Source organism: Petromyzon marinus, chromosome 74 (genome assembly GCF_048934315.1).
Source record: "Petromyzon marinus isolate PM22_M1 ecotype Great Lakes invasive population chromosome 74, UKy_Petmar_22M1.pri1.0, whole genome shotgun sequence".
Lineage (NCBI taxonomy): Eukaryota > Metazoa > Chordata > Hyperoartia > Petromyzontiformes > Petromyzontidae > Petromyzon > Petromyzon marinus.
In genome coordinates this window covers 11,970,261-12,098,016 of record NC_133740.1, presented here as the reverse complement: position 1 = coordinate 12,098,016, position 127,756 = coordinate 11,970,261, and the positions used below count along the sequence as shown (strand labels likewise).

The 127,756-nt window shown below is 50.7% G+C and overlaps 4 protein-coding genes across 6 annotated transcripts; 2 read left to right on the top strand and 2 right to left on the bottom strand.

The window, feature by feature from the left end:
* Positions 1–6,112: 6,112 nt before the first annotated feature.
* Positions 6,113–57,673, top strand: LOC116957434 (uncharacterized). The gene is made up of 8 exons (XM_032979575.2): positions 6,113–6,771; positions 13,104–13,226; positions 14,617–15,675; positions 47,508–47,574; positions 48,242–48,332; positions 51,555–51,634; positions 53,298–53,391; positions 54,240–57,673. The coding sequence occupies exons 1-8, from the start codon at positions 6,675–6,677 to the stop codon at positions 54,315–54,317; spliced, it is 1,689 nt and encodes a 562-aa protein (XP_032835466.2). The 5' UTR covers positions 6,113–6,674; the 3' UTR covers positions 54,318–57,673.
* A 1,774-nt stretch (positions 57,674–59,447) lies between these two features.
* DCPS (decapping enzyme, scavenger) lies at positions 59,448–76,320 on the top strand. The gene is made up of 6 exons (XM_032979583.2): positions 59,448–59,915; positions 64,881–65,091; positions 68,093–68,238; positions 75,284–75,397; positions 75,621–75,731; positions 75,839–76,320. Exons 1-6 carry the CDS (start codon positions 59,685–59,687, stop codon positions 76,109–76,111), a joined length of 1,086 nt encoding a protein of 361 aa, XP_032835474.2. The 5' UTR covers positions 59,448–59,684; the 3' UTR covers positions 76,112–76,320.
* A 310-nt stretch (positions 76,321–76,630) lies between these two features.
* LOC116957438 (tubulin beta-4B chain-like) lies at positions 76,631–93,990 on the bottom strand. Its single transcript, XM_032979579.2, has 6 exons — positions 93,795–93,990; positions 87,344–87,452; positions 84,067–84,177; positions 83,128–83,372; positions 81,489–82,091; positions 76,631–78,432 (listed from the first exon to the last, which is right to left on the bottom strand). Exons 1-6 carry the CDS (start codon positions 93,849–93,851, stop codon positions 78,220–78,222), a joined length of 1,338 nt encoding a protein of 445 aa, XP_032835470.1. The 5' UTR covers positions 93,852–93,990; the 3' UTR covers positions 76,631–78,219.
* A 12,035-nt stretch (positions 93,991–106,025) lies between these two features.
* LOC116957433 (uncharacterized) lies at positions 106,026–126,146 on the bottom strand. 3 transcript variants are annotated; one of them, XM_032979573.2, is made up of 5 exons: positions 126,046–126,146; positions 123,737–123,811; positions 117,054–117,587; positions 110,103–110,954; positions 107,132–107,658 (listed from the first exon to the last, which is right to left on the bottom strand). In XM_032979573.2, exons 2-5 carry the CDS (start codon positions 123,786–123,788, stop codon positions 107,624–107,626), a joined length of 1,473 nt encoding a protein of 490 aa, XP_032835464.2. In that variant the 5' UTR covers positions 123,789–123,811; positions 126,046–126,146; the 3' UTR covers positions 107,132–107,623. The 3 variants fall into 3 exon arrangements, with proteins under 3 accessions (XP_075912261.1, XP_032835464.2, XP_032835463.2); XM_032979572.2 differs by lacking the exon at positions 126,046–126,146 and having other exon boundaries at positions 123,737–124,096; XM_076056146.1 differs by lacking the exons at positions 123,737–123,811; positions 126,046–126,146 and having other exon boundaries at positions 106,026–107,658; positions 117,054–117,334.
* Positions 126,147–127,756: the final 1,610 nt, after the last annotated feature.

The window sequence follows — 127,756 nt, the reverse complement described above, 5'->3', positions numbered from 1 at the left end:
AATCAAGATGTAAACTTTGTATATAAATCAAGATGTAAACTTTATATATAAATCAAGATGTAAACTTTATATATAAATCAAGATGTCAACTTTGTATATAAATCAAGATGTAAACTTTATATATAAATCAAGATGTAAACTTTGTATATAAATCAAGATGTAAACTTTGTATATAAATCAAGATGTAAACTTTGTATATAAATCAAGATGTAAACTTTGTATATAAATCAAGATGTAAACTTTGTATATAAATCAAGATGTAAACTTTGTATCAAGATGTAAACTTTGTATATAAATCAAGATGTAAACTTTGTATATAAATCAAGATGTAAACTTTATATATAAATCAAGATGTAAACTTTGTATATAAATCAAGATGTAAACTTTATATATAAATCAAGATGTAAACTTTGCATATAAATCAAGATGTAAACTTTATATATAAATCAAGATGTAAACTTTGTATATAAATCAAGATTTAAAGTTTATATATAAATCAAGATGTAAACTTTATATGTAAATCAAGGTGTAAACTTTGTATATAAATCAAGATGTAAACTTTGTATATAAATCAAGATGTAAACTTTGTATATAAATCAAGATGTAAACTTTGTATATAAATCAAGATGTAAACTTTGTATATAAATCAAGATGTAAACTTTGTATATAAATCAAGATGTAAACTTTATATATAAATCAAGATGTAAACTTTGTATATAAATCAAGATGTAAACTTTGTATATAAATCAAGATGTAAACTTTGTATATAAATCAAGATGTAAACTTTGTATATAAATCAAGATGTAAACTTTGTATATAAATCAAGGTGTAAACTTTATATATAAATCAAGATGTAAACTTTGTATATAAATCAAGATGTCAACTTTATATATATATATCAAGATGTAAACTTTGTATATAAATCAAGATGTAAACTTTGTATATAAATCAAGATGTAAACTTTATATATAAATCAAGATGTATACTTTGTATATAAATCAAGGTGTAAACTTTGTATATAAATCAAGATGTAAACTTTGTATATAAATCAAGGTGTAAACTTTGTATATAAATCAAGATGTAAAGTTTATATATAAATCAAGATGTAAACTTTGTATATAAATCAAGATGTAAACTTTGTATATAAATCTAGATGTAAATTTTATATACAAATCAAGATGTAAACTTTGTATATAAATCAAGACGTAAACTTTGTATCAAGATGTACACTTTGTATATAAATCAAGATGTAAACTTTGTATATAAATCAAGATGTAAACTTTGTATCAAGATGTAAACTTTATATATAAATCAAGATGTAAACTTTGTATATAAATGAAGATGTAAACTTTGTATATAAATCAAGATGTAAACTTTGTATCAAGATGTAAACTTTATATATAAATCAAGATGTAAACTTTGTATATAAATCAAGATGTAAACTTTTTATATAAATCAAGATGTAAACTTTGTATATATATATCAAGATGTAAACTTTATATATAAATCAAGATGTAAACTTTGTATATAAATCAAGATGTAAACTTTATATATAAATCAAGATGTAAACTTTATATGTAAATCAAGGTGTAAACTTTGTATATAAATCAAGGTGTAAACTTTGTATATAAATCAAGATGTAAACTTTATATATAAATCAAGATGTAAACTTTGTATATAAATCAAGATGTAAACTTTGTATATAAATCAAGATGTAAACTTTGTATATAAATCAAGATGTAAACTTTATATATAAATCAAGATGTAAACTTTGTATATAAATCAAGATGTAAACTTTGTATATAAATCAAGTTGTAAACTTTGTATATAAATCAAGGTGTAAACTTTATATATAAATCAAGATGTAAACTTTGTATATAAATCAAGATGTCAACTTTATATATATATATCAAGATGTAAACTTTGTATATAAATCAAGATGTAAACTTTGTATATAAATCAAGATGTAAACTTTATATATAAATCAAGATGTAAACTTTGTATATAAATCAAGGTGTAAACTTTGTATATAAATCAAGATGTAAACTTTGTATATAAATCAAGGTGTAAACTTTGTATATAAATCATGATGTCAACTTTGTATATAAATCTAGATGTAAATTTTATATACAAATCAAGATGTAAACTTTGTATATAAATCAAAGATGTAAACTTTGTATCAAGATGTACACTTTGTATATAAATCAAGATGTAAACTTTGTATATAAATCAAGATGTAAACTTTGTATCAAGATGTAAACTTTATATATAAATCAAGATGTAAACTTTGTATATAAATGAAGATGTAAACTTTGTATATAAATCAAGATGTAAACTTTGTATCAAGATGTAAACTTTATATATAAATCAAGATGTAAACTTTGTATATAAATGAAGATGTAAACTTTGTATATAAATCAAGATGTAAACTTTGTATATATATCAAGATGTAAACTTTATATATAAATCAAGATGTAAACTTTATATATAAATCAAGATGTAAACTTTGTATATAAATCAAGATGTAAACTTTGTATATAAATCAAGATCTAAACTTTGTATATAAATCAAGATGTGAACTTTATATATAAATCAAGATGTAAACTTTATATATAAATCAAGATGTAAACTTTATATATAAATCAAGATGTAAACTTTATATATAAATCAAGATGTAAACTTTATATATAAATCAAGTTGTAAACTTTATATATAAATCAAGATGTAAACTTTATATATAAATCAAGATGTAAACTTTGTATATAAATCAAGATGTAAACTTTATATATAAATCAAGATGTAAACTTTATATATAAATCAAGATGTAAACTTTATATATAAATCAAGTTGTAAACTTTATATATAAATCAAGATGTAAACTTTGTATATAAATCATGATGTAAACTTTGTATATAAATCAAGATGTAAACTTTGTATATAAATCAAGATGTAAACTTTGTATATAAATCAAGATGTAAACTTTATATATAAATCAAGATGTAAACTTTGTATATAAATCAAGATGAAAACTTTGTATCAAGATGTAAACTTTATATATAAATCAAGATGTAAACTTTGTATATAAATCAAGATGTTAACTTTATATATAAATCAAGATGTAAACTTTGTATATAAATCAAGATGTAAACTTTGTATATAAATCAAGATGTAAACTTTGTGTATAAATCAAGATGTAAACTTTATATATAAATCAAGATGAAAACTTTGTATCAAGATGTAAACTTTATATATAAATCAAGATGTAAACTTTATATATAAATCAAGTTGTAAACTTTATATATAAATCAAGATGTAAACTTTATATATAAATCACGATGTAAACTTTGTATATAAATCACGATGTTAACTTTGTATTTGTTGTTGAGTTCGTTGTTGTTGTGGTGTTCGTTGTTGTTGTTGTGTTCGTTGTTGTTGTTGTTGTGTTCGTTGTTGTTGTTGTGTTCGTTGTTGTTGTTGTGTTCGTTGTGTTCGTTGTTGTTGTTGTTGTGTTCGTTGTTGTTGTGTTCGTTGTTGTTGTTGTGTTCGTTGTTGTTGTTGTTGTTGTTGTGTTCGTTGTTGTGTTCGTTGTTGTTGTGTTCGTTGTTGTTGCGTGGTGTTCGTTGTTGTTGTGTTCGTTGTTGTTGTTGTTGTTGTGTTCGTTGTTGTTGCGTGGTATTCGTTGTTGTTGTGTTCGTTGTTGTTGTTGTTGTGTTCGTTGTTGTTGTTGTGTTCGTTGTTGTTGTTGTGTTCGTTGTTGTTGTGTTCGTTGTTGTTGTTGTGGTGTTCGTTGTTGTTGTTGTTGTGTTCGTTGTTGTTGTGTTCGTTGTTGTTGTGGTGTTCGTTGTTGTTGTGTTCGTTGTTGTTGTTGTGTTCGTTGTTGTTGTTGTGTTCGTTGTTGTTGTGTTCGTTGTTGTGTTCGTTGTTGTTGTTGTGTTCGTTGTTGTTGTTGTTGTGTGGTGTTCGTTGTTGTTGTTGTGTTCGTTGTTGTTGTTGTTGTGTTCGTTGTTGTGTTCGTTGTTGTTGTTGTTGTGTGGTGTTCGTTGTTGTTGTTGTGTTCCTTGTTGTTGTGTTCGTTGTTGTGTTCGTTGTTGTTGTTGTGTTCGTTGTTGTTGTGTTCGTTGTTGTTGTTGTGTTCGTTGTTGTTGTTGTTGTGTGGTGTTCGTTGTTGTTGTTGTTGTTGTGTTCGTTGTTGTTGTTGTGTTCGTTGTTGTTGTTGTGTTCGTTGTTGTTGTTGTGTGGTGTTCGTTGTTGTTGTGTTGTGTTCGTTGTTGTTGTTGTGTTCGTTGTTGTTGTTGTTGTTGTGTTCGTTGTTGTTGTTGTTGTGTGGTGTTCGTTGTTGTTGTTGTGTTCGTTGTTGTTGTTGTGTTCGTTGTTGTTGTTGTGTTCGTTGTTGTTGTTGTGTGGTGTTCGTTGTTGTTGTGTTGTGTTCGTTGTTGTTGTTGTGTTCGTTGTTGTTGTTGTTGTGTTCGTTGTTGATGTTGTGTTCGTTGTTGTTGTGTTCGTTGTTGTTGTTGTGTTCGTTGTTGTTGTTGTTGTTGTTGTTGTGTTCGTTGTTGTTGTTGTGTTCGTTGTTGTTGTTGTGTTCGTTGTTGTTGTTGTTGTGGTGTTCGTTGTTGTGGTGGTCGTTGTTGTTGTGTTCGTTGTAGTTGTTGTTGTGTTCGTTGTTGTTGTTGTGTTCGTTGTTGTTGTTGTTGTGTTCGTTGTTGTTGTTGTGTTCCTCTCTCACCCCCCTCTCACCCCCTCCTCTCCCCTCTAGGGGGGGGGCGGGCGGTTGGGGCAGGCGTGGTGACGTCAGCGCGTCGCACGAGCCCGCCCTCAACGCTGTAGGAGATGCGCGTGACGTCATTACGCATCCTACACGCGCAGTCTGTTATTGTTACTATTATACATTGTCATTTAACACATCACATAGAGCCATTCATAACGTGTCAACCCACACAGCGCTTAGCCCCTTTTCCTGTACAGGGTTATTGAGTTTTCACTTCAATACGGGCAAACACGAATACTGATGACGTCTGTTAGCGAGAGATTCTCCCTTGTGATGGGACTTTGTAGGATGAACGTCGAGATTTGTAAGGGGCACGGAGTCTCTGCCACTCATTCAACACCACAGCCACGGATCAAGGTCTCCCATCTTCCGGTAGAAGAAGAGATATGAAACAGGGCCGGTAGAGTTCTTCCGGTAGAGGTAGAGCTATGAGATTGGAATCAGACAACTTCCGGTGGAGATATAAAACAGCCGGTAGACGTCTTCCGGTGGCAGAAGAGACGTTGAACGGGATTTAGACATCTTCCAGTGGTGGTAGAGATACACAACCAGAGCGGCAGACATCTTCCGGTAGAGCTATCAGACTGCATTTAGACGCTTTTGGTGGCGGTGGGGATATAAAACGGACGGTAGACGTCTTCCGGTAAAGGTAGACGTATGGGACAGGATATCTTCCGGTGGCGGTGGGGATATAAAACAGGCGGAGGATATCTTCCGGTGGAGGAGGAGACGAAGAACTGTGATTTAGACTTCTTCCGGTGGAAGTAGAGATCTATATAAAAAGCTCGGTAGAGATCTTCCGGTGGCGGTAGAGATATAAAACAGGCGGTGGATACCTTCCGGTGGCAGGAGAGATATAGAACTGGGATTTAGACCTCTTCCGGTGGAGGTAGAGAACTATAAAACAGCCGGTAGGCATCTTCCGGTGGAGGTAGAGATATGAAACAGGTGCGGTGGATATCTTCCGGTGGCGGGAGGGATATAGAACTGGGATTTAGATCTCTTCCGGTGGCGGTAGAGATATATAAAACAGCCTGTAGATATCTTCCGGTGGCGGTAGAGATATGAAACAGGTGCGGTGGATATCTTCCGGTGGCGGGAGGGATATAGAACTGGGATTTAGATGTATTCCGGTGGCGGTAGAGATATATAAAACGGCCGGTAGATATCTTCCGGTGGCGGTAGACACACGAAGGACAGCGGACACAAATTTTTCTGTTAGATTCTCAGCGGTGGTCACGACCACTCCAATGTTTTATTTTATTTTATCATCGTTTGTTAAAAAAACATAAAATCTGTTCACTGTGATAATAGTTAGAATTCTAACTGTTAGAATCATTAGAGCAATAACAGCCTGATATTGTGCGGGTCTAAAATTCGGATTGTAATTTACATTATTGTAATTTACATTATTGTATAAAATTGAGGATCGTTACTATTTAACGGTAATAATTTTGTAGCGTTCGTCCATTACCCGGCTGTACATTTACAACAACACACATTTTTTTTTGTTTAACGTTAACTATAAATCGTGCCTGTATTAATATTAATCTTGGCAGGCGCTCGACGCAAATGCAAACGCTATTTAATTTGCGATTTTAAATATCGGCGTGATGCGATGCAGCGATGCAACATTCACGAATGACGTTTACGGACGCTAACGTGATGAACGTGAGTCGTAATATTGCCCGATAAATTTGCCTGAAGAGGCATCGGAACGCATTTTTGAATTGAACGGCGTTTCGAATTGAAAAAGGAATCCTGAACGACCTTTCGTGAAAATCGCCTCAGAAATCGGGTGACGCATTCATCGTGGCCGCAAGCGACAACCCCGTCAAACATCGCATCTGGCACGAGGAAGGAAGCGATGGCGACATCTGAACGTTAACCTGAGTTTGCGGTGGTGATGATGATGGTGATGATGATGGTGGTGATGTCAAGAAAATCGCGGGTGTATCTGTGGTGTTTGGTTCACTTGTCCTACTTGATGTACACCCTCACAGGTGAGTGCCAGAATGTTCCAGCACACCGCGTCAAAACCACGCGGCTTAACCCACAGACTCCAATGTTAAAGTGTCCACCCATAGACTACAATGTTAAAGTGTCTACCCATAGACTACAATGTTAAAGTGTCCACCCATAGACTACAATGTTAAAGTGTCTACCCATAGACTGCAATGTTAAAGTGTCTACCCACAGAATGCAATGTTAGAGTGTCCACCCATAGACTGCAATGTTAAAGTGTCCACCCATAGACTACAATGTTAAAGTGTCTACCCACAGACTCCAATGCTAAAGTGTCTACCCATAGACTACAATGTTAAAGTGTATACCCATAGACTCCAATGTTAAAGTGTCCACCCATAGACTGCAATGTTAAAGTGTCTACCCATAGACTACAATGTTAAAAGTGTCTACCCATAGACTCCAATGTTTAAGTGTCTACCCATAGACTACAATGTTAAAGTCTCTACCCACAGACTACAATGTTAAAGTGTCTACCCATAGACTACAATGTTAAAGTGTCTACCCATAGACTACAATGTTAAAGTCTCTACCCATAGACTACAGTGTTAAAGTCTCTCCCCATAGACTCCAATGTTAAAGTCTCCCCCCCCCCATAGACTCCAATGTTAAAGTCTCCCATAGACTACAACGTTAAAGTCTCCCATAGACTACAATGTTAAAGTCTCTACCCATAGACTACAATGTTAAAGTCTCCCATAGACTATGTTAAAGTCTCCCCCCCATAGACTCCAATGTTAAAGTCTCCCATAGACTCCAATGTTAAAGTCTCCCATAGACTACAATGTTAAAGTCTCCCCCCATAGACTTCAACGTTAAAGTCTCCCTTAGACTACAATGTTAAAGTCTCCCATAGACTCCAATGTTAAAGTCTCTCATTGACTACAATGTAAAAGTCTCTACCCATTGACTGCAATGTTAAAGTCTCTCAGAGACTCCAATGTTAAAGTCTCCCATATACTCCAATGTTAAAGTCTCCCCCCATAGACTCCAATGTTAAAGTCTCCCCCCATAGACTCCAATGTTAAAGTCTCCCCCCATAGACTCCAATGTTAAAGTCTCTCCCCATTTGACTCCAATGTTAAAGTCTCCCATAGACTCCAATGTTAAAGTCTCTACCCATATACTCCAATGTTAAAGTCTCCCATAGACTCCAATGTTAAAGTGTCTACCCATAGACTACAATGTTAAAGTCTCCTCCCATAGACTCCAATGTTAAAATCTCTCCCCATAGACTCCAATGTTAAAGTCTCCCATAGACTCCAATGTTAAAGTCTCTACCCATATACTCCAATGTTAAAGTCTCCCATAGACTACAATGTTAAAGTGTCTATCCATAGACTCCAATGTTAAAGTCTCCCCCCATAGACTCCAATGTCAAAGTCTCCCATAGACTCCAATGTAAAAGTGTCCCATAGACTCCAATGTTAAAGTGTCCCATAGACTCCAATGTTAAAGTGTCCACCGATAGACTCCAATGTTAAAGTCACCCATAGACTCCAATGTTAAAGTCTCTCAGACTCCAATGTTAAAGTCTCCCATAGACTCCAATGTTAAAGTGTCTACCCATAGACTCCAATGTTAAAGTCTCCCATAGACTCCAATGTTAAAGTGTCTACCCATAGACTGCAATGTTAAAGTCTCCCATAGACTCCAATGTTAAAGTCTACCATATACTCCAATGTTAAAGTCTCCCATAGACTCCAATGTTAAAGTCTCCCATAGACTCCAATGTTAAAGTCTCCCACAGACTCCAATGTTAAAGTCTCCCACAGACTCCATGTTAAAGTCTCTACCCATAGACTACAATGTTAAAGTCTACCTATATACTCCAATGTTAAAGTCTCTACCCATATACTCCAATGTTAACGTCTCCCATAGACTACAATGTTAAAGTGTCTACCCATAGACTCCAATGTTAAAGTCTCCCATAGACTCCAATGTTAAAGTCTCCCATAGACTCCAATGTTAAAGTCTCTACCCATAGACTACAATGTTAAAGTCTCCCCCCATAGACTCCAATGTTAAAGTGTCTACCCATAGACTCCAATGTTAAAGTCTCCCATAGACTCCAATGTTGAAGCACAGCTGTCAACCCATACGGCGTAGAGCCGTTTCAATACGGACAACATCAGAAATAATAATAATATTGTGTCTGTTTGTGTTTGTCCCTTGTGATGGGACTTTGTAGGATGAACGTTGAGATTCATAAGGGCAGGTCTGACTTGGTATGTAGTGAGGTAGGGCACTGATAAGGGGTTGACGGGTTTTGGTTCAGGACATTGTTAGCGCCAATTCACTACGTTTTATAAGCATACAGACAAAGATCCCCCGTGTAGCCTTAACAGACTGTTGGGGCAAGTGCTGTTAGCGAGCAGCACCTGTGAAGGCTGCCGGCACTGTGGCACACGAGGTGGTGGCCGGCCAGCACCACGCCCGGCCGCCTTTGTCTCCCCAGTGGCGATGTTTACTACACACCGCACCAGGTACTCATTTGAGGCCGAGTCGATCTAGGGCAGGCACCAGGACCGGTTCAGATAATCGTCACTGGCGGTGTTGGTGGTGGCCGTGAGCGGGAATCGAACTCGGGTCACAGCCGGGTTCACAGCGCTGACCGCTACTACACCACCACGCTCACAAGCAACTTGAAACAATTCGCGCTACGCAATTGCCGGTGTTATTTTATTTAAAATGATATGCATCGCCACTGGGGAGACAAAGGCGGCCGGATGTGGTGCTGGCCACCCACCCCCTCGTGTGCCACAGATCCCGGCCTTCATAGGTGCTGCTGCTACTCGCTAACAGCACTTGCCCCAGCAGTCTGTTACAGGCTACACGGGGGATCTTTGCCTTCTGACTTGGATATGTGGGTGAGTGGGTGGGTGAGTGATTATGAGCAGTGAGTGACTGGTTGGGTGGGTGGTTGAGTGAATTCATGGATGAGTGTGTCTGTACGTGAGTGGGTGACTTGAGTGTATTGTTGAACGAGTGGGTTGATGAATGAGTGGGTGGGTGAAATAGTAGGTAAATGTATGAGTGAATAGGTGGGTGGGTGTGTTGTTGAACGAGTAGGTAGGTGAATGAATGGGTTGGTGGGTGAGTGGGTGGGTGAGTGGGTGAATGCGTGAGTGAGTGAATGCGTGAGTGAGTGAATGCGTGAGTGAGTGAATGCGTGAGTGGATGCGTGAGTGAGTGAATGCGTGAGTGAGTGAATGCGTGAGTGAGTGAATGTGTGAGTGAGTGAATGTGTGAGTGAATGCGTGAGTGAGTGAATGAGTGAGTGAGTGAATGCGTGAGCGAGTGAGTGGATGCGTGAGTGAGTGAAAGCGTGAGTGGGTCTATCGGCGATGGGATAGGTTGTTGACGGTGTGAGTGAGTGAATGGTCCAGTTTGATTATTGTGCCCGTGTCGGAGTGGATGACTGAGCGAGTGTGTGCGGTAATCACGTGTGGAGGGAGCGGTGGCGCAGGGGTCAGGTAAGAAGTGGTGTGATTGTGGTGTGAGTGTGGTGTGTGTGTGTGAGTGTGGTGTGTATGTGTGTGAGCGTGGTGTGTGTGTGTGATTGTGGTGGTGTGTGTGTGTGATGGTGTGATTGTGGTGGTGTGTGATTGTGTGTGTGTGTGATTGTGGTGGTGTGTGATTGTGGTGAGTCTAATTGTGGTGGTGTAATTGTGGTGGTGTGTGTGAGTGTGGTGTGTGCGTGATTGTGGTGGTGTGTGTGATTGTGGTGTGTGTGTGATTGTGGTGTGTATGTGATTGTGTTGTGTGTGTGATTGTGGTGGTGTAATTGTGGTGGTGTGTGTGATTGTGGTGTGTGTGTGATTGTGGTGGTGTGTGATTATGGTGGTGTGTGATTATGATGGTGTGTGATTGTGGTGGTGTAATTGTGGTGGTGTGTGATTGTGGTGTGTATGTGATTGTGTTGTGTGTGTGATTGTGGTGTGTATGTGATTGTGTTGTGTGTGTGATTGTGGTGGTGTGATTGTGGTGGTGTGCGATTGTGGTGGTGTGTGTGTGTGATGGTGTGATTGTGGTTGTGTGTGATTGTGGTGGTGTGTGATTGTGTGTGTGTGATTGTGTGTGTGTGTGATTGTGGTGGTGTGTGATTGTGGTGGTGTGTGATTGTGGTGGTGTGTGATTGTGGTGGTCTAATTGTGGTGGTGTGTGTGATTGTGGTGTGTGTGTGATTGTGGTGGTGTGTGATTATGGTGGTGTGTGATTATGGTGGTGTGTGATTGTAGTGTAATTGTGGCGGTGTGTGTGATTGTGGTGTGTGTGTGATTGTGGTGGTGTGTGATTGTGGTGTGTGTGTGTGATTGTGGAGTCTGTGTGTGATTGTGGTGTGTGTGATTGTGGTGGTGTGTGATTGTGGTGCGTGATTGTGGTGGTGTGTGTAATTGTGGTGTGATCGTGGTGGTGTGTGATTGTGGTGGTGTATGTGTGTGTGATTGTGGTGGTGTGTGTGACTTCAGGTCTTCTCGGCCACGGTCATTCCCTCCCTTCTCTACGCTTGCGAAACGTGGACCCCTCTAATGGAACAACTTCGCCGGTTAGAAACATTTAGGCTGGCCTGCCTACGATCCATCCTGGGTTTAACCAGACTGGATTGTGTGAGGAGCTCACAAATCCTTGAAAGATCTGGGCAAGGTCCCATCGGTGAGCTCCTCCGGCGGGCAAGGCTGCGATGGCTGGGTCATGTAGCCCGCATGCCCAGCCACCGCATGCCGAAACAGCATTTGTTCGGCCGGATTGAGGGGGCTAAGCGGGCGCGGCACGGGCTAGAGAAGAGATGGAGTGATGTGGTACAGGAGGACGTGGAGCTGAGTGGACTTGCCGATGACTGGTACCAGCGGTGTCAAGATCGTCCTCTGTGGAGGAGGCTCATGAAGGATGCTACTGGGCAGTTGGAGGTAGTCGCCCTCCAACAACAACGGAGGGCGGAGGAGCGACGCTCAGAACAACGAGCGGAGCTCCGGGTGGCTAAAGCACAGCAGGTTGGCACAGTAGGGGGCACAGGTGGTGCATCAGCCAGTCATCTCAGTCAGTCGACCCGTGGCACCTGGGTCTGCCCCGTGACCTCCTGCCAGCGGGCGTTCGACACTCCACGTGGCCTCAGGGTGCACATGGCCTGACACAAGCGTCGTGGTGACGTCACCGCCACTTAGTGGCGAATGGCGGTTGTTGTGTGTGTGACTGTGGTGGTGAGTGATTGATTATGGTGGTGTATGATTATGGTGGTGTGTGATTGTGGTTACACAGATACAGTATAATGATTGCACGGCGTGTGTGTTACGTGCAATTCGCATGAATGAAGCTCTACGATATACAAACCACTATCATTGTTATGATACAGAGGCACCACCACTCAACCGCTACCACCGCCACCACCACCTCCAGCACCTCCAGCACCACCACCCCCTCGTGCTGACGCCCGGCGATACACGGGGTTATATTTGGGGTGCAGAATGACGGGAGGGTTATCAGTTGACATGGGCCACGCACAGCTGATAAGAGTGGGACACCACACTCGCACACGTGTACTCACACGCGCGTGTACACGCACGCATGTGTACACACACACACGCATGTGTACGCGCACACGTGGCACACACACGCGCGCACGTGTACACACATCCACGTGAACACACACGCACGTGCACACACACCCACGTGAACACACGCACGTGCACACACACCCACGTGAACACACACGCACGTGCACACACACCTGTATACGCACGCACACACACACACACGTGCTGTGTGTGTGCGCCGAACCCGGCGACCCGAGTTCGACTCCCGCTCAGGGCCACCACCAACACCGGCGACGATTTTCTGAACTGTTCCTGGGCCTCCCCTAGGTTGACTCGGCCTCAAATGAGTACCTGCTGGTGGGATGGGCGAGTGTTGTATTTGTGTGTGTCTGGCTGTTTTGTTTTTACCTGTATTGTACTTTACACTCCTATCGCGTTTGTGTAGCTGTGTTGTTGCTGTCGCTGTAACGTTCTTACCCCGTAGCCCGCTCACCGGGACATCCGTGAGTAAGAGAGCTCATCAGATTGCGCCTGCGGTAGACACGATGATTCTGATTTCGAACACAGTGTGTATCTTCTGATGACGTGCGAACGTCGCCAGCGGGGAGACAAAGGCAGCCGGGCACGCGTGGTTGGTGAGCCCCCTTCCTCGTGCGCCGTGCCGCCCTTCGTAGGCGCCGCTGCGACTCGCCACGGGCAGCACTTGCCCTCATCCCCCCACCAAGAAAGTATGGCGAGCCTACACGGGGGACCTTCGTCTGTGCCTTTGTCCGCAGACGCGTGCCCTGGCAGGCTGACGTGCGCCCTCCTCCGCCGGGAGCCATGCCCCTCTGGAAGCCGTGCCTGCGGGCCCTGCCGCGCCCTGCACACCCTCGGAGCCCAAGGGCACTGCGTCTCGGGTAGGGGCCTGAGAGGGAGCTGTGATCGTGAGCCTCCTCCCCCGTAGAGACAGAGACACCCACACAGAGAGACACAGACTCACACAGAGAGTCACAGACTCACACAGAGAGACACAGACTCGCATAGAGAGCCACAGACTCGCACAGAGAGACAGACTCACACAGAGAGCCATAGACTCAGACAGAGCCACAGACTCACACAGAGAGCCACAGACTCACACAGAGAGCCACAGACTCACACAGAGAGACACAGACTCACACAGAGACCCACAGACTCACACAGAGACCCACAGACTCGCACAGAGACCCACAGACTCGCACAGAGAGCCACAGACTCACACAGAGAGACCCACAGACTCACACAGAGACCCACAGACTCACACAGAGAGACACAGACTCACACAGAGACCCACAGACTCGCACAGAGACCCACAGACTCACACAGAGAGGCACAGACTCACACAGAGAGCCACATACTCACACAGAGAGCCATAGACTCACACAGAGAGCCACAGACTCACACAGAGAGCCACAGACTCACACAGAGAGACACAGACTCACACAGAGAGCCACAGACTCACACAGAGAGCCACAGACTCACACAGAGAGACCCACAGACTCACACAGAGACTCACAGACTCACACAGAGACCCACAGACTCGCACAGAGGACACAGACTCACACAGAGAGCCACATACTCACACAGAGAGCCATAGACTACTCACACAGAGAGCCATAGACTCAGACAGAGAGCCACAGACTCACACAGAGAGCCACAGGCTCACACAGAGAGACACAGACTCACACAGAGACCCACAGACTCACACAGAGAGACCCACAGACTCACACAGAGACCCACAGACTCTCACAGAGACCCACAGACTCACACAGAGACCCACAGACTGACACAGAGACCCATAGACTCACACAGAGACCCACAGACTCACACAGAGACCCACAGACTCACACAGAGACCCACAGACTCGCACAGAGACCCACAGACTCGCACAGAGAGCCACAGACTCGCACAGAGACCCACAGACTCACACAGAGACCCACAGACTCACACAGAGACCCACAGACTCACACAGAGACCCACAGACTCGCACAGAGAGCCACAGACTCGCACAGAGACCCACAGACTCACACAGAGACCCACAGACTCACACAGAGACCCACAGACTCACACAGAGACCCACAGCCCCACAAAGAAAGCCACAGACTCGCATAGAGACCCACAGACACACACAGAGACCCACAGCCCCACAAAGAAAGCCACAGACTCACACAGAGAGCCACCCCCTGTGAGTCACCCCCTCTCTGTAGTCGTGGTGCCGGTAGTGTCGAGCTGCTGCTGCTGCTGCTGCTGCTGCCGCCTGTCCCCTCGTAGACGATCGGAGGCACCGGCTGGGTCTCCCGGGCGACGACTCCGACGAGGAGGAGTTCATCGCCTCCGTGTTGAGCGGCGCGCACACCACCACCACCACCACCGGCGGCGGCGGCGACGACGATGGTGACGGTGGTGATGGTGGTGGTGGTGGTGGTGACGGTGGTGATGGTGGTGGTGGAGCCTCAGAGCCCCGTGCGGGCGAGCGGAGACGCGGCGGGAAGGCCCACGGGCAGCAGCGGCAGCTCCTCCGTGGCGCGTCGCCGCCGGCCACGGCGTGGCGGGAGCAGGAGCAGCAGGAGGCGGAGAAGCGGCGTGGGAAGTCTCACGGCAGGGGCGGCGGCGAGGCGAAGGAGGATTCCGGGAGAGGCGGCGACGCGAGGGAGAGCCGTCGCCATCGCGCCGGGCGGAGGGGGAAGGCGGCCCGCGGCGAGGGGGCGATGAGCGGCGGAGGTGGAGGGCGTGGGGGGGGCGACGGCTCCGCTCCGCGGGCCGACGCCGTGTGGAGGGTCGACGCTCGGAAGATCTCGGCGCGGCACGAGATCGCCGGAGAGATCGCCGGAGAGATCGAGGAGGAGGAGGAGGAGGAGGTGGTGGACGTGAAGACGCTGCAGCAGACGCGGGGCAGAGGCACCGGCGGTGGTCACGTGAAGAAACCTGTCACCATGACCACCGTCGGTGGCGGCGGTGTCGGTGGTGGCGGTGGTGGTGGTGGCGGTGCCGGTGATGGTGGTGGCGGTGCCGGTGGTGGTGGTGGCAGTGGCGGCGGTGGTGGTGGTGGCGGCGGTGGTGACGGTACATCCGGACAGAACAGCGAGCCGGGTGGAGGAGGAGGAGGAGGAAGAGGAGGAGGAGGAGGATCGGATGTCGGGGGGGACATCGCCAGCACGACGAGGAAAGACGACGACCACGAGGAGGAGGAGGAGGACGTGGTGGTGGTGACGACGGTCGGAGGAGACAAATCGGACGACCTGGGACCGGAAACCTCGAAGCCTCTCGGCACAGTGGCGGGGAGGCTGGCGGCGTCCAAGTCGGCGAGTGGCGTGAGCCCCCTGCTGCTGGGTGAGTCAACCGGTGCTGAGAGTGAACCGGTGCTGAGCGTGAACCGGGGCTGACCTGTTCTAGTGAGCGAGTGAGTGGAGTTTGTGTGATCTCTACTCCTGTTCTACAGAGTGAGTGAGTGGAGTTTGTGTGATCTCCCCCTGTTCTACAGAGTGAGTGAGTGGAGTTTGTGTGATCTCTACTCCTGTTCTACAGAGTGAGTGAGTGGAGTTTGTGTGATCTCCACCTGTTCTACAGAGTGAGTGAGTGGAGTTTGTGTGATCTCCCCCTGTTCTACAGAGTGATTGTGTGGAGTTTGTGTGATCTCCCCCTGTTCTACAGAGTGAGTGAGTGGAGTTTGTGTGATCTCCCCCTGTTCTAGTGAGCGAGTGAGTGGAGTTTGTGTGATCTCCCCCTGTTCTACAGAGTGAGTGAGTGGAGTTTGTGTGATCTCCCCCTGTTCTACAGAGTGAGTGAGTGGAGTTTGTGTGATCTCCCCCTGTTCTACAGAGTGAGTGTGTGGAGTTTGTGTGATCTCCCCCTGTTCTACAGAGTGAGTGTGTGGAGTTTGTGTGATCTCCCCCTGTTCTACAGAGTGAGTGAGTGGAGTTTGTGTGATCTCCCCCTGTTCTACAGAGTGAGTGGAGGTTGTGTGATCTCCCCCTGTTCTACAGAGTGAGTGAGTGGAGTTTGTGTGATCTCCCCCTGTTCTACAGAGTGAGTGAGTGGAGTTTGTGTGATCTCCCCCTGTTCTACAGAGTGAGTGAGTGGAGTTTGTGTGATCTCCCCCTGTTCTACAGAGTGAGTGGAGTTTGTGTGATCTCCCCCTGTTCTACAGTGAGTGAGTGGAGTTTGTGTGATCTCCCCCTGTTCTAGTGAGTGAGTGAGTGGAGTTTGTGTGATCTCCCCCTGTTCTACAGAGTGAGTGGAGTTTGTGTGATCTCCCCCTGTTCTACAGAGTGAGTGAGTGGAGTTTGTGTGATCTCCCCCTGTTCTAGTGAGTGAGTGAGTGGAGTTTGTGTGATCTCCCCCTGTTCTACAGAGTGAGTGAGTGGAGTTTGTGTGATCTCTACTCCTGTTCTACAGAGTGAGTGGAGTTTGTGTGATCTCCCCCTGTTCTACAGAGTGAGTGGAGTTTGTGTGTTCTCCCCCTGTTCTACAGAGTGAGTGAGTGGAGTTTGTGTGATCTCCCCCTGTTCTACAGAGTGAGTGAGTGGAGTTTGTGTGATCTCCCCCTGTTCTACAGAGTGAGTGGAGTTTGTGTGATCTCCCCCTGTTCTACAGTGAGTGAGTGGAGTTTGTGTGATCTCCCCCTGTTCTAGTGAGTGAGTGAGTGGAGTTTGTGTGATCTCCCCCTGTTCTACAGAGTGAGTGGAGTTTGTGTGATCTCCCCCTGTTCTACAGAGTGAGTGAGTGGAGTTTGTGTGATCTCCCCCTGTTCTAGTGAGTGAGTGAGTGGAGTTTGTGTGATCTCCCCCTGTTCTACAGAGTGAGTGAGTGGAGTTTGTGTGATCTCTACTCCTGTTCTACAGAGTGAGTGGAGTTTGTGTGATCTCCCCCTGTTCTACAGAGTGAGTGGAGTTTGTGTGTTCTCCCCCTGTTCTACAGAGTGAGTGGAGTTTGTGTGTTCTCCCCCTGTTCTACAGAGTGAGTGGAGTTTGTGTGATCTCCCCCTGTTCTACAGAGTGAGTGAGTGGAGTTTGTGTGTTCTACCCCTGTTCTACAGAGTGAGTGAGTGGAGTTTGTGTGATCTCCCCCTGTTCTACAGAGTGAGTGGAGTTTGTGTGATCTCCCCCTGTTCTACAGAGTGAGTGAGTGGAGTTTGTGTGATCTCCCCCTGTTCTACAGAGTGAGTGGAGTTTGTGTGATCTCCCCCTGTTCTACAGTGAGTGAGTGGAGTTTGTGTGATCTCCCCCTGTTCTAGTGAGTGAGTGAGTGGAGTTTGTGTGATCTCCCCCTGTTCTACAGAGTGAGTGGAGTTTGTGTGATCTCCCCCTGTTCTACAGAGTGAGTGAGTGGAGTTTGTGTGATCTCCCCCTGTTCTACAGAGTGAGTGAGTGGAGTTTGTGTGATCTCCCCCTGTTCTAGTGAGTGAGTGAGTGGAGTTTGTGTGATCTCCCCCTGTTCTACAGAGTGAGTGGAGTTTGTGTGATCTCTACTCCTGTTCTACAGAGTGAGTGGAGTTTGTGTGATCTCCCCCTGTTCTACAGAGTGAGTGGAGTTTGTGTGTTCTCCCCCTGTTCTACAGAGTGAGTGGAGTTTGTGTGTTCTCCCCCTGTTCTACAGAGTGAGTGGAGTTTGTGTGATCTCCCCCTGTTCTACAGAGTGAGTGAGTGGAGTTTGTGTGTTCTACCCCTGTTCTACAGAGTGAGTGAGTGGAGTTTGTGTGATCTCCCCCTGTTCTACAGAGTGAGTGAGTGGAGTTTGTGTGATCTCCCCCTGTTCTACAGAGTGAGTGGAGTTTGTGTGATCTCCCCCTGTTCTACAGTGAGTGAGTGGAGTTTGTGTGATCTCCCCCTGTTCTAGTGAGTGAGTGAGTGGAGTTTGTGTGATCTCCCCCTGTTCTACAGAGTGAGTGGAGTTTGTGTGATCTCCCCCTGTTCTACAGAGTGAGTGAGTGGAGTTTGTGTGATCTCCCCCTGTTCTAGTGAGTGAGTGAGTGGAGTTTGTGTGATCTCCCCCTGTTCTACAGAGTGAGTGAGTGGAGTTTGTGTGATCTCTACTCCTGTTCTACAGAGTGAGTGGAGTTTGTGTGATCTCCCCCTGTTCTACAGAGTGAGTGGAGTTTGTGTGTTCTCCCCCTGTTCTACAGAGTGAGTGGAGTTTGTGTGTTCTCCCCCTGTTCTACAGAGTGAGTGGAGTTTGTGTGATCTCCCCCTGTTCTACAGAGTGAGTGAGTGGAGTTTGTGTGTTCTACCCCTGTTCTACAGAGTGAGTGAGTGGAGTTTGTGTGATCTCCCCCTGTTCTACAGAGTGAGTGGAGTTTGTGTGATCTCCCCCTGTTCTACAGAGTGAGTGAGTGGAGTTTGTGTGATCTCCCCCTGTTCTACAGAGTGAGTGGAGTTTGTGTGATCTCCCCCTGTTCTACAGTGAGTGAGTGGAGTTTGTGTGATCTCCCCCTGTTCTAGTGAGTGAGTGAGTGGAGTTTGTGTGATCTCCCCCTGTTCTACAGAGTGAGTGGAGTTTGTGTGATCTCCCCCTGTTCTACAGAGTGAGTGAGTGGAGTTTGTGTGATCTCCCCCTGTTCTACAGAGTGAGTGAGTGGAGTTTGTGTGATCTCCCCCTGTTCTAGTGAGTGAGTGAGTGGAGTTTGTGTGATCTCCCCCTGTTCTACAGAGTGAGTGGAGTTTGTGTGATCTCTACTCCTGTTCTACAGAGTGAGTGGAGTTTGTGTGATCTCCCCCTGTTCTACAGAGTGAGTGGAGTTTGTGTGTTCTCCCCCTGTTCTACAGAGTGAGTGGAGTTTGTGTGTTCTCCCCCTGTTCTACAGAGTGAGTGGAGTTTGTGTGATCTCCCCCTGTTCTACAGAGTGAGTGAGTGGAGTTTGTGTGTTCTACCCCTGTTCTACAGAGTGAGTGAGTGGAGTTTGTGTGATCTCCCCCTGTTCTACAGAGTGAGTGAGTGGAGTTTGTGTGATCTCCCCCTGTTCTACAGAGTGAGTGGAGTTTGTGTGATCTCCCCCTGTTCTACAGTGAGTGAGTGGAGTTTGTGTGATCTCCCCCTGTTCTAGTGAGTGAGTGAGTGGAGTTTGTGTGATCTCCCCCTGTTCTACAGAGTGAGTGGAGTTTGTGTGATCTCCCCCTGTTCTACAGAGTGAGTGAGTGGAGTTTGTGTGATCTCCCCCTGTTCTAGTGAGTGAGTGAGTGGAGTTTGTGTGATCTCCCCCTGTTCTACAGAGTGAGTGAGTGGAGTTTGTGTGATCTCTACTCCTGTTCTACAGAGTGAGTGGAGTTTGTGTGATCTCCCCCTGTTCTACAGAGTGAGTGGAGTTTGTGTGTTCTCCCCCTGTTCTACAGAGTGAGTGGAGTTTGTGTGTTCTCCCCCTGTTCTACAGAGTGAGTGGAGTTTGTGTGATCTCCCCCTGTTCTACAGAGTGAGTGAGTGGAGTTTGTGTGTTCTACCCCTGTTCTACAGAGTGAGTGAGTGGAGTTTGTGTGATCTCCCCCTGTTCTACAGAGTGAGTGAGTGGAGTTTGTGTGATCTCCCCCTGTTCTACAGTGAGTGAGTGGAGTTTGTGTGATCTCCCCCTGTTCTACAGAGAGAGTGAGTGGAGTTTGTGTGATCTCCCCCTGTTCTACAGTGAGTGAGTGGAGTTTGTGTGATCTCCCCCTGTTCTACAGAGTGAGTGAGTGGAGTTTGTGTGATCTCCCCCTGTTCTACAGAGTGAGTGGAGTTTGTGTGATCTCCCCCTGTTCTACAGAGTGAGTGAGTGGAGTTTGTGTGATCTCCCCCTGTTCTAGTGAGTGAGTGAGTGGAGTTTGTGTGATCTCCCCCTGTTCTACAGAGTGAGTGGAGTTTGTGTGATCTCCCCCTGTTCTACAGAGTGAGTGAGTGGAGTTTGTGTGATCTCCCCCTGTTCTAGTGAGTGAGTGAGTGGAGTTTGTGTGATCTCCCCCTGTTCTACAGAGTGAGTGAGTGGAGTTTGTGTGATCTCTACTCCTGTTCTACAGAGTGAGTGGAGTTTGTGTGATCTCCCCCTGTTCTACAGAGTGAGTGGAGTTTGTGTGTTCTCCCCCTGTTCTACAGAGTGAGTGGAGTTTGTGTGTTCTCCCCCTGTTCTACAGAGTGAGTGGAGTTTGTGTGATCTCCCCCTGTTCTACAGAGTGAGTGAGTGGAGTTTGTGTGTTCTACCCCTGTTCTACAGAGTGAGTGAGTGGAGTTTGTGTGATCTCCCCCTGTTCTACAGAGTGAGTGAGTGGAGTTTGTGTGATCTCCCCCTGTTCTACAGTGAGTGAGTGGAGTTTGTGTGATCTCCCCCTGTTCTACAGAGAGAGTGAGTGGAGTTTGTGTGATCTCCCCCTGTTCTACAGTGAGTGAGTGGAGTTTGTGTGATCTCCCCCTGTTCTACAGAGTGAGTGAGTGGAGTTTGTGTGATCTCCCCCTGTTCTACAGAGTGAGTGGAGTTTGTGTGATCTCCCCCTGTTCTACAGTGAGTGAGTGGAGTTTGTGTGTTCTACCCCTGTTCTACAGAGAGAGTGAGTGGAGTTTGTGTGATCTCCCCCTGTTCTACAGAGTGAGTGGAGTTTGTGTGATCTCCCCCTGTTCTACAGAGTGAGTGAGTGGAGTTTGTGTGATCTCCCCCTGTTCTACAGAGTGAGTGAGTGGAGTTTGTGTGATCTCCCCCTGTTCTACAGAGTGAGTGGAGTTTGTGTGATCTCCCCCTGTTCTACAGAGTGAGTGAGTGGAGTTTGTGTGATCTCCCCCTGTTCTAGTGAGTGAGTGAGTGGAGTTTGTGTGATCTCCCCCTGTTCTACAGAGTGAGTGGAGTTTGTGTGATCTCCCCCTGTTCTACAGAGTGAGTGAGTGGAGTTTGTGTGATCTCCCCCTGTTCTAGTGAGTGAGTGAGTGGAGTTTGTGTGATCTCCCCCTGTTCTACAGAGTGAGTGAGTGGAGTTTGTGTGATCTCTACTCCTGTTCTACAGAGTGAGTGGAGTTTGTGTGATCTCCCCCTGTTCTACAGAGTGAGTGGAGTTTGTGTGTTCTCCCCCTGTTCTACAGAGTGAGTGGAGTTTGTGTGTTCTCCCCCTGTTCTACAGAGTGAGTGGAGTTTGTGTGATCTCCCCCTGTTCTACAGAGTGAGTGAGTGGAGTTTGTGTGTTCTACCCCTGTTCTACAGAGTGAGTGAGTGGAGTTTGTGTGATCTCCCCCTGTTCTACAGAGTGAGTGGAGTTTGTGTGATCTCCCCCTGTTCTACAGAGTGAGTGAGTGGAGTTTGTGTGTTCTACTCCTGTTCTACAGAGTGAGTGAGTGGAGTTTGTGTGATCTCCCCCTGTTCTACAGAGTGAGTGGGTGAAGTTTGTGTGATCTCCCCCTGTTCTACAGAGTGAGTGAGTGGAGTTTGTGTGATCTCCCCCTGTTCTACAGAGTGAGTGAGTGGAGTTTGTGTGATCTCCCCCTGTTCTACAGAGTGAGTGAGTGGAGTTTGTGTGATCTCCCCCTGTTCTACAGAGTGAGTGGAGTTTGTGTGATCTCCCCCTGTTCTACAGTGAGTGAGTGGAGTTTGTGTGTTCTACCCCTGTTCTACAGAGAGAGTGAGTGGAGTTTGTGTGATCTCCCCCTGTTCTACAGAGTGAGTGGAGTTTGTGTGATCTCCCCCTGTTCTACAGAGTGAGTGAGTGGAGTTTGTGTGATCTCCCCCTGTTCTACAGAGTGAGTGAGTGGAGTTTGTGTGATCTCCCCCTGTTCTACAGAGTGAGTGGAGTTTGTGTGATCTCCCCCTGTTCTACAGAGTGAGTGAGTGGAGTTTGTGTGATCTCCCCCTGTTCTAGTGAGTGAGTGAGTGGAGTTTGTGTGATCTCCCCCTGTTCTACAGAGTGAGTGGAGTTTGTGTGATCTCCCCCTGTTCTACAGAGTGAGTGAGTGGAGTTTGTGTAATCTCCCCCTGTTCTAGTGAGTGAGTGAGTGGAGTTTGTGTGATCTCCCCCTGTTCTACAGAGTGAGTGAGTGGAGTTTGTGTGATCTCTACTCCTGTTCTACAGAGTGAGTGGAGTTTGTGTGATCTCCCCCTGTTCTACAGAGTGAGTGGAGTTTGTGTGTTCTCCCCCTGTTCTACAGAGTGAGTGGAGTTTGTGTGTTCTCCCCCTGTTCTACAGAGTGAGTGGAGTTTGTGTGATCTCCCCCTGTTCTACAGAGTGAGTGAGTGGAGTTTGTGTGTTCTACCCCTGTTCTACAGAGTGAGTGAGTGGAGTTTGTGTGATCTCCCCCTGTTCTACAGAGTGAGTGGAGTTTGTGTGATCTCCCCCTGTTCTACAGAGTGAGTGAGTGGAGTTTGTGTGTTCTACTCCTGTTCTACAGAGTGAGTGAGTGGAGTTTGTGTGATCTCCCCCTGTTCTACAGAGTGAGTGGGTGAAGTTTGTGTGATCTCCCCCTGTTCTACAGAGTGAGTGAGTGGAGTTTGTGTGATCTCCCCCTGTTCTACAGAGTGAGTGAGTGGAGTTTGTGTGATCTCCCCCTGTTCTACAGAGTGAGTGAGTGGAGTTTGTGTGATCTCCCCCTGTTCTACAGAGTGAGTGGAGTTTGTGTGATCTCCCCCTGTTCTACAGTGAGTGAGTGGAGTTTGTGTGTTCTACCCCTGTTCTACAGAGAGAGTGAGTGGAGTTTGTGTGATCTCCCCCTGTTCTACAGAGTGAGTGGAGTTTGTGTGATCTCCCCCTGTTCTACAGGGTGAGTGAGTGGAGTTTGTGTGATCTCCCCCTGTTCTAGTGAGTGAGTGGAGTTTGTGTGATCTCCCCCTGTTCTACAGAGTGAGTGAGTGGAGTTTGTGTGATCTCCCCCTGTTCTACAGAGTGAGTGAGTGGAGTTTGTGTGATCTCCCCCTGTTCTACAGTGAGTGAGTGGAGTTTGTGTGATCTCCCCCTGTTCTACAGAGTGAGTGAGTGGAGTTTGTGTGATCTCCCCCTGTTCTACAGTGAGTGAGTGGAGTTTGTGTGATCTCCCCCTGTTCTACAGAGTGAGTGAGTGGAGTTTGTGTGATCTCCCCCTGTTCTAGTGAGTGAGTGGAGTTTGTGTGATCTCCCCCTGTTCTACAGAGTGAGTGAGTGGAGTTTGTGTGATCTCCCCCTGTTCTACAGAGTGAGTGAGTGGAGTTTGTGTGATCTCCCCCTGTTCTACAGAGTGAGTGAGTGGAGTTTGTGTGATCTCCCCCTGTTCTACAGTGAGTGAGTGGAGTTTGTGTGTTCTACCCCTGTTCTACAGAGTGAGTGAGTGGAGTTTGTGTGATCTCCCCCTGTTCTACAGAGTGAGTGAGTGGAGTTTGTGTGATCTCCCCCTGTTCTACAGTGAGTGAGTGGAGTTTGTGTGATCTCCCCCTGTTCTACAGAGAGAGTGAGTGGAGTTTGTGTGATCTCCCCCTGTTCTACAGTGAGTGAGTGGAGTTTGTGTGATCTCCCCCTGTTCTACAGAGTGAGTGAGTGGAGTTTGTGTGATCTCCCCCTGTTCTACAGAGTGAGTGGAGTTTGTGTGATCTCCCCCTGTTCTACAGTGAGTGAGTGGAGTTTGTGTGTTCTACCCCTGTTCTACAGAGAGAGTGAGTGGAGTTTGTGTGATCTCCCCCTGTTCTACAGAGTGAGTGGAGTTTGTGTGATCTCCCCCTGTTCTACAGAGTGAGTGAGTGGAGTTTGTGTGATCTCCCCCTGTTCTACAGAGTGAGTGAGTGGAGTTTGTGTGATCTCCCCCTGTTCTACAGAGTGAGTGGAGTTTGTGTGATCTCCCCCTGTTCTACAGAGTGAGTGAGTGGAGTTTGTGTGATCTCCCCCTGTTCTAGTGAGTGAGTGAGTGGAGTTTGTGTGATCTCCCCCTGTTCTACAGAGTGAGTGGAGTTTGTGTGATCTCCCCCTGTTCTACAGAGTGAGTGAGTGGAGTTTGTGTGATCTCCCCCTGTTCTAGTGAGTGAGTGAGTGGAGTTTGTGTGATCTCCCCCTGTTCTACAGAGTGAGTGAGTGGAGTTTGTGTGATCTCTACTCCTGTTCTACAGAGTGAGTGGAGTTTGTGTGATCTCCCCCTGTTCTACAGAGTGAGTGGAGTTTGTGTGTTCTCCCCCTGTTCTACAGAGTGAGTGGAGTTTGTGTGTTCTCCCCCTGTTCTACAGAGTGAGTGGAGTTTGTGTGATCTCCCCCTGTTCTACAGAGTGAGTGAGTGGAGTTTGTGTGTTCTACCCCTGTTCTACAGAGTGAGTGAGTGGAGTTTGTGTGATCTCCCCCTGTTCTACAGAGTGAGTGGAGTTTGTGTGATCTCCCCCTGTTCTACAGAGTGAGTGAGTGGAGTTTGTGTGTTCTACTCCTGTTCTACAGAGTGAGTGAGTGGAGTTTGTGTGATCTCCCCCTGTTCTACAGAGTGAGTGGGTGAAGTTTGTGTGATCTCCCCCTGTTCTACAGAGTGAGTGAGTGGAGTTTGTGTGATCTCCCCCTGTTCTACAGAGTGAGTGAGTGGAGTTTGTGTGATCTCCCCCTGTTCTACAGAGTGAGTGAGTGGAGTTTGTGTGATCTCCCCCTGTTCTACAGAGTGAGTGGAGTTTGTGTGATCTCCCCCTGTTCTACAGTGAGTGAGTGGAGTTTGTGTGTTCTACCCCTGTTCTACAGAGAGAGTGAGTGGAGTTTGTGTGATCTCCCCCTGTTCTACAGAGTGAGTGGAGTTTGTGTGATCTCCCCCTGTTCTACAGAGTGAGTGAGTGGAGTTTGTGTGATCTCCCCCTGTTCTACAGAGTGAGTGAGTGGAGTTTGTGTGATCTCCCCCTGTTCTACAGAGTGAGTGGAGTTTGTGTGATCTCCCCCTGTTCTACAGAGTGAGTGAGTGGAGTTTGTGTGATCTCCCCCTGTTCTAGTGAGTGAGTGAGTGGAGTTTGTGTGATCTCCCCCTGTTCTACAGAGTGAGTGGAGTTTGTGTGATCTCCCCCTGTTCTACAGAGTGAGTGAGTGGAGTTTGTGTAATCTCCCCCTGTTCTAGTGAGTGAGTGAGTGGAGTTTGTGTGATCTCCCCCTGTTCTACAGAGTGAGTGAGTGGAGTTTGTGTGATCTCTACTCCTGTTCTACAGAGTGAGTGGAGTTTGTGTGATCTCCCCCTGTTCTACAGAGTGAGTGGAGTTTGTGTGTTCTCCCCCTGTTCTACAGAGTGAGTGGAGTTTGTGTGTTCTCCCCCTGTTCTACAGAGTGAGTGGAGTTTGTGTGATCTCCCCCTGTTCTACAGAGTGAGTGAGTGGAGTTTGTGTGTTCTACCCCTGTTCTACAGAGTGAGTGAGTGGAGTTTGTGTGATCTCCCCCTGTTCTACAGAGTGAGTGGAGTTTGTGTGATCTCCCCCTGTTCTACAGAGTGAGTGAGTGGAGTTTGTGTGATCTCCCCCTGTTCTACAGAGTGAGTGGAGTTTGTGTGATCTCCCCCTGTTCTACAGTGAGTGAGTGGAGTTTGTGTGTTCTACCCCTGTTCTACAGAGAGAGTGAGTGGAGTTTGTGTGATCTCCCCCTGTTCTACAGAGTGAGTGGAGTTTGTGTGATCTCCCCCTGTTCTACAGAGTGAGTGAGTGGAGTTTGTGTGATCTCCCCCTGTTCTACAGAGTGAGTGAGTGGAGTTTGTGTGATCTCCCCCTGTTCTACAGAGTGAGTGGAGTTTGTGTGATCTCCCCCTGTTCTACAGAGTGAGTGAGTGGAGTTTGTGTGTTCTACTCCTGTTCTACAGAGTGAGTGAGTGGAGTTTGTGTGATCTCCCCCTGTTCTACAGAGTGAGTGGGTGAAGTTTGTGTGATCTCCCCCTGTTCTACAGAGTGAGTGAGTGGAGTTTGTGTGATCTCCCCCTGTTCTACAGAGTGAGTGAGTGGAGTTTGTGTGATCTCCCCCTGTTCTACAGAGTGAGTGAGTGGAGTTTGTGTGATCTCCCCCTGTTCTACAGAGTGAGTGGAGTTTGTGTGATCTCCCCCTGTTCTACAGTGAGTGAGTGGAGTTTGTGTGTTCTACCCCTGTTCTACAGAGAGAGTGAGTGGAGTTTGTGTGATCTCCCCCTGTTCTACAGAGTGAGTGGAGTTTGTGTGATCTCCCCCTGTTCTACAGAGTGAGTGAGTGGAGTTTGTGTGATCTCCCCCTGTTCTACAGAGTGAGTGAGTGGAGTTTGTGTGATCTCCCCCTGTTCTACAGAGTGAGTGGAGTTTGTGTGATCTCCCCCTGTTCTACAGAGTGAGTGAGTGGAGTTTGTGTGATCTCCCCCTGTTCTAGTGAGTGAGTGAGTGGAGTTTGTGTGATCTCCCCCTGTTCTACAGAGTGAGTGGAGTTTGTGTGATCTCCCCCTGTTCTACAGAGTGAGTGAGTGGAGTTTGTGTAATCTCCCCCTGTTCTAGTGAGTGAGTGAGTGGAGTTTGTGTGATCTCCCCCTGTTCTACAGAGTGAGTGAGTGGAGTTTGTGTGATCTCTACTCCTGTTCTACAGAGTGAGTGGAGTTTGTGTGATCTCCCCCTGTTCTACAGAGTGAGTGGAGTTTGTGTGTTCTCCCCCTGTTCTACAGAGTGAGTGGAGTTTGTGTGTTCTCCCCCTGTTCTACAGAGTGAGTGAGTGGAGTTTGTGTGATCTCTACTCCTGTTCTACAGAGTGAGTGGAGTTTGTGTGATCTCCCCCTGTTCTACAGAGTGAGTGGAGTTTGTGTGTTCTCCCCCTGTTCTACAGAGTGAGTGGAGTTTGTGTGATCTCCCCCTGTTCTAGTGAGTGAGTGAGTGGAGTTTGTGTGATCTCCCCCTGTTCTACAGAGTGAGTGGAGTTTGTGTGATCTCCCCCTGTTCTACAGAGTGAGTGAGTGGAGTTTGTGTGATCTCCCCCTGTTCTAGTGAGTGAGTGAGTGGAGTTTGTGTGATCTCCCCCTGTTCTACAGAGTGAGTGAGTGGAGTTTGTGTGATCTCTACTCCTGTTCTACAGAGTGAGTGGAGTTTGTGTGATCTCCCCCTGTTCTACAGAGTGAGTGGAGTTTGTGTGTTCTCCCCCTGTTCTACAGAGTGAGTGGAGTTTGTGTGTTCTCCCCCTGTTCTACAGAGTGAGTGGAGTTTGTGTGATCTCCCCCTGTTCTACAGAGTGAGTGAGTGGAGTTTGTGTGTTCTACCCCTGTTCTACAGAGTGAGTGAGTGGAGTTTGTGTGATCTCCCCCTGTTCTACAGAGTGAGTGGAGTTTGTGTGATCTCCCCCTGTTCTACAGAGTGAGTGAGTGGAGTTTGTGTGTTCTACTCCTGTTCTACAGAGTGAGTGAGTGGAGTTTGTGTGATCTCCCCCTGTTCTACAGAGTGAGTGGGTGAAGTTTGTGTGATCTCCCCCTGTTCTACAGAGTGAGTGAGTGGAGTTTGTGTGATCTCCCCCTGTTCTACAGAGTGAGTGAGTGGAGTTTGTGTGATCTCCCCCTGTTCTACAGAGTGAGTGAGTGGAGTTTGTGTGATCTCCCCCTGTTCTACAGAGTGAGTGGAGTTTGTGTGATCTCCCCCTGTTCTACAGTGAGTGAGTGGAGTTTGTGTGTTCTACCCCTGTTCTACAGAGAGAGTGAGTGGAGTTTGTGTGATCTCCCCCTGTTCTACAGAGTGAGTGGAGTTTGTGTGATCTCCCCCTGTTCTACAGAGTGAGTGAGTGGAGTTTGTGTGATCTCCCCCTGTTCTACAGAGTGAGTGAGTGGAGTTTGTGTGATCTCCCCCTGTTCTACAGAGTGAGTGGAGTTTGTGTGATCTCCCCCTGTTCTACAGAGTGAGTGAGTGGAGTTTGTGTGATCTCCCCCTGTTCTAGTGAGTGAGTGAGTGGAGTTTGTGTGATCTCCCCCTGTTCTACAGAGTGAGTGGAGTTTGTGTGATCTCCCCCTGTTCTACAGAGTGAGTGAGTGGAGTTTGTGTAATCTCCCCCTGTTCTAGTGAGTGAGTGAGTGGAGTTTGTGTGATCTCCCCCTGTTCTACAGAGTGAGTGAGTGGAGTTTGTGTGATCTCTACTCCTGTTCTACAGAGTGAGTGGAGTTTGTGTGATCTCCCCCTGTTCTACAGAGTGAGTGGAGTTTGTGTGTTCTCCCCCTGTTCTACAGAGTGAGTGGAGTTTGTGTGATCTCCCCCTGTTCTACAGAGTGAGTGGAGTTTGTGTGATCTCCCCCTGTTCTACAGAGTGAGTGAGTGGAGTTTGTGTGATCTCCCCCTGTTCTACAGAGTGAGTGAGTGGAGTTTGTGTGATCTCCCCCTGTTCTACAGAGTGAGTGGAGTTTGTGTGATCTCCCCCTGTTCTACAGAGTGAGTGAGTGGAGTTTGTGTGATCTCCCCCTGTTCTAGTGAGTGAGTGAGTGGAGTTTGTGTGATCTCCCCCTGTTCTACAGAGTGAGTGGAGTTTGTGTGATCTCCCCCTGTTCTACAGAGTGAGTGAGTGGAGTTTGTGTAATCTCCCCCTGTTCTAGTGAGTGAGTGAGTGGAGTTTGTGTGATCTCCCCCTGTTCTACAGAGTGAGTGAGTGGAGTTTGTGTGATCTCTACTCCTGTTCTACAGAGTGAGTGGAGTTTGTGTGATCTCCCCCTGTTCTACAGAGTGAGTGGAGTTTGTGTGTTCTCCCCCTGTTCTACAGAGTGAGTGGAGTTTGTGTGTTCTCCCCCTGTTCTACAGAGTGAGTGGAGTTTGTGTGATCTCCCCCTGTTCTACAGAGTGAGTGAGTGGAGTTTGTGTGTTCTACCCCTGTTCTACAGAGTGAGTGAGTGGAGTTTGTGTGATCTCCCCCTGTTCTACAGAGTGAGTGGAGTTTGTGTGATCTCCCCCTGTTCTACAGAGTGAGTGAGTGGAGTTTGTGTGATCTCCCCCTGTTCTACAGAGTGAGTGGAGTTTGTGTGATCTCCCCCTGTTCTACAGTGAGTGAGTGGAGTTTGTGTGTTCTACCCCTGTTCTACAGAGAGAGTGAGTGGAGTTTGTGTGATCTCCCCCTGTTCTACAGAGTGAGTGGAGTTTGTGTGATCTCCCCCTGTTCTACAGAGTGAGTGAGTGGAGTTTGTGTGATCTCCCCCTGTTCTACAGAGTGAGTGAGTGGAGTTTGTGTGATCTCCCCCTGTTCTACAGAGTGAGTGGAGTTTGTGTGATCTCCCCCTGTTCTACAGAGTGAGTGAGTGGAGTTTGTGTGTTCTACTCCTGTTCTACAGAGTGAGTGAGTGGAGTTTGTGTGATCTCCCCCTGTTCTACAGAGTGAGTGGGTGAAGTTTGTGTGATCTCCCCCTGTTCTACAGAGTGAGTGAGTGGAGTTTGTGTGATCTCCCCCTGTTCTACAGAGTGAGTGAGTGGAGTTTGTGTGATCTCCCCCTGTTCTACAGAGTGAGTGAGTGGAGTTTGTGTGATCTCCCCCTGTTCTACAGAGTGAGTGGAGTTTGTGTGATCTCCCCCTGTTCTACAGTGAGTGAGTGGAGTTTGTGTGTTCTACCCCTGTTCTACAGAGAGAGTGAGTGGAGTTTGTGTGATCTCCCCCTGTTCTACAGAGTGAGTGGAGTTTGTGTGATCTCCCCCTGTTCTACAGAGTGAGTGAGTGGAGTTTGTGTGATCTCCCCCTGTTCTACAGAGTGAGTGAGTGGAGTTTGTGTGATCTCCCCCTGTTCTACAGAGTGAGTGGAGTTTGTGTGATCTCCCCCTGTTCTACAGAGTGAGTGAGTGGAGTTTGTGTGATCTCCCCCTGTTCTAGTGAGTGAGTGAGTGGAGTTTGTGTGATCTCCCCCTGTTCTACAGAGTGAGTGGAGTTTGTGTGATCTCCCCCTGTTCTACAGAGTGAGTGAGTGGAGTTTGTGTAATCTCCCCCTGTTCTAGTGAGTGAGTGAGTGGAGTTTGTGTGATCTCCCCCTGTTCTACAGAGTGAGTGAGTGGAGTTTGTGTGATCTCTACTCCTGTTCTACAGAGTGAGTGGAGTTTGTGTGATCTCCCCCTGTTCTACAGAGTGAGTGGAGTTTGTGTGTTCTCCCCCTGTTCTACAGAGTGAGTGGAGTTTGTGTGTTCTCCCCCTGTTCTACAGAGTGAGTGAGTGGAGTTTGTGTGATCTCTACTCCTGTTCTACAGAGTGAGTGGAGTTTGTGTGATCTCCCCCTGTTCTACAGAGTGAGTGGAGTTTGTGTGTTCTCCCCCTGTTCTACAGAGTGAGTGGAGTTTGTGTGATCTCCCCCTGTTCTAGTGAGTGAGTGAGTGGAGTTTGTGTGATCTCCCCCTGTTCTACAGAGTGAGTGGAGTTTGTGTGATCTCCCCCTGTTCTACAGAGTGAGTGAGTGGAGTTTGTGTGATCTCCCCCTGTTCTAGTGAGTGAGTGAGTGGAGTTTGTGTGATCTCCCCCTGTTCTACAGAGTGAGTGAGTGGAGTTTGTGTGATCTCTACTCCTGTTCTACAGAGTGAGTGGAGTTTGTGTGATCTCCCCCTGTTCTACAGAGTGAGTGGAGTTTGTGTGTTCTCCCCCTGTTCTACAGAGTGAGTGGAGTTTGTGTGTTCTCCCCCTGTTCTACAGAGTGAGTGGAGTTTGTGTGATCTCCCCCTGTTCTACAGAGTGAGTGAGTGGAGTTTGTGTGTTCTACCCCTGTTCTACAGAGTGAGTGAGTGGAGTTTGTGTGATCTCCCCCTGTTCTACAGAGTGAGTGGAGTTTGTGTGATCTCCCCCTGTTCTACAGAGTGAGTGAGTGGAGTTTGTGTGTTCTACTCCTGTTCTACAGAGTGAGTGAGTGGAGTTTGTGTGATCTCCCCCTGTTCTACAGAGTGAGTGGGTGAAGTTTGTGTGATCTCCCCCTGTTCTACAGAGTGAGTGAGTGGAGTTTGTGTGATCTCCCCCTGTTCTACAGAGTGAGTGAGTGGAGTTTGTGTGATCTCCCCCTGTTCTACAGAGTGAGTGAGTGGAGTTTGTGTGATCTCCCCCTGTTCTACAGAGTGAGTGGAGTTTGTGTGATCTCCCCCTGTTCTACAGTGAGTGAGTGGAGTTTGTGTGTTCTACCCCTGTTCTACAGAGAGAGTGAGTGGAGTTTGTGTGATCTCCCCCTGTTCTACAGAGTGAGTGGAGTTTGTGTGATCTCCCCCTGTTCTACAGAGTGAGTGAGTGGAGTTTGTGTGATCTCCCCCTGTTCTACAGAGTGAGTGAGTGGAGTTTGTGTGATCTCCCCCTGTTCTACAGAGTGAGTGGAGTTTGTGTGATCTCCCCCTGTTCTACAGAGTGAGTGAGTGGAGTTTGTGTGATCTCCCCCTGTTCTAGTGAGTGAGTGAGTGGAGTTTGTGTGATCTCCCCCTGTTCTACAGAGTGAGTGGAGTTTGTGTGATCTCCCCCTGTTCTACAGAGTGAGTGAGTGGAGTTTGTGTAATCTCCCCCTGTTCTAGTGAGTGAGTGAGTGGAGTTTGTGTGATCTCCCCCTGTTCTACAGAGTGAGTGAGTGGAGTTTGTGTGATCTCTACTCCTGTTCTACAGAGTGAGTGGAGTTTGTGTGATCTCCCCCTGTTCTACAGAGTGAGTGGAGTTTGTGTGTTCTCCCCCTGTTCTACAGAGTGAGTGGAGTTTGTGTGTTCTCCCCCTGTTCTACAGAGTGAGTGGAGTTTGTGTGATCTCCCCCTGTTCTACAGAGTGAGTGAGTGGAGTTTGTGTGTTCTACCCCTGTTCTACAGAGTGAGTGAGTGGAGTTTGTGTGATCTCCCCCTGTTCTACAGAGTGAGTGGAGTTTGTGTGATCTCCCCCTGTTCTACAGAGTGAGTGAGTGGAGTTTGTGTGATCTCCCCCTGTTCTACAGAGTGAGTGGAGTTTGTGTGATCTCCCCCTGTTCTACAGTGAGTGAGTGGAGTTTGTGTGTTCTACCCCTGTTCTACAGAGAGAGTGAGTGGAGTTTGTGTGATCTCCCCCTGTTCTACAGAGTGAGTGGAGTTTGTGTGATCTCCCCCTGTTCTACAGAGTGAGTGAGTGGAGTTTGTGTGATCTCCCCCTGTTCTACAGAGTGAGTGAGTGGAGTTTGTGTGATCTCCCCCTGTTCTACAGAGTGAGTGGAGTTTGTGTGATCTCCCCCTGTTCTACAGAGTGAGTGAGTGGAGTTTGTGTGTTCTACTCCTGTTCTACAGAGTGAGTGAGTGGAGTTTGTGTGATCTCCCCCTGTTCTACAGAGTGAGTGGGTGAAGTTTGTGTGATCTCCCCCTGTTCTACAGAGTGAGTGAGTGGAGTTTGTGTGATCTCCCCCTGTTCTACAGAGTGAGTGAGTGGAGTTTGTGTGATCTCCCCCTGTTCTACAGAGTGAGTGAGTGGAGTTTGTGTGATCTCCCCCTGTTCTACAGAGTGAGTGGAGTTTGTGTGATCTCCCCCTGTTCTACAGTGAGTGAGTGGAGTTTGTGTGTTCTACCCCTGTTCTACAGAGAGAGTGAGTGGAGTTTGTGTGATCTCCCCCTGTTCTACAGAGTGAGTGAGTGGAGTTTGTGTGATCTCCCCCTGTTCTACAGAGTGAGTGAGTGGAGTTTGTGTGATCTCCCCCTGTTCTACAGAGTGAGTGAGTGGAGTTTGTGTGATCTCCCCCTGTTCTACAGAGTGAGTGGAGTTTGTGTGATCTCCCCCTGTTCTACAGAGTGAGTGAGTGGAGTTTGTGTGATCTCCCCCTGTTCTAGTGAGTGAGTGAGTGGAGTTTGTGTGATCTCCCCCTGTTCTACAGAGTGAGTGGAGTTTGTGTGATCTCCCCCTGTTCTACAGAGTGAGTGAGTGGAGTTTGTGTAATCTCCCCCTGTTCTAGTGAGTGAGTGAGTGGAGTTTGTGTGATCTCCCCCTGTTCTACAGAGTGAGTGAGTGGAGTTTGTGTGATCTCTACTCCTGTTCTACAGAGTGAGTGGAGTTTGTGTGATCTCCCCCTGTTCTACAGAGTGAGTGGAGTTTGTGTGTTCTCCCCCTGTTCTACAGAGTGAGTGGAGTTTGTGTGTTCTCCCCCTGTTCTACAGAGTGAGTGGAGTTTGTGTGATCTCCCCCTGTTCTACAGAGTGAGTGAGTGGAGTTTGTGTGTTCTACCCCTGTTCTACAGAGTGAGTGAGTGGAGTTTGTGTGATCTCCCCCTGTTCTACAGAGTGAGTGGAGTTTGTGTGATCTCCCCCTGTTCTACAGAGTGAGTGAGTGGAGTTTGTGTGTTCTACTCCTGTTCTACAGAGTGAGTGAGTGGAGTTTGTGTGATCTCCCCCTGTTCTACAGAGTGAGTGGGTGAAGTTTGTGTGATCTCCCCCTGTTCTACAGAGTGAGTGAGTGGAGTTTGTGTGATCTCCCCCTGTTCTACAGAGTGAGTGAGTGGAGTTTGTGTGATCTCCCCCTGTTCTACAGAGTGAGTGAGTGGAGTTTGTGTGATCTCCCCCTGTTCTACAGAGTGAGTGGAGTTTGTGTGATCTCCCCCTGTTCTACAGTGAGTGAGTGGAGTTTGTGTGTTCTACCCCTGTTCTACAGAGAGAGTGAGTGGAGTTTGTGTGATCTCCCCCTGTTCTACAGAGTGAGTGGAGTTTGTGTGATCTCCCCCTGTTCTACAGGGTGAGTGAGTGGAGTTTGTGTGATCTCCCCCTGTTCTAGTGAGTGAGTGGAGTTTGTGTGATCTCCCCCTGTTCTACAGAGTGAGTGAGTGGAGTTTGTGTGATCTCCCCCTGTTCTACAGAGTGAGTGAGTGGAGTTTGTGTGATCTCCCCCTGTTCTACAGTGAGTGAGTGGAGTTTGTGTGATCTCCCCCTGTTCTACAGAGTGAGTGAGTGGAGTTTGTGTGATCTCCCCCTGTTCTACAGTGAGTGAGTGGAGTTTGTGTGATCTCCCCCTGTTCTACAGAGTGAGTGAGTGGAGTTTGTGTGATCTCCCCCTGTTCTAGTGAGTGAGTGGAGTTTGTGTGATCTCCCCCTGTTCTACAGAGTGAGTGGAGTTTGTGTGATCTCCCCCTGTTCTACAGAGTGAGTGAGTGGAGTTTGTGTGATCTCCCCCTGTTCTACAGAGTGAGTGGAGTTTGTGTGATCTCCCCCTGTTCTACAGTGAGTGAGTGGAGTTTGTGTGTTCTACCCCTGTTCTACAGAGAGAGTGAGTGGAGTTTGTGTGATCTCCCCCTGTTCTACAGAGTGAGTGGGTGAAGTTTGTGTGATCTCCCCCTGTTCTACAGAGTGAGTGAGTGGAGTTTGTGTGATCTCCCCCTGTTCTACAGAGTGAGTGAGTGGAGTTTGTGTGTTCTACCCCTGTTCTACAGAGAGAGTGAGTGGAGTTTGTGTGTTCTCCCCCTGTTCTACAGAGTGAGTGGAGTTTGTGTGATCTCCCCCTGTTCTACAGAGTGAGTGAGTGGAGTTTGTGTGTTCTACCCCTGTTCTACAGAGTGAGTGAGTGGAGTTTGTGTGATCTCCCCCTGTTCTACAGAGTGAGTGGAGTTTGTGTGATCTCCCCCTGTTCTACAGAGTGAGTGAGTGGAGTTTGTGTGTTCTACTCCTGTTCTACAGAGTGAGTGAGTGGAGTTTGTGTGATCTCCCCCTGTTCTACAGAGTGAGTGGGTGAAGTTTGTGTGATCTCCCCCTGTTCTACAGAGTGAGTGAGTGGAGTTTGTGTGATCTCCCCCTGTTCTACAGAGTGAGTGAGTGGAGTTTGTGTGATCTCCCCCTGTTCTACAGAGTGAGTGAGTGGAGTTTGTGTGATCTCCCCCTGTTCTACAGAGTGAGTGGAGTTTGTGTGATCTCCCCCTGTTCTACAGTGAGTGAGTGGAGTTTGTGTGTTCTACCCCTGTTCTACAGAGAGAGTGAGTGGAGTTTGTGTGATCTCCCCCTGTTCTACAGAGTGAGTGGAGTTTGTGTGATCTCCCCCTGTTCTACAGAGTGAGTGAGTGGAGTTTGTGTGATCTCCCCCTGTTCTACAGAGTGAGTGAGTGGAGTTTGTGTGATCTCCCCCTGTTCTACAGAGTGAGTGGAGTTTGTGTGATCTCCCCCTGTTCTACAGAGTGAGTGAGTGGAGTTTGTGTGATCTCCCCCTGTTCTAGTGAGTGAGTGAGTGGAGTTTGTGTGATCTCCCCCTGTTCTACAGAGTGAGTGGAGTTTGTGTGATCTCCCCCTGTTCTACAGAGTGAGTGAGTGGAGTTTGTGTAATCTCCCCCTGTTCTAGTGAGTGAGTGAGTGGAGTTTGTGTGATCTCCCCCTGTTCTACAGAGTGAGTGAGTGGAGTTTGTGTGATCTCTACTCCTGTTCTACAGAGTGAGTGGAGTTTGTGTGATCTCCCCCTGTTCTACAGAGTGAGTGGAGTTTGTGTGTTCTCCCCCTGTTCTACAGAGTGAGTGGAGTTTGTGTGTTCTCCCCCTGTTCTACAGAGTGAGTGGAGTTTGTGTGATCTCCCCCTGTTCTACAGAGTGAGTGAGTGGAGTTTGTGTGTTCTACCCCTGTTCTACAGAGTGAGTGAGTGGAGTTTGTGTGATCTCCCCCTGTTCTACAGAGTGAGTGGAGTTTGTGTGATCTCCCCCTGTTCTACAGAGTGAGTGAGTGGAGTTTGTGTGTTCTACTCCTGTTCTACAGAGTGAGTGAGTGGAGTTTGTGTGATCTCCCCCTGTTCTACAGAGTGAGTGGGTGAAGTTTGTGTGATCTCCCCCTGTTCTACAGAGTGAGTGAGTGGAGTTTGTGTGATCTCCCCCTGTTCTACAGAGTGAGTGAGTGGAGTTTGTGTGATCTCCCCCTGTTCTACAGAGTGAGTGAGTGGAGTTTGTGTGATCTCCCCCTGTTCTACAGAGTGAGTGGAGTTTGTGTGATCTCCCCCTGTTCTACAGTGAGTGAGTGGAGTTTGTGTGTTCTACCCCTGTTCTACAGAGAGAGTGAGTGGAGTTTGTGTGATCTCCCCCTGTTCTACAGAGTGAGTGGAGTTTGTGTGATCTCCCCCTGTTCTACAGGGTGAGTGAGTGGAGTTTGTGTGATCTCCCCCTGTTCTAGTGAGTGAGTGGAGTTTGTGTGATCTCCCCCTGTTCTACAGAGTGAGTGAGTGGAGTTTGTGTGATCTCCCCCTGTTCTACAGAGTGAGTGAGTGGAGTTTGTGTGATCTCCCCCTGTTCTACAGTGAGTGAGTGGAGTTTGTGTGATCTCCCCCTGTTCTACAGAGTGAGTGAGTGGAGTTTGTGTGATCTCCCCCTGTTCTACAGTGAGTGAGTGGAGTTTGTGTGATCTCCCCCTGTTCTACAGAGTGAGTGAGTGGAGTTTGTGTGATCTCCCCCTGTTCTAGTGAGTGAGTGGAGTTTGTGTGATCTCCCCCTGTTCTACAGAGTGAGTGAGTGGAGTTTGTGTGATCTCCCCCTGTTCTACAGAGTGAGTGAGTGGAGTTTGTGTGATCTCCCCCTGTTCTACAGAGTGAGTGAGTGGAGTTTGTGTGATCTCCCCCTGTTCTACAGTGAGTGAGTGGAGTTTGTGTGATCTCCCCCTGTTCTACAGAGAGAGTGAGTGGAGTTTGTGTGATCTCCCCCTGTTCTACAGAGTGAGTGAGTGGAGTTTGTGTGATCTCCCCCTGTTCTACAGAGTGAGTGAGTGGAGTTTGTGTGATCTCCCCCTGTTCTACAGAGTGAGTGGAGTTTGTGTGATCTCCCCCTGTTCTACAGAGTGAGTGAGTGGAGTTTGTGTGATCTCCCCCTGTTCTAGTGAGTGAGTGAGTGGAGTTTGTGTGATCTCCCCCTGTTCTACAGAGTGAGTGGAGTTTGTGTGATCTCCCCCTGTTCTAGTGAGTGAGTGGAGTTTGTGTGATCTCCCCCTGTTCTACAGAGTGAGTGAGTGGAGTTTGTGTGATCTCCCCCTGTTCTACAGAGTGAGTGAGTGGAGTTTGTGTGATCTCCCCCTGTTCTACAGTGAGTGAGTGGAGTTTGTGTGATCTCCCCCTGTTCTACAGAGTGAGTGAGTGGAGTTTGTGTGATCTCCCCCTGTTCTACAGTGAGTGAGTGGAGTTTGTGTGATCTCCCCCTGTTCTACAGAGTGAGTGAGTGGAGTTTGTGTGATCTCCCCCTGTTCTAGTGAGTGAGTGGAGTTTGTGTGATCTCCCCCTGTTCTACAGAGTGAGTGAGTGGAGTTTGTGTGATCTCCCCCTGTTCTACAGAGTGAGTGAGTGGAGTTTGTGTGATCTCCCCCTGTTCTACAGAGTGAGTGAGTGGAGTTTGTGTGATCTCCCCCTGTTCTACAGTGAGTGAGTGGAGTTTGTGTGATCTCCCCCTGTTCTACAGAGAGAGTGAGTGGAGTTTGTGTGATCTCCCCCTGTTCTACAGAGTGAGTGAGTGGAGTTTGTGTGATCTCCCCCTGTTCTACAGAGTGAGTGAGTGGAGTTTGTGTGATCTCCCCCTGTTCTACAGAGTGAGTGGAGTTTGTGTGATCTCCCCCTGTTCTACAGAGTGAGTGAGTGGAGTTTGTGTGATCTCCCCCTGTTCTAGTGAGTGAGTGAGTGGAGTTTGTGTGATCTCCCCCTGTTCTACAGAGTGAGTGGAGTTTGTGTGATCTCCCCCTGTTCTACAGAGTGAGTGAGTGGAGTTTGTGTGATCTCCCCCTGTTCTAGTGAGTGAGTGAGTGGAGTTTGTGTGATCTCCCCCTGTTCTACAGAGTGAGTGAGTGGAGTTTGTGTGATCTCTACTCCTGTTCTACAGAGTGAGTGGAGTTTGTGTGATCTCCCCCTGTTCTACAGAGTGAGTGGAGTTTGTGTGTTCTCCCCCTGTTCTACAGAGTGAGTGGAGTTTGTGTGTTCTCCCCCTGTTCTACAGAGTGAGTGGAGTTTGTGTGATCTCCCCCTGTTCTACAGAGTGAGTGAGTGGAGTTTGTGTGTTCTACCCCTGTTCTACAGAGTGAGTGAGTGGAGTTTGTGTGATCTCCCCCTGTTCTACAGAGTGAGTGAGTGGAGTTTGTGTGATCTCCCCCTGTTCTACAGTGAGTGAGTGGAGTTTGTGTGATCTCCCCCTGTTCTACAGAGAGAGTGAGTGGAGTTTGTGTGATCTCCCCCTGTTCTACAGTGAGTGAGTGGAGTTTGTGTGATCTCCCCCTGTTCTACAGAGTGAGTGAGTGGAGTTTGTGTGATCTCCCCCTGTTCTACAGAGTGAGTGGAGTTTGTGTGATCTCCCCCTGTTCTACAGTGAGTGAGTGGAGTTTGTGTGTTCTACCCCTGTTCTACAGAGAGAGTGAGTGGAGTTTGTGTGATCTCCCCCTGTTCTACAGAGTGAGTGGAGTTTGTGTGATCTCCCCCTGTTCTACAGAGTGAGTGAGTGGAGTTTGTGTGATCTCCCCCTGTTCTACAGAGTGAGTGAGTGGAGTTTGTGTGATCTCCCCCTGTTCTACAGAGTGAGTGGAGTTTGTGTGATCTCCCCCTGTTCTACAGAGTGAGTGAGTGGAGTTTGTGTGATCTCCCCCTGTTCTAGTGAGTGAGTGAGTGAGTGGAGTTTGTGTGATCTCCCCCTGTTCTACAGAGTGAGTGGAGTTTGTGTGATCTCCCCCTGTTCTACAGAGTGAGTGAGTGGAGTTTGTGTGATCTCCCCCTGTTCTAGTGAGTGAGTGAGTGGAGTTTGTGTGATCTCCCCCTGTTCTACAGAGTGAGTGAGTGGAGTTTGTGTGATCTCTACTCCTGTTCTACAGAGTGAGTGGAGTTTGTGTGATCTCCCCCTGTTCTACAGAGTGAGTGGAGTTTGTGTGTTCTCCCCCTGTTCTACAGAGTGAGTGGAGTTTGTGTGTTCTCCCCCTGTTCTACAGAGTGAGTGGAGTTTGTGTGATCTCCCCCTGTTCTACAGAGTGAGTGAGTGGAGTTTGTGTGTTCTACCCCTGTTCTACAGAGTGAGTGAGTGGAGTTTGTGTGATCTCCCCCTGTTCTACAGAGTGAGTGGAGTTTGTGTGATCTCCCCCTGTTCTACAGAGTGAGTGAGTGGAGTTTGTGTGTTCTACTCCTGTTCTACAGAGTGAGTGAGTGGAGTTTGTGTGATCTCCCCCTGTTCTACAGAGTGAGTGGGTGAAGTTTGTGTGATCTCCCCTGTTCTACAGAGTGAGTGAGTGGAGTTTGTGTGATCTCCCCCTGTTCTACAGAGTGAGTGAGTGGAGTTTGTGTGATCTCCCCCTGTTCTACAGAGTGAGTGAGTGGAGTTTGTGTGATCTCCCCCTGTTCTACAGAGTGAGTGGAGTTTGTGTGATCTCCCCCTGTTCTACAGTGAGTGAGTGGAGTTTGTGTGTTCTACCCCTGTTCTACAGAGAGAGTGAGTGGAGTTTGTGTGATCTCCCCCTGTTCTACAGAGTGAGTGGAGTTTGTGTGATCTCCCCCTGTTCTACAGAGTGAGTGAGTGGAGTTTGTGTGATCTCCCCCTGTTCTACAGAGTGAGTGAGTGGAGTTTGTGTGATCTCCCCCTGTTCTACAGAGTGAGTGGAGTTTGTGTGATCTCCCCCTGTTCTACAGAGTGAGTGAGTGGAGTTTGTGTGATCTCCCCCTGTTCTAGTGAGTGAGTGAGTGGAGTTTGTGTGATCTCCCCCTGTTCTACAGAGTGAGTGGAGTTTGTGTGATCTCCCCCTGTTCTACAGAGTGAGTGAGTGGAGTTTGTGTGATCTCCCCCTGTTCTAGTGAGTGAGTGAGTGGAGTTTGTGTGATCTCCCCCTGTTCTACAGAGTGAGTGAGTGGAGTTTGTGTGATCTCTACTCCTGTTCTACAGAGTGAGTGGAGTTTGTGTGATCTCCCCCTGTTCTACAGAGTGAGTGGAGTTTGTGTGTTCTCCCCCTGTTCTACAGAGTGAGTGGAGTTTGTGTGTTCTCCCCCTGTTCTACAGAGTGAGTGGAGTTTGTGTGATCTCCCCCTGTTCTACAGAGTGAGTGAGTGGAGTTTGTGTGTTCTACCCCTGTTCTACAGAGTGAGTGAGTGGAGTTTGTGTGATCTCCCCCTGTTCTACAGAGTGAGTGGAGTTTGTGTGATCTCCCCCTGTTCTACAGAGTGAGTGAGTGGAGTTTGTGTGTTCTACTCCTGTTCTACAGAGTGAGTGAGTGGAGTTTGTGTGATCTCCCCCTGTTCTACAGAGTGAGTGGGTGAAGTTTGTGTGATCTCCCCCTGTTCTACAGAGTGAGTGAGTGGAGTTTGTGTGATCTCCCCCTGTTCTACAGAGTGAGTGAGTGGAGTTTGTGTGATCTCCCCCTGTTCTACAGAGTGAGTGAGTGGAGTTTGTGTGATCTCCCCCTGTTCTACAGAGTGAGTGGAGTTTGTGTGATCTCCCCCTGTTCTACAGTGAGTGAGTGGAGTTTGTGTGTTCTACCCCTGTTCTACAGAGAGAGTGAGTGGAGTTTGTGTGATCTCCCCCTGTTCTACAGAGTGAGTGGAGTTTGTGTGATCTCCCCCTGTTCTACAGAGTGAGTGAGTGGAGTTTGTGTGATCTCCCCCTGTTCTACAGAGTGAGTGAGTGGAGTTTGTGTGATCTCCCCCTGTTCTACAGAGTGAGTGGAGTTTGTGTGATCTCCCCCTGTTCTACAGAGTGAGTGAGTGGAGTTTGTGTGATCTCCCCCTGTTCTAGTGAGTGAGTGAGTGGAGTTTGTGTGATCTCCCCCTGTTCTACAGAGTGAGTGGAGTTTGTGTGATCTCCCCCTGTTCTACAGAGTGAGTGAGTGGAGTTTGTGTGATCTCCCCCTGTTCTAGTGAGTGAGTGAGTGGAGTTTGTGTGATCTCCCCCTGTTCTACAGAGTGAGTGAGTGGAGTTTGTGTGATCTCTACTCCTGTTCTACAGAGTGAGTGGAGTTTGTGTGATCTCCCCCTGTTCTACAGAGTGAGTGGAGTTTGTGTGTTCTCCCCCTGTTCTACAGAGTGAGTGGAGTTTGTGTGTTCTCCCCCTGTTCTACAGAGTGAGTGGAGTTTGTGTGATCTCCCCCTGTTCTACAGAGTGAGTGAGTGGAGTTTGTGTGTTCTAACCCTGTTCTACAGAGTGAGTGAGTGGAGTTTGTGTGATCTCCCCCTGTTCTACAGAGTGAGTGGAGTTTGTGTGATCTCCCCCTGTTCTACAGAGTGAGTGAGTGGAGTTGGTGTGTTCTACTCCTGTTCTACAGAGTGAGTGAGTGGAGTTTGTGTGATCTCCCCCTGTTCTACAGAGTGAGTGGGTGAAGTTTGTGTGATCTCCCCCTGTTCTACAGAGTGAGTGAGTGGAGGTTGTGTGATCTCCCCCTGTTCTACAGAGTGAGTGAGTGGAGTTTGTGTGATCTCCCCCTGTTCTACAGAGTGAGTGAGTGGAGTTTGTGTGATCTCTACTCCTGTTCTACAGAGTGAGTGGAGTTTGTGTGATCTCCCCCTGTTCTACAGAGTGAGTGGAGTTTGTGTGTTCTCCCCCTGTTCTACAGAGTGAGTGGAGTTTGTGTGTTCTCCCCCTGTTCTACAGAGTGAGTGAAGTTTGTGTGATCTCCCCCTGTTCTACAGAGTGAGTGAGTGGAGTTTGTGTGATCTCCCCCTGTTCTACAGAGTGAGTGAGTGGAGTTTGTGTGATCTCTACTCCTGTTCTACAGTGAGTGAGTGGAGTTTGTGTGATCTCTACTCCTGTTCTACAGAGTGAGTGGGGTTTGTGTGATCTCTCCCTGTTCTACAGAGTGAGTGAGTGGAGTTTGTATGATTATCCCCCTGTTCTACACAGTGAGTGAGTGGAGTTTGTGTGATCTCCCCCTGTTATACAGAGTGAGTGAGTGGAGTTTGTGTGATCTCCCCCTGTTCTACAGAGTGAGTGGAGTTTGTGTGATCTCCCCCTGTTCTATAGAGTGAGTGAGTGGAGTTTGTGTGATCTCCCCCTGTTCTAGTGAGCGAGTGAGTGGAGTTTGTGTGATCTCCCCCTGTTCTACAGTGTGTGAGTGGAGTTTGTGTGATCTCCCCCTGTTCTACAGAGTGAGTGAGTAGAGTTTGTGTGATCTCCCCCTGTTCTACAGAGTGAGTGAGTGGAGTTTGTGTGATCTCCCCCTGTTCTAGTGAGTGAGTGAGTGGAGTTTGTGTGATCTCCCCCTGTTCTACAGAGTGAGTGAGTGGAGTTTGTGTGATCTCCCCCTGTTCTACAGAGTGAGTGAGTGGAGTTTGTGTGATCTCCCCCTGTTCTACAGAGTGAGTGAGTGGAGTTTGTGTGATCTCTACTCCTGTTCTACAGAGTGAGTGAGTGGAGTTTGTATGATCTCCCCCTGTTCTACAGAGTAAGTGAGTGGAGTTTGTGTGATCTCCCCCTGTTCTAGTGAGCGAGTGAGTGGAGTTTGTGTGATCTCCCCCTGTTCTAGTGAGCGAGTGAGTGGAGTTTGTGTGATCTCCCCCTGTTCTACAGTGTGTGAGTGGAGTTTGTATGTTCTACCCCTGTTCTACAGAGTGAGTGGGTGGAGTTTGTGTGATCTCCCCCTGTTCTACAGAGTGAGTGAGTGGAGTTTGTGTGATCTCTACTCCTGTTCTACAGTGAGTGAGTGGAGTTTGTGTGATCTCTACTCCTGTTCTACAGAGTGAGTGGGGTTTGTGTGATCTCCCCCTGTTCTACAGAGTGAGTGAGTGGAGTTTGTATGATTATCCCCCTGTTCTACACAGTGAGTGAGTGGAGTTTGTGTGATCTCCCCCTGTTATACAGAGTGAGTGAGTGGAGTTTGTGTGATCTCCCCCTGTTCTACAGAGTGAGTGGAGTTTGTGTGATCTCCCCCTGTTCTATAGAGTGAGTGAGTGGAGTTTGTGTGATCTCCCCCTGTTCTAGTGAGCGAGTGAGTGGAGTTTGTGTGATCTCCCCCTGTTCTACAGTGTGTGAGTGGAGTTTGTGTGATCTCCCCCTGTTCTACAGAGTGAGTGAGTAGAGTTTGTGTGATCTCCCTCTGTTCTACAGAGTGAGTGAGTGGAGTTTGTGTGATCTCCCCCTGTTCTACAGTGTGTGAGTGGAGTTTGTGTGATCTCCCCCTGTTCTACAGAGTGAGTGAGTAGAGTTTGTGTGATCTCCCCCTGTTCTACAGAGTGAGTGAGTGGAGTTTGTGTGATCTCCCCCTGTTCTAGTGAGTGAGTGAGTGGAGTTTGTGTGATCTCCCCCTGTTCTACAGAGTGAGTGAGTGGAGTTTGTGTGATCTCCCCCTGTTCTACAGAGTGAGTGAGTGGAGTTTGTGTGATCTCTACTCCTGTTCTACAGAGTGAGTGAGTGGAGTTTGTATGATCTCCCCCTGTTCTACAGAGTGAGTGAGTGGAGTTTGTGTGATCTCCCCCTGTTCTACAGAGTGAGTGGGTGGAGTTTGTGTGATCTCCCCCTGTTCTACATAGTGAGTGAGTGGAGTTTGTGTGATCTCCCCCTGTTCTACAGAGTGAGTGAGTGGAATTTGTGTGATCTCCCCCTGTTCTACAGAGTGAGTGAGTGGAGTTTGTGTGTTCTACCCCTGTTCTAGTGAGTGAGTGAGTGGAGTTTGTGTGATCTCCCCCTGTTCTACAGAGTGAGTGAGTGGAGTTTGTGTGATCTCTACTCCTGTTCTACAGAGTGAGTGAGTGGAGTTTGTATGATCTCCCCCTGTTCTACAGAGTGAGTGAGTGGAGTTTGTGTGATCTCCCCCTGTTCTACAGAGTGAGTGGGTGGAGTTTGTGTGATCTCCCCCTGTTCTACATAGTGAGTGAGTGGAGTTTGTGTGATCTCCCCCTGTTCTACAGAGTGAGTGAGTGGAATTTGTGTGATCTCCCCCTGTTCTACAGAGTGAGTGAGTGGAGTTTGTGTGTTCTACCCCTGTTCTACAGAGTGAGTGAGTGGAGTTTGTGTGATCTCCCCCTGTTCTACAGAGTGAGTGAGTGGAGTTTGTGTGATCTCCCCCTGTTCTACAGAGTGAGTGAGTGGAGTTTGTGTGATCTCTACTCCTGTTCTACAGAGTGAGTGAGTGGAGTTTGTATGATCTCCCCCTGTTCTACAGAGTGAGTGAGTGGAGTTTGTGTGATCTCCCCCTGTTCTACAGAGTGAGTGGGTGGAGTTTGTGTGATCTCCCCCTGTTCTACAGAGTGAGTGAGTGGAGTTTGTGTGATCTCCCCCTGTTCTACAGAGTGAGTGAGTGGAGTTTGTGTGATCTACCCCTGTTCTACAGAGTGAGTGAGTGGAGTTTGTGTGATCTCCCCCTGTTCTACAGAGTGAGTGTGTGGAGTTTGTGTGTCCTACCCCTGTTCTACAGAGTGAGTGAGTGGAGTTTGTGTGATCTCCCCCTGTTCTACAGAGTGAGTGTGTGGAGTTTGTGTGATCTCCCCCTGTTCTACAGAGTCAGTGAGTGGAGTTTGTGTGATCTCCCCCTGTTCTACAGAGTGAGTGAGTGGAGTTTGTGTGATCTCCCCCTGTTCTACAGAGTGAGTGAGTGGAGTTTGTGTGATCTCCCCCTGTTCTACAGAGTGAGTGGAGTTTGTGTGATCTCCCCCTGTTCTACAGAGTGAGTGAGTGGAGTTTGTGTGATCTCCCCCTGTTCTACAGAGTGAGTGAGTGGAGTTTGTGTGATCTACCCCTGTTCTACAGAGTGAGTGAGTGGAGTTTGTGTGATCTCCCCCTGTTCTACAGAGTGAGTGAGTGGAGTTTGTGTGGTCTCCCCCTGTTCTACACAGTGAGTGAGTGGAGTTTGTGTTCTACCCCTGTTCTACAGAGTGAGTGGAGTTTGTGTGTTCTACTCCTGTTCTACAGTGAGTGAGTGGAGTTTGTATGATCTCCCCCTGTTCTACAGAGTGAGTGGAGTTTGTGTGATCTCCCCCTGTTCTACAGAGTGAGTGAGTGGAGTTTGTGTGATCTCCCCCTGTTCTACAGAGTGAGTGAGTGGAGTTTGTGTGATCTCCCCCTGTTCTACAGAGTGAGTGTGTGGAGTTTGTGTGATCTCCCCCTGTTCTACAGAGTGAGTGAGTGGAGTTTGTGTGATCTCCCCCTGTTCTACAGAGTGAGTGAGTGGAGTTTGTGTGATCTCTCCCTGTTCTACAGAGTGAGTGTGTGGAGTTTGTGTGATCTCCCCCTGTTCTACAGAGTGAGTGAGTGGAGTTTGTGTGTTCTACCCCTGTTCTACAGAGCGAGTGGAGTTTGTATGATCTCCCCCTGTTCTACAGAGTGAGTGAGTGGAGTTTGTGTGATCTCCCCCTGTTCTAGTGAGTGAGTGAGTGGAGTTTGTGTGATCTCCCCCTGTTCTACAGAGTGAGTGGAGTTTGTATGATCTCCCCCTGTTCTACACAGTAAGAGTGAGTGGAGTTTGTGTGATCTCCCCCTGTTCTACAGAGTGAGTGAGTGGAGTTTGTGTGATCTACCCCTGTTCTACAGAGTGAGTGAGTGGAGTTTGTGTGATCTCCCCCTGTTCTACAGAGTGAGTGAGTGGAGTTTGTGTGGTCTCCCCCTGTTCTACACAGTGAGTGAGTGGAGTTTGTGTTCTACCCCTGTTCTACAGAGTGAGTGGAGTTTGTGTGTTCTACTCCTGTTCTACAGTGAGTGAGTGGAGTTTGTATGATCTCCCCCTGTTCTACAGAGTGAGTGGAGTTTGTGTGATCTCCCCCTGTTCTACAGAGTGAGTGAGTGGAGTTTGTGTGATCTCCCCCTGTTCTACAGAGTGAGTGAGTGGAGTTTGTGTGATCTCCCCCTGTTCTACAGAGTGAGTGTGTGGAGTTTGTGTGATCTCCCCCTGTTCTACAGAGTGAGTGAGTGGAGTTTGTGTGATCTCCCCCTGTTCTACAGAGTGAGTGAGTGGAGTTTGTGTGATCTCCCCCTGTTCTACAGAGTGAGTGAGTGGAGTTTGTGTGATCTCCCCTTGTTCTAGTGAGTGAGTGAGTGGAGTTTGTGTGATCTCCCCCTGTTCTACAGAGTGAGTGAGTGGAGTTTGTGTGTTCTACTCCTGTTCTACAGAGTGAGTGAGTGGAGTTTGTGTGATCTCCCCCTGTTCTACAGAGTGAGTGAGTGGAGTTTGTGTGATCTTCCCCTGTTCTACAGAGTGAGTGAGTGGAGTTTGTGTGATCTACCCCTGTTCTACAGAGTGAGTGAGTGGAGTTTGTGTGATCTCCCCCTGTTCTACAGAGTGAGTGAGTGGAGTTTGTGTGATCTCCCACTGCTCTACTGAGTGAGTGAGTGGAGTTTGTCTGATCTCCCCCCTATTGTACACAGAGAGGGAGAGAGCGTTCGTGATGGGGCTGTTGTGGAAGAAGTGGTGAGGTTTCCATACCTGGGCAGGGTGCTCATGACCAGCTCCGGTTTTATAGCAGAAGTCTCACAATCAGTCGAGCGCCATTATCTTCTCATCGGCTGACTAACGCTGTGTTGAAGCTTCCTGGCTCTATTGCTCCACGCGAAGCTTCGGGTCTTCTCAGTCACGGCCATGCCCTTCCTTCTCTATGTGGACCCCTCGAATGGAACATGTTCGCCGGTTAGAAACATTTAGGCTCGCCTGCCTACGATCCATCCTGGGTTTAACCAGCCTGGATTTTGTGAGGAGGTCACATCCTTTTAAAGATCTGGACACAGTCACATCGGTGAGCTCCTCCGGCAGGCGAGGCTGCGTTGTCTGGGCCATGTAGGCCGCATGCCCAGTCACCGCATGCCCAAGCAACTTCTGTTTGGCCGGATAAAGAGAGCTAACTGGGCGCGGCATGGGCTAGAGAAGAGATGGAGTGATGTGGTACAGGAGGACGTGGAGCTGAGTGGACTTGCTGAAGACCGGTACCAGCGGTGTCAAGATCAGCCTCTGTGGAGGAGGCTCGTGAAGGACGCTACTGGGCAGTTGGAGGCAGTCGCCCTCCAGCAACAACGGAGGGCGGAGGAGCGACGCTCACAACAACGAGCGGAGCGCCGGGTGGCTAAAACACAGCAGGTTGGCACAGTAGGGGGTGTAGCTGTAGTGCATCTGCCAGTCATCTCAGTCAACCCATGGCACGTGCTGGGTCTGTCCCGTGACCTCCTCCTGTCAGCGAACCTTCGACACTTCACGTGATAGCCTCGGAGTGCACCTAGCCTGGCACAGGCGCCGTGGTGACGTCACCGCCGCTTAGAGCCAAATGGCGGTGGTTGTTGTTGTTGTTGTTGAGTGACAATTATTTGAACCGGTCCTGGGCCTCCCCTAGTCCGACTCAGCCTGGAATGTGTACCGGCTGTGGAGCGCAGTAAACTTCTCCACTGGGGAGACACAGGAGGCTCGGGTGGTGCCGGCCACTCCGCTACTCCTCGTGCGCCGTGCCGGCTTCCGTAAGCGCTGCTACCGCTGGTGATGCTCGCTAACAGCACTCGGCCCGACAATCTGTCAAAGGCTACCTGGGTGACCTTTGTCTCTTGTGTGCCTGGCACAGTGGCGGCGATGGTGAGCACCGTGGCGGCGGTGTCTGCCCTCGTAACCATGGCAGCATGCTGGTACAGGTGAGCCAACAACCACCACCATCATCCCCACTTCCATCGCCACCACCGCCACCACCACTGCCACCCCCACCAGTACCACCACCACTACCAGCACCACCACCTCCATCACCACTTCCACTACCACCACCACCACTACCACCACCGCCACCACAACCGCCACCAAAACTACCGCCACCACCGCCACCACCACCACCACCACCGCCACCACCACCTCCATCACCACTTCCACTATCGCCACCGCCACCACAACCGCCACCAAAACTGCTGCCGCCACCACCGCCACCGCCACCACCACCACCTCCATCACCACTTCCACCACCGCCACCACCGTATGTATATATGCGGAGCGTTAGTGCAGTGGTTAGCGCTACGCTGCGCTACGAACCCAGCGACTTGAATTAAATTCCCGCTCACGACCAACACCGGTGACGATTATCTGAATCGATCCTGGGCCTCCCCTAGGTCGACTCAGCCTCAAATGGGTACCTGGTGCGGTGCGCAGTAAACATCGCCACTGGGGAGACAAAGGCGGCCGGGCGTGGTGCTGCTGGCCACCAGCCCCCTCGTGTGCCACCGTGCCGGCCTGCATAGGCGCTGCCGCTCGCCACGAACAGCACTTGCCCCGACAGTCTTGTGAAGGCTACGCGGGGGACCTTTGTCTTTGCAGGCTGCACCGTGTGGGCGGCATGGTGCAGAAGGCAGACTACAGGGAGTGCAGCGCACACTCGCCCGGCTCGCACAGACCCCCAACGCTGCCGGTACGCAGGTCATCACCGCTGTGTGTGTCGTGTGGTGTGTGTGGTGTGTGTGGTGTGTGTGTGGTGTGTGTGGTGTGTGTGTGGTGTGTGGTGTGTGTATGGTGTGTCGTGTGTGTGTCGTGTGTCGTGTGTGTGGTGTGTGGTGTGTGTGGTGTGTCGTGTGTGTGGTGTGTCGTGTGTGTGTCGTGTGTCGTGTGTTGTGTATGGTGTGTCGTGTGTGTGGTGTGTGTGTCGTGTGTGTGGTGTGTCGTGTGGTGTGTCGTGTGTGTGGTGTGTCGTGTGTGTGGTGTGTCGTGTGTGTGGTGTGTCGTGTGTGTGGTGCGTCGTGTGTGTGGTGTGTCGTGTGTGTGTTGTGTCGTGTGTGTGGTGTGCCGTGTGTGTGGTGTGTCGTGTGTCGTGTGTGTCGTGTGTCGTGTGTGTGTGTTGTGTCGTGTGTGTGGTGCGTCGTGTGTGTGGTGTGTCGTGTGTGTGTTGTGTCGTGTGTGGTGTGCCGTGTGTGTGGTGTGTCGTGTGTCGTGTGTGTCGTGTGTGTGGTGTGTCGTGTGTGTGGTGTGTCGTGTGTGTGTCGTGTGTGTGGTGTGTCGTGTGTGTGTCGTGTGTGTGGTGTGTCGTGTGTTGTGTCGTGTGTTGTGTGGTGTGTGTGTGGTGTGTCGTGTGTGTGGTGTGTCGTGTGTGTGGTGTGTCGTGTGTGTGTGGTGTGTGTGTGTGGTGTGTCGTGTGTGTGGTGTGTCGTGTGTGTGGTGTGTCGTGTGTGTGGTGTGTCGTGTGTGTGGTGTGTGTGTCGTGTGTGTGGTGTGTGTTGTGTCGTGTGTGTGGTGTGTCGTGTGTGTGGTGTGTGTTGTGTCGTGTGTGTGGTGTGTCGTGTGTCGTGTGGTGTGTGTGTGGTGTGTCGTGTGTGTGGTGTGTCGTGTGTGTGTATGGTGTGTCGTGTGTGTGGTGTGTCGTGTGTGTCGTGTGTGTGGTGTGTCGTGTGTGTGGTGTGTCGTGTGTGTGGTGTGTCGTGTGTTATGTGCTGTGTGTGTCGTGTGTGTGGTGTGTCGTGTGTTATGTGCTGTGTGTGTCGTGTGTGTGGTGTGTCGTGTGTTATGTGCTGTGTGTTATGTGCTGTGTGTTATGTGCTGTGTGTTATGTACTGTGTGTCGTGTGTGTGTCGTGTGTGTGGTGTGTGTTGTGCCGTGTGTGTGTTGTGTACTGTGTGTCGTGTGTGTGTGTGTGGTGTGTGTTGTGTCGTGTGTGTGTGTTGTGTACTGTGTGTCGTGTGTGTGTCATGTGTTATGTGCTGTGTGTGTGGTGTGTGTTGTGTTGTGTACTGTGTGTGTTGTGTGTGTGTTGTGTACTGTGTGTCGTGTGTGTGTGTGTGTGTCGTGTGTGTGTGTTGTGTTGCGCTGTCCTCCAGACAGGCTGGTCCCTTCACTTGATGAAGGCCGCTTGTGTTGTGGCCGAAACGTCGTGATTTTTTGTTATTTTATTTTCACCTACGTGACTTTACCCAATAGAACCAAAGAGTATGTTGTGTTTGTGTCGTGTGTGTGTGTGTCGTGTTTTTTTCCGAGTAAATCATAATTGAGTCGACGTGTTTCACAGACTTGGCCTGCACTTGTTTCATCGAAGAGACCGCTGTGGCTGCGTGGTCTAGCCTAGGGGCACCCCCAGTGGCAGCTGGGAGTGCCCCTCGGCTTGTTTGTGAGAGTTTGTGTGGTTTTGCTGTTCCTCCTCCTCCGTTGAAGGAGCGCAGACTGCCGTGGCGTTGGCTGTGTGCTCCGTCATTTGGGTTGCACGGCCACAGACTCACTCCTGCGGCTTGGCTGTTACATCTCTCTATAGATCTCTACGGTGCACTGTGTCTCTCTGTGTCTGTGTCCTGTGTGTGTACAGCGTGTGTCTCTCTGTGTCTGTGTCCTGTGTGTGTACAGCGTGTGTCTCTCTGTGTCTGTGTCCTGTATGTGTACAGCGTGTGTCTCTCTGTCTGTGTCCTGTGTGTGTACAGCGTGTGTCTGTCTGTGTCCTGTGCGTGTACAGCGTGTGTCTCTCTGTGTCCTGTGTGTGTATGGCGTGTGTCTCTCTGTGTCTGTGTCCTGTGTGTGTACAGCGTGTGTCTCTCTGTGTCTGTGTCCTGTGCGTGTACAGCGTGTGTCTCTCTGTGTCTGTGCGTGTACAGCGTGTGTCTCTCTGTGTCTGTGTCCTGTGCGTGTACAGCGTGTGTCTCTCTGTGTCCTGTGTGTGTACAGCGTGTGTGTCTGTGTCCTGTGCGTGTACAGCGTGTGTCTCTCTGTGTCCTGTCCGTGTACAGCGTGTGTCTCTCTGTCTGTGTCTGTGTCCTGTGTGTGTACAGCGTGTGTCTCTCTGTCTGTGTCCTGTGTGTGTACAGCGTGTGTGTCTGTGTCCTGTCCGTGTACAGCGTGTGTCTCTCTGTCTGTGTCCTGTGTGTGTACAGCGTGTGTCTCTCTGTCTGTGTCCTGTGTGTGTACAGCGTGTGTCTCTCTGTGTCTGTGTCCTGTGTGTGTACAGCGTGTGTCTCTCTGTGTCTGTGTCCTGTGTGTGTACAGCGTGTCTCTCTGTGTCCTGTGTGTGTACAGCGTGTGTCTCTCTGTGTCTGTGTCCTGTGTGTGTACAGCGTGTGTCTCTGTGTCTGTGTCCTGTGCGTGTACAGCGTGTGTCTCTCTGTGTCTGTCTCCTGTGTGTGTACAGCGTGTGTCTCTCTGTGTCTGTGTCCTGTGTGTGTACAGCGTGTGTCTCTGTGTCCTGTGTGTGTACAGCGTGTGTCTCGCTGTGTCCTGTGTGTGTACAGCGTGTGTCTCGCTGTGTCCTGTGTGTGTACAGCGTGTGTCTCTCTGTGTCTGTGTCCTGTGTGTGTACAGCGTATGTCTCTCTGTGTCTGTGTCCTGTGCGTGTACAGCGTGTGTCTCTCTGTGTCTGTGTCCTGTGTGTGTACAGCGTGTGTCTCTCTGTCTGTGTCCTGTCCGTGTACAGCGTGTGTCTCTCTGTGTCTGTGTCCTGTGTGTGTACAGCGTGTCTCTCTGTGTCTGTGTCCTGTGTGTGTACAGCGTGTGTCTCTCTGTGTCTGTGTCCTGTCCGTGTACAGCGTGTATCTCTCTGTGTCTGTGTCCTGTGTGTGTACAGCGTGTGTCTCTCTGTGTTTGTGTCCTGAGTGTGTACAGCGTGTGTCTCTCTGTGTCTGTGAAGGCCATACAGAGAGTCCGTCTTTGTCTTGTGTGTGTACAGCGTGCAGACAGCAGGCTGGCTCACAGGGCCCAGCTGTATCACTACCAGCAGAAGAGACAGCAGCTTATGGCTATGGACAGGTAGGTGTACGTGTGTGTGTGCATATACAACAACAACAACAACCGCCATTCGCCACTAAGTGGTGGTGACATCACCACGGCGCTTGTGCCAGGCTATGTGCAGGTTAAGGCCATGTCAAGTGTCGAACGCCCGCTGGCAGGAGGTCACAGGACAGACTCAGGTGCCATGGGTTGACTGAGAGGACTGGCCGATGCACCACTGTTTTAGCCGCCCGGCGCTCCGCTCGTTGTTGTGAGCGTCGCTCCTCCGCCCTCCGTTGTTGTTGGAGGGCGACTACCTCCAACTGCCCAGTAGCGTCCTTCACGAGCCTCCTCTACAGAGGCCGATCTTGACACCGCTGGTACCAGTCATCGGCAAGTCCACTCAGCTCCACGTCCTCCTGTACCACATCACTCCATCTCTTTTCTAGCCCGTGCCGCACCCGTTTAGCCCCCTCGATCTGGCCGAACAAAAGCTGTTTCGGCATGCGGTGGCTGGGCATGCGGGCTACATGACCCAGCCAACGCAGCCTTGCCTGCCGGAGGAGCTCACCGATGGGACCTTGCCCAGATCTTTCAAGGATTTGTGAGCTCCTCACACAATCCAGTCTGGTTAAAACCAGGATGGATCGTAGGCAGGCTAGCAGAAATGTTTCTAACCGGCGAAGATGTTCCATTAGGGGGGTCCACGTTTCGCAAGCGTAGAGAAGGGAGGGAATGACCGTGGCCGAGAAGACCTGAAGCTTAGTGCGGAGCAACAGACCAGGTAGCTTCCACACAGCGTTACGCAACCGATGAAAAGATATTGCTGCTCGACTGATTCGGAGTCAGACCTCTGCTGTTAAACTGGAGCCGGTCATAAGCACACTGCCCACACACACACACAGACACACAGAGACACACAGAGACACACAGAGACACACAGACACACAGAGACACACAGAGACACACACAGAGACACACAGACACACACACACAGAGACACACACACAGAGACACACAGACACACAGAGACACGCAGACACAGAGACACACAGACACAGAGACACAGACACACACAGAGACACAGACACACAGAGACACACAGACACACAGAGACACACAGACACACAGAGACACACAGACACAGAGACACACAGACACAGAGACACAGACACACTGAGACACAGACACAGAGACACACAGACACACACAGACACAGAGACACACAAACACAGAGACACAGACACACTGAGACACACAGACACAGAGACACACACACACAGACGCACAGACACAGAGACACACAGACACACACAGACACACAGACACACAGAGACACAGAGACACAGAGACACACAGAGACACACAGACACAGAGACACACAGACACAGACACAGAGACACACAGAGACACACAGACACAGAGACACACTGAGACACACAGAGACACACAGACACACACACAGACACAGAGACACACAGAGACACACAGACACACGGAGACACACAGACACACGGAGACACACAGAGACACACAGAGACACAGAGACACACTGAGACACACAGACACAGAGACACACTGAGACACACAGACACAGAGACACACAGAGACACACAGAGACACAGAGACACACAGAGACACACTGAGACACACAGAGACAAGACTGAGTGCACTCACGGCCGCACTGCCGCCCGTCCCGCAGGGAGACGGAGGAGTCGCAGACCCCCAACTCGCTCACCGACTCGGAGAACGAGGAGGGGGACATCACCGTGTACGAGTGCCCCGGCCTCGCGCCGGTGAGGCGGTGGTGGGGCCGCGGTGATGGTGGCGGTGTAGTGATGCTGATGTTTTTGCTGTGGTGATGGTAGTGGTGATGTTGTTACTGTGGTGATGGTGGTGATGTTGTTACTGTGGTGATGGTGGTGATGGTGGCGGTGTGGTAGGTGGTGATGTTGCAGTGGTGATGTTTTTTTTCTGCGGTGATGGTTGTGATGGTGGTGATGGTGTTGGTGCAGTAATGGTAATACTGCTGCGGTGATGGTGGTGATATTGTCGCTGTGGTGATGGTGGTGATGTTTTTTGCTGTGGTGGTGATGGTGGTGATGTGTTGCCGTGGTGATGGTGGTGATGTTGTTGCTGTGGTGATGGTCGTGATGGTGGTGGTGATGTATTCCTGTGGTGATGGTGATGATGTCGTTGCTGTGGTGATGGTGGTGATGTCGCTGTGGTGATGGTGGTGATGATGTCGTTGTTGTGGTGATGGTAGTGGTGATGTTGTTGCTGTGGTGATGGTGGTGATGTTGTTGCTGTGGTGATGATGTTGTTGTTGTGGTGATGGTAGTGGTGATGTTGTTGTTGTGGTGATGGTGGTGATGATGTTGTTGTGGTAATGGTAGTGGTGATGGTGGTGTGTGATGTTGTTGCTGTGGTGATGGTGGTGATGATGTTGTTGTGGTGATGGTAGTGGTGATGTTGTTGTGGTGATGGTGGTGATGATGATGTTGTTGTGGTAATGGTAGTGGTGATGGTGATGGTGGTGATGATGTTGTTGTTGTGGTGATGGTAGTGGTGAAGGTGGTGATGGTGGTGGTGATGGTGGCGATGGTGGTGATGGTGCGTGTGTGTGTGTGTGTCCGTGTCACAGACTGGGGAGATGGAAGTGAACAACCCACTGTTTGACGAGATGAGAGCCAACTCACCCTCACACACACCCGGCCGCTAACACCCAGCACTGACACACACACATATGTACACACACACGTACACACACCTACACACACACATGTACACACACACATGTACACACATACACACACGTACACACTCGCAACTACACACCCACTAAGATTCATACATATAACAAGAACAGCGTCACCACAGGGCTCCTGTGCCAGGCTAGGTGCACGCCGAGGCTCTCATGTGAAGTGTCGAAGGCTCTCTGCTGACAGGAGGAGGTCACGGGACAGACCCTGCAGGTGCCATGGGCTGGCTGACTGCTCATGAGGACACTGCCCAGGTATGGGCAACTCTCCACCCTCTGCACAACTGCCCCGCCACTCATGGGAGTTCGAGTGAGACTGAGGGCAAGGCCCCATCTCTGAATGGCAAGCTCCAGGCGCAGCGTCCATCTCCTCCGAGTGAGCAGCAGTCGCGAGACGATCAGCAGCAGCGGCAGCGGCGTATATGCCGTGGTTGGCCTCCCGTTATTAGGAATTCACTGGAGCTGTACACTATAGAACACACACACACACTACCACACACACACACTCACACACACTCACACACACACTACCACCACACACACTACCACACACACACACTACCACACACACTACCACACACACAAACAACAACAAAAACCGCCATTCGCCACTAAGTGGCGGTGACGTCACCACGATGCTTGTGCCAGGCCATGTGCACATTGAGGCCACGTGGAGTGTCGAACGCCCGCTGGCAGGAGGTCACGGGGCAGACCCAGGTGTCACGGGTCGACTGACTGAGATGACGGGCTGATGCACCACCTGTGCCCCCTACTTTGCCAACCTGCTGTGCTTTAGCCACCCGGCGCTCCGCTCGTTATTGTGAGCGTTGCTCCTCCGCCCTCCATTGTTGTTGGAGGGCGACTGCCTCCAACTGCCCAGTAGCGTCCTTCACGAGCCTCCTCCACAGAGGCCGATCTTGACACCGCTGGTACCGGTCATCGGCAAGTCCACTCAGCTCCACGTCCTCCTGTACCACGTCACTCCATCTTTTCTCTAGCCCATGCCGCGCCCGCTTAGCCCCCTCAATCCGGCCGAACAAAAGCTGTTTCGGCAGGCGGTGGCTGGGCATGCGGGCTACATGACCCAGCCATCGCAGCCTTGCCCACCGGAGGAGCTCACCGATGGGACCTTGCCCAGATCTTTCAAGGATTTGTGAGCTCACACAATCCAGTCTGGTTAAACCCAGGATGGATCGTAGGCAGGCCAGCCTAAATGTTTCTAACCGGCGAAGATGTTCCATTAGGGGGGGTCCACGTTTCGCAAGCGTAGAGAAGGGAGGGAATGACCGTGGCCGAGAAGACCTGAAGCTTAGTGCGGAGCGACAGACCAGGTAGCTTCCACACAGCGTTACGCAACCGATGAAAAGATATTGCCGCTCGACTGATTCGGAGTGAGACCTCTGCTGTTAAACTGGAGCCAGTCATAAGAACACTGCCCAGGTATGGGAAACTCTCCACTCTCTCCACAACTGCCCCATCACCGATTGGGAGTTGTGGGGGTGGAGTGTCCGATGGTACAAAATACCCAGGCAGGTGCTTAGTTTTGGTGGGGCTGATGGTAAGGCCCCACCTCTTAGTGGCACGCTCCAGTCTCAGCAGCAGCGTCTCCAACTCCTCCTCTGAATGAGCAGCTATTACCAAATCATCAGCATACATAACGTGGTTGAGCAATAGGGAGCCATCCCTTGACCGCACCCAGGCATTGATCAGCCTCCCATTATATCTGGACCATATGGAGATTCCCCCGGTACAGCTATTGAAGGCTTCACAAACTACGTGGTCAAAATAGATGTTAAATAATGTGGGAGCCAGAGGACATCCCTGTCGCACCCCGAGGTGTACAGGGAATGGCTCTGACTCCCAGCCACGTAGTTTTACCCGGGCCCGCTCACCATCATGAAGGTCCTTAATGATCGTGAGCAGAGGGTCAGGTACTCCAAAAGCACGAAGAACAACCCAGAGCCCAGGCCTACTGATGGTATCATAGGCCTTGACCAGGTCAATAAAGCAGAGATGTAGGTCTTGTTGGAATTCCCTACACCTCTGCTGTAGCAGACGGACAGAAAATATGGCACTACCACACACACTACCATGCACACTACCACGCACACTACCACGCACACTACCACGCACACTACCACGCACAAAGATCCTCCATATAGCCTAACAGACTGTAGGGGCAAGTGCTGTTAGCGAGCACCTATGAAGGCCGGAACGGTACACGAGGGGGTGGGTGGCCAGCACCACGCCCGACCGCCTTTGTCTCCCTAGTGGCAATGTTTACACACCGCACCAGGTACTCATTTGAGGCTGAGTCGACCTAAGGGAGGCCCGGGACCGGTTCAGATAATCGTCACTGGTGTTGGCCGTGAGCGGGAATCGAACCCGGGTCGCCAGGTTCATAGCGCAGCGCGCTAACCGCTACACTATCGCTCCCCACAATACACTACCACACGCACACACTACCACACACACACTACCACACACACACTACCACACACACACTACCACACACACATACCCACTACCACACACACACACACTACCACACACACACCCACTACCACACACACACTACCACACAGACATACCCACTACCACACACACACACTACCACACACGCACTACCACACACTACTGCACACACTACCACACACACCCACTACCACACACTACCACACACACGCACTACCACACACTACTGCACACACTACCACACACACACACCCACTACCACACACCCACTACCACACACTACTGCACACACTACCACACACACACACTACCACACACTCCCACTACCACACAAACCCACTACCACACACTACTGCACACACTACCACACACACACACACTACCACACACACCCACTACCACACACACACACTACTACACACACACTACCACACACACCCACTACCACACACACACACTACCACACACACACACTACTACACACACCCACTACCACACACCCACTACCACACACTACTGCACACACTACCACACACATACACACTACTACACACACCCACTACCACACACCCACTACCACACACTACTGCACACACACACTACCACACTACCGTTCTACACCAATCGTGCGCACGCTGTATAATTGTCATTTCACGAAACCCATCATGTAAAGAGTTGTTTCACGTCCTATTCTTAAACGTGTGGTGACGTTATTATGATTACGACGATATGATTATTGTTGCTGTTATGATTATTATGATTGCCGTATAAACGTTGTGGTTTGTGATTTCATTGCCGAGTGCAAAATGCTTGAAATTATAATAATAACAATAGTTGTTGTAGTTTTTGTAGTGTCTCGATAACGGTCGCCTCGTTGCTGTCTCGTTCACGCACCAACTTGGTGGACCCACCGAGAGAGACACCCGGGACTCGAACCTAGGTGTGGTGTCATCAATATCATCATCGGCATCAGCAGCATTATCAATATCATCAGCAGCATTATCAATATCATCAGCAGCATTTATGTCAGTTTCACATCCTTTGATCAAAATCATCATCAGCAGGTTTAGGGGTGGGGGAGTTGTTTATATGCAGGTACCGGCTTCCACATGCAGTGTCTCATCAGCAGCAGGGTGAACTGCCCACATGTTTGGACTGCGAATTGTTGAGGGTGCTCACCCGAACCCCCACCACGTGACCACGTCAGCCCACGGGCTTCGAGGAGTTCGAGAGACTTCTGACTCCGTTTTTACTGTGTAGGAACCTCCTGGTTACACCACCACCACCACCAGCCCACAGGGGATTATTGTGTCCGTCCGTCCGTCGTGCATCCAAAAATGGGAAGTGTGGGGCTGGGTGGAGATGGGAGGGTGGGGAGGGAGGGGTGGGGAGGGAGGAGAGGGAGGGGAGGGGCTGGGTGGGGAGGGAGGGGAGGGGCTGGGTGGAGAGGGGAGGGGCTGGGTGGGGAGGAAGGGGAGGGGCTGGGTAGGGAGGGGAGGGGCTGTGTGGGGAGGGTAAGTCTCAGGTGAATGTAAAAAAAGTCACCCACGTGACTTTACCGAAATAACCAAAGCGTATGGATTCCTGTAGTTTCGAAAGCTTAAAATCTTAACGCAGCTGTTTTATGGCCATAAAGGGTACGGACCCTATTGATGCTGGCAACAAAAGTTCCCATCAGTCATCGACTTACGAACATAATTCGTTCCTGGTTACCCGTTTATTTAAATGCTCACACTCCCAGTACGAGGCCGACTCGTTAACATCGCGCGGAGGATCGCAGAGCTGAACAAAACAGTTCCGTGGTTCAATGTGCAAGCCGTTTTAAGTCGATGTTAAAATAAAAGTTCGCGGAAGCTGGTGTCCGTAAGTCGAGTGTTCGCAAGTTGAGTGTTCGTAAGTCGAGGACCGACTGTTAGTCGGCCATGTTACTGCGGGGTAATGAGTGATACAGGGCACGGCGTGACGTCACCCCATACATGAGACACCGCATCCCCGGCGCGTCACTCTACATTCCCCCTACGCAAGATGGCCGCCGGATGTTACCGTCCATGACGTCATCCAATGCCATGGCTCTACATCGACGCGTCACTCCACCTTCCCCCTACGCAAGATGGCCGCCGAGTGCCCGACGTCACTTCATAATCGGGCTAAAATATAAAATAAACGTTCGAACATACAAATAACAAAACCAAGCGGGCAGTAGGTTTCCCCTCACATAATCCATCTTTCACGCGTAACTGTGTCGATATTTTTTTTTTTAACATCAAACCTACCACCACCACCACCCTTCTTTGGTTCTTTCGGTAAAGTCACGTAGAATGAGAATAAAATAATAACTTGATAAAATAAAATAACACTAATAATGTTATTAAATAAAATAACACAATAATGTTATTTTATTTTATCAATTTATTATTTTTTGGTTATTTCGGTAAAGTCACGTAGAATGAGAATAAAATAATAACGATAAAATAACACTAATAATGTTATTTTATCAAATTATTATTAAAATAACACTAATAATGTTACATTTTGATTTAAAGCTTTCGTGACTGCAGTAATTCATATTCTTAGTTTTTTCGGTAAAGTCACGTTGAAGAGAAACAACAAAATATATATAAAACAATAATACTAATAATGTTATTTTATTTTATCAATTTATTATTTTATTCTCATTCTACGTGGTGACTTTACCGAAGGAACCAAAGAAGATGAATCCTTGCAGTCACGAAAGCTTTAAATCGGAACACCGCCACCACCACCACCCTGTTGGTGGCGTTGAGTGGGGGGAGGGGTAATGGACGCGCTCGCGCTTTTGGCGGGAAATAATCTCGCGGCGGCTGGGCGGGTGAAATGGCGGCCGCGTCGCCTTCGACTTCGTCTCCTCCTGAGGAGGGGAACTCAGCAGCAGCAGCCGCCGACGACGCCGCGCAGCAGCAGCAGAAGAAGAAGAAGCGCAAAGTGGTCGCCTCGGCGGGGGAGACGTTTACCTCGCTCCGCGGATTCAAACTCGTCCGGGTCTTAAACGACAACCCGAGACAAAAGGTCGTCTTCCTGCACGCAAAGTGGAGCGGCGAGGCGAAGGTATTGTTATTCTTATTGTTGTTGTTATTATTATTGTTGTCGTTATTGTAGTCGTTATTGTTGTTATTGTCGTTATTTTCATTATTATTGTTATGGCCCTCAGGCTGTGGTCTATCCACTGCTGGATGAAGGCCTTCAGGCTGTGGTCTATCCACTGCTGGATGAAGGCCTCAGGCTGTGGTCTATCCACTGCTGGATGAAGGCCTCAGGCTGTGGTCTATCCACTGCTGGATGAAGGCCTCAGGCTGTGGTCTATCCACTGCTGGATGAAGGCCTTCAGGCTGTGGTCTATCCACTGCTGGATGAAGGCCTCAGGCTGTGGTCTATCCACTGCTGGATGAAGGCCTTCAGGCTGTGGTCTATCCACTGCTGGATGAAGGCCTCAGGCTGTGCTCTATCCACTGCTGGTTGAAGGCCCTCACACTGGTCTATCCACTGCTGGATGAAGGCCTCAGGCTGTGGTCTATCCACTGCTGGATGAAGGCTCTCATTGTGGTCTATCCACTGCTGGATGAAGGCCTCAGGCTGTGCTCTATCCACTGCTGGATGAAGGCCTCAGGCTGTGGTCTATCCACTGCTGGATGAAGGCCTCTGGCTGTGGTCTATCCACTGCTGGATGAAGGTCCTCACGCTGTGGTCTATCCACTGCTGGATGAAGGCCCTCACACTGTGGTCTATCCACTGCTGGATGAAGGCCCCCAGGCTGTGGTCTATCCACTGCTGGATGAAGGCCCTCAGGCTGTGCTCTATCCACTGCTGGATGAAGGCCTTCACACTGTGGTCTATCCACTGCTGGATGAAGGCCCTCACACTGGTCTATCTACTGCTGGATGAAGGCCCTCAGGCTGTGGTCTATCCATTGCTGGATGAAGGCCTCACGCTGTGGTCTATCCACTGCTGGATGAAGGCCCCCAGGCTGTGGTCTATCCATTGCTGGATGAAGGCCTTCAAGCTGCGGTCTATCCACTGCTGGATGAAGGCCTTCAGGCTGTGGTCTATCCACTGCTGGATGAAGGCCCTCAGGCTGTGGTCTATCCACTGCTGGATAAAGGCCCCCAGGCTGTGGTCTATCCACTGCTGGATGAAGGCCTTCAGGCTGTGGTCTATCCACTGCTGGATGAAGGCCCTCAGGCTGTGGTCTATCCACTGCTGGATGAAGGCCCTCAGGTTGTGGTCTATCCACTGCTGGATGAAGGCGATGAAGGCCTCTGGCTGTGGTCTATCCACTGCTGGATGAAGGCCCTCACACTGTGGTCTATCCACTGCTGCATGAAGGCCCTCAGGCTGTGGTCTATCCACTGCTGGATGAAGGCCTCACGCTGTGGTCTATCCACTGCTGGATGAAGGCCTCACGTTGTGGTCTATCCACTGCTGGATGAAGGCCTCACGCTGTGGTCTATCCACTGCTGGATGAAGGCCTTCAGGCTGTGGTCTATCCACTGCTGGATGAAGGCCCTCAGGCTGTGGTCTATCCACTGCTGGATGAAGGCCCTCAAGCTGTGGTCTATCCACTGCTGGATGAAGGCCCTCAGGCTGTGGTCTATCCACTGCTGAATGAAGGCCTTCAGGCTGTGGTCTATCCACTGCTGGATGAAGGCCCTCTGGGTGTGGTCTATCCACTGCTGGATGAAGGCCCTCAGGCTGTGGTCTATCCACTGCTGGATGAAGGCCTCAGGCTGTGGTCTATCCACTGCTGGATGAAGGCCTCAGGCTGTGGTCTATCCACTGCTGGATGAAGGCCTCAGGCTGTGGTCTATCCACTGCTGGATGAAGGCCTCAGGCTGTGGTCTATCCACTGCTGGATGAAGGCCTCAGGCTGTGGTCTATCCACTGCTGGACGAAGGCCCTCAGGCTGTGGTCTATCCACTGCTGGATGAAGGCCTTCAGGCTGTGGTCTATCCACTGCTGGATGAAGGCCCTCTGGCTGTGGTCTATCCACTGCTGGATGAAGGCCTCAGGCTGTGGTCTATCCACTGCTGGATGAAGGCCTTCAGGCTGTGGTCTATCCACTGCTGGATGAAGGCCTCAGGCTGTGGTCTATCCACTGCTGGATGAAGGCCTTCAGGCTGTGGTCTATCCACTGCTGGATGAAGGCCCTCTGGCTGTGGTCTATCCACTGCTGGATGAAGGCCCTCAGGCTGTGGTCTATCCACTGCTGGATGAAGGCCCTCACGCTGTGGTCTATCCACTGCTGGATGAAGGCCTCAGGCTGTGGTCTATCCACTGCTGGATGAAGGCCCTCAGGCTGTGGTCTATCCACTGCTGGATGAAGGCCTTCAGGCTGTGGTCTATCCACTGCTGGATGAAGGCCCTCACGCTGTGGTCTATCCACTGCTGGATGAAGGCCCCCAGGCTGTGGTCTATCCACTGCTGGATGAAGGCCTCAGGCTGTGGTCTATCCACTGCTGGATGAAGGGCCTCAGGCTGTGGTCTATCCACTGCTGGATGAAGGCCCTCTGGCTGTGGTCTATCCACTGCTGGATGAAGGCCCTCTGGCTGTGGTCTATCCACTGCTGGATGAAGGCCCTCACGCTGTGGTCTATCCACTGATGGATGAAGGCCCTCACGCTGTGGTCTATCCACTGCTGGATGAAGGCCCTCTGGCTGTGGTCTATCCACAGCTGGATGAAGGCCTTCAGGCTGTGGTCTATCCACTGCTGGATGAAGGCCTCAGGCTGTGGTCTATCCACTGCTGGATGAAGGCCCTCTGGCTGTGGTCTATCCACTGCTGGATGAAGGCCCTCTGGCTGTGGTCTATCCACTGCTGGATGAAGGCCCTCTGGCTGTGGTCTATCCACTGCTGGATGAAGGCCTTCAGGCTGTGGTCTATCCACTGCTGGATGAAGGCCCTCAGGCTGTGGTCTATCCACTGCTGGATGAAGGCCCTCACGCTGTGGTCTATCCACTGCTGGATGAAGGCCCTCAGGCTGTGGTCTATCCACTGCTGGATGAAGGCCTCAGGCTGTGGTCTATCCACTGCTGGATGAAGGCCCCCAGGCTGTCGTCTATCCACTGCTTGATGAAGGCCCTCAGGCTGTGGTCTATCCACTGCTGGATGAAGGCCTCAGGCTGTGCTCTATCCACTGCTGGATGAAGGCCCTCAGGCTGTGGTCTATCCACTGCTGGATGAAGGCCTCAGGCTGTGGTCTATCCACTGCTGGATGAAGGCCTTCAGGCTGTGGTCTATCCACTGCTGGATGAAGGCCCTCTGGCTGTGGGCTATCCACTGCTGGATGAAGGCCCTCAGGCTGTGGTCTATCCACTGCTGGATGAAGGCCCTCTGGCTGTGGTCTATCCACTGCTGGATGAAGGCCCTCAAGCTGTGGTCTATCCACTGCTGGATGAAGGCCCTCACGCTGTGGTCTATCGACTGCTGGATGAAGGCCTCAGGCTGTGGTCTATCCACTGCTGGATGAAGGCCCTCTGGCTGTGGTCTATCCACTGCTGGATGAAGGCCCTCACGCTGTGGTCTATCCACTGCTGGATGAAGGCCCTCTGGCTGTGGTCTATCCACTGCTGGATGAAGGCCCTCAAGCTGTGGTCTATCCACTGCTGGATGAAGGCCTCAGGCTGTGGTCTATCCACTGCTGGATGAAGGCCCTCAGGCTGTGGTCTATCCACTGCTGGATGAAGGCCCCCAGGCTGTGGTCTATCCACTGCTGGATGAAGGCCCTCTGGATGTGGTCTATCCACTGCTGGATGAAGGCCTTCAGGCTGTGGTCTATCCACTGCTGGATGAAGGCCTGTCGCCTCAGCGCGCTGCTGATCCATCGCCGCTTGGGGGACGTTCGTGGCTAACCCCCATCATCAGCAAGTTGGCGTCTGTGGGGAGGAAATGTCTGTGGGAGCATCTGGCACAAAACGAAATAAGTAATATTTATTAAAAAAAAACACTTCTTTAAAAAACACGCTTTAATGAAATGTACCGTACGAGTAATGTCAGAATTCCACGACTCCAGGAAGTGGGCCCGAAGCTTGCCACAACGTAAGGGGCCCGTGGTGATCTACAGCCAACGTGAGTTGAGCGTGGACAATTGGAGCCAAGCCGAAACATAACATATAAAAAAAACAATGTTGAAAAATATATATTTTTTATGATGGAATCTAGTATTGTCATCAGTATGACATAAGTATACCGAGTTTGCAGTCGATACCACATTGGGAAGTTGGTTAAAATTGAGTTACACGATTTGAGGATACAACAACAACAGAGCGAGTTAAATAGAGGCGTGTAAAAAAACCCCGTCGCTTGCGAGGAGAGGGCAAGCCAACATTCAAGAATGATCCCTGGTGTGTGATCCACCTGGGTCTGTTCCGACACCTCCTGTCAGCGAGCCTTCAACACTTCACGTGGCCTCAAAGTGCACCTAGCCTGGCACAGGCGCCGTGGTGACGTCATCAGGTATTGATCCGCCACGGGCGCGGCACGGGCTAGAGAAGAGATGGAGTGATGTGGTACAGGAGGACGTGGAGCTGAGTGGACTTGCCAATGACTGGTACCAGCGGTGTCAAGATCGGCCTCTGTGGAGGAGGCTCGTGAAGGACGCCACTGGGCAGTTGGAGGCAGTCGCCCTCCAACAACAACGGAGGGCGGAGGAGCGACGCTCACAACAACGAGCGGAGCGCCGGGTGGCTAAAGCACAGCAGGTTGGCACAGTAGGGGGCACAGGTGGTGCATCAGCCAGTAGTCTCAGTCGACCCGTAGCACCTGGGTCCCGTAACCTTCTGCCAGCGGGCGTTCGACACTTCACGTGGCCTTAACGTGCACCTAGCCTGGCACAATCGCCGTGGTGACGTCACCGCCACTTAGTGGCGGTTGTTGTTGTTGACTCGCCAACCCGGGACAACGACACTAGTTTTCTTTAAAGCGACGATGACGACGATGACGACGACGATGAATAAATCCAACTGGGATGAACAACCCCTGAGCCCCACCTTGCCCTCTGCCCAATGCTGCGGCCGCAGAGTGGCGGTGACGGCGGTGACGGTGAGAGGAAGGATGGCGAGGAGGAGGTGGAGGAGGAGGAGGGTCGTGATGCCGTCGTGATCCTGGAGAAGACTCCCTTCCGCGAGTCCCAGCTGCCGGGGCTGCTGAGCGTGGACACGGAGCTGCAGGGAGACCTCCAGAACGACATCTACGGCACCTACACAGCACGCCCACCGCCAGGGAGCAGCGGTGGGCACCGCCTGCAGCATTCGGATCAATCGCAGCAATTTGATCAATTGGATCAATTGCAGCAATTTGATCAATCGGATCAATTGCAGCAAGTTCCATTTGCCGTTTTCGTGACTGCCGGGGATCCACGTTTTTTGGTTCTTTCGGTAAAGTCACGTGGTAGGTAGAAAATAAATTAAATCGCGACGTTTCGGGCGCAACGCAAGCGAACCATCATCAGGCGGGGACAACCACAGCAAGAAACACATTGCTGAAGTAGGGCAGCAATTTATAATAAATATAATGATAGGGGTTTTTCCCCTTTTTTCTGGCAACAAAACTGAAACCTTCTTACAAGGATTCACGTTACTGCATTAACCACAATACCTGCAGTCAAAATGCAAACAAAAAAACATACACTATGATAATATATGCATTAAATTTTTATTTAAAGCTTTCGTGACTGCAGTAATTCATATTCTTAGCTCTTTCGGTAAAGTCACGTTGAAGGGAAACAATAAAATAATAAAATATATATAAAACAATAAAAAAAATTCTCACGACGTTTCGACCATAACACACCTGATGACGACCGTTCGTGTTACGGTCGAAACGTCGTGAGAATTTTTTTTTATATTGTTTTATATATTTTTTATTATTTTATTGTTTCCCTTCAACGTGACTTTACCGAAATAGCTAAAAAATATAATATATGCATTGTCATACTCCTTGGTTCTATTGGGTAAAGTCACGTAGGTAAAAAATAAAAGGACAAAAAACCACGACGCTTCAGCCACAACACAAGCGGCCTTCATCAGGTGAAGGGACCAACCTGTCCACTGGACACGCGACTTTACCGAATAGAACCAAAGGAGTATGGATTCCTTGCAGTCGCGAAAAGCTTCACATCTAGAATATGCATTGTCCTTGAAACTGATTGGTCCCCACACCATTGACTGCAGGTATTGTGATCAATGCAGTAGGCATGAATCCTTGTAAAAAAAAAATGTTTCAGTTATGTTGCCAGAAAAAAGGGGGGGAAAACCCGCTATTATTACATTTTTGTACTGGCAAAGGAGGTCCAATGATGGGCAGCAATTTGTTTCTTGGCTACAGTTGTCCCACCTGATGATGGACCCTTGTGTTGCGCCCGAAACGGCGTGATTTAATTTATTATATTTTATAGCTACTAAGTAACTTTACCGAAAGAACCAAAGAGTATGTAGCCAGTTGGTAAGTCTCATCAATTTGATCAATCATAGAAATCAGATTAATGGTAGCAATCGTAGAAATCCGATTAATCATAGCAATTGGATCAATCGCAGCAGTCCGATCAATCATAGCAATTGGATCATTCAGATAAATCATAGCAATTGGATGAATCGTAGAAATCGTAGCAATCGGATAAATCGTAGCAATCTGAATATTTCGTAGCAATCTGATCAATCGTAACAATCGGATCAATCGTAGAAATCTGATCAATCGTAGCAATCGGATCAATCGTAGCAATCGGATCAATCCGATAAAGACACCGCTCCTTCATGTGGCAGCAACGTCAAAGCCATTCGTGTCTCCTCACCTGGCCCTTGGCTGCCGTGGCTTCGTTCCATTTCCTCTTCCAGTGCCCGTTCTGTGTCTACAGCGTCCCCACTCCCGCCTCTTGTGCCCATGCGGTGCAGCCACGGGGGTTCGAGGTTTCGTAGCAACGAGAGGAACCGCAAGGAAGGAAGGTTGTAACGACGAATCGGCTCTTTGACCTGGTGGTGGGGGGGGGGGGGAGCCTCACCGAGTCTCGTATCTGACCGTGAGGAGAGTCCCCTCGGGGTTGTTCGCCGTCGCTGTGTCTGCCTCTTCCGAGGAATAAGAGGAACGGCACGGAAGAAATTGTAGTTACGTATCGGCTCGCTGACCCAGCGGGCAGAGGCTCGGCGAGTCTCGCGACCGACTTTCAGGAGGGTCATGGCGGGTTTTCGCTGTCGCCGCCGACGACTAATGCCGCTGCATCCGCGCGTGATCCCAATGGAGCGACGTTTGTGGGTGTGACCCGATTCTTTTTCCGCAAATTGCGGCATGGTGCCGTGTCTCCGCATAGTTGAATGCTCCTGTTATTTGCCCGGTTACCCCGCTGTGTGACTTGTTTTGTCATGGCTCTTGTCTGTGTCTCAGTGTCTCAGTGTCTCAATTTCCCCGTGTCCATATATCTCCCTATCTCCCTATCCCTGTATAGTTGAATGCTCCTGTTATCTGCCCCGGTCACCCCGCTGTGGGACTTATTTCTTCATGGTTCTTGTCTGTGTCTCAGTGTCTCAATTTCCCCGTGTCCCCGTGTCCATATATCTCCCTATCTCCCTATCCCTGTATAGTTGAATGCTCCTGTTATCTGTCCGGTCACCCCGCTGTGTGACTTATTTCTTCATGGCTCTTGTCTGTGTCTCAGTGTCTCAGTGTCTCAATTTCCCCGTGTCCCCGTGTCCATATATCTCCCTATCCCTGTATAGTTGAATGCTCCTGTTATCTGCCCCGGTCACCCCGCTGTGTGACTTATTTCTTCATGGTTCTTGTCTGTGTCTCAGTGTCTCAATTTCCCCGTGTCCCTGTGTCTATATATCCCCCTATCTCCATGTCTCCGCATAGTTGAATGTTCCTGTTAGCTGCCTGGTCATCCCGCTGTGGGACTTATTTCTTCATGGCTCTTGTCTGTGTCTCAGTGTCTCAAATTTCCCCGTGTCCCCGTGTCCATATATCCCCCTATGTCCGTGTCTCCGCATAGTTGAATGCTCCTGTTATCTGCCCGGTCACCCCGCTGTGTGACTTATTTCTTCATGGCTCTTGCCTGCGTCTCAGTGTCTCAAATTTCCCCATGTCCCCGTGTCCATATACCCCCCTATCTCCCTATCCCTGTATAGTTGAATGCTCCTGTTAGCTGCCCCGGCCACGCCGCTGTGTGACTTATTCCCCCGTGTCTCCATATCCCCGCGTTTCTGTATCCTCCAACCCGTGTCTGTGCGTCGCCGGCGTGTAGAGATGAAGGCCACCGTCATCTGCCCGGCCACCCCGTTGCACCTCCTGAAGTACACGCACCGCGAGGCGTTCCTCATCGAGGAGACCGCCTCGGACTACCGCTCCACCACGCTGCCCTTCCTGCAGACCAGCAACTTCAGCCTGCAGGCACGCCCCACACCTCTCGCTGAACCTCCGGGTTCTCGTGGAAGGGGACTCGCCTGTCGTCTTGGAGCAGACGAAGCCTTTAACACGTCCTGTATTTCACGTTTTCGATTAATGATGGTTTTCGTGGAGCCAATTAATCGTTAACCGAGGGACCACTGTATATTCGCGTACGTACATGTGTGTTGTACGTATCGTGTATGTGTGTTGTATGTATTTGTGTACGTGTTGTATGTACGTGACGACGATCAGAACCAGTCCTGGGCCTCCCCTAGGTCGGCCTTTGTTGGTGCTCGTTAACAGCACTTGCCCCAACAGTCTGTCTCTGTGTTATTGTGGATGCTGCTGGGCAGTTTGGGGGTAGTCGCCCTCCAGCAACAATGAGCGGAGCGCCGGGTGACTAAAATGTCGTGAGACTGCACAGTGGGGAGCACAGCTGGTGTGCATCTGCCAGTCATCTCGGTCAACTGATGGCACCTGCTGGGTCTGTCCCGTGACCTCCTGTACCTAGCCTGGCACAGTGATGCATCTGCCAGTCATCTCAGTCAGCCCATGTCATCCACTGGGTCTGTCCCGTGACCTCCTGCACCTAGCCTGGCACAGTGATGCATCTGCCAGTCATCTCAGTCAGCCCATGTCATCCACTGGGTCTGTCCTGTGACGTCCTGCACCTAGCCTGGCACAGTGATGCATCTGCCAGTCATCTCGGTCAACCCATGTCATCCAATGGGTCTGTCCTGTGACCTGCACCTAGCCTGGCACAGTGATGCATCTGCCAGTCATCTCAGTCAACCCATGTCATCCACTGGGTCTGTCCCGTGACCTGCACCTAGCCTGGCACAGTGGTGCATCTGCCAGTCATCTCAGTCAGCCCATGTCATCCGCTGGGTCTGTCCCGTGACCTCCTGCACCTAGCCTGGCACAGTGATGCATCTGCCAGTCATCTCAGTCAACCCATGGCACCACCTGGGTGTGTCACGTGACCTGCCAGCAGCAAGCCTTCGACACTTCACGTGGCCTTAAAGTGCACGGAGGCTGGTGCAAGCGACATGGTGACATCACCACCACTCGGTGGTGATGTCACCACCACTCGGTGGTTGTTCCCTGTGGTGGTGACGTCATCACCACTGCGTGGTTGTTCCTAGTGGTGGTGACGTCACCACCACTCGGTGGTTGTTACGTCACCACCACTGCGTGGTTGTTCCCAGTGGTGGTGACGTCACCACCACTGCGTGGTTGTTCCCAGTGGTGGTGATGTCACCACCACTGCGTGGTTGTTCCCAGTGGTGGTGACGTCACCACCACTGCGTGGTTGTTCCCAGTGGTGGTGATGTCACCACCACTGCGTGGTTGTTCCCAGTGGTGGTGATGTCACCACCACTGCGTGGTTGTTCCTAGTGGTGGTGACGTCACCACCACTCGGTGGTTGTTCCTAGTGGTGGTGACGTCACCACTGCGTGGTTGTTCCTAGTGGGTGTACAACGTGTCGGGACGCAGTTCGGAGACAGGAATCATTTGCGGCACCTTCTTGATTCCCGCACGCTAAGGGGGCCACACGCACCCTACGTGAGTGCACGCCATTCACACACACATATATATATTACACCCAGCCGCCTGTGGGTGGCACTGTCTAGCGGCGCCCAGCGATGGCGAAGACGGTGGCGACGATGGAGATGAACAGCAGCACGGCGAGGGGATCCACTTTCAGCCCCGAGGTCTCGCTCAGAGCTCCCTCTTAGACTCCTGGCGTGGCCTCGCTCTGCCCTGGCCACGCCCCCCTTCTGGAACCAACTTGCGGGTTCTCTGGGCTGCTGGAACCTACTTGCAGGTTCCCAGGGCTGCTGGAACCTACTTGTGCGGGTTCCCGGTGCTGCTGGAACCAACTTGCGGGTTCTCGGGGCTTCTGGAACCTACTTGCAGGTTCTCTGGGCTGCTGGAACCTACTTGTGCAGGTTCCCAGGGCTGCTGGAACCAACTTGCAGGTTCTCTGGGCTGCTGGAACCAACTTGCAGGTTCCCAGGGCTGCTGGAACCTACTTGCGGGCTCTCGGGGCTGCTGGAACCTACTTGTGCAGGTTCTCGGGGCTGCTGGAACCTACTTGCGGGTTCCCAGGGCTGCTGGAACCTACTTGCGGGTTCCCAGGGCTGCTGGAACCTACTTGTGCAGGTTCTCTGGGCTGCTGGAACCTACTTGCGGGTTCCCAGGGCTGCTGGAACCTACTTGCGGGTTCCCGGTGCTGCTGGAACCAACTTGCGGGTTCCCAGGGCTGCTGGAACCTACTTGTGCAGGTTCTCTGTGCTGCTGGAACCTACTTGCGGGTTCCCAGGGCTGCTGGAACCTACTTGTGCGGGTTCCCGGTGCTGCTGGAACCTACTTGCGGGTTCCCAGGGCTGCTGGAACCTACTTGCAGGTTCTCTGGGCTGCTGGAACCTACTTGTGCAGGTTCCCGGTGCTGCTGGAACCAACTTGCGGGCTCTCGGGGCTGCTGGAACCTACTTGCAGGTTCTCGGTGCTCCTGGAACCTACTTGTGCAGGTTCTCGGGGCTGCTGGAACCTACTTGCAGGTTCTCTGGGCTGCTGGAACCAACTTGCGGGTTCCCAGGGCTGCTGGAACCTACTTGCGGGTTCCCAGGGCTGCTGGAACCTACTTGCAGGTTCTCTGGGCTGCTGGAACCTACTTGCGGGTTCCCAGGGCTGCTGGAACCTACTTGCGGGTTCCCAGGGCTGCTGGAACCTACTTGCGGGTTCTCTGGGCTGCTGGAACCTACTTGTGCAGGTTCTCTGGGCTGCTGGAACCAACTTGCGGGTTCTTGGGGCTGCTGGAACCTACTTGCGGGTTCTCTGGGCTGCTGGAACCAACTTGCGGGTTCTTGGGGCTGCTGGAACCTACTTGCGGGTTCTCTGGGCTGCTGGAACCTACTTGTGCAGGTTCTCTGGGCTGCTGGAACCTACTTGCGGGTTCTCTGGGCTGCTAGAACCTACTTGCGGGTTCTTGGGGCTGCTGGAACCTACTTGCAGGTTCTCTGTGCTGCTGGAACCTACTTGGGGGTTCTCGGGGCTGCTGGAACCTACTTGCAGGTTCTCTGGGCTGCTGGAACCTACTTGCGGGTTCCCAGGGCTGCTGGAACCAACTTGCGGGTTCTCGGGGCTTCTGGAACCTACTTGCAGGTTCTCCGGGCTTCTGGAACCTACTTGCGGGTTCCCAGGGCTTCTGGAACCTACTTGCGGGTTCCCAGGGCTGCTGGAACCTACTTGTTCATGTTCCCAGGGCTGCTGGAACCTACTTGCGGGTTCTCGGGGCTGCTGGAACCTACTTGCGGGTTCCCAGGGCTGCCAGATGGACCCCTTCCTGAGCTTTCCCCCCCCCCCCCCCCCCAGAGTTGTCTTTCCCCCCCGGTGATACTGCTGACGTGGGTACTGCCATACGCTGTCGGGACCACTTTTAGTCAGCAGCCAACGCTATTACTCTAAACATGTGTGTGTGTGTGTGATCAGTGGGTGTATAACGTGTGTATAACGTGTGTGTGTGATCAGTGGGTGTATAACATGTGTGTGTGATCAGTGGGTGTATAACGTGTGTGTGTGATCAGTGGGTGTATAACGTGTGTGTGATCAGTGGGTGTATAACGTGTGTGTGTGATCAGTGGGTGTATAACGTGTGTGTGATCAGTGGGTGTATAACGTGTGTGTGTGTGATCAGTGGGTGTATAACGTGTGTGTGATCAGTGGGTGTATAACATGTGTGTGTGATCAGTGGGTGTATAACGTGTGTGTGTGATCAGTGGTTGTATAACGTGTGTGTGTGATCAGTGGGTGTATAACGTGTGTGTGTGATCAGTGGGTGTATAACGTGTGTGTGTGATCAGTGGGTGTATAACGTGTGTGTGTGATCAGTGGGTGTATAACGTGTGTGTGTGTGATCAGTGGGTGTATAACGTGTGTGTGTGTGAGATCAGTGGGTGTATAACGTGTGTGTGTGTGATCAGTGGGTGTATAACGTGTGTGTGTGTGTGATCAGTGGGTGTATAACGTGTGTGTGTGTGATCAGTGGGTGTATAACGTGTGTGTGTGTGATCAGTGGGTGTATAACGTGTGTGTGTGTGATCAGTGGGTGTATAACGTGTGTGTGTGTGATCAGTGGGTGTATAACGTGTGTGTGTGTGATCAGTGGGTGTATAACGTGTGTGTGTGTGATCAGTGGGTGTATAACGTGTGTGTGTGTGATCAGTGGGTGTATAACATGTGTATATATGTGTGTGTGATCAGCGGGTGTATAACATGTGTATATATGTGTGTGTGTGTGATCAGTGGGTGTATAACATGTGTATATATGTTTGTGTGTGATCAGTGGGTGTATAACATGTGTGTATATGTGGGTGTGTGTGATCAGTGGGTGTATAACATGTGTATATATGTTTGTGTGTGATCAGTGGGTGTATAACATGTGTGTATATGTGGGTGTGTGTGATCAGTGGGTGTATAACATGTGTATATATGTGTGTGATCACTGGGTGTATAACATGTGTAATATGTGTGTGTGATCAGTGAGTGTATAACATGTGTAATATGTGTGTGTGATCAGTGGGTGTATAACGTGTGTGTGTGATCAGTGGGTGTATAACGTGTGTGTGATCAGTGGGTGTATAACGTGTGTGTGTGATCAGTGGGTGTATAACGTGTGTGTGTGTGATCAGTGGGTGTATAACGTGTGTGTGTGTGATCAGTGGGTGTATAACGTGTGTGTGTGTGATCAGTGGGTGTATAACGTGTGTGTGTGATCAGTGGGTGTATAACGTGTGTGTGATCAGTGGGTGTATAACGTGTGTGTGATCAGTGGGTGTATAACGTGTGTGTGTGATCAGTGGGTGTATAACGTGTGTGTGTGATCAGTGGGTGTATAACGTGTGTGTGTGTGTGATCAGTGGGTGTATAACGTGTGTGTGTGTGTGATCAGTGGGTGTATAACGTGTGTGTGTGTGTGATCAGTGGGTGTATAACGTGTGTGTGTGTGATCAGTGGGTGTATAACGTGTGTGATCAGTGGGTGTATAACGTGTGTGTGATCAGTGGGTGTATAACGTGTGTGTGTGATCAGTGGGTGTATAACGTGTGTGTGTGATCAGTGGGTGTATAACGTGTGTGTGTATGATCAGTGGGTGTATAACGTGTGTGTGATCAGTGGGTGTATAACATGTGTATATATGTGTGTGTGATCAGCGGGTGTATAACATGTATATATGTGTGTGTGTGTGATCAGTGGGTGTATAACATGTGTATATATGTTTGTGTGATCAGTGGGTGTACAACATGTGTATATGTGTGTGTGTGATCAGTGAGTGTATAACATGTGTATATATGTGCGTGTGATCAGTGGGTGTATAACATGTGTATATATATGTGTGTGTGTGATCAGTGGGTGTATAACATGTGTATATATGTGTGTGTGTGTGATCAGTGGGTGTATAACATGTGTATATATGTTTGTGTGTGATCAGTGGGTGTATAACATGTGTGTATATGTGGGTGTGTGTGATCAGTGGGTGTATAACATGTGTATATATGTGTGTGATCACTGGGTGTATAACATGTGTAATGTGTGTGTGATCAGTGAGTGTATAACATGTGTATATATGTTTGTGTGTGATCACTGGATGTATAACATGTGTATATGTGTGTGTGTGTGATCAGTGGGTGTATAACATGTGTGTGATCAGTGGGTGTATAACGTGTGTGTGTGTGTGATCAGTGGGTGTATAACGTGTGTGTGATCAGTGGGTGTATAACGTGTGTGTGATCAGTGGATGTATAACGTGTGTGTGTGATCAGTGGTTGTATAACGTGTGTGTGTGATCAGTGGGTGTATAACGTGTGTGTGTGATCAGTGGGTGTATAACGTGTGTGTGATCAGTGGGTGTATAACGTGTGTGTGTGATCAGTGGATGTATAACGTGTGTGTGTGATCAGTGGGTGTATAACGTGTGTGTGTGATCAGTGGGTGTATAACGTGTGTGTGTGTGTGATCAGTGGGTGTATAACGTGTGTGATCAGTGGGTGTATAACGTGTGTGTGTGATCAGTGGGTGTATAACGTGTGTGTGTGATCAGTGGGTGTATAACGTGTGTGTGTGATCAGTGGGTGTATAACGTGTGTGTGTGATCAGTGGGTGTATAACGTGTGTGTGTGATCAGTGGGTGTATAACGTGTGTGTGATCAGTGGGTGTATAACGTGTGTGTGTGTGATCAGTGGGTGTATAACGTGTGTGTGTGTGATCAGTGGGTGTATAACGTGTGTGTGTATGATCAGTGGGTGTATAACGTGTGTGTGTATGATCAGTGGGTGTATAACGTGTGTGTATGATCAGTGGGTGTATAACGTGTGTGTGATCAGTGGGTGTATAACATGTGTATATATGTGTGTGTGATCAGCGGGTGTATAACATGTATATATGTGTGTGTGTGATCAGTGGGTGTATAACATGTGTATATGTGTGTGTGTGTGATCAGTGGGTGTATAACATGTGTATATATGTGCGTGTGATCAGTGGGTGTATAACATGTGTATATGTGTGTGTGTGATCAGTGGGTGTATAACATGTGTATATATGTTTGTGTGTGATCACTGGATGTATAACATGTGTATATATGTGCGTGTGATCAGTGGGTGTATAACATGTGTATATATGTGTGTGTGTGTGATCAGTGGGTGTATAACATGTGTATATATATATGTGTGTGTGTGATCAGTGGGTGTATAACATGTATATATGTGTGTGTGTGATCAGTGGGTGTATAACATGTGTATATATGTGTGTGTGTGATCAGTGGGTGTATAACATGTGTATATATGTGTGTGATCAGTGGGTGTATAACATGTGTTTATATGTGTGTGTGTGTGTGATCAGTGGGTGTATAACATGTGTATATATGTGTGTGATCAGTGGGTGTATAACATGTATATATGCGTGTGTGATCAGTGGGTGTATAACATGTGTATACCATGTGTGTGATCAGTGGGTGTATAACATGTGTATATATGTGTGTGTGATCAGTGGGTGTATAACATCCTGGATAAGAAGGCAGAGGTGGAGCGGGTCGTGTTTGAAGATCCCGACCCAGAGACCGGCTTCGTGCTGCTGCCTGACCTCAAGTGGGACCAGAAGCAGGTGAGGGTGGGGGACTGGCAGGGCCAGTGTTGTGTGGTGAGTGAAGGCAGGGTCAGTGTTGTGTGGTGAGTGAAGGCAGGGTCAGTGTGGTGAGTGAAGGCAGGGCCAGTGTTGTGTGGTGAGTGAAGGCAGGGTCAGTGTGGTGAGTGAAGGCAGGGTCAGTGTTGTGTGGTGAGTGAAGGCGTTGGTGGTGTCGATGTATTTTGATGACCGATGCCTGCAGACGAACGAGCTCTACCTCATCGCCATCTGCCACAAGCGAGGGCTCAAGTCCCTACGCGACCTCACGGGGGAGCACCTGCCCCTGCTGCAGAACATCCTCACCAAGACGCAGGTCACCCATCCACCTCACTCGCCAACCCTGCCACGCACACAAGTTACCAACCTGTCCACCCGCCTACCTCAGCCACCCAACGACTCGCCCCTCCCCCCTCGCCGCAGGCGGCCGTGCTGGATCGCTACGGGTTGGCTGCGTGTCGCCTGCGCTGCTACCTGCACTACCAGCCCTCCTACTACCACCTGCACGTGCACGTGACCCACGTGGGCTCAGAGGCCCCGGGCGGCGGCGTGGAGCGGGCGCACCTGCTGGGCCACGTGCTGCGGGCCCTGGCCGCCGACCCCCAGCACTACGCGCTGGGCACCCTCACCTACGCCCTGCGCGAGGGCGATGGCCTCCTGCAGGCATTCCAGAAAGCTGGGAGAATACCACAGTGAGAAGAGGGGACACCCGTGGGGTGGGTAGAGACACTGGCTTCTGCAGGCCTTGCAGTGAGAATGGGGGGTGGGTGGCACTGGCCCCTGGCAGGCCTTCAGTAGCCAGGAGAACGCTGTAGAGGGGACGAGTGGCCTGTTTTAAACAGACATCGGAGTAAGACAATGGTGGTGGGATATGCTTTTGCTGAATAAAATTGTGGGTTTTCTTATCTCCTTGTGAAGTTTTTATGGGCTCTAAAACAGATGAGTCACCAACTACTTCCACCAAAGTATGGGTGAGTTCACAGCACTGGTACTAGATTAAATATTTAAACAATTTACAATTCATGCCGACTTAAAATCTGCTAAAAGCATGTCAAACAATTGCCTATAGATCTATCAACCTTTCCCCACTTCTGGTTCCTCAACACCAGCTGCTCAAGAGCTACTACCCCCCCCCCTCACCTGAGCAAACACTGTAGGACATGTTACAAGTTGCAACCAATTGCAGAGACAAGACAGCACTCAGACCAAGCCAAGTCATCTTTCAATGCCTTTTTTTTATTGACGCCTCACTTTCCCCAAGAGGCATAATTGTACTTGGGTCAAAAAGCGACGTTTCACTTGTTTCAATTTGTGCGAGTGTCCACCTTCCCTTACAGCAACTGTTGGCAACGCGTGGAGAGGAGGGGTGGGGATGTGGGTGAGAATTGGGCACCGTCCCAGGGAAATGGCTCCAGTAGACAGGAAGGGGGGCAAAGTTCCAAGACACAAAACGACTTCTCTTACAGCAGCCAACATTTTTTTTAAACAGGACTAATGTTCATTTGCAAGTTGCTATGAAGAGGTTATTGCGAGAGGCAATGCCATCAACTTAAAACCGGTAAACAAGATTCTGAAACATAAAATAATTAAGGACTTTGTACACAGTGGATGTTTGTCCGGACCAAGTTTTGCGAGGACAAGAAAATAATCATTTTAAGACATCGGTGTTGTCACAGGAGGGCGATAACATGGAAGTTGACGGGAGTACAGTGGCAGGAGGGGAGGAGGGGGTTCAAGGTGCACGCTCATCAACCCGCAAACACGAGGTGGCAGCACATGCAGGACGACTAGCGGGAGCCACCGTCCGCCCCCAACAAGTCAACGTGGGAGGGGGGGCTAAAATAAAATGTACAACTTTCACAAGAGAACAAATCCGTGAACGTGATTTTAGCAGCAGGCGTGCGCAATCGTGTCTGGAACACTACACACATTCTGCTGGAGACTGCCCAAATTGTCCTTCCCCATCGACAACAGTTAGGGGGGCGTGGGTGGGGAGGTGGTTTTAATACTCAAATCGACTTGTACAGGCATACAAACGATGCACAGGTGCAAGATGATGCATGCAGGTGGCTTTGTGTGGGGGGGGAGGCTTCCCCACATTACGCACACAAGCCAAGGCTGGGCATGGGGATTCCATGCACGCACACGGGCAGGTGACACAAGAACGTTTCCCTTCCAACACAGACGGATAACCCATGGGTGGGGATGTGGTAGCCAGCCAGCCTTCACACCTGTGCACGTACACCACCACCCCCCCCTCCCACGTCTGCAGATAAGCACGCAGCATCTACCACCAACCCCACGCTAAACCGTTTACCTAAAACTCGCCACCACCCCCGCCCATGCCCCCACAACCACACCTCCCTAGGGACTGCAGATTTCTCAAATTCATAACGGGAAGACTCTCGCCAGGAAAACGGTGGCCTTCCGTCGTAGCTACAAAACGCACAGCGTACGTGCGTGGGGGGCTGTGACCCACGTTGCTCGCGACAAACTTAAAGGTCATAGGTCAAGAAGTCCACTTCATTAGGATGTCCACGGAAGAGGCCGCTCCCCATGATGTATCAATGATGAATAACAAACCCTGTGCGTGCCATGTAGCTACTGGAGCCGTGGTGTCTCCACCATGGCCACCGGTTCGGTTCCTATCCTCCCTCATCTCACTCCACCCCCCCCCCCCCACTGCGGTTCACATTAAGTTTATTTCCCATCACCTCTCCCCCCTCTCGTGTTACCGTGACGTTGGTTTTACTTAACTTGTCGTTTCTTACCCCCCCCCTCCCCCCCCTGGGCAACACCACCATCTAGGCGGCCTCCTCCTCGCCCTCCTCCTCAAACTCTCCCTCCTCCTCGGCCGTGGCGTCCTGGTACTGCTGGTACTCGGAGACGAGGTCGTTCATGTTGCTCTCCGCCTCGGTGAACTCCATCTCGTCCATGCCCTCGCCCGTGTACCAGTGCAGGAAGGCCTTGCGGCGGAACATGGCCGTGAACTGCTCAGAGATTCGCTTGAACAGCTCCTGCACACGTGGGGGGAGAGACATGGGGGGGGGTGGGTGGGGGTGAGACACTTGTTGTTAAGGGGGTGGTGAAGAGACACGGGGGTGGGTTGAGACACTTGTTGTTAAGGGGGTGGTGAAGAGACACGGGGGGTGAGACACTTGTTGTTAAGGGGGTGGTGAAGAGACACGGGGTGGGTGGGGGTGAGACACTTGTTGTTAAGGGGGTGGTGAAGAGACACGGGGGGGTGAGACACTTGTTGTTAAGGGGGTGGTGAAGAGACACGGGGGGTGAGACACTTGTTGTTAAGGGGGTGGTGAAGAGCCACGGGGGGGTGAGACACTTGTTGTTAAGGGGGTGGTGAAGAGCCACGGGGGGGTGAGACACTTGTTGTTAAGGGGGTGGTGAAGAGACACGGGGTGGGTGGGGGTGAGACACTTGTTGTTAAGGGGGTGGTGAAGAGACACGGGTGGGTGAGACACTTGTTGTTAAGGGGGTGGTGAAGAGACACGGGGTGGGTGGGGGTGAGACACTTGTTGTTAAGGGGGTGGTGAAGAGACACGGGGGGGTGAGACACTTGTTGTTAAGGGGGTGGTGAAGAGACACGGGGGTGGGTTGAGACACTTGTTGTTAAGGGGGTGGTGAAGAGCCACGGGGGGGTGAGACACTTGTTGTTAAGGGGGTGGTGAAGAGACACGGGGTGGGTGGGGGTGAGACACTTGTTGTTAAGGGGGCGGTGAAGAGCCACGGGGGGGTGAGACACTTGTTGTTAAGGGGGTGGTGAAGAGACACGGGTGGGTGAGACACTTGTTGTTAAGGGGGTGGTGAAGAGACACGGGGTGGGTGGGGGTGAGACACTTGTTGTTAAGGGGGTGGTGAAGAGACACGGGGGGGTGAGACACTTGTTGTTAAGGGGGTGGTGAAGAGACACGGGGGGGGTGAGACACTTGTTGTTAAGGGGGTGGTGAAGAGACACGGGGGGGTGAGACACTTGTTGTTAAGGGGGTGGTGAAGAGACACGGGGGTGGGTTGAGACACTTGTTGTTAAGGGGGTGGTGAAGAGACACGGGGGGTGAGACACTTGTTGTTAAGGGGGTGGTGAAGAGACACGGGGTGGGTGGGGGTGAGACACTTGTTGTTAAGGGGGTGGTGAAGAGACACGGGGGGGTGAGACACTTGTTGTTAAGGGGGTGGTGAAGAGACACGGGGGGTGAGACACTTGTTGTTAAGGGGGTGGTGAAGAGCCACGGGGGGGTGAGACACTTGTTGTTAAGGGGGTGGTGAAGAGCCACGGGGGGGTGAGACACTTGTTGTTAAGGGGGTGGTGAAGAGACACGGGGTGGGTGGGGGTGAGACACTTGTTGTTAAGGGGGTGGTGAAGAGACACGGGTGGGTGAGACACTTGTTGTTAAGGGGGTGGTGAAGAGACACGGGGTGGGTGGGGGTGAGACACTTGTTGTTAAGGGGGTGGTGAAGAGACACGGGGGGGTGAGACACTTGTTGTTAAGGGGGTGGTGAAGAGACACGGGGGTGGGTTGAGACACTTGTTGTTAAGGGGGTGGTGAAGAGCCACGGGGGGGTGAGACACTTGTTGTTAAGGGGGTGGTGAAGAGACACGGGGTGGGTGGGGGTGAGACACTTGTTGTTAAGGGGGCGGTGAAGAGCCACGGGGGGGTGAGACACTTGTTGTTAAGGGGGTGGTGAAGAGACACGGGTGGGTGAGACACTTGTTGTTAAGGGGGTGGTGAAGAGACACGGGGTGGGTGGGGGTGAGACACTTGTTGTTAAGGGGGTGGTGAAGAGACACGGGGGGGTGAGACACTTGTTGTTAAGGGGGTGGTGAAGAGACACGGGGGGGGTGAGACACTTGTTGTTAAGGGGGTGGTGAAGAGACACGGGGGGGTGAGACACTTGTTGTTAAGGGGGTGGTGAAGAGACACGGGGGTGGGTTGAGACACTTGTTGTTAAGGGGGTGGTGAAGAGACACGGGGGGGTGAGACACTTGTTGTTAAGGGGGTGGTGAAGAGACACGGGGGGGGGTGAGACACTTGTTGTTAAGGGGGTGGTGAAGAGCCACGGGGGGGGGAGACACTTGTTGTTAAGGGGGTGGTGAAGAGACACGGGGGGGCGAGACACTTGTTGTTAAGGGGGTGGTGAAGAGACACGGGGGGGCGAGACACTTGTTGTTAAGGGGGTGGTGAAGAGACACGGGTGGGTGAGACACTTGTTAAGGGGGTGGTGAAGAGACACGGGGGGGTGAGACACTTGTTGTTAAGGGGGTGGTGAAGGCATAACATCTGGGGGTCTATACGCTTTGGTTCTATTCGGTAAAGTCATGGAGGTAAAAAATTAAACGAACGTGATTTGTCGTTTTATTTTTTTACCCAAGCGACTTTACCGAATAGAACCAAAGAGTATGGATCCTTGCGGTCACGAAAGCTTCAAATCTAGAATCGGGGGGGGGGTCCTCTCCCACAGCAGCAGTTTTTGTAGGTCCGATAAAATCAAATGATCCCAAAACCCGAGTTGCTAATCAGAGGTAGGAGCAAGACAAGGATCCTCCTGAAAGCCAGCGCTTCAACCGACCGCTGGCAAAAGTCCCAGGTTCTCCACTGGGGAACAACACAGGCTCCTGAGAGCCACTCTCAAGGGGACAGATCCTCAAAGGGTTCCCCTTCCCCTCGCACCTCCGATTAACTAAGACTCAATCCCCCGTAAACCCACTCATAAGACCCTCCATGCCACACACAAAAAAACCACCTTCCAAACTCCACAAATTCCCACCATCTAGCCTTTACAGACTGTTGGAGCAAGTGCCCGTTAGCAAGCAGCTAACAAGGGGTGGGTGACAAACCACGCCCGGCCGCCTTTGTCTCCCTAGTGGCGATGTTTACACACCGGACCAGGTACTCATTTCAGGCCGGCTCGACCGAGGGGAGGCCCAGGACCAATTCAGATAAGTCACCGATGTATGGCCACGGGCGAGAATCGAACCTCGGGCCGCAGGGGTTCGTCGTAGCGCTACGACACCGCCGCCCCCCCACCACCACCACCAAACTCCACCACCCGCACGCACCTGGATGGCCGTGCTGTTGCCGATGAAGGTGGCCGACATCTTGAGGCCGCGGGGCGGGATGTCGCACACGGCCGTCTTCACGTTGTTGGGGATCCACTCGACGAAGTAGCTGCTGTTCTTGTTCTGAATGTTCAGCATCTGCTCGTCCACCTCCTTCATGGACATGCGGCCGCGGAAGATGGCGGCCACCGTGAGGTAGCGGCCGTGCCGCGGGTCGCACGCCGCCATCATGTTCTTGGCGTCGAACATCTGCTGGGTGAGCTCGGGCACGGTGAGCGCGCGGTACTGCTGCGAGCCGCGGCTGGTGAGCGGCGCGAAGCCCGGCATGAAGAAGTGCAGGCGCGGGAAGGGCACCATGTTGACGGCGAGCTTGCGCAGGTCGGCGTTGAGCTGGCCCGGGAAGCGCAGGCAGGTGGTGACGCCGCTCATGGTGGCCGACACCAGGTGGTTCAGGTCGCCGTACGTGGGCGTCGTGAGCTTGAGGGTGCGGAAGCAGATGTCGTAGAGCGCCTCGTTGTCGATGCAGTACGTCTCGTCCGTGTTCTCCACCAGCTGGTGCACCGACAGCGTCGCGTTGTACGGCTCCACCACCGTGTCAGATACCTGCGCACGCAGGGGGTGGGGTGACGAGCGGGCGGGCGGGCAAGCGCGGTGGGATAGCAGGCCATGGTCGGGAGGATTCAACTATTGGAGAAAGATTTTTTTTTCTCTTTTGCCAGGCAAAAAAGGCCCACCGAGTTGTGTAGCTTCTTTTTCAGAAGCGATCTCGCCACAAGTGATAGCACAACGAAGTCGTGGCCAACACGTGGAACTTTACAGCAGTGAAACTCTTAAACGCGTGACGTCGATTTTATAAATTGGGGTTAGGCGAGCGTGAAGTCAAGCATCAGGCCAAGTTCTCGTCTCAGAGTCCTCTAAGATGTAAGTACCCACCCCCCCAGTACCACTTGCCTTGTGGGCACACCGTTACCGAAAATGTTCATGTTAATATAAAATCCAATAATTTACCTATTTATGCAGGAAGCCACGGTAAGTCTTTCCAGAGGGTTCTGCTACTGGGTTTTTTTTATTCTAGGGGGTGTTGAGCCAATTGAGTGTTTGTTGTGCACGTGGGAGAAAATCCAGAGCACCTGGAAAAGCACCCAGGGCAACATCCCCATACAGCCGGAAACAGACGGCAACTAAGTATACTTTCTATACCGCCTTCTGGCGAAGCAGGGTACGGAGCCACACCTTGATAGCCACAGCAAGGGAGTTTCATCGCAACGTTAGTGTGACGCCCTCGCCTCCAGCGCTGGATTACAGGCCACATTAACACCACCCACCACCTCACAATGTGGGACCTCAGTACTATCACCTTCAACAACCACAGGTCTTCTCTATCTTGTGCCTCTCACCTTGGGGGGAGGGCACCACACTGAAGGTGTTCATGATGCGGTCGGGGTTATAGCACCAGTAACTAAAGCACTCAGTCTCACCTTGGGGGAGGGCACCCACACTGAAGGTGTTCATGATGCGGTCGGGGTTAGAGTACCAGTAACTAAAGCACTCGGTCTCACCTTGGGGGAGGGCACCACACTGAAGGTGTTCATGATGCGGTCGGGGTTAGAGTACCAGTAACTAAAGCACTCGGTCTCACCTTGGGGGAGGGCACCACACTGAAGGTGTTCATGATGCGGTCGGGGTACTCCTCGCGGATCTTGCTGATGAGCAGGGTGCCCATGCCCGAGCCGGTGCCGCCGCCCAGCGAGTGCGTCAGCTGGAAGCCCTGCAGGCAGTCGCAGCTCTCCGCCTCCTTGCGCACCACGTCCAGCACCGAGTCCACCAGCTCCGCTCCCTCCGTGTAGTGGCCCTTGGCCCAGTTGTTACCCGCACCGCTCTGGCCTGCGGTGCGATTGGGGTGGGGGACAGGAGAGCCGGAAGCGGACGGTAAGAAGACGCGTAGGCACGGGTGGGCGGTGCCACATTAGCAAGATGTTGACCAACTCGCCTGGTGTACACAGGAGATCGTGGGTTCAATCCCGACACTGACGATGCCCCGCTGTAAATTTGGAGTTTGCGCGCCTCTCACTGTGGTCGCGTGGAGTTCTGGCTCCATCATGCCCGCATTTAGAAATCAATGTCACGCATTTACAGAGTATTTTCCCCGCTATAAATTTCCACTTGATAGGCTACTTTGGCGAGTAACCATTTGTGGTGGGCAGGTCTCTTCTAAAAAGACAGCTACGTAGCTTAGCGGGCCTTACCTGGTAAAATATGAAGTTTAATTTTAAGACTTTGATAAAGCAGGTGGGTGGTTGGGGGGGGGGAAATGGACAGGGTGACAGACCAAGGGAGGTGAAAAATAAAATGTGCAAGACAATGGGAGAATGACACAGGGGAAGTGGACACAAGGTACACCACACGGGTCAAACAAACAAGGGTGGGAGGGGGGGGGGATGGATAATGGGTGAAAGGAGACCCGTACAAGACACGAGACAGTTTTTAACATAGAAGACGCGGAAATCAAATGGTGTAAAAGCAGTCGGACAATGGGTAGTGAGACCCATCACGTGAACAAGGAGACAACGACACTCACCGAAGACAAAGTTGTCCGGGCGGAACATTTGACCAAAGGGTCCGGACCTCACCGAGTCCATCGTGCCGGGCTCGAGGTCCACGAGGATGGCCCTGGGAACGTACTTCCCACCTGAGGTGGGGGGGGAAGAGCGAGAAATACAATCGTGGTCAGCAACCAACAAATAATGATCTCCACCTCGGAACGCATTTCCTCGCTCTCTCGTGGACGGCGACTCGAGGAACCACAAAACAAGCAGGCGAGGCAGCCATGCAATGAGCTGCCACCAACAAGTGCCCAAGCTCTACGGTACTCTACGTACGTCAAAATTGTTATCGGGCAATTGACGAGCATTTTACATGGGAGGAAATCTGCGCAAACCCCATGCATGCTGGGGGGGGGAAAGTCGCCATCCCATATGGAGAGGACAGGTTAAGTCCAACACCTTGTGCTGTACCACACCTTGCTCCCGACAAGCCCAGGGTATGGACGGACTCCTCCTTGATGAGGGGAGTTCCACAACATTCATGTAGTGGTTCCACCAACCCTCACTGCCTCCAGTGCTGGATTACACGCATGCATAGCCGCAATCTGCTTAGTGATAATAATGTAGAATTTGTTGCAACGCATAGTGTCCGGTCACCGAGACCGAGAGGCGTGGGAAACCAGACGAGCGGGGGAAGGAAGCCAGAGCCGGCACCAACAATTGCCCAAGCTACGTGGGGCCCTACAGCAGTGGTTCAGCTTTACCTGGGGTCACGCACCCCCTGGAGGTGCAAAACATGCCAGATTGTTTTAGAAGGTAAATAATCGAAAACAAGAATTAAGCACGTGCAACGCAAGTACAACTACAGTAAAACCTTGGTCTGCGAGTGTTTTGCAAGACGAGCAAAAAAATGTTAAATAAATATTAATTTGATAAACGAGCCAGGTCTTGCAATACGAGTAGTGTACGTGTACACGCTTTGTCTGCCGAGCATCACGTGATCACAACTGATATACGAGTGCTTTGGATTATAAAAACACGTTTCCGGAACCAATTATGCTCACAAGCCAAAGTTTTACTGTACTTTGGGTTCTCAAGCGTAAAACAATTTATAATGGTAATAAATGCATAGGTTTGACACAAAGGGGGTGGAAGGCTGCAGTAACGGTTAAGAACCACCACCCTATAGCAACTTTGTCCAACAGTGGGATGCTTGGCTAACAGTGTTAGAGAATGTGCAGCTCGATGGGTTCATAATGGCCGTGTCTGTGTCAACTGTGAATGCCGGTAATGGTCCAGATCCTGATTTGGAGCCAGGGTTCCGACTGCCTACAATTTTACAGTGTTCAAGTGCAGTGAGACACGATGCTGATCCAAGCCACCAAAGACTGCATACTAAAAGAAAGCGGTATATTCAATATTCTCTAGATTAGATTAAACACCGCCACCCTCCCTCCCCACCACCCTGTATTTTTAAAGCCTTTGTTGGAGGCGAGTTTCATAATCTGAAAGGTCTTCCTAAAGTTAATCGTTCAGAATAATCTTCCAGTAGACATCTACCCATTTTTCGATTTAAAGCTTTCGTGACTGCAAGGATTCATCTTCTTTGGTTCTTTCGGTAAAGTCACGTAGAATGAGAAAATAATAAATTGATAAAATAATTGTTTTATTTTATTCTCATTCTACGTGACTTTACCGAAAGAACCAAAGAAGATCTACCCATTCATTGCAGCGCCCTCCATCATCTGGAAGATTCCGCCCCACCGGTAAAATATTCCCCAGATTATAAAGACTTTCTTTTAATAGCCCCAAGAGTCTTCCATCTCAAGCGCATCTTATATTATCCAGAGATGACAGCAACCATCAGAACGGAGCTCACGACTGCAGCGTTTCCAGCACGGTATCTAGGACACGGCTATTACAAACCCCTCTCCCCACAACGAAAACTGCCCCCCCCCCCCACGGCTCATTACGCATGAGCTCATCAGCGCCGCCTCCAAGCACACTCATCGTATTTAACCCGCGAGAGAAAGGGGCCCTTTCTCTCCCCCGCAGTGAGTCACCATTCATGTGCTCGCTCATTCGAGGTTCTTTACAAAACGTTTGGGGGTCGGTGGGCCGGTTTTTTTGGGTTTCTACACTCGCACAACCTCGCCTCAGTCAAGCTACACTCCCCACCATATTGTCCAGCATCAGCTCGGCTCGAGCAAACAGCAGCCACACATTCTACACGCTCGCAAGCGCAAAGATTCCACCCCCCCCCCACCCCCCATATAGCCTTTAAGACTGTTGTGGCCAAGTGCTGTTGGAGCAAGCATCTATATATGAAGGCAGCCACGGCACACGAGGTGGGTGTCCAGCAGCACCCTCGGCCGCCTTTGTCTCCCCAGCGCTGATGTTATATACACACACTGCACAAGGTACTCATTTAAGGCAAAGTCGACTTCGCAACCACGCACGCTCATTTATATCCCTTGCACGCAAACTCTACACACAAGCTCCCACAACCACAAAGACGCTGCTGTTCACCGGCACCCCCTAAGATTGGAAGGGCTCGCTTTATTAGCGTGCCAGTCGCACTGCTCAGCAGGCGACGTGGGTCAAAAGCAAGGGAGCTTTTGTAAGAGGCAGGGGGATCCACTGCAAATTTACATTGGGTTCAGTGTTCGTTTTAACACCTCCATTGCAGTTTGTGGTGGGGCACGTATCATCCAAACGGAGGCCGTGTGGTTGGTACCGACGTGGCCATTACGAGACTTGCGATTGATACCAAGCGGAGGTCTTCATGTGACGTGGCGCCGGTGTTTGACGTGGCTAATATGAACCCAGAAACTCCAGCGTCAAAGGCTCACAAAGCCAGGACCTCGGCAAAAATAAGTCCATGCCCGACAGGCCCACTATGATCCCGTGAGACATCCGGAGAACAAGTCAAATCAGGATGTCAATATCGCTGGCCGAGCACCCGAAACAGCCATTATGAACCCCCCCCACACCCCCTCCAAAAAAAGACAAGCAGACCCAGGATCTCGGCAGTGTTGCCTTCCTTGTCTGCATCACGGCCATCAAGAGGAGATCAAGATTCTGAGATTGCAGCTAGGATCCTGTGGTAGTAGCTCAGCAACTGAGACTGGCATTTTGAACACCCCCTGCCTGACACTCAGACCTGGGGGCTTGAAATCAGGACTGGGTGGAGGTATGGCCCCGTCTTTGACGAGGGTCCAGAAGTCACCCAGAAGTATGGCCCGCAGCCATGCCCCCCCCCCCCCCCCCCAGTGTGAGCGTGCGAGACACGGCCACCGAGCCCCCCCTCACCCTGCGCCTCATTGTAGTAGACGTTGATTCTCTCCAGTTGCAGGTCGCTGTCGCCCCTGTAGGTGCCCGTGGGGTCAATTCCGTGCTCATCGCTGATCACCTCCCAGAACTGCAGTCAGAAGGGGGGGTGTTTGAGGAAGGAGGGAGGGAGCAGTGGTGGAGAGAGGGGTATGGAGAGTGAGAGGCAAGCGAGACAAGACGAGCAAATTTTAAAACCTGACCCAACACGTCATAGCAAGTCACAGCCACCCTTGGTTAAACTTGTAGAGTTTGGCCACTGCGTGTTGCCAGCCAAGCGAACCGTGCATAACACGGTGGGTGGAACAGCAGCGGATAGATGTGTGCATTACACAGAGGGGGCAGGGAAATCAGCATTCTGCAGCCAACAAATATTTGGGGGAGGGGCACGGGGGGTGAACGCTCTGACATTGGCATGCCAGAAATTCACACCACAACTTTAAAATATTCTCATTAAACAACGCTTGCATAACTCTTCACAGTCCAGAGTTAAGATGCCCCCGCCGCCCCCCCTCCACCGCCACGCACCGAGGAGAATGGTTGCTTGTGCCTTTGCCGTGTAAGCAAGGCAGGTGACCGGGCACAGCTCACGCGGTGGTGCGGCCCAGTGAATAAGGGCGAGCCGGTTTTAATCTGCGAGAGCAATAGCATGTGCTGGCAACGGGCACACGCCAGCACATGACTCTAAGCCTCAAGACAACGCCATTTCTTCCGCCCCCCTTAAAACCACCCAAAATTCACACCTCATCTTACAGTAGAGGCTGCCAAAGAGCACCCCTAAGGGGCCGTCTTACACAACACCGAAAACCACACTCCTGCAGCATCTGGCAGCTGACAAGCATAGATTCAAGCAAACCCGACTCTGCCGATCCAAGACAGGTACGCATTTCCGCAGAGGATGTGGCCAAAACGGAATGAGTAATAAAATCGCCACCAATTATTGGCTTAAGCACTGATATATAGAACTCAGTTTAGCAAAGCTGCTAACATTTTCCGTAATGACGAAAATTATTTTGTCAACCTACACAGGGTTACGTAGAGTTGTACTCTTTATACCACGTCTTAAGTCCAATCAACTAAAGGGCACAAATCGATTAGAGATTCCACAAGTGAGCAATTGATTATCGAGTCGTGTAATTTCAGGAATAAATGCACGTGTGGGCACAGGCAAACAGACTGCACGACAACAAGCCCAAGTCAATGTGTGGTGCATGTGGCCCTCTCCAGTTAAAGGTACAGCCCTGCAATCGCCTCCTCACACCACTGCAAGGAACACTCTGGAGATTATTCAGTCTACACTTCCACACCCCACATGGAGACATGTCAGACGGTGGGCGAACTCGCACTCCACCCCAACACAACACATTTGAATCCTGCTGCTGAGTGCACATGGTGGGAGTTGGTGGGGGAAATAAAACAAAAACTTTCCCCATTGCTTCAACCGACAAAACGGAACCGGTGACCGATAAGAGAAAAGAAAGTCTGGCGTGCTAGCCACCACACTGGCCACTGTCAGCTCCCCCCCCCACCACCTAACCCGTCTCGGTTAAAGACTGAAGGATTTTATTATTCGTGGGTGAACATTTATATGTATGCGGCAAAACTGGGAAACCAGTTGCATTTTACCTTTATCCCCCCCATCAGTTACCGGCCATGCAAAGAAATTGGGGGGTGCAGTAGCCACCAACAACCATATGGGGGGCTGGTGGGTGTCAGGGCCCACCCTCCATGGGTCATGGTTGTTTGGGGGGTGAATTAGCAACCACAGCAGTGGTGCCACTCAAGATTGGGAGAGGGGGGGGGTAGAATGGAAAAGACGGCTGCCCGCTCCAACGCTGCTCCCATTTCACAAAGGCTGCTGGCGCCCAGTCTCCGTTGGGAGGGGACGGTGGAAAGTACGCAAAGATTAAACCGCAACACCCCCCCCCGCCACCTCGGGAATCGTTGCTCGTGTGCCGCGCAAGCAGACGGGCCGAGCCTACTCCCCCGTGAATTTATAAAAAGACGAGGAGGAATCCATCCCTCTCGCTAACTCGCTCTACTGTACACACGACTGGTGCCGTTCATTAGCTCCAGCCTTGCCAGATGCAGACACAAAATGGGGAAGACTAAGAAAGCGCCCGTCAGTGTGCGACTGTGGTCACCAAGAACAGACCATTCAGATGACCATGCCGAATTCGCACAAGCAATGGTGGAGGCAGTGTTAAAACTCCACCACCCCTGCCGAAAATTATCTGGCTAGGTCACCACCCTCAATGTAAAATCCAGAGTTGTTGTTCCACCATTACACAGACAAATGAGCCACGATCAATCCACTGCTAGATGAAGGCTTTCAGACCGGATGGTGCTGCAGCCTCCCACAATCCAGCAATGAAAACAATCCATCGAGTCATCTGCATAAGAACGGATCTCACGGTCCCACTCAAGACGCAGTCCCATTTATTGCCTGCAATCCAGAAGACTCTTTGTCCCTCATCCATTTTCCAGCAGTAACATGTCCCTGCCCCAAGCAAACTCACCTTTCTTCCTAATATGGATGTAATTAACCCGTGTAATGTTCCAATTGATGAAAATGTGGAATTTACACCACCGACTAAGGGCTACTAACAGATTAAAATGTTGTCCAATATTATTCGAAATAAAAATCGATTCATTACGAATGTCACCGTGGGACTTGCAGAGGTCACGGGGTTCACAATTCCCATGGCAGTGGAATGGCCCTTCTGTCAGGAGTGGAACAAAGCAATCAATTTCGTGAATGCATCGCCACACCTCTTTCTAAAAAGAAATCCATCCCCTCTCACTGCACCAACAAACCAGGGAAGGCTTCAGTAACCACCAACTAAAAACCCATTGCACCACTCCGCCCAAAACAAGAGATGCCCCTGGACACCTGACGGGGGAAAAAAAAAAGACGGGCGTGAATAATTCAAGCGGTGCACCACGCGCGGGCGTGGCGACAGCACGACACGAGCGAGTCGCGAGCGCTTGTGTGGTCGTGTTCTCCGCGTTGGGTAAACGCCGAGCACCGTGTCCGGTCACGCACGGGCTGCCACTCTACCGCGAGTCAGCGCAGAGCCAACACCGCCACCACCAGCAGCCGGGGACTGGAGCAGACGCCATCATTAACGCCGATGGGGGGAGGTTGGTTGACAATCGTCCACACTGCCTACTACAAGCCCTGGTGGTTGTTAACCTTTATTGCAGCCTTGTGCCCTTTCGGTTCGATTGTTACAAAGTACGTTAATAAAGACAAAGGGTCTGAGGAAACAAAGTTGTACTTAACGTGCCCCCGATTAATTTGTTTGGAGGATTTACCGTCTAAAATAGATTTTGACCATTTCTCGCACCGCCAGGGAGGGAATCTCACACCCCAGGGTTAAGAGGAACCACTGCACTAGACTGTCAGCGTTCCATCAGCCGTGTTGCAAATTCACAAATGGAACAAATGCTGCAGGTCACCACCACCCCCCCCCATCTGCCTCCATTCCTCATTCAGCTCCACTTTGGAATTCACCGTCGTTTTGCCTCTTCTCCCACTCCCCCAAGTTCTTATAATATCCTTGCACAAGTCAAGACACGTTCTGTATTAATAACTCAATCTTTTATAGATCCCCCCCTCCCTCAAGAGGTTTTGTTGCTGGCCGCTTGGTCGGCTCTGCAACACCATCATAAAAATAATATCATCCATGGTCTATTGACTGGAAGCTGCCGAGGCATCGGAGCACCACACACCGGCCCTGGTCTCTCCACTGCTGAACGAGGGCCTTCACACCGTCGCAGCTTGCTCGACCACGCCGAGCGCTGGAGGCAAGCGCACAATTCACGGCTCGGCACTGCGCGTGGCGAGCTAAAGCGTGGGCAACCTCTACCCCACTCCCTCCAGAAGACGCCCATAGCCCAGCGAGAGGGTAGCGAGTCCACTGCCCTATGGGAGGCCCCTTCCGCCAGCAGGGAGTGACCCCCAGCGCTTGCAGGGCTGCGGCTCTAACCCCGTTCCGCACGTCTGCATACAGAAGAGATGGCTCATAATAAAGGTCTTTGGGTTAGATCGCGTTATTTATAAATGTGTCGTAACACTCCACCACCCGACACGGCCAAAACAGTAAAACACGCGTCACGATTACAAAGGACAAACAGCTCAACTACTTTAGCCCACCGGTGTGTTGAAGAGTGAATCAACATCATTTAAAATTTTGAGTACGACGTAATTACATCCAGCATCATCGGGCAATTCGCCAGAACGTTAAAGCCCTCACTTGCTCCCGGTCTTAAATAGAGCAGCAGCAGCAGGGCGACGTCGCAAAAGCCTACGTGTTACAACAGAATAGATGGCTGCTGGTGGTGGGGCGTGGCCTGCCGGCGACAGGAGCCTCCCGTTTCTCGTGCATTGTCAAATAAAAGACGACGACGATGATGTCACTGGGGATGCGGTCACGCTCGAGCAGCTGTTTGGGCCCCGCCGCCCCTCCCCAATCACAAAAAAAACCCCTTCCCTGCCCCCACGGCCCATTACACAGACTGCGTCATAAAATTGGTACCACTTTGCGGCAATCAAACCGGCCTTCGTGTGGGACTCAAGCGAGACTTTTGCCCCCGTGATAAAGGCGGCAGCTAACTATGCAAGCAATGTTTCGGGCGCCCGCCGTTGCTGCTCACGTAGAAGCTTACGATTAAATAAGGTGATCGAAAATTTAATCAAACGTTATAAAAACACGTTCACAATTTAGGCCCGTTGGTAATTAAAAAAAAGGTACAATTAAACGCATGCAATTTGTAACAATTCACGCGCGATGTGTCCAATAGACTGCCGGTTAATTGATGGCCTCGCCCGAATCGGATAGCTCACGAGATCCGTCCGACTATACTTCACCACGCGTGTACCGGTGGGGATTGCACCCCAGAATATCACTCGCCGCTAATGTTACCGTGGTCGCCGCCGGAACTCCGGCTCGGGTCGACCGGGTTCATGGCGCAGTGCGCTAACCACACTGCGCCACAGATCCACCACCACAACAAGATGTAACGCCCAAAGATAGTAAAAAAAATGTTTTTTTAATATATACGATTGTATTGATAGGGCGTCTTAACGCGCTGCCGTTTAGCATTGTATATATAGAAACTAAATTTAACAAAAAATATCAGCCACAGAAAAATAAGCCGAGGAATGGCATGTTCCAAAGGACATCCGTGGAGAGCGAGCTAGAGGTGGCGGCATTGTCGTGGCAGCTATCATCCAGCAGTGGATTGGTCACAGCCTTTTAATGCTCAATTTGAAACCAACTACGGCACGGCGGGGCAGCCGCGTGGCTTTTTGACACAATAGGGGGGGGGGGTGACCACTCACCCCATTGTCATTCCAATACCGACACAAAAAACCCCACGTGTACCACGAACATAAAAAAATTGTGTCTTCAATCAGGGATAAAAACAATAAAACCCCATCGAATTAAGACGGACGCGAGTTTGTCGAATCGGCACCGAAAAATGAAACACCTATAACGCTGCATTACAGATTTAAAAAATGTTAAACAATTAGCGGTCTTTTGTAATGGCCGTGTGTCAGTCAACCACCACGCCCCTCGCACACCAAGGGACAAATCCCTCAATAGATGCGGCAGCCGCTCGCCTCCACGGTGAGGTTAACGGTGTAAAAATGTCGGGAGGAGGGGTACGATCATAAGGTCGAGATTCGTTCGCTTCATTCATCTGAAACATTTTAAAAGGAGGACTTTGAGGTGGCGGTGTCGCCAACCCGCGCTAGACAATGGGGGGGGGGGGGGGGATGAGCTGCAGCCATTTTCCCGCCAGCGCCATTTGATGAGGGAACCCCTTCGCCCGTTATATTTTATTTATTTTCTGGGGAGGGGGGGGATTGGCTTAAAAACGTCTAATACACCGCGCGTGTTGTTGACGCAGACCGTGCGTTCGTTACCGAGGCATTGTTCTAATCGTGGTACAAAAAAATCTTATCGCATGAGGTAAATGTGTTTTTTTAACTCGCCCCCCCCCTCCACTGTCGGATATTAACATGGCGGACTTTTGGCGCGGTTTTTCAACGGGTTCAGAGAAGCAATTGTATAAAATATTTTTTTTTAAAATCAAAATGCATTTGGATTAACGTAGTCAATTCACGGTTATACTTTCTAGCGTGCAATTAAGACAATTTGCGTTTTACCGTATAATTTTTTTAGCAAATACAGCAACGTTAATGTACATGCGACAGACAATCCGCCGCGCGGTGTTAATGCGCACATAAAAAGTAGCGCGCCCGCGCGCGCTGTAACGCCGATTTGCAATGGGGTAAATACATCAACAATGCATTATCACCTACATATAGCACCCTCCTTGAGCAATAAAAACACATTCTAATCGTAACATTTAACGCAATTTAAGCGCCATGTTTCCCCCGAACGAATGTGCGTGCATTTACCTTGGAGCCGATCTGGTTGCCACACTGGCCCGCCTGCAAGTGAACGATTTCACGCATTTTCTCTTAATTTGTTTAACTTAATTTATACGTAAAAAAAAGAATTGGCTCTTGTCAAATTCACTGATGTTGTTGCACAGCAGGCCAGTCGGCTCAGATCACCTCTCCCAACCGCAGCGAGGACAATGAAAGTGAAGGCGCCTTCCCCTTAAATAGGGCACGCCCGGGCGATACCATCTCAATTCGTTGGCAATTTTTTTTTAAATACACAATTCCTGACCAAACAACAAAATCACTATACCACAACGTTACTATGTATTCAAATTTTAATTAATTCTATACGTTTTTTCTTACAACATTTACTAGTCAGTAAGTTTACAAAAAATAAGGTTAAAAGCGTTGAAGTCCCCCCCCCCTTCTCAATTGCAGTAATGACAATGGTATAGCCCGCTGTACATCCGGGGCACTACCGCCGCGTCACGTGATTTTGGCTCACGCGCCCCGAATGGCGATACGGTGACGCAGCGGCAGAATCGATTCGTACTGAACTCTACGATTATAAAATAGATTCCGTTTGGGATTCGTGCGGAATGTACGATGATAGAATCGATTTAAAGATGAGTTTCCGGAATCGATTCCAGCCGGTGTCCGCTTTGCGCTGAGGAGGCGGGGGTCGGGGGGGGGGGCAGCGGAACCGGTTCCATTGTAACGTAAATAAATAAATAAACATGGAACCGGTTCCAATGCAAACTCACGCTTGGGTGGGGCGGAACCGGTTCCCATGGGTTTCAATGCTCGTAGAAGGCCCATTGAGATTCATTGTCTTCGTGTGAGTCCACGTCCTTTATTTAACCATGCGAGAGGGTCGTCCTTGATTTAACCATGGTAGGGGAGAGTCCTTTATTTAACCATGCGAGAGGCGTGTCCTTTATTTAACCATGCGAGGGGCGAGTCCTTTATTTAACCATGCGAGGGACGAGTCCTTTATTTAACCATGCGAAAGGCGAGTCCTTTATTTAACCATGCGAGGGGCGAGTCCTTTATTTAACCATGCGAGGGACGAGTCCTTTATTTAACCATTGCGAGAGGCGAGTCCTTTAACCACGGTAGAGACGCGTCCTTTATTTAACCATGCGAGGGGCGAGTCCTTTATTTAACCATGCGAGGGGCGAGTCCTTTATTTAACCATGCGAGGGGGCGAGTCCTTTATTTAACCATGGTAGGGGAGAGACCTTTATTTAACCATGGTAGGGGAGAGTCCTTTATTTAACCATGCGAGGGGCGAGTCCTTTATTTAACCACTGCGAGAGGCGAGTCCTTTATTTAACCATGCGAGAGAGGCGTCCTTTATTTAACCATGGTAGGGGAGAGTCCTTTATTTAACCATGCGAGAGGCCGCGTCCTTTATTTAACCATCGTAGGGGAGAGTCCTTTATTTAACCATGCGAGAGGCGAGTCCTTTATTTAACCATGCGAGAGGCGCGTCCTTTGTTTAACCATGGTAGGGGAGAGTCCTTTATTTAACCATGCGAGGGGCGCGTCCTTTATTTAACCATGGTAGGGGAGAGTCCTTTATTTAACCATGCGAGAGGCGAGTCCTTTATTTAACCATGCGAGAGGCGCGTCCTTTATTTAACCATGGTAGGGGAGAGTCCTTTATTTAACCATGCGAGAAGCGCGTCCTTTATTTAACCATGCGAGGGGCGAGTCCTTTATTTAACCATGCGAGGGGCGAGTCCTTTATTTAACCATGCGAGGGGCGAGTCCTTTATTTAACCATTGCGAGAGGCGAGTCCTTTATTTAACCACGGTAGAGACGCGTCCTTTATTTAACCATGCGAGGGGCGAGTCCTTTATTTAACCATGCGAGGGGCGAGTCCTTTATTTAACCACTGCGAGAGGCGAGTCCTTTATTTAACCATGCGAAAGGCGAGTCCTTTATTTAACCATGCGAGAGGCGCGTCCTTTATTTAACCACGGTAGATGCGCGTCCTTTATTTAACCATGGTAGGGGCGAGTTCTTTATTTAACCATGCGAGAGGCGGGTCCTTTATTTAACCATTCGAGAGGCGAGTCCTTTATTTAACCATGTGAGAGGCGAGTCCTTTATTTAACCATGCGAGAGGCGCGTCCTTTATTTAACCATGATAGGGGCGAGTTCTTTATTTAACCATGCGAGCGGCGAGTCCTTTATTTAACCATTGCGAGAGGCGCGTCCTTTATTTAACCATGGTAGGGGCGAGTCCTTTATTTAACCATGGTAGGGGAGAGTCCTTTATTTAGCCATGCGAGAGGCGAGAGGCGAGTCCTTTATTTAACCATGTGAGAGGCGAGTCCTTTATTTTACCATGGTAGGGGAGAGTCCTTCATTTAACCATGCAGGAGGCGAGTCCTTTCTTTAACCATGCGAGAGGCGCGTCCTTTATTTAACCATGATAGGGGCGAGTCCTTTATTTAACCATGCGAGAGGCGAGTCCTTTATTTAACCATTGCGAGAGGCGCGTCCTTTATTTAACCATGCGAGCGGCGAGTCATTTATTTAACCATGTGAGGGGCGAGTCCTTTATTTAACCATGCGAGAGGCGAGTCCTTTATTTAACCACTGCGAGAGGCGAGTCCTTTATTTAACCATGCGAAAGGCGAGTCCTTTATTTAACCATGCGAGAGGCGCGTCCTTTATTTAACCACGGTAGATGCGCGTCCTTTATTTAACCATGGTAGGGGCGAGTTCTTTATTTAACCATGCGAGAGGCGGGTCCTTTATTTAACCATTCGAGAGGCGAGTCCTTTATTTAACCATGTGAGAGGCGAGTCCTTTATTTAACCATGCGAGAGGCGCGTCCTTTATTTAACCATGATAGGGGCGAGTTCTTTATTTAACCATGCGAGCGGCGAGTCCTTTATTTAACCATTGCGAGAGGCGCGTCCTTTATTTAACCATGGTAGGGGCGAGTCCTTTATTTAACCATGGTAGGGGAGAGTCCTTTATTTAGCCATGCGAGAGGCGAGAGGCGAGTCCTTTATTTAACCATGTGAGAGGCGAGTCCTTTATTTTACCATGGTAGGGGAGAGTCCTTCATTTAACCATGCGGGAGGCGAGTCCTTTCTTTAACCATGCGAGAGGCGCGTCCTTTATTTAACCATGATAGGGGCGAGTCCTTTATTTAACCATGCGAGAGGCGAGTCCTTTATTTAACCATTGCGAGAGCCGCGTCCTTTATTTAACCATGCGAGCGGCGAGTCATTTATTTAACCATGTGAGGGGCGAGTCCTTTATTTAACCATGCGAGGGGCGAGTCCTTTATTTAACCACGGTAGAGACGCGTCCTTTATTTAACCATGCGAGGGGCGAGTCCTTTATTTAACCATGCGAGAGGCGCGTCCTTTATTTAACCACGGTAGATGCGCGTCCTTTATTTAACCATGGTAGGGGCGAGTTCTTTATTTAACCATGCGAGAGGCGGGTCCTTTATTTAACCATTCGAGAGGCGAGTCCTTTATTTAACCATGTGAGAGGCGAGTCCTTTATTTAACCATGCGAGAGGCGCGTCCTTTATTTAACCATGATAGGGGCGAGTTCTTTATTTAACCATGCGAGCGGCGAGTCCTTTATTTAACCATTGCGAGAGGCGCGTCCTTTATTTAACCATGGTAGGGGCGAGTCCTTTATTTAACCATGGTAGGGGAGAGTCCTTTATTTAGCCATGCGAGAGGCGAGAGGCGAGTCCTTTCTTTAACCATGCGAGAGGCGCGTCCTTTATTTAACCATGATAGGGGCGAGTCCTTTATTTAACCATGCGAGGGGCGAGTCCTTTATTTAACCATTGCGAGAGGCGCGTCCTTTATTTAACCATGCGAGCGGCGAGTCATTTATTTAACCATGTGAGGGGCGAGTCCTTTATTTAACCATGCGAGAGGCGAGTCCTTTATTTAACCATCTGAGAGGCGAGTCCTTTATTGAACCATGCGAGGGGCGCGTCCTTTATTTAACCATGGTAGGGACGAGTCCTTTATTTAACCATGGTAGGGGCGAGTCCTTTTTTTAACCATGCGAGAGGCGAGTCCTTTATTTAACCATTGCGAGAGGCGAGTCCTTTATTTAACCGTTGCGAGAGGCGAGTCCTTTATTTAACCATGCGAGGGGGGCGTCCTTTATTTAACCATGCGAGAGGCGAGTCCTTTATTTAACCATGGTAGGGGAGAGTCCTTTATTTAACCATGCGAGAGTCACGTCCTTTATTTAACCATCGTAGGGGAGAGTCCTTTATTTAACCATGCGAGAGGCGAGTCCTTTATTTAACCATGTGAGAGGCGCGTCCTTTATTTAACCATGCGAGGGACAAGTCCTTTATTTAACCATTGCGAGAGGCGAGTCCTTTAACCACGGTAGAGACGCGTCCTTTATTTAACCATGCGAGAGGCGCGTCCTTTATTTAACCATGCGAGAGGCGAGTCCTTATTTAACCATGCGAGGGGCGAGTCCTTTATTTAACCATTGCGAGAGGCGCGTCCTTTATTTAACCATGGTAGGGGAGGGTCCTTTATTTAACCATGCGAGAGGAGAGTCCTTTATTTAACCATTGCGAGAGGCGCGTCCTTTATTTAACCATGGTAGGGAAGAGTCCTTTATTTAACCATGCGAGAGGCCGCGTCCTTTATTTAACCATCGTAGGGGAGAGTCCTTTATTTAACCATGCGAGAGGCGAGTCCTTTATTTAACCACGTGAGAGGCGAGTACTTTATTTAACCATGGTAGGGGAGAGTCCTTTATTTAACCATGCGAGAGCGGCGTCCTTTATTTAACCATGGTAGGGGAGAGTCATTTATTTAACCATGCGAGAGGCGCGTCCTTTATTTAACCATGGTAGGGGAGAGTTCTTTATTTAACCATGCGAGAGGCGAGTCCTTTATTTAACCATGCGAGAGGCGCGTCCTTTATTTAACCATGGTAGGGGAGAGTCCTTTATTTAACCATGCGAGAGGCGAGTCCTTTATTTAATCATGTGAGAGGCGAGTTCTTTATTTAACCATGGTAGGGGAGAGTCCTTTATTAACCATGTAATAACCCATTGAGATTCACCATCTCTAGTGAGTGACGTCCTTTATTAACCATGTAATAACGCATTGAGATTCACCATCTCTAGTGAGTGACGTCCTTTATTAACCATGTAATAACCCATTGAGATTCACTATCTCTAGTGAGTGACGTCCTTTATTAACCATGTAATAACCCATTGAGATTCACCATCTCTAGTGAGTGACGTCCTTTATTAACCATGTAATAACCCATTGAGATTCACCATCTCTAGTGACTGACGTCCTTTATTAACCATGTAATAACCCATTGAGATTCACCATCTCTAGTGAGTGACATCCTTTATTAACCATGTAATAACCCATTGAGATTCACCATCTCTAGTGAGTGACGTCCTTTATAAACCATGTAATAACCCATTGAGATTCGCCATCTCTAGTGAGTGACGCCCTTTATTAACCATGTAATAACCCATTGAGATTCACCATCTCTAGTGAGTGACGTCCTTTATTAACCATGTAATAACCCATTGAGATTCACCATCTCTAGTGAGTGACGTCCTTTATTAACCATGTAATAACCCATTGAGATTCACCATCTCTAGTGAGTGACGTCCTTTATTAACCATGTAATAACCCATTGAGATTCACCATCTCTAGTGAGTGACGTCCTTTATTAACCATGTAATAACCCATTGAGATTCACCATCTCTAGTGAGTGACGTCCTTTATTAACCATGTAATAACCCATTGAGATTCACCATCTCTAGTGACTGACGTCCTTTATTAACCATGTAATAACCCATTGAGATTCACCATCTCTAGTGACTGACGTCCTTTATTAACCATGTAATAACCCATTGAGATTTACCATCTCTAGTGAGTGACGTCCCTTATTGAACCATGTAATAACCCATTGAGATTCACCATCTCTAGTGAGTGACGTCCTTTATTAACCATGTAATAACCCATTGAGATTCACCATCTCTAGTGAGTGACGTCCTTTATTAACCATGTAATAACCCATTGAGATTCACCATCTCTAGTGAGTGACGTCCTTTATTAACCATGTAATAACCCATTGAGATTCACCATCTCTAGTGAGTGACGTTCTTTATTAACCATGTAATAACCCATTGAGATTCACCATCTCTAATGACTGACGTCCTTTATTAACCATGTAATAACCCATTGAGATTCACCATCTCTAGTGAGTGACGTCCTTTATTAACCATGTAATAACCCATTGAGATTCACCATCTCTAGTGACTGACGTCCTTTATTAACCATGTAATAACCCATTGAGATTCACCATCTCTAGTGAGTGACGTCCTTTATTAACCATGTAATAACCCATTGAGATTCACCATCTCTAGTGACTGACGTCCTTTATTGAACCATGTAATAACCCATTGAGATTCACCATCTCTAGTGAGTGACGTCCTTTATTAACCATGTAATAACCCATTGCGATTCAACCTATTCTCGAGACCTTTATTTAACCATTGTTGGAGCCCCCCCTCCCCTTGAGATTCGTGATCTTTATTTGCAAAGTAAAAAGATAAAACCTGTTAGATAAAACCACTCCAGCGCTGTCCTACCAGACAGTCTCGCCCCCTTCACCTGATGAAGGCCGCTTGTGTTGTGGCCGAAACGTCGTGAGAATATTATTGTGTTATTTTATTTTATCAATTTATTATTTTATTCTCATTCTACGTGACTTTACCGAAAGAACCAAAGAAGATAGATTTGAATAGTTTAATTTCCTATAAATATCCTCACGCACGTCACGCAGATGATAACGTTTATAATCTTAGCACCGCTGACACAACAAATTTTAAATAGTAGAGCGCTACACATTTTCAATCCAACTGCTGGATGAATGTTTCCTGACCCCGTGTGGGCGGCCGTGGCGGGGGTCAGGTTTGTCGTTTGACCATACTTCCCCACGCCGGTCACCCGTCCAGATATGATGATGATGGTGTTCGTGGTGATCGGGGTGACGGGGGAGCGGTGGTGTAGTAGCGGTCAGCGCTGCCCTTCGAACCCGGCTCTGACCCGAGTTCGATTCCCGCTCACGGCCACCACCAACACCACCAGTGACGATTTCCTGAACCGGTTGCTGGTGCCTCCCCTAGGTCGACTCAGCCTCAAAAGGAGTAACCTGGCGTCGCGCTGTGTAGTAGACATCGCCACGAGGGAGACAAAGGCGGCAGGGCGTGGTGCTGGACACCCACCCCCTCGTGTGCCGTGCCGGCCTTCATAGGCGCTGCTGATACTCGCTCACAGCACTTGCCCCTACAGCCCGTCGTAGACTACACGGGAGATTCTGTCTTTGTGTTTGCGCGTATCAGAGTACACTGCACGTTATGAGAGAGAGAGAGACACCCAGACCCAGGGCTCGAACCCAGTCTGCTGATACAACATCAGAGTCTCCGACACGGCCATTATGAACCCATTGAGAGAGAGACACCCAGACCCAGGGCTCGAACCCAGACTCTCAGTGTCTCTTACACAGCACATTATGAACCCAGAGAGAGAGAGACACCCAGACCCAGGGCTCGAACCCAGGCTCTGGGGAGTACTGCATCAGAGCCTCCCACACGGCACATTATGAACCCATTGAGAGAGACACCCAGACCCAGGGCTCGAACCCAGGCTCTGGGCAGTCCTGGCCCTGTGCCATGCCCATTCTGAACCCCCTAAGAGAGCTCCACACTCAGCCACACGGAGAGTAAACGAGTTTACCAGGTAAGGCCCACTGAGCTGTTAATGTCGCTCTTTAGCAGAGCCGTCGCGAAATGAGAGCTCAACGAAAGTGGCTCATCGCGTGGGAAGTTTGACCAGCAGCCAAATAGTGTGAACGCGTGTTGCTCGATGTGGAGGGAGAAAATTCCACGCAACCAAGGAGAGAGAGAGAGACGCAGACTGCAAATCTACACCAGCAGCAGCAGGCATTGACAGGGTCGGGATCGAACCCATGACCTCCTGCCTACCGGTCGAGGTTCCGTGTCGCCCGGGCAACGCGTACTCAGATACGTGTACTCTGATACGTGATCTCTGATACGTGATCACTGACATGTGATCTCTGACACGCGCAAGCACGCTGTGTCCATGGCGAGGCAACGTCGATCGAAACACGACGAGGCCAGAGAATGAGAATCCCCGCGCGCGTGTCCGTGTGTGTGTGTCCGTGTGTGTGTGTGTGTCCGTGTGTGTGTGTCCGTGTGTGTGTGTCCGTGTGTGTGTGTGTCCGTGTGTGTGTCCGTGATCTGGGCAAGGTCCCATCGGTGAGCTCCTCCGGCGGGCAAGGCTGCGTTGGCTGGGTCATGTAACCCGCATGCCCAGCCACCGCATGCCGTAACAGCTTCTGTTCGGCCGGATCGAGGGGGCTAAACGGGCGCGGCACGGGCTAGAGAAGAGATGGAGTGATGTGGTACAGGAGGACGTGGAGCTGAGTGGACTTGCCGATGACTGGTACCAGCGGTGTCAAGATCGGCCTCTGTGGAGGAGGCTCGTGAAGGATGCTACTGGGCAGTTGGAGGCAGTCACCCTCCAACAACAACGGAGGGCGGAGGAGCGACGCTCACAACAACGAGCGGAGCGCCGGATGGCTAAAGCACACCAAGTTGGCACAGTGGGGGGCACAGTTGGTGTGCGTCTGCCAGTCATCTCAGTCATCTCAGTCAGTCGACCCGTGGCACCTGGGTCTGCCCCGTGACCTCCTGCCAGCGGGCGTTCGACACTTCACGTGGCCTAAGGGTGCACATGGCCTGGCACAAGCGTCGTGGTGACGTCACCGCCACTTAGTGGCGAATGGCGGTTGTTGTTGTCCGTGTGTCCGTGTGTGTGTCCGTGTGTGTGTCCGTGTGTGTGTGTCCGTGTGTGGTGATAGCAGTAGGGGGAGCGGTAGTGTAGCGGTTAGCGCGCTGCGCTCACGGCCAACACCACCTGCGACGATTATCTGAACCGGCCTTGGGCCTCCCCTAGGTCGACTCAGCCTCAAGTGAGCACCTGGTGCGGTGCGTAGTAAACATCGCCAGCACTGGGGGAGACAAAGGCGACCGGGCGTGGTGTTGGCCACTCACCACCCTCGTGGGGGCTCTTTGTCATTGTGTCCGTGTGTGGTGACCACAGCAGCAGCAGCTCCTCTGGTCCGGCAGCTGGCAGTGACGGGCCGTGGTTGCCCCAGGGGACTCGACGACAGCCCCGCCCACCACGTGGTCTCTACATCACGTGACGCGCCAGACGCGTCACCGGCGAGCACGCGGCACGGCCTCGGATTGCAGTGGCACCGCTCTTCGATGCACTGTTGTGATGCACGGTTGTGATGCACGGTTGTGATGCACGGTTGTGATGCACTGTTGTGATGCCCGGTTGTGATGCAGGGTTGTGATTCACGGTTGTGATGCACGGTTGTGATGCACGGTTGTGATGCACGGTCGCGATGCACGGTTGTGATGCACGGTTGTGATGCACGGTCGCGATGCACTGTTGTGATGCACTGTTGTGATGCACGGTCGCGATGCACGATTGTGATGCACAGTTGCGATTCACGGTTGTGATGCACTGTTGTGATGCACGGTTGTGATGCACGGTTGTGATGCACGGTTGTGATGCACGGTTGTGATGAACGGTTGTGACGCACGGTCGCGATGCACGGTTGTGATGCACGGTTGTGATGCACTGTTGTGATTCACGGTTGTGATGCACGGTCGCGATGCACGGTTGTGATGCACGGTTGTGATGCACGGTCGCGATGCACTGTTGTGATGCACTGTTGTGATGCACGGTCGCGATGCACGATTGTGATGCACGATTGTGATGCACGGTTGTGATGCACGGTTGTGATGCACGGTTGTGATGCACGGTTGTGATGCACGGTTGTGATGCACGGTTGTGATGCACGGTTGTGATGCACGGTCGCGATGCACGGTTGTGATGCACGGTTGTGATGCACGGTCGCGATGCACTGTTGTGATGCACTGTTATGATGCACGGTCGCGATGCACGATTGTCATGCACAGTTGCGATTCACGGTTGTGATGCACTGTTGTGATGCACGGTTGTGATGCACGGTTGTGATGCACGGTTGTGATGCACGGTTGTGATGAACGGTTGTGATGCACGGTCGCGATGCACGGTTGTGATGCACGGTTGTGATGCACTGTTGTGATTCACGGTTGTGATGCACGGTCGCGATGCACGGTTGTGATGCACGGTTGTGATGCACGGTCGCGATGCACTGTTGTGATGCACTGTTGTGATGCACGGTCGCGATGCACGATTGTGATGCACAGTTGCGATTCACGGTTGTGATGCACTGTTGTGATGCACGGTTGTGATGCACGGTTGTGATGCACGGTTGTGATGCACGGTTGTGATGAACGGTTGTGATGCACGGTCGCGATGCACGGTTGTGATGCACGGTTGTGATGCACTGTTGTGATTCACGGTTGTGATGCACGGTCGCGATGCACGGTTGTGATGCACGGTTGTGATGCACGGTCGCGATGCAATGTTGTGATGCACTGTTGTGATGCACGGTCGCGATGCACGATTGTGATGCACAGTTGCGATTCACGGTTGTGATGCACTGTTGTGATGCACGGTTGTGATGCACGGTTGTGATGCACGGTTGTGATGAACGGTTGTGATGCACGGTCGCGATGCACGGTTGTGATGCACGGTTGTGATGCACTGTTGTGATTCACGGTTGTGATGCACTGTTGCGATGCACGGTTGTGATGCACGGTTGTGATGCACTGTTGTGATTCACGGTTGTGATGCACGGTCGCGATGCACCGCTCTTCGATGCACGGTTGTGATGCACTGTTGTGATGCACGGTTGCGATGCACGGTTGTGATGCACTGTCGCGATGCACGATTTCAATGCACGATTGCCATGCGCAATGCACAGTCTGTGCCACGGACGTGCACGGGACCACGTGCACACAGCAAGGTGCAGCCAGTTGACGACCGACTCACCGACTCACGCACAGAGACGCATCGACTCGAGTGGCACGTGACGAGAATTTACTCTCGCATGGCAGAGCGGGTGGGAAGGCGCCGCTCTCTGCGACGTGTTTGACCACAGGGTCACTTGAAGAAGGAAGGGATCTCAGGAGGTAGCTCTGTGATGTCCACTTCCGCGGGCCCCGTTGTGTGTTTGACCAGAGGCGTCCATTGTCGGCGGTCCTGAGCCAATGCTGGAAATTCCACGTTATCACGACGGGGGATCCACTCTACTCACGAGATGCCCACGATGTAATGTCACATTGAACACATGTACAGGACGGTGCGTCTTTTTTGGATAAAATAAATTTCACATTTATTACAAACGAACAAATCACCCAGAATGCACCCCGCCACCCAGAATGCACCACGCCGCCCCCCTCCCCCGCTCTTGAGCCTGGCCCTGGTCCTGGAAGGGCGACCAGCACCGGGCGGGGGTAGGGGTGGGGTTGCCGGGTGTTGTAGGCCTACAGTGATATGGGGGTTCTGTGGGGGGTTCTCTGGGGGTTCTGTGGGGGGTCTGTGGTGGTTCTGTGGGGGTTCTGTGGGGGTCTCTGGGGGTTCTGTGGGAGGTCTTTGGGGGTCCTGTGGGGGTCTCTGGGGGGTCTCTGGGGGTTCTGTGGGGGTCTCTGGGGGTTCTGTGGGGGGTCTCTGGGGGTTCTGTGGGGGTCTCTGGGGGTTCTGTGGGGGGTCTCTGGGGGTTCTGTGGGGGTCTCTGGGGGTTCTGTGGGGGGTCTCTGGGGGTTCTCTGGGGGTTCTCTGGGGGTTCTGTGGGGGTCTCTGAGGGTTCTGAGGGGTTCTGAGGGGTTCTCTGGGGGGGTCTCTGGGGGGGTCTCTGGGGTTCTGTGGGGGTCTCTGGGGGTTCTGTGGGGGTCTCTGGGGGTTCTGTGGGGGTTCTGTGGGGGGGTCTCTGGGGGTTCTGTGGGGGGTCTCTGGGGGTTCTGAGGGGGTTCTGTGAGGGGTCTCTGGGGGTTCTCTGGGGGTCTCTGGGGGTTCTCTGGGGGTCTCTGGGGGGTCTGTGGGGGGTCTGTGGGGGGTCTCTGGGGGTTCTGTGGGGGGTCTCTGGGGGTTCTGTGGGGGTTCTGTGGGGTTCTCTGGGGGTTCTGTGGGGGTCTCTGGGGGTTCTGTGGGGGTTCTGTGGGGGTTCTGTGGGGGTCTCTGGGGGTTCTGTGGGGGTCTCTGGGGGTTCTGTGGGGGTTCTGTGGGGGCTCTGTGGGGGTTCTGTGGGGGTTCTGTGGGGGGTCTCTAGGGGTTCTCTGGGGGTTCTGTGGGGGTCTCTGTGGGGGTCTCTGGGGGTTCTCTGGGGGTTCTGTGGGGGTCTCTGGGGGTTCTGTGAGGGGTCTCTGGGGGGTCTGTGGGGGGTCTCTGGGGGTTCTGTGGGGGGTCTCTGGGGGTTCTGTGGGGGTTCTGTGGGGTTCTCTGGGGGTTCTGTGGGGGTCTCTGGGGGTTCTGTGGGGGTTCTGTGGGGGTTCTGTGGGGGTCTCTGGGGGTTCTGTGGGGGTCTCTGGGGGTTCTGTGGGGGTCTCTGGGGGTTCTGTGGGGGTTCTGTGGGGGTTCTGTGGGGGTTCTGTGGGGGTTCTGTGGGGGGTCTCTAGGGGTTCTCTGGGGGTTCTGTGGGGGTCTCTGTGGGGGTCTCTGGGGGTTCTCTGGGGGTTCTGTGGGGGTCTCTGGGGGTTCTGTGAGGGGTCTCTGGGGGTTCTCTGGGGGTCTCTGGGGGTTCTCTGGGGGTCTCTGGGGGGTCTCTGGGGGGTCTGTGGGGGGTCTGTGGGGGGTCTCTGGGGGTTCTGTGGGGGGTCTCTGGGGGTTCTGTGGGGGTCTCTGTGGGGGTCTCTGGGGGTTCTCTGGGGGTTCTGTGAGGGTCTCTGGGGGTTCTGTGTGGATCTCTGGGGGTTCTGTGGGGGTCTCTGGGGGTTCTGTGGGGGGTCTCTGGGGGTTCTGTGAGGGGTTCTGTGGGGGTCTCTGGGGGTTCTGTGGGGTTCTCTGGGGGTTCTGTGGGGGTTCTGTGGGGGGTTCTCTGGGGGGTTCTGTGGGGGGTTCTGTGGGGGGTTCTCTGGGGGTTCTGAGGGGTTCTGTGGGGGTCTCTGGGGGTTCTCTGGGGGTTCTGTGGGGGTTCTTTGGGGGTTCTGTGGGGGTCTCTGGGGGTTCTGTGGGGGATCTTTGGGGGTTCTGTGGGGGTTGTGTGGGGGTCTCTGGGGGTTCTCTGGGAGTCTTCCGGGGGTCCTCCGGGGGTCCTCCGGGTGTCCTCCCAGGGTTCTCTGGGATCCTCCGGTTTCCCAACGTCTCATGGCCAAGCATCGTCAATGCCACGGCAGTGGCAGCAGCCTCCTGACCGCGTCTTGAGACTCAGAGCCGTGCACGCGACGAGCCGGCCCCGCCATGGCTCGGGTTGTTGTTGTTGTTGTTTTTCCACTGCGCAAGCCGAGCCGTGCCGTGCCGTTTGGACGAGTACCAGCTCGGTTCGGCAAGCGGCCGCAGTGGAAAAAAAAATAACAAAGCAACCACCACCACCACCATCACCACCACCCGTGTGTGTGTCGTGCCAGGGGGCCAGCCCTGGCACGGTTCGGTTCACCAGTGGGAAAGGCGGGGCACGGGTGAGTGAGTGAGTGAACGAGCGAGGCGTTGCAGCGTTGCAGTGTCAATACGTTAACCGCTATAATTAGACTCTCCCTCTAATACGTTAACCGCTATAATTAGACTCTCCCTCTCTCCTTCTCTCTTTCGCTCTCTCTGCGAAATAACTTTTTTTTCGTTCGAAATCGGAATTCTCAGAAGTGTTGACGTCACCGCGTTTGATTGTGCTGCAAGAAGAAGGAGCCTATGGGAGAGAGGGGAGGGGGGGTAGAGGGGGGAGAGGGTGGGGAGCGGGGGGAGAGGCGATGCATATTTAAAATGTGAAATATGAAAGCGTCCTTATGATTGAGTCACTAAGGGCTTTCCGTGAATTAAATATGAGCTTTAAAATATCCATGAGAGGGCCACGCGTGTGTGTCATCACGCTTGCGTGACACGCGTGGCATACAGGCATCACGGTGGCTAGGGGATGTTAACTACCTCGCCTGGTAGGCAGGAGCACGTGGGTTCGATCCCGACCCTGACGATGCCTGCTGCTGTAGATTTGGAGTCTGCTTCTCTCTCTCATCATCATCATCACGTTGGCTAGGGGATGTTGACTACCTCGCCTGGTAGGCAGGAGGACGTGGGTTCGATCCAGATCCTGACGATGCCTGCTGCTGTATATTTGGAATCTGCGTCTCTCTCTCATCATCATCACGGTGGCTAGGAGATGTTAACTACCTCGCCTGGTAGGGAGGAGAACGTGGGTTTGATCCCGACCCTGACGATGCCTGCTGCTGCTGCTGTAGATTTGGAGTCTGCGTCTCTCTCTCATCATCATCACCATGGTGGCTATGAGATGTTGACTACCTCGCCTGGTAGGCAGGAGGACGTGGGTTCGATCCCGACCCTGACGATGCCTGCTGCTGCTGCTGTAGATTTGGAGTCTGCGTGTCTCTTTCCACTGTGTGTCCCCTCCACATTTAGAGTCAACACCGTCACGAGTTATTTGTTTGCTGCTGCTGCTGCTGCACATTTCCACACGATGACGACGATGATGACCCAACAACTTGGATGAGCCGCTATCATTTGCGATGGCCGGGTGGTTACTCGACAACGAGACACGCATCAGTTCGTCCGGGACCTTACCACAGTTAGAAACAAATAAATCTCAAACTAGCTTGAGACTAGCCGGCTTCGCCCGGGACTTCTGTCTTGGATTAATTTCATCAAGCCTGAAACAATTGATGCTTGCAATACGAAAAAAAACAAGCCGAAACAAATGGATCGAAGTGAATCGGATGTTTTTCACTGAAGGAAATTCAACCTTAACCCACTTTACACGTGTGGTCGCGTTAGGCAACTCGGCAGGGGAATGACGTGGCGAGCTGAAAATTCTAGATTTGAAGCTTTCGTGACTGCAATGATCCATTACTCTCTGGCTCTATTCGGCAAAGTCACGTTTTGGCCACTTGTGTTGTGTTGTGGCCGAAACGTCGTGATTTTTGTTGTTGTTTTGTATTTTAACCTACGTGACTTTACCGAATGGAACCAGAGCGTGAGCTGAAAATTGTCGCGTTTCCCTTCGGGATTCCAGGCAGCAGCAGAAGCCGCGCTAATTTCACGACTCCCGAGCTCAGCGTTCGAGAGTTGCTGCTGCTCCACACACACACACACACACGGGTGGATTTCCTGCTTTATGGATTTCCTGCGTTATATTTAACAGCGAGCTGAAATTAGTCGCGTTGACTTTGAAAATCGAGACAGCCCAGCCGCGCATTTGTGCGGGACACACGGCCTACGTGGAGGGTGGGTGGGGGGGGATGCGTGACGTCAGCAGGCACACAGCGTGACGTCAGCAGGCACACTGCGTGACGCTACCCGCGTGCGGGTGACATCACAGATGTGACGTCACCGCTCACTTGTGCAATATATTATATCCATTATTTTCCCCCCCCCCAAATAGAAAAAGTCAAATTTTTTATACGTTTTACATTGTGTACAGTACGGGAGCTAACCACATGCCAAATTTTAAGTTTATACTCTTTGGTTCTATTCGGTAAAGTCACGTAGGTAAAAAAAAACAACAACAATCACGACGTTTCGGCCACAACACAAGCGGCCTTCATCAGGTGAGACAGTCTGGTCCCTTCACCTGATGAAGGCCGCTTGTGTTGTGGCCGAAACGTCGTGATTTTTGTTGTTTTATTTTTTTACCCACGTGACTTTACCGAATAGAACCAAAGAGCATGGATCCTTGCAGTCACGAAAGCTTCAAATCTAGAATTGAAATTTTAAGTTTGCCTAGTATATGATAAACATTATTTACCCCCACCCCCCAGCCGCGCATTTGTGCGGGATACACGGCCTTCGTGGAGGGTGGGTGGGGGGGATGCGTGACGTCAGCATGCACACAGCGTGACGCTGCCGCATGCGGGTGACATCACAGATGTGACGTCACGGCTCACTTGCCGTGTAAAATACATCCCTTATTGCTCCCCTCCCCCCCAAAAAATATACAAAAGTCTATTTTTATACTTTTTGCATTGTGTACAGTCTGGAAGCTGCCCACATGCCAAATTTCAAGTTTGTTGCATGTCGGGAAGTATGCTAAACATTTCTAACAGACACACACATATTTATATAGATAGATGCAAATTGAGAAGGGCTCGCATCGTTCTTAGTGGAACCATCCCTAAGACTCACCGGACTTGCGCCGCTTGAGAGCGAACGTGATCAGCCAGGCCCCCGACGTCAGGCTGACACCTCCCAGTGCGACTACGGCCGCCACCCTCCCGCCACCAGCCACCTCGTCACCATCTTCGCCTCCACCTCCTCTCGACCCCGGCACCGGGAACTCCGGCTCCTGGACCTCCACTCGGGTCTTCCGGCGTGCACCGGGACGCCCCCGCGGGGCTGAGGCCTCCGTCGGTGCTGGCCGGACCGGAGTCGGTTTCCAATGGACCGGCGCGGCCGTTGACAGAAACGGATCTCTCTGCGACGGGACTGGACTTTGTTCAAACTGGAGTGGAGCATCGGATGTTGACTGGGCTGGAGCAATTGTTGACTGGACTGGGGGAATTGTTGAACGGATTGGAGCAGCCGTTGACCGGACTGGATCAGCTGTTGACTGGGCTGGACTTTGTTCAAAGTGGGCTGGATCAACTGTTGACTGGACTGGAGCAATTGTTGAACGGATTGGAGCAACTGTTGACCGGACTGGATCAGCTGTTGACTGGGCTGGACTTTGTTCAAACTGGACTGGAGCAACTGTTGACCGGACTGGATCAGCTGTTGACTGGGCTGGACTTTGTTCAAACTGGACTGGATCAGCTGTTGACTGGACTGGAGCAACTGTTGACAGCGCGACAGGTTTCGTCGTCAACCGGGGTGGAGCGGCTGTTGACCAGACTTCTGGGGCTGCGGTCGGCAAAGCTCGGAGCGGAGTCGCCGTGGAGCGGCCCCCGGATCGCGGCAGGCCCGGAGCGTCGTCGATCAAAACCTGGATCGGACTTTCTTGGCCTGGAGCCGCAGAGCCACGTGACGCTAGCGCCTGGTCTGCAACACGGACGGTAGAATTACAATTGGGACGATGATTATTGCTACGATGATGATGATATGGTGAATAAGCACGGGGTTCTACCCTTTCTATCAATACCACAACAGGAGGTGTTTTAAGATGTCCAAACGGGCCGTCCATAAATGACGTCACGCGATTTTGGACGATTTTGGACCCACCCCCCTCGTCACGCGGCGTCACAAAAAGTGAGACCCCCGCCCTCAAATATGACGTCACAAAGCTCTGCCCCCCCCAAAAAAACATGCTTCAAATCGCTTTAAACTATTGTTGTCATTGTAGTGCGTATTTAATGTGGCGCTGCACTCTGATGTTGTGGGAGAAAACATTTATTAACAAGTCTATTTAATTAAGTTAGAACGTGTTGTCTGTATTTATTTGTAAAGTTGCGCATTTTGATGTGACGTCACATTTCTCAAACCCCCCCCCCCTCGTCACACATCGTCACAAACGTCTGACCCCCCCCAACCCACCCCCCAGGTACGTGACGTCATTTATGGAAGGCCCCAAACACCCAAATAGATGAAACCTTTTGCAACGAATCAAAGACTGCATGAACCACACACAGAGCAACGCCTCAAGGCGGACAGCACCAGGACAATGCCACAGGCATCGGATCAATTCTAGGTCGGGGTGAGCAGTTGTAGCGTGGGATGCCTTTGTTGCCGGGATCAAAGTATGAAACGTAAGAATAGTTTCACCCTTTCTGACAATAACACAGGTGCTGTGTTAAGCTCGGGCCGTATGAGGCCCGCGAAGTAATTTGGTCTCTGGCCCTGCAAAAGGCAACCGCTGGCGGAGACTCGAAATTCAATAAATCTGGGAGAGCAAAACTGGAAAAGCAGTTGCGAGTAGCAGCAACATCGTCAATAGCCAGCTAACATCATCAATACCAGCTAACATCGTCAATAGCCAGCTAACATCATCAATACCAGCTAACATCATCAATACCAGCTAACATCATCAATACCAGCTAACATCGTCAATAGCCAGCTAACATCATCAATACCAGCTAACATCGTCAATAGCCAGCTAACATCATCAATACCAGCTAACATCATCAATACCAGCTAAAATCGTCAATAGCCAGCTAACATCATCAATACCAGCTAACATCATCAATACCAGCTAACATCATCAATAGCCAGCTAACATCGTCAATAGCCAGCTAACATCGTCAATAGCCAGCTAACATCGTCAATAGCCAGCTAACATCGTCAATAGCCAGCTAACATCATCAATAGCCAGCTAACATCGTCAATAGCCAGCTAACATCATCAATACTAGCTAACATCGTCAATAGCCAGCTAACATCATCAATACCAGCTAACATCGTCAATAGCCAGCTAACATCGTCAATAGCCAGCTAACATCGTCAATACCAGCTAACATCGTCAATACCAGCTAACATCATCAATACCAGCTAACATCGTCAATAGCCAGCTAACATCGTCAATAGCCAGCTAACATCATCAATAGCCAGCTAACATCATCAATACCAGCTAACATCAATACCAGCTAACATCATCAATAGCCAGCTAACATCATCAATACCAGCTAACATCATCAATACCAGCTAACATCGTCAATAACCAGCTAACATCATCAATACCAGCTAACATCATCAATACCAGCTAACATCGTCAATAGCCAGCTAACATCATCAATACCAGCTAACATAAATACCAGCTAACATCGTCAATAACCAGCTAACATCATCAATACCAGCTAACATCATCAATAACCAGCTAACATCATCAACACCAGCTAACATCGTCAATAGCCAGCTAACATCATCAATACCAGCTAACATCATCAATACCAGCTAACATCGTCAATAGCCAGCTAACATTGTCAATAGCCAGCTAACATCATCAATACCAGCTAACATCATCAATACCAGCTAACATCGTCAATAGCCAGCTAACATCGTCAATAGCCAGCTAACATCATCAATAGCCAGCTAACATCATCAATACCAGCTAATATCATCAATACCAGCTAACATCGTCAATAACCAGCTAACATCATCAATACCAGCTAACATCATCAATACCAGCTAACATCGTCAATAGCCAGCTAACATCGTCAATACCACCTAACATCATCAATAGCCAGCTAACATCGTCAATACCAGCTAACATCATCAATATCAGCTAACATCATCAATACCAGCTAACATCATCACCACGCCTCGCCAAAGAGAAGCAGTTTCAGCCATCAGATTAGGGGCGAGTTCATTAAATGTTTGACCAAATATAAGAGGCTAATTTTGCAAGTTGATAATTTTGTATGGCCCGCGAATGATGTTTTTATAAATATCCAAATGGCCCTTGGCAGAAAAAAAGGTTCCCCACCCCTGAGTTAAGACGTTCAAACACCCAAATATAATTTAGCTTTTGCAAGGAATCAATGTAAATGCGCACATCACTATCAGAGCCATGCTTGTTTGCACGTGCACCACAAAGTACTGTGTGTGTGTGGTTAATGCATTCCATGATTCCTTGCGAAAGCTATCATCGATTCGGGTGTTTGAACATCTTAACACAATCTCCTGTTTTATTTCCACAAAGGGTAAAACAAAAACTCTATTCTTATTTTTCGTACTTTGATCCCGGCAACAAAAGTTATCCCACGATATGATGATGGGCCGTTATGGTTCACACACACACAGCCTGCGGTAGCAGGGGCTGCCACGGTGGCTAGGAGATGTTAACTACCTCGCCTGGTACACAGGAGGTCGTGGGTTCGACCCTGACGCCTGCTGTGTATTTGGAGTTTGTGTCTCTCTCTCATCATCATCACTGTGGCTAGGAGATGTTAACTACCTCGCCTGGTACACAGGAGGTCGTGGGTTCGACCCTGACGCCTGCTGTGTATTTGGAGTTTGCGTGTCTCTCTCTCTCATCATCATCACTGTGGCTAGGAGATGTTAACTACCTCGCCTGGTACACAGGAGGTCGTGGGTTCGACCCTGATGCCTGCTGTGTATTTGGAGTTTGCGTGTCTCTCTCTCATCATCACGGTGGCTAAGAGATGTTAACTACCTCGCCTGGTACACAGGAAGTCGTGGGTTCGACCCTGACGCCTGCTGTATATTTGGAGTTTGCGTGTCTCTCTCTCATAATCACGGTGGCTAGAAGATGTTAACTACCTCGCCTGGTACACAGGAGGTCGTGGGTTCGACCCTGACGCCTGCTGTGTATTTGGAGTTTGCGTGTCTCTCTCTCTCATCATCATCACTGTGGCTAGGAGATGTTAACTACCTCGCCTGGTACGCAGGAGGTCGTGGGTTCGACCCTGATGCCTGCTGTGTATTTGGAGTTTGCGTGTCTCTCTCTCATCATCACGGTGGCTAAGAGATGTTAACTACCTCGCCTGGTACACAGGAAGTCGTGGGTTCGACCCTGACGCCTGCTGTATATTTGGAGTTTGCGTGTCTCTCTCTCATAATCACGGTGGCTAGAAGATGTTAACTACCTCGCCTGGTACACAGGAAGTCGTGGGTTCGACCCTGACGCCTGCTGTGTATTTGGAGTTTGCGTGTCTCTCTCTCATCATCATCACCGTGGCTAGGAGATGTTAACTACCTCGCCTGGTACGCAGGAGGTCGTGGGTTCGACCCTGACGCCTGCTGTGTATTTGGAGTTTGCGTGTCTCTCTCTCATCATCACGGTGTCTAGGAGATGTTAACTACCTCGCCTGGTACGCAGGAGGTCGTGGGTTCGATCCTGACCCTGACCCCTGCTATATATTTGGAGTTTGCGTGTCTCTCTCTCATCATCACGGTGGCTAGGAGATGTTAACTACCTCGCCTGGTCTACAGGTGATCGTGGGTTCGACCCTGACCCTGACCCCTGCTGTGTATTTGGAGTCTGCGTGTCTCTCTCTCTCCCCTTGGTCGCGTTTATTTTTCTCCGGTTTCCCCCTCCACATTTAGAAACCTGCGCTTAGAGCAGCGGCTCTGAACCTATACACTGCAGCCTTGCACTCCTTTGATAATCAACCGTTTAAAAATCTAGAATATTAATCAATACAAAGGTATAAAATTAAATTATTTTATACCCACGTGACTTTACCGAAAGAACCAAAGAGTATATGGATCCCTACAGTCACGAAAGTTTCAAATCTAAAATAAAAAATAGTTAAATGTGAGTTTAGCCTGCGGGTCTCGATGTATTATCTCCGTGGATCTCTGTGGGTCTCTGTGTGTCCCGATGCATTTAGAATATTTGGCTACCGCTTTAAATTTCCACACGACGACGATGATGCTGGTGATGAGGCGCTTTGGTTTGAGCTTCAATCATTTGTGTCGGCCGGGTGAGCACTTCTCCAAAAGAGCTACACACAGCAACTCAGCAGTAGGGCCTTATACCTGGTAACAATATTAAATAGATTTTGATTTAAAGCTTTCGTGACTGCAGTAATTCATATTCTTAGTTTTTTCGGTAAAGTCACGTTGAAGAGAAACAACAAAATAACAAAATATATATAAAACAATAAAAAAATTTCTCACGACGTTTCGACCATAACTCAAACGGTCATCATCAGGTGTGATGATGACCGTTATATTTTGTTATTTTGTTGTTTCTCTTCAACGTGACTTTACCGAAAAAACTAAGAATATAATATTAAATAGCTTAGGTCCAGTTTTACAGTAGGGGGCGATGTTGCTACTGATGTTGCTGTTGCTGTGGTCACCGCATCGCGCGTTTGCAGATGCGCTTCCGCGGCCGTCTGGAACGTTCTTCCGCCCGATATTTGGAAGCCACTGGAGGAGCTATGGCACTTTGAAATCATCATCATCATCTAGATTGACAAACTCGTCATCATCATCTAGATTGACAAACCCGTCTTTCTAGAACTGGGTTTTGCCTTCAGTTTGTTGACCGTCCGCCACACCTCCGATTAGCACGGGTGGCTACGTACGGTAGGAAAGAAGTTTAACATATAGTCCAAAGCCGAGGGGCACCCCCAGTGGCAGCTGTCCCTGTGCATCAGTCTGCCAGTAGGGAGCAATGATTGTTGTGTGGTCTAGCCTAGAGGCACCCCCAGTGGCAGCTGTCCCTGTGCATCAGTCTGCTGTGGTCTCGCCTAGGGGCACCCCCAGTGGCAGCTGTCCCTGTGCATCAGCCTGCTGTGTGGTCTCGCCTAGGGGCACTCCCAGTGGCAGCTGTCCCTGTGCATCAGTCTGCTGTGGTCTAGCCTAGGGGCACCCCCAGTGGCAGCTGTCCCTGTGCATCAGTCTGCTGTGTGGTCTCGCCTAGGGGCACTCCCAGTGGCAGCTGTCCCTGTGCATCAGTCTGCTGTGTGGTCTCGCCTAGGGGCACTCCCAGTGGCAGCTGTCCCTGTGCATCAGTCTGCTGTGGTCTAGCCTAGGGGCACCCCCAGTGGCAGCTGTCCCTGTGCATCAGTCTGCTGTGGTCTCGCCTAGGGGCACCCCCAGTGGCAGCTGTCCCTGTGCATCAGTCTGCTGTGTGGTCTCGCCTAGGGGCACCCCCAGTGGCAGCTGTCCCTGTGCATCAGTCTGCTGTGTGGTCTCGCCTAGGGGCACCCCCAGTGGCAGCTGTCCCTGTGCATCAGTCTGCTGTGTGGTCTAGCCTAGGGGCATCCCCAGTGGCAGCTGTCCCTGTGCATTAGTCTGCTGTGTGGTCTCGCCTAGGGGCACCCCCAGTGGCAGCTGTCCCTGTGCATCAGTCTGCTGTGTGGTCTAGCCTAGGGGCACCCCCAGTGGCAGCTGTCCCTGTGCATCAGTCTGCTGTGGTCTAGCCTAGGGGCACCCCCAGTGGCCGCTGTCCCTGTGCATCAGTCTGCTGTGGTCTAGCCTAGGGGCACCCCCAGTGGCAGCTGTCCCTGTGCATCAGTCTGCTGTGGTCTCGCCTAGGGGCACCCCCAGTGGCAGCTGTCCCTGTGCATCAGTTTGCTGTGTGGTCTCGCCTAGGGGCACCCCCACACGATGGGGCGCGGGCTGGGCCGGTGGGGCGGGCAGCAGCAGTGTGCGGTTATCCGCGACCATACTTCACCAATCCTGGTGTCACCTCCTCCTCCTCTCACCTCCACCTCCTCCTCCTGGCCCTCACCTCTGTAGCACAGCGCCCTCTTCTTGCGTCGACAGCCATCGTCGTTCCAGCGCCCGTGCCTCTCATCCCCCCCTCCTCCGCCTCCTCCTCCTCCTCCCGCCCCCACGTAGAGCTCCACGCACTCCTCGTCGCGTTTCCTGCCGTTGGGCTCCCCGGGCGCCCAGGGCAGGAACGGGGCCGGCGAGCCGCTCTCGAGCCACCGCCAGACGCCCGCCGCGTCACGCCGCAGTCCCAGCCAGAAGGAGGCGTGGTGGTGGTGGTGGGGGGGAGGGGCGTGCGAGGGGGCGTGGTGGTGGTGGGGGGGAGGGGCCTGGTGGTGGTGGTGGTGGGGGGGAGGGGCGTGGGAGGGGGCGTGGTGGTGGTGGAGGGGGGGAGGGGCCTGGTGGTGGGTGGCGGCGTGCGCGAGGCGCGCGTTGAGCCGCGCGTCCCCCACGGTCGCGAGGTGGCCCCCGTGCGCGTGGCAGTAGCGCGCGGCCACGCTCCACGGCAGCGCGCGCGCCGAGAGGAAGAATTGTGCCGCGCGTGGCGTGCCCGCTGGGGGGAGGAGGGGGGAGGGGAGGATGAGTGGTTATGTGTGTTCGTGGTGTGTGTGTGTGGTTGTGGTTGTGTGTGTGTTCGTGGTGTGTGTGTGTGGTTGTGTGTGTGTTCGTGGTGTGTGTGGTTGTGTGTGTGTGTGTTCGTGGTGTGTGTGTGTGTGTGGTTGTGTGTGTGTGTTCGTGGTGTGTGTGGTTGTGTGTGTGTGTGTTCGTGGTGTGTGTGGTTGTGTGTGTGTGTGTTCGTGGTGTGTGTGTGTGGTTGTGTGTGTGTGGTTGGGTGTGTGTGTGTTCGTGGGGTGTGTGTTCGTGGTGTGTGTGTGTTTGTTCGTGGTGTGTGTGTGTGGTTGTGGTTGTGTGTTCGTGGTGTGTGTGGTTGTGTGTGGTTTCAGGAAAGGGCGGTCCTGCACAGATGCCATATTTTCTGTCCGTCTGCTACAGCAGAGGTGTAGGGAATTCCAACAAGACCTACATCTCTGCTTTATTGACCTGGTCAAGGCCTATGATACCATCGGTAGGCCTGGGCTCTGGGTTGTTCTTCGTGCTTTTGGAGTACCTGACCGTCTGCTCACGATCATTAAGGACCTTCATGATGGTGAGCGGGCCCGGGTAAAACTACGTGGCCGGGAGTCAGAGCCATTCCCTGTACACCTTGGGGTGCGACAGGGATGTCCTCTGGCTCCCACATTATTTAACATCTAATTTGACCACGTAGTTCGTGAAGCCTTCAATAGCTGTACCGGGGGAATCTCCATATGGTACAGATATAATGGGAGGCTGATCGATGCCCGGGTGCGGTCAAGGGATGGCTCCCAATTGCTCAACCACGTTATGTATGCTGATGATTTGGTAATAGCTGCTCATTCAGAGGAGGAGTTGGAGCCGCTGCTGCTGAGACTGGAGCGTGCCACTAAGAGGTGGGGCCTTACCATCAGCCCCACCAAAACTAAGCACCTGCCTGGGTATTTTGTACCATCGGACACTCCACCCCCACAACTCCCAATCGGTGATGGGGCAGTTGTGCAGAGAGTGGAGAGTTTCCCATACCTGGGCAGTGTGCTTATGACCGGCTCCAGTTTAACAGCAGAGGTCTGACTCAGAATCAGTCGAGTGGCAATATCTTTTCATCGATTGCGTAACGCTGTGTGGAAGCTACCTGGTCTGTCGCTCCGCACTAAGCTTCAGGTCTTCTCGGCCACGGTCATTCCCTTCCTTCTCTACGCTTGCGAAACGTGGACCCCCCTAATGGAGCATTTTCGCCGATTGGAAACATTTAGGCTGGCCTGCCTACGATCCATCCTGGGTTTAACCAGGCTGTATTGTGTGAGGAGCTCACAAATCTTGGAAAGATCTGGGCAAAGTCCCATCGGTGAGCTCCTCCGGCAGGCAAGGCTGCGTTGTCTGGGTCATGTAGCCTGCATGCCCAGCCACCGCATGCCTAAACAGATTTTGTTCGGCCTGATCGAGGGGGCTAAACGGGCGCGGCACGGGCTAGAGAAGAGATGGAGTGATGTGGTACAGGAGGACGTGAAGCTGAGTGGACTTGTCGATGACTGGTACCAGCGGTGTCAAGATCGGCCTCTGTGGAGGAGGTTCGTGAAGGACGCTGCTGGGCAGTTGGAGGCAGTCGCCCTCCAACAACAATGGAGGGCGGAGGATCGACGCTCACAACAACGAGCGGAGCGCCGCGTGGCTAAATCACAGCGGGTTTGCACAGTAGGGGGCACAGGTGGTGCATCAGCCAGTCATCTCAGTCATCTTAGTCATTCGACGCGTGGCACTTGGGTCTGCCCCGTGACCTGCCAGCGGGCGATCATCACTTCACGTGGCCTCCAGGTGCACATGGCCTGGTACAAGCGTCGTGGTGACATCACCGCCACTTAGTGGCGAATGGCGGTTGTTGTTGTTTGTGTGCGTGTGTTTGTGTTTCTCATCGAGTAAAGCCCACTTAAATCAGAAGCTCTTGTTGAAGGGCGACTCTCCGGCAGCAGACGGCCTCAAAGCATTCCCCACAACTACACTCACGACACTCACTCACTCACCTACTCACCCACTGAGTCACCCACTAACCCACTCACTCACCCACTCACTCACCCACTCACCCACTCACTCACCCACTCACTCACCCACTCACCCACTCACTCACCTACTTACTCTCCCACTCACTCACCCACTCACCCACTCACTCACCCACTCACTCTCCCACTCACCCACTCACTCACCCACTCACCCACTTACTCTCCCACTCACCCACTCACTCACCCACTCACTCACCCACTCACCCACTCACTCACCCACTTACTCTCCCACTCACCCACTCACCCACTCACTCACCCACTCACTCACCCACTCACCCACTCACCCACCCACTCACCCACTCACTCATCCACTCACTCTCCCACTCACCCACTTACTCACCCACTCACCCACTCACTCACCCACTCACCCACTCACTCACCCACTTACTCTCCGACTCCCCCACTCCGTCACCCACTCACTCACCCACTCACCCACTTACTCACCCACTCACCGATTCACCTACTCAATCTCCCACTCATTTTCCCACTCATGCACTCGCTCATCCACCCAATAACCCACCCACTCACTCTCCCACTCACTCACACTCCCACTCACCCGCTCACTCACCCGCTCACCCACTCATTCACACTCCCACTCACCCGCTCACTCATCCACTCACTCACTCTCTCGCTCACCCACTCACCCAATCACCCACACACTCTCCCGCACCTTAGCGTGGTTGGTGACGTACGGTGCTAAAGAAATTCAACATACATACACCACTCTCACTGGCCCACTCACTCATCCAACCACTCACGCAACCCCTCGCTTCCCAACCACTCGCCCACTCACCCACTCACTCTCACTCTGTAGAACAGGGGGGGATCACACAAACTCCACTCACTCACTCTGTAGAACAGGGGGAGATCACACAAACTCCACCCACTCACTCTGTAGAACAGGGGGAGATCACACAAACTCCACTCACTCACTCTGTAGAACAGGGGGAGATCACACAAACTCCACCCACTCACTCTGTAGAACAGGGGGAGCTCACACAAACTCCACTCACTCACTCTGTAGAACAGGGGGAGATCACACAAACTTCACTCACTCTCACTCTGTAGAACAGGGGGAGATCATACAAACTCCACTCACTTACTCTGTAGAACTGGGGGAGATCACACAAACTCCACTCACTCTGTAGAACAGGGGGAGATCACACAAACTCCACCCACTCACTCTGTAGAACAGGGGGAGCTCACACAAACTCCACTCACTCACTCTGTAGAACAGGGGGAGATCACACAAACTTCACTCACTCTCACTCTGTAGAACAGGGGGAGATCATACAAACTCCACTCACTTACTCTGTAGAACTGGGGGAGATCACACAAACTCCACTCACTCTGTAGAACAGGGGGAGATCACACAAACTCCACCCACTCACTCTGTAGAACAGGGGGAGATCACACAAACTCCACTCACTCTGTAGAACAGGGGGAGATCACACATACTCCACCCACTCACTCTGTAGAACAGGGGGAGATCACTCAAACTCCACTCACTCACTCTGTAGAACAGGGGGAGATCACACAAACTCCACTCACTCACTCTGTAGAACAGGGGGAGATCATACAAACTCCACTTACTCACTGTAGAACAGGGGGAGATCACACAAACTCCACCCACTCTGTAGAACTGGGGGAGATCACACAAACTCCACTCACTCTGTAGAACAGGGGGAGATCACACAAACTCCACCCACTCACTCTGTAGAACAAGGGGAGATCACACAAACTCCACTCACTCTGTAGAACAGGGGGAGATCACACAAACTCCACCCACTCACTCTGTAGAACAGGGTGAGATCACACAAACTCCACTCACTCACTCTGTAGAACGGGGGGAGATCACCCAAACTCCACTCACTCACTCTGTAGAACAGGGGGAGATCATACAAACTCCACTTACTGTAGAACAGGGGGAGATCACACAAACTCCACTTACTCACTCTGTAGAACAGGGGGAGATCACACAAACTCCACTTACTCACTCTGTAGAACAGGGGGAGATCACACACAAACTCCACTCACTCACTCTGTAGAACAGGGGGAGATCACACAAACTCCACTCACTCACTGAAGAACAGGGGGAGATCACACACAAACTCCACTCACTCACTCTGTAGAACAGGGGGAGATCACACACAAACTCCACTCACTCTCACTCTGTAGAACGGGGAGATCATACAAACTCCACTCACTCACATTCACTCTGTAGAACAGGGGGAGATCATACAAACTCCACTCACATTCACTATGTAGGACAGGGGGAGATCACACAAACTCCACTCACTCACATTCACTCTGTAGAACAGGGGGAGATCACACAAACCCCACTCACTCTCACTCTGTAGAACAGGGGGAGATCACACAAACTCCACTCACTCACTCTGTAGAACAGGGGGAGATCACACAAACTCCACTCACTCACTATGTAGAACAGGGGGAGATCACACAAACTCCACTCACTCACTCTGTAGAACAGGGGGAGATCACACAAACTCCACTCACTCACTCTGTAGAACAGGGGGAGATCACACAAACTCCACTCACTTACTCTGTAGAACAGGGGTAGAGATCACACAAACACCACTCACTCTGTAGAACAGGGGGAGAACACACAAACTCCACTCACTCACTCTGTAGAACAGGGGGAGATCACACAAACTCCACTCACTCACTCTGTAGAACAGGGGGAGATCACACAAACTCCACCCACTCACTCTGTAGAACAGGGGGAGATCACACAAACTCCACTCACTCACTGTAGAACAGGGGGAGATCACACAAACTCCACTCACTCTGTAGAACAGTGGGAGATCACACAAACTCCACTCACTCACATTCACTCTGTGGAACAGGGGGAGATCACACAAACTCCACTCACTCACTCTGTAGGACACGGGGAGATCATACAAACTCCACTCACTCTGTAGGACAGGGGGAGATCACACAAACTCCACTCACTCTGTAGAACAGGGGGAGATCATGCAAACTCCACTCACTCACTCTGTAGAACAGGGGGAGATCACACAAACTCCACTCACTTACTCTGTAGAACAGGGGTAGAGATCACACAAACTCCACTCACTCTGTAGAACAGGGGGAGAACACACAAACTCCACTCACTCACTCTGTAGAACAGGGGGAGATCACACAAACTCCACTCACTCACTCTGTAGAACAGGGGGAGATCACACAAACTCCACCCACTCACTCTGTAGAACAGGGGGAGATCACACAAACTCCACTCACTCACTGTAGAACAGGGGGAGATCACACAAACTCCACTCACTCTGTAGAACAGGGGGAGATCACACAAACTCCACTCACTCACATTCACTCTGTGGAACAGGGGGAGATCACACAAACTCCACTCACTCACTCTGTAGGACACGGGGAGATCATACAAACTCCACTCACTCTGTAGGACAGGGGGAGATCACACAAACTCCACTCACTCTGTAGAACAGGGGGAGATCATGCAAACTCCACTCACTCACTCTGTAGAACAGGGGGAGATCACACAAACTCCACTCACTCTCACTATGTAGAACAGGGGGAGATCATACAAACTCCACTCACTCACTCTGTAGAACAGTGGGAGATCATATAAACTCCACTCACTCTCACTATGTAGAACAGGGGGAGATCACACTAACTCCACTCACTCACTATGTAGGACAGGGGGAGATCATACAAACTCCACTCACTCACTCTGTAGAACAGGGGGAGATCACACAAACTCCACTCACTCACATTCACTCTGTAGAACAGGGGGAGATCACACAAACTCCACTCACTCACTCTGTAGAACAGGGGGAGATCACACAAACTCCACTCACTCTGTAGAACAGGGGGAGATCACACAAACTCCACTCACTCACTCACTCTGTAGTACAGGAGCAGAACACACAAACTCCACACACTCACTCTGTAGAACAGGGGGAGATCACACAAACTCCACTCACTCACTCTATAGAACAGGGGGAGATCATACAAACTCCAATCACTCACTCTGCAGTACAGGGGGAGATCACACAAACTCCACTCACTCACGCGTTACCTGTGATCATCAACACTGCTATGGTCACAGCCGCTCCCGTGATTTTCACCATCGCTGACTCCGAGTCGGACAAATCTGTGGAGCCCATCATCGCACCACGTCAGGCGCGCGAGGCATTCGGCACACGCGCACGTGCGTGTTAGAGAGCGAGAGAGGGAGACACCCCCAGACCCAGGGCTCGAACTCAGGCTCTGGGCAGTACTGCATCAGAGTCTCCCACACGGTACATTATGAACCCAGAGAGAGAGAGAGAGACACCCAGACCCAGGGCTCGAACCCAGGCTCTCAGTGTCTCTTACACAGCACATTATGAACCCATTGAGAGAGAGAGACACCCAGACCCAGGGCTCGAACCCAGGCTCTAGGCAGTGCTGCATCAGAGTCTCCCACACGGTACATTATGAACCCAGAGAGAGAGAGAGACACCCAGACCCATGGCTCGAACCCAGGCTCTCAGTGTCTCTTACACAGCACATTATGAACACATTGAGAGAGAGAGACACCCAGACCCAGGGCTCGAACCCAGGCTCTGGGCAGTGCTGCATCAGAGTCTCCCACACGGTACATTATGAACCCAGAGAGAGAGAGAGACACCCAGACCCAGGGCTCGAACCCAGGCTCTGGGCTGTACTGCATCAGAGCCTCCCACACGTCACATTATGAACCCAGAGAGAGAGACACCCAGACCCAGGGCTCGAACCCAGGCTCTGGGCAGTACTGCATCAGAGCCTCCCACACGGCACATTATGAACCCAGAGAGAGACACCCAGACCCAGGGCTCGAACCCAGGCTCTCAGTGTCTCTTACACAGCACATTATGAACCCATTGAGAGAGAGAGACACCCAGACCCAGGGCTCGAACCCAGGCTCTGGGCAGTCCTGCATCAGAGCCTCCCACACGGCACATTATGAACCCAGAGAGAGACACCCAGACCCAGGGCTCGAACCCAGACTCTCAGTGTCTCTGACACGGCACATTATGAACCTAGAGAGAGAGACACCCAGACCCAGGGCTCGAACCCAGGTTCTGAGGAGTACTGCATCAGAGCCTCCCACACGGCACATTATGAACCCAGAGAGAGAGAGACACCCAGACCCAGGGCTCGAACCCAGACTCTCAGTGTCTCTGACACGGCACATTATGAACCCAGAGAGAGAGACACCCAGACCCAGGGCTCGAACCCAGGCTCTCAGTGTCTCTTACACAGCACATTATGAACCCAGAGAGAGAAACACCCAGACCCATGGCTCGAACCCAGGCTCTGGGCAGTGCTGCATCAGAGTCTCCCACACGGCACATTATGAACCCAGAGAGAGACACCCAGACCCAGGGCTCGAACCCAGGCTCTCAGTGTCTCTTACACAGCACATTTTGAACCCAGAGAGAGAGAGACACCCAGACCCAGGGCTCGAACCCAGACTCTCAGTGTCTCTGACACGGCACATTATGAACCTAGAGAGAGAGACACCCAGACCCAGGGCTCGAACCCAGGCTCTGAGGAGTACTGCATCAGAGCCTCCCACACGGCACATTATGAACCCAGAGAGAGAGAGAGACACCCAGACCCAGGGCTCGAACCCAGACTCTCAGTGTCTCTGACACGGCACATTATGAACCCATTGAGAGAGACACCCAGACCCAGGGCTCGAACCCAGACTCTGGGCAGTCCTGGCTCTGTGCCTTGCCCATTCTGAACCCCCTAAGAGAGCTCCACACTCAGCCACACGGAGAGTAAACGAACTAATAACGAAGTTCAACTATTCATGAGTTTACCAGGTAAGGCCCACTGAGCTGTTAATGTCGCTCTTTAGCAGAGCCGTCACGAAATGAGAGCTCAACGAAAGTGGCTCATCGCGTGGGAATGTGACAACATCCAGATACGGATGATGATGTTTCTAAATGTGGAGGCGATAAACCGGAGAACTCGGAGAAAGTCCACGTGACCACGGGAATAGAGAGAGACGCAAACTCCAAATCTACAGTAGCAGCAGCAGCAGGCATCGTCAGGGTCAGGATTTAACCCACGACCTCCTGCCTACCAGGCGAGGTAGTCAACATCTCCAAGCCACCGTGATGATGATGATGAGAGAGACGCAGACTCCAAATACACAGCAGGCGTCAGGGTCGAGATCGAACCCACGACCACCTTTAGTCCAGGCGTGGTATTTAACATCTAGCCACCGTGATGATGATGAGAAAGAGAGAGACGCAAACTCCAAATATACAGCAGCAGCAGCAGGCGTCAGGGTCTGGATCGAACCCACGACCTCCTGCCAGCCAGGCGAGGTCGTCAACATCGTCCACTCACCTCGCTGTGCCCTGCCGTGTCGCCTTCAAGGACTCTGAAACCTTGAGCTGAACCGAGCCGTGATTTATATCCTCAGACTGTCTTAAGATCGTCATTTATTTTTTTAATACAGAAACCGCTACTGAATAAATAACGAATGTGGGATTTCGAGAAAAAAACATATATAGGAAATAAATTATGAATCTCATTGCCTTCATGTCCATTTCAGAACAAACCCGGATTTTGATTCCGCGAATCAACGTCAATTCCCCTGCGTGGTCTCACGAAGTTAAACAAACACAGCGCGACACACAGGCAATGACAAAGCACACCCGCGTAGCCTTCAGCAGGCCGTGGGGGCAAGTGCCGTGAGCAGCTGAGCGCCTGCCAACGGCCGAGCGGTGTGGGGAGCACCGCGCACGCCCGGCCCTCTTTGTCTCCCCCAGTGGCGATGTTAACCGCGCAACGAACCCGGGGAGTTCAGTTGAAGCTGAGTCGACCTAGAGGAGGCCAGGAAGCCGGTTCAGATATCTCAGCGTCAGGGTCTAGAGTAGAGACCGGGAGTCAGGGTCAGTGTCTAGAGTAGAGACCGGGAGTCAGGGTCTCAGTGTCTAGAGTAGAGACCGGGTCTCAGGGTCAGTATCTAGAGTAGAGACCGGGTCTCAGTGTCTAGAGTAGAGACCGGGTCTCAGGGTCAGTGTCTAGAGTAGAGACCGGGAGTCAGGGTCTCGGTGTCTAGAGTAGAGACCGGGTCTCAGGGTCTCAGTGTCTCGAGTAGAGACCGGGTCTCAGGGTCAGGGTCTAGAGTAGAGACCGGGTGTCAGGGTCAGGGTCTAGAGTAGAGACCGGGAGTCAGGGTCTCAGTGTCTAGAGTAGAGACCGGGAGTCAGGGTCAGTGTCTAGAGTAGAGACCGGGTCTCAGGGTCTCAGTGTCTAGAGTGGAGACCGGGTCTTAGGGTCTCAGTGTCTAGAGTAAAGACCGGGAGTCAGGGTCTCAGTGTCTAGAGTAGAGACCGGGAGTCAGGGTCTCAGTGTCTAGAGTAGAGACCGGGTCTCAGTGTCTAGAGTAGAGCCCGGTCTCAGGGTCAGTGTCTAGAGTAGAGACCGGGTCTCAGGGTCAGTGTCTAGAGTAGAGACCGGGTCTCAGGGTCTCAGTGTCTAGAGCAGAGACCAGGTCTCAGGGTCAGTGTCTAGAGAAGAGACCGGGAGTCAGGGTCTCAGTGTCTAGAGTAGAGACCGGGTCTCAGGGTCTCAGTGTCTAGAGTAGAGACCGGGTCTCAGGGTCAGTGTCTAGAGTAGAGACCGGGAGTCAGGGTCTCAGTGTCTAGAGTAGAGACCGGGAGTCAGGGTCAGTGTCTAGAGTAGAGACCGGGAGTCAGGGTCAGTGTCTAGAGTAGAGACCGGGAGTCAGGGTCTCGGTGTCTAGAGTAGAGACCGGGTCTCAGTGTCTAGAGTAGAGACCGGGTCTCAGGGTCAGTGTCTAGAGTAGAGACCGGGTCTCAGGGTCAGTGTCTAGAGTAGAGACCGGGTCTCAGGGTCAGTGTCTAGAGTAGAGACCGGGTCTCAGGGTCAGTGTCTAGAGTAGAGACCGGGAGTCAGGGTCTCGGTGTCTAGAGTAGAGACCGGGTCTCAGTGTCTAGAGTAGAGACCAGGTCTCAGCGTCAGTGTCTAGAGTAGAGACCGGGAGTCAGGGTCAGTGTCTAGAGTAGAGACCGGGAGTCAGGGTCTCGGT

Coding starts and splice junctions, on each gene's coding strand:
- LOC116957434 (XM_032979575.2), top strand. CDS start 6,675: ATGATGATGGTGATGATGATGGTGGTGATGTCAAGAAAATCGCGGGTG. Junction 6,772..13,103: donor CTTGATGTACACCCTCACAG/GTGAGTGCCAGA, acceptor CTTTGTCCGCAG/ACGCGTGCCCTGGCAGGCTG. Junction 53,392..54,239: donor AGTGCCCCGGCCTCGCGCCG/GTGAGGCGGTGG, acceptor TCCGTGTCACAG/ACTGGGGAGATGGAAGTGAA.
- DCPS (XM_032979583.2), top strand. CDS start 59,685: ATGGCGGCCGCGTCGCCTTCGACTTCGTCTCCTCCTGAGGAGGGGAAC. Junction 75,398..75,620: donor TCAAGTGGGACCAGAAGCAG/GTGAGGGTGGGG, acceptor CGATGCCTGCAG/ACGAACGAGCTCTACCTCAT. Junction 75,732..75,838: donor ACATCCTCACCAAGACGCAG/GTCACCCATCCA, acceptor CCCTCGCCGCAG/GCGGCCGTGCTGGATCGCTA.
- LOC116957438 (XM_032979579.2), bottom strand. CDS start 93,851: ATGCGTGAAATCGTTCACTTGCAGGCGGGCCAGTGTGGCAACCAGATC. Junction 83,373..84,066: donor CCCGGACAACTTTGTCTTCG/GTGAGTGTCGTT, acceptor ATCGCACCGCAG/GCCAGAGCGGTGCGGGTAAC. Junction 82,092..83,127: donor GTGTGGTGCCCTCCCCCAAG/GTGAGACCGAGT, acceptor CTGCGTGCGCAG/GTATCTGACACGGTGGTGGA.
- LOC116957433 (XM_032979572.2), bottom strand. CDS start 123,827: ATGATGGGCTCCACAGATTTGTCCGACTCGGAGTCAGCGATGGTGAAA. Junction 117,588..123,736: donor AGCAGTGTTGATGATCACAG/GTAACGCGTGAG, acceptor TCCTCCCCCCAG/CGGGCACGCCACGCGCGGCA. Junction 110,955..117,053: donor GAGGGCGCTGTGCTACAGAG/GTGAGGGCCAGG, acceptor TCCGTGTTGCAG/ACCAGGCGCTAGCGTCACGT.